This window comes from Schistocerca gregaria, chromosome 4 (assembly GCF_023897955.1).
Source record: "Schistocerca gregaria isolate iqSchGreg1 chromosome 4, iqSchGreg1.2, whole genome shotgun sequence".
Lineage (NCBI taxonomy): Eukaryota > Metazoa > Arthropoda > Insecta > Orthoptera > Acrididae > Schistocerca > Schistocerca gregaria.
The window spans coordinates 216,449,032-216,593,210 of record NC_064923.1 but is presented as its reverse complement, the minus strand read 5'-3'; the positions used below and the strand labels follow the sequence as shown (position 1 = coordinate 216,593,210).

Sequence of the window (144,179 nt, the reverse complement as noted above, 5' to 3'; positions counted from 1 at the left end):
TTAGTAGTATGAAAATGGTTCGATGCGCCAGGCACTTCAAGTGTGAATTGCAGAATGACAATGTAGATGTAGATGTTGTCTGACTTTTATTGATGGCCTTGTCTGATACTCACCGTATCAGGTTTATTTTTCCAGTTCTAGTGTGTGGATAGGATTATAAATACAAAATCAAATAAGGGTAATGCAGGAGTAGGTTTAATAATGAATAAAAAACATAGGAGTGCGGGTAAGCTACTACAAACGTATTATTGTGGCCCATGCCTACTACAGTAGTACAAGTTTATATGCCAACTAGCTCAGCAGATGACGAAGAAATGTATGATGAGATAAAAGAAATTATTCAGGTATTGAAGGGAGACCAAAATTTGATAGTCATGGGTGACTGGAATTTGACAGTAGGAAAAGGGAGAGAAGGAAACATAGTAGGTGAATATGGATTGGGGGGGAAGAAATGAGAGAGGAAGCCGTCTGTTAGAATTTTGCACAGAGCATAACTTAATTATAGCTAACACTTGGTTCAAGAATCATATAACAAGGTTGTATACGTGGAAGAATCCTGGAGATACTAAAAGGTATCAGATAGATTTTATAATAGTAAGACAGAGATTTATGAACCACATTTTAAATTGTAAGACATTTCCAGGGGCAGATGTGGACTCTGACCACAATCTATTGGTTATGAACTGTAGATTAAAACTGAAGAAATTACAAAAAGGTGGGAATTTAAGGAGATGGGACCTGGATAAACTGACTAAACCAGAGGTTGCACAGAGTTTCAGGGAGAGCATAAGGGAACAATTGACAGGAATGGGGGAAAGAAATACAGTAGAAGAAGAATGGGTAGCTTTGAGGAATGAAATTGTGAAGGCAGCAGAGGATCAAGTAGGTAAAAAGACGAAGGTTAGTAGAAATCCTTGGGTAACAGAAGAGATACTGATTTTAATTGATGAAAGGAGGAAATACAAAAATGCGGTAAGTGAAGCAGGCAAAAAGGACTACAAACGTCTCAAAAATGAGATCGACAGGAAGTGCAAAATGGCTAAGCAGGCATGACTAGAGGACAAATGTAAGGATGTAGAGGCTTATCTCACTAGAGGTAAGATAGATACTGCCTACAGGAAAATTAAAGAGACCTTTGGAGAAAAGAGAACCACTTGTATGAATATCAAGAGCTCAGATGGAAACCCAGTTCTAAGCGAAGAGGGGAAAGCAGAAAGGTGGAAGGAGTATATAGAGGGTCTATACAAGGGCGATGTACTTGAGGACAATATTATGGAAATGAAGAGGATGTAGATGAAGATGAAATGGGAGATACGATACTGAGTGAAGAGTTTGACAGAGCACTGAAAGACCTGAGTCGATAGAAGGCCCCGGGAGTAGACAACATTCCATTGGAACTACTGACAGCCTTGGGAGAGCCAGTCATGACAAAACTCTACCATCTGGTGAGCAAGATGTACGAGACAGGCGAAATACCCTCAGACTTCAAGAAGAGTACAATAATTCCAATCCCAAAGAAAGCAGGTGTTGACAGATTTGAAAATTACCGAACTATCAGTTTAATAAGTCACAACTGCAAAATACTAACGCGAATTCTTTACAGACGAATGGAAAAACTGGTAGAAGCCGACTTCGGGGAAGATCAGTTTGGATTCCGTAGAAATGTTGGAACACGTGAGGCAATACTGACCTTACGACTTATCTTTGTAGACTTGGAGAAAGCTTTTGACAATGTTGACTGGAATACTCTTTCAAATTTTAAAGGTGGCAGGGGTAAAATACAGGGAGCGGAAGGCTATTTACAATTTGTACGGAAACCAGATGGCAGTTATACAAGTCAAGGGGCATGAAAGGGAAGCAGTGGTTGGGAAGGGAGTGAGACAGGGTTGTAGCCTCTCTCCGATGTTATTCAATCTGTATATTGAGCAAGCAGTAAAGGAAACAAAAGAAAAATATGGAGTAGGTATTAAAATCCATGGAGAAGAAATAAAAACTTTGAGGTTCGCCGATGACATTGTAATTGTCAGAGACGGCAAAGGACTTGTAAGAGCAGTTGAAAGGAATGGACAGTGTCTTGAAAGGAGGGTATAAGATGAACATCAACAAAAGCAAAACAAGGATAATGGAATGTAATCGAATTAAGTTGGTTGATGCTGAGGGAATTAGATTAGGAAATGAGACCCTTAAAGTAGTAAAGGAGTTTTGCTATTTGGGGAGCAAAATAACTGATGATGGTCAAAGTAGAGAGGATAAAAAATGTAGGCTGGCAATGGCAAGGAAAGCGTTTCTGAAGAAGAGAAATTTGTTAACATCGGGTATAGATTTAAGTGTCAGCAAGTCGTTTATGAAAGTATTTGTATGGAGTGTAGCCATGTATGGAAGTGAAACATGGACGATAACTAGTTTGGACAAGAAGAGAATAGAAGCTTTCGAAATGTGGTGCTACAGAAGAATACTGAAGATAAGGTGGATAGATCACGTAACTAATGAGGAGGTATTGAATAGGATTGGGGAGAAGAGAAGTTTGTGGCACAACTTGACTAGAAGAAGGGATCGGTTGGTAGGACATGTTCTGAGGCATCAAGGGATCACCAATTTAGTATTGGAGGCAGTGTGGAGGGTAAAAATCGTAGAGGGAGACCATGAGATGAATACACTAAGCAGATACAGAAGGATGTAGGTTGCAGTAGGTACTGGGAGATGGAGCAGCTTGCACAGGATAGATTAGCATGGAGAGCTGTATCAAACCAGTCGCAGGACTGAAGACTACGACACCAGCAACAATGTGTGGGTACAATTTGGTTTTTCAATATTTAATTGATTTTTACCATGCTCCTCTATATTTGATTTAGAGAAGGTGCAGACCACCTTGCTGTTTAGTTCCCTAACCCACACACCGTTTTCACACAACTGCTGAGGCGCATTCAAGCATTCACTGAATGTGCTAAAAGGCTTATTTGTTGTGTTATTCAGCTGTTCTCTTATCATTCTAACTATTTCTGATTTTTTCCTTACAAAACTGAGGGCATTTTTGTTCGTTGACTAGAATGGTTGTTAGGATAGAATGATAAGAAGATAACAAGAACACCAAAAACTTACTTTAGAATTATTTTTTAATCTGAGTTTAACATAAAAGTGTGGGAATGGCAATAATTATGTTCAACATTACAAAAGCTGAATAGCATACTGATAAATATGCTGAGTGGTGTACATCTCTAAGCAAGATTCCACAGACAAGCTAGGGAATATGGATGGAAAATTGCTGTCTCAAGAAGATACGTGTGTAAGTATGTGAATGAGACTGGAGAACATGTAAAACAGGACTCCGATATTCCTGATCAGCAGAAAAAGATTTAGTGGGAAATTCTAAAGTGCTTCAATTTCTACTCATTAAGTAACGTAGAGAACATCAAGGCAGGCCCTTCTCCCTTTTTAATAGTTGCATATTGTTAAATAGAAAAAATAGTGAGGTTTGGGTGTTCTGTTGCATTTTTCCCTAAATGTGGCAATGGGTTGGTACAGAATCATATTTGATACTTAAAATGATTCTCACATCTGTAAGCCAGTGTACTAAAATTGCCAGGAAAAAAAAAATGCAGCCACTATGATCTATCAACAGTTGATAAATGTGTGTGGAGATGACACAGATTGAATCTCATAAGATGGTACCTTTCACTTTCCACACACATTCTGAACACCCTTTTGTCACCATAACCTCTCAAAATGAGAACCTGAACTGTCACATCATCTATGTGAATCTGTAGATTACGGTCAGGGAACTAACATTTTTGGGTTATATGGTGTAATTATGGTGAATAGGAATCAAAGACTTAGTTCGTGAATGGTAACATGGTAAAAAATTGAAGTTGCAGTCATCTTTGTCTGAGGCATTGTGTAGTCTATAGAAACTGGTAGAACATGACTTTAGTGCAAACCTTTCGAAAACAGGTGTCCCAACATCCCAGTGTGTTAAGTAGCAGCATGAAGAGTATTGTGAGATAAGTAAATTTTAATGTAAAACAAATTAAAAACTTGCAATAAAATAATACAAAATATCCTTCTCTTCAGTGTAACCAATTGTTGGTATGTTGAATTCCATTATTTTGTGCACGCATCCTCCAGTTATGATACCAGATGAGTGTCTTCTGCTGCCATATACTGGCACTCTCAATCCATCCTTGTCTTAACAAATTCTTGGAATGGTGATAGTGGGAGATTGTACACATTTCCTTCAGTCTCTTTCGTTAGTTAGATAGGTTATTATTTTACTTCCTTTGAGGTGATATAATTTACAGAAGACACCAGAAATGGATGAATTTAATGCCAGAAAGAGACAGTTTATGTGAAACATCAGATACAGTGCAATGTGTCTGAAACTTCAGTAGATGTGAAACAACAGTCATATAGTGTATCTCAGACCTGTTTGTTTTGAACCTTCATGCAATAGTAAGAATACAAAAATGAGGGAATACAATGTTGAATAGACTCACTGGAGTTCATGTGGTTTGGCAATGAAGGATGCGGAGAAAAATTCTCTAATGCAAGATGTTGTTGAATAAATTGCTGTGCCATATTTCAAAAAAAATGTAAACAATTACAATGAAAAAGTTTTGACTACTTCAAAGGATTTCTAAGACAGAAGAGGTGAGAAAAGTTCTTTGTATACTAGGAAATTTAAGACCTGTAATAAAACTCAAGAAGCTACACTGCCCAACAGAATTAAAGGCTCTTCCTTTCTTTTCTCATTGCAACACAGAAGTTTGAAAATTGGCTCAAAGATGCCTACAACCTTCCTCTGTAATAAAGCATAAGTGTGGCATCCTGCAACATTACCCTCAGATGTGACAAAGCTTCAAACAGCAAGGAGTCAACACATGGGGAGAAAAAGCTGGCACTCATAAGTGAATGTGATGTGTGAGGCGGGTTTATGGTGTCGCACTGGCATCAACTTTCACTACAAATCTGCTTAACGCCACCATAAATGTGTCACACAACGGGAAGGTCGTCACCTCCATCTTGCGCATTTTTTAACCCTTCTTTTGATGCCTCTGCTTTGGAGTCATAACCGCAACACCCAGCATTGACGTGGTGCAGTTTTCTTACAGGTGACGAAAACATTTCAGACACACTGCAACTCAGAATCAACAACAAAAGGCCTCAGCCTATAAATGAAACCTCCCCCTCTTCCCTTACATTTTGCAGTCAAAAATGACAGTTCACAGAGTAACAAGCAACAGGATGGTGTTCCTGACAAACTTTGGCACTGCTGACAGTGTGAACACCTCAACCATTCTCAAAGGACAGTGTGCAGCTGCATCCCCATTGAATGTGACTGCATCCCTTTGGAGTGTAGTGCCAAATTTTTCCTATTGTGTACAATTTGGAACCACTAGGGACCATTGAAAACCATTTGACAAAATTTGAATGTGATTCGAAGTAGCAAAGGGTGCTTGTGGCATGACTGCTGGGAGGAAGGGGGGGTTAGGGATGTTGTGACAGACAAATGCGAGAATAAAAAGGCAAAGGGTCCCACCAGTAAGTCTCCCTGCTTCTGCAGCACCCTGTGTGGCACCCACCCACCCACCTACCTTCATTGAGAATTCTGAAACTGTACCTGTACAGATACAACCTGTGAAGTAGTGCTGGCAGGCAACCCCTTGACACTCAACTGATTTCAGATGTCTGCAGGCATGTAGAACTGTTTCACAGGTTGTCTCTGTAAAGGCACATTTTTAAAATTCTCAATAAAGGTTGGTGGGAACGACTGAGGGTTTTGCCAAGCAGGGGGTTCTTAGAGGATCGCTTTGTCATTGGAGGGCTGGAAATGCATTAGCATAAGTATCCTTTGCTGCTTCAGGCCACGTATAAATTTTGTTGAATGATTCTGAATGGTCCCTAGTGGTTCCAACCTGTATGCAGGAGCAAAGATTGTAGTTGCTTGCACTCCAAAGCAGTGTGATAACATTCAATGGGGATGAAGCTGCACAGTGTCCTTGAAGAAGAATTGAAATGTCTGGGGTATAGGCAGTGTCAAAGGTTGTCAAGAATGTGGTCCTGCTGCTCATCAGACTGCAAAAGTGTGAGGAATAAAATACCCAAGGAAAGGCATGGTTTCATTGTCGTCATTTATACTAACCCCTGGAGCCTTCCCATGTTGATTCTGAGTGGCAGTGCATCTGCAGTGTTTTCATCAGCTACCCGCAAGAACACAGTACAATTTCATTACTGGGCTTCACAGTCCTGTCCTCCATTACTGAGGTATCAAAAGAAGTGGTCAATTGTGAGGTATGACAACATTAACCCACATTACACATCACATACACTTTTGAGCTATTACCATTTTTTAGCTTGTATCAACACCACATTGTTTGAAGCATTGCCAAGCCTGGAGTGATGTTACAGAGTACCACACTTTTGCACCATTACAGAGTAAGGTCATAGGCACCTTTGAGCCAAGTGCCATGGGAGACAATTGTGGATTTAAAAAAAGTATCCTTTAATTGTGTTGTGTAATGTAGTGTAGTTATCTTTAGCTGAGGTTATGGGGAAAAAAAACACCATTACCTCATGTAGCTGCAGAGAGAACCAGAAGTCCAGCTTGTGTTGCTATAGTGAAAACAATATTTGGCCATGAGTGTGAATGTGATATGAAAAAATTTCCGTGGCTGATGATATTGGTGGAAAACATATTCAGGATATGTCTGAAAACACTGAACATTTTTGTTAAAACTAGAGTTTGTGAAACAAATTTAATGTTTCCAATTGATTTGGATCAATCTACTGATGTAAGTGGCCTGGCATAGCTAGTTTCTCACACTCGTTTGATTGATGAAGGAACCATAGTTGAATAATACCTGTGTTGCAAGGAAATTCTCTTAACTACCAAAGCCAAATAATTAGCTACATAAAGACAATGAATTTGTTGCAGAAGAACTGTCAGTACATTCACAGATTGTGCCCCTTAAATGGCAGGTTAAAAAAAATTAATCTCCTGATGAAATGAAAAACTTGATTATTACATACTGCTTTCTGCATAGAAGTGTGCGCCCTTAGCAAAAACTATGGTAAAGGATTTGAAATTTGTTTTGGACAAGACTGTTAAAATAACATTATTACTAGCAGGCCTCTCAAGTGAAGACTTTTCTTTCAAATATATGATGGGCTAGGAATACAGCATAATAACCACCTCCTCCCTGCATAAGTGTGCTGGTCATGTAGAGGTAGATTACTTAGTAGTGTGTGTACTGAAGGATGCAGGCTCCAGTTATTTGGGCAAGAAAAAAAGTTTGTGCCTGCATTAAGGGACAACCTCTTGGGGCACAAATTTAGCTTTAGTTTCAGAACTATTTGAATTACTCAGAAAGACAAACACTAGTATACAAGGTAAGGGTGCATACTTTCTAGCCACCACAGATAAAATTGTAAACATAAGGAATAATAGAGGTACAGTTGAGAGAAAGAAAAGAAAGCAATTTTGAAATATTTCCATTCCTATCTGAATGTGCAGTTAGTAAAAAAATACATCCACCAATTCATTGACAGGTGCTGCAGATGAAAGAGGCTGGATGGGTATTTCCAAACACCAAATATAAACCAGTAAGACTGGATAAGAAACTTTTTCACACTTACCAGTACTGGTGACCTTCACTTATAGGGGAGGAACTGTCAAACCTTACGAGCAAGCACATTTTAAAGCAGAAGTACCAAAAATCAGATTTATGAAACTTATGGATTTCCGTTCAGCAAGATTACCCTCACTTAAGTGTGCTCATTGTTTTGCTGTGGTTTTTTAGAACATATTTGCGTGAAACTGCATTTCCTTTTATGAGTGGTATAAAACATTTAAACGTGCAAGTTTGAGAATGTTAGGTGAGGAAATGTATCTGAAGTTGCCCTACATCCAAGCTAGTATAAGACAGATTGTAATGCTCTTTCACCCGACAATAGTAGTAAACAGTTTTGCACGTGTAAAAATTCTACTTTCCTTAGAATAAGTATAATTATACTTTAGTTAGAAATGAAATATATAAATTAATGTTTCTTTAAAATATCATTTGCTTCAAAAGAATCATCTTTATTAATATTTTCGCAGAAGAAGTTGAGTAGCACCACCACTGTGGTGTAGTGGTTATGATACTAGACTGTTGTAATGTCAAGAATCATTGTACTGGAATTTTCTGTAACTGTATATATTCCGTATGTGTTCTAGCCGGAGGCAATTTGCTCCTCGCTCTTGTATGTGCAAGTGCTGAATAAACTTTCATTAAGTGAAGTTAGTGTTCATCATTCATCTAATTACACCTTCTTCTACATGAAATTATTCTGAAGGAGGCACCTGGTATTGGAACTTGTGATAGCGCATATTATCGACAACACAGTGGCTCCCATCAGGCCATGACAGAGCCGCTGTTTACATGGCGAGAAACCTGAGTTCGAGCCATATTCAACAGATCACAATCTATCAGGGACAGAAGAAGAAGAGGACATTACGATGACAGCACCTGTGTGCCACCACATGAGACATCCTTCGAGGTTCTCTGGTGACAATGGCCAAGATCCAAACAAGTGGCTGAAGGTATATGAGCATATAGCCAAATTTAACAAATGGGATGACACCGTGTGTTTGGCTGATGTATTTTTCTACTTGGAGGGCACTGCCAAGCAATGGTATGAGAACAAGATGAGAAGTTCAGAAGCTGGGAAGTATTTTGGCGACACACACAACAAGAAAAGTGCAAGGCTGAAGATAAATTAAAGTGCAGGGCACAGCGTCCAGGACAAACAACAGCATCCTACATTCAAGACATCTTTGAGCTGTGTAAAATAGTGGATCCTAGAATGAAGGAGGAAGGTAAGGTTGCACATCTCATGAAGGGTGTTGCTGAGGACATGTATCAAGCCCTACTCCTGAAGGAGGTTTCAAAAGCAGACGATTTCATAAAATGGAGCCAGTATATTGAGACAATGCATCAAAAAAGAATTATATGAAAGAAGTTCAGAGGGCTTCCAAATGTCGTACCAATGTCTGTAATGGAGGAAAAAACTGATTTTGCAAATATTCTTCGTCAGATAGTGAGAGAGGAAGTCCAGAAGGCACCTGGATTGCACGGCAAGCAAAAAACCGAGATGCTTCAAGAGGTAATAAGGGAGGAAGTGGAATAGACATTGAACCCAATCTCTCATCTTTCATTTCCTGTTAAAACGGTAAAAAAGTTGAGATACAGGCAAAGGTACGTTCCTACAATGCCGCATGGGGAACCTTTTTGGGCACCAAGGAACACTGACATCTAGAGTACCCAAGATAACTAACCAGTATGTTTCCACTGTAAACGACCGGGACGCCAGAAGACAGCAGACTGATCTTAGCCGACGCCAACTCCGGGATGACTAAGATGTGGGTGCAGGATGACGTAGATCACCATCGCCACAAGCTAGCCGCTGGAGAAGATGCTGCCCAACATGTCGATCATCGCTGTTTAGGAATTCCAGCTGATCACCTAGCCACTACAACTTGGAAAACTAAAGGGTGCGACCTTCCTTGGAGGTGAAAGGGTGCGACCTTTCTTGGAGGTGAAAGGGTGCGACCTTCCTTGGAGGTGAGACCACCAAAGAGAAAAATCCTTCGCCGTTGATCACTACAAAAATGATAGGAAACTACATCGATATCCTCATGGCGGAAAAGTACTGTCGCCAGATGAAGAAAACCATATTTGTCAACAACAAAACATCTCTGCTGAAGGTGGGAAGGTGGCTAACAGGAAATATATAAAACCTACAGGAAGATGTGTCATTTGTGTGGGTATAAGTGGCCATATACAGCCCTTAGAATTCAGTATCGTACAAGAGTGCAGTCATGACGTCATTCTCGGATGGGTCTTTTTGAAGGTTTCTCGGCAATTATAGTGTGTGGTCACTCGAAGATTATGCTAGATGAGATGAGATACTGTGCGCTTCTGAGTGTGTGGAGACTGTGTGTGCTAGATGAAGTGATCATTCCTGCTGTCAGCACTAGAAAGGTAACTGGCATGTGTCATGCCATGCATCAACCCATGGACCTTGGAGTGGAATGTAAGAAGAGCGTACCACTGAAAATTAACTTGTCATACCAGCCTCTGTCTTCTCGCTTAAGAACAGATTCGGTGAATTGTGTATAGTTAACTGTCGCCGAGAACTGCAGATCCTTCCATGTGCGTAGCAAACGCTGAGTCGTTAACTGCAGAACAGCTTTGCATCATAGAAACCTCCCATGCTGAGTCTGTCGGTGAAATTAGTGCTACCACTATGAGACAAGATCTTCTAGCTCAACTATCACCAGATCTCACTAAGGAACAACGGAAGAAGCTACTTGCCATTCTTCAAGAATTCTCTGAATGCTTCAACCCACAGGTGAAGAGCAAATTAAAGAAATCGACAGTGGAGCACTTGATTAGCACTGAAGACCATCAACCAATAAGCCAGAAAGCATACCATGTGTCAGCAATGGAACGTCGAATAATTTGCGACGAGGTAGAGAAAATGATGAAGAATGACATCATTCAGCCGTCGCAAAGCCCATGGTCGTCACCAGTGGTTCTCGTCAGGACGAAGGATGGCAGTTGGCACTTTTGTGTTGGTTACAGGAAGCTTAATAAGATAACTAAAACGAATGTTTACATTCTTCCATGAATTGACGATGCACTAGATTGAAGGGGGTTAAGTTTTCCTCAACCATGGACATGTACTCGTGATACTGTCAAATCAAAGTAGATGAGGCTGATCGTGAGAAAACTGCACTCATCATCCCTGAGGGCCTGTATGAGTTTAAGGTAATGCCGTATGGTTTGTGTAATGCACCAGCAACTTCTGAACGGATGATGGAAAATCTCCTAAGTCACCTGAAGTGGACGATGTGTCTTTGTTACTTAGATGACATTATAATGTTCTCAGAGACATTAGATGAGCACATAAAAAGGCTGAGGGCTGTTCTTAAGTGTCTCCAACAAGGCAGTCTGAAACTTAATCTAAGAAAGTGTCCCTTTGGAGCAAAAGAAATCAAAATACTTGGACACCTTGTGTTAAACGAAGGTGTGCGGTCAGACCCATACAAGGTGAGATCTATAACGGAATTTTCTATTCCTAAAAGTATTAGAGATGTGAGAAGCTTCCTCAGATTATGTTCTTATTACTGTTATTTTATCAGAGACTATTGTATCAAAGCCAGGCCACTCCAAGAGTTGTTAAAAGCCGATGCTAATTTTATCTGAGGTGGTGCTCAACAAGATTCTTTCAATGTGCTTTGAAAAGCTCTGACTGACCCTGTACTTGGTCCGGATGACGAGAGAGCACCTACAGAACCACATACAGTTGCCAGCACGTATGGGATTGGTGCTGTTCTTGTGCAAATTTCGGATTGAAAGAGCAGGTTATATGCTATGCTTCTAGGACACTTACAAAAGCCGAGAGAAACTACTTAACTACAGAAAGAGAATTTCTTGCTGTGATCTGGGTCATGTGCAGATTTCAACAGAATCACTATGGAAGGCCATTCACAGTTGTTACAGACCATCACTCACTCTGTTGGTTGATAGGTCTCAAGGATCCAACAGGATGAGTCGCCAGGTGGGCACTATGTCTTCAAGAGTATGACATTACCATAGTGTACAAAAGTAGAAGAAAACACCAAGATGCCGACTGTCTCTCAAGAAACCCTGTGCATGACCGTCAAGACTTGGATGAAGATAGTGACTGTCTCACTGCACTCATGGATCTCTCTGCTGAGCAGAAGGAGGACACCAAATATCTGAAATTATGCTTGCCTTAAATCAGTCAGAGGATGTAAAAGGACAATTTAAGGTATTTAATTGATTACTTTGCAAGAAAAATTTTGATCCGTTTGGAGAGAGGTGTCTACCAGTGATTCCTAAACACATGCGCTTAGATGTTATACACAAATTCCATGACACACCTGAGGCCAGTCATTTAGGATTTATTAAGACATAAAACAGAATCTGCAAGAGATTTTTCTGGCCAGGTTTATTTAGGAGTGTCTGTAAATATGTGTTGCACTGTCGAGAGTGTCAGAGGAGAAAGGCAGTTCCTCAGTAACCACGTGGCCGACTCAGGCCAATTCCACCAGCCGAAACACCTTTCCAGCATGTTGGGATTGACCTCCTTAGATGATTTCCAACGTCTGCTAGTGGCAGTAGATTACTTATTGTTTGCACTGATTATCTGACATGCTATGTCATTACAAAATGTACGCCATTTTTCCTGGTGCATGTGTGTGAGGTGACTATGACAATGGACACTGTTTCCATTACACCTGATGACGTGGACGATGACTGCATCGGCCAGGTGTTAACTAGAGCTGAGGAACCTCAGCAGTTAGCTCGACTCCACACATTGCAGGCTCAAGAAAACAATTGCCGAAGGAATGATGTGAGCCACCCCCCTGTTGTCTACCAGCCCAGTGACCTCATCTGGATCTTCACTCCTTTTCGAAAGGTTCGTCTCTGAGAAGCTCATCATGCGCTGCTTTGTACCTTATGAGGTTGTAAAACAGTTGTCTGGTGTTACTTACAAAGTTGAAGATTTCGACCCCGACAAAAGACAATGAAAGATCAGAGGTACGGTCCAAATCCTTCCAATGAATCCCTATAAGAATCCTGCAACCCAGGGTAAATTCGAAGCTCCAGCGACAGGCAGCAAGCAGAAAGGTGACGAAGAGCGTAGCAGCAAGGGAAGTTTTAAGATGATCACCGCCAGGGCGAACATCGTCATCGGGAGTCAGAGTATGCAGGACCGATGACTTGCTCCCGGACTAGGACGACATAACATCGAGACAGTGTTCTCTTAAGGAGAGAGCAATGTCACAGAAGAAGCTGAGTAGCACTGTCAATGTGGTGTAGTGGTTATGATACTAGACTGTTGCATGGAGGGTCGTGAGTTCAAAAGATCTCCTATGGTACAGGGTTATCCCATTACGTCCAACGCTAGAGTGCTATTCCAGTGTCTGAGAGCCATGGCAGTAGTAACAGTGTAAGGGAAAATAAGCAGAAGATGTGAATTGAAGTTTGTGTTGGGGAGGGCACTTAACTTGGGTAGTTTGTACAACAATGTTGACCATTGTACTGCGGTGATGTAATGACTAGCATTTCTGCCTAGCATGCAAGAAGACCCGGGTTTGAGTCCCAGCCACAGCACACATTTTAATTCATTTCTTCTGCTTTGATCATTATTGTAAAATTTTAGTTTATATATTCAGTTCAAGTACAATATAGAAGTATCCACAAATGTCAAGAATCATTTTACTGGAATGTTCTGTAACTGTATATGTACCGTATGTGTTCCGGCCGGAGGCAGTTCGCTCCATGCTCTTGTATGTGCAAGTGATGAATAAACCTTCATTAAGTGAAGTTAGTGTTTGTCATTCATCTAATTACACCTTCTTCTTTGTGACAATATTAGTGATAATGTGTCTCATGGAATTGCATGTGTTAGAAGTGTGTCATCGTGAGGAAGAGATTGGAAAGCCTCTGTTATAATTACTGCTTTGGAGACTCAAGAAGCTGCCAAATTCAAATACTATAAGAACACAGTGATTAAACTGAAGACTGAATTGCCTGTCTTGTGACATGGCAGTTTTTTTTTTCATAAATAGATTATACTCCTTACCATTAATGTTACCACTAAGGTCAATGTGAAATCTGTTTTGATACTGTTACCGTGTTCACATCACAGTCCAAGTATATGTTCCTCAAACTCACTACGACTTACTATATGGAAATGAGTTCATGAGTGCTAGGCAGTCTAGGACAAATCAATTAATTTTTTAAGACTTCAAGTCACTAATGTTTTGTGTCTGCACAAAGCCAACTTTAACAATGAAACAATATGACTTGTAGTAGTATTGTGGTAACTGTTTGCGAATGTAATATTTAATTTTGCTGTAGTGCATTTGGACTCTTCATGTTAGAATAAGCATAAAGCAACTCCTGGTTTATCTCACGTATAATGGGTGTGGTGCCTTGTTGCCTTTTCCCCTCTGCAATTCTCCTTTCCTGACAGAAGGCAGTTGTTGTTGTCTTCAGTCCTGAGACTGGTTTGATGCAGCTCTCCAAGCTACTCTATCCTGTGCAAGCTGCTTCATCTCCCAGTACCTACTGCAACCTACATCCTTCTGAATCTGCTTAGTGTATTCATCTCTTGGTCTCCCTCTACGATTTTTACCCTCCACGCTGCCCTCCAATACTAAATTTGTGATCCCTTGATGCCTCAAAACATGTCCTACCAACCGATCCCTTCTTCTAGTCAAGTCGTGCCACAAACTTCTCTTCTCCCCAATCTTATTCAATACCTCCTCATTAGTTACATGATCTACCCATCTAATCTTCAGCATTCTTCTGTAGCAGACAGAAGGCAGAGGAAGATGAATACTACTTCCTCTGCTCACTGCACTACATTCAGTTAGTGATAAAGGAAAAACAGTTAACAAATGGTATGAAACATGGACTGGAATGTGAGAGAACATTTCCCAGATGATGTTTGCATTGTAACACAGAGCTTGTTGGTTGTTAATAAAAGTGTACAACAAGTGATGGTAACCGTAAGATTGAGGTTATGTAAAAGAACCATGCTCCTTGTATTTGTCACTATACCTTTTATTTTCCACAATAGTAAATATAATTTGTTGTACAACATTTACTATCACAATCAGTGTACTATTAAAGACAGACAACCTTGTCTTTCAGCTTTAGAATATCCTGAAAGTATAACATACTGCCTTGCTAGTTTGCTTTTATTGTTCTAATCATGTTTCCTAGTGCCTCATTGTTTACAATCTATGCCAAGAATCAGACTCACTGAAACATAGATTTGCCTTTCCTCAATCTTTCTTCTAATATAAGTCGTATGGTCAGTATTGCCTCACATGTTCCAATATTTCTATGGAATCCAAACTGATCTTCCCCGAGGTCGGCTTCTATAAGTTTTTCCTTTTGTCTGTAAAGAATTCGCGTTAGTATTTTGCAGCTGTGATTTATTAAACTGATAGTTCGGTAATTTTCATATCTGTCAACATCTGCTTTCTTTGGGATTGTAATTATTATATTCTTCTTTAAGTCTGAAATTACTTTGCCTGTCTCATACATTTTGCTCACCAGATGGTAGAGTTTTGTCAGGACTGGCTCTCCCAAGGCTGTCTGTAGTTCTAATGGAATGTTGTCTACTCCTGAAGCCTTGTTTCAACTAAGATCTTTCACTGCTCTCTCAAACGCTTCACGCAGTGTCATATCTCCCATTTCATCTTCATCTACATCCTCTTCCATTTCCATAATATTGTCCTCAAGTAGATCGCCCTTGTATAGACCCTCTATATACTCCTTCCACCTTTCTGCTTTCCCTACTTTTGTTAGGACTGGGTTTCCATCTGAGCTCTTGATATTCATACAAGTGGTTCTCTTTTCTCCAAAGGTCTCTTTAATTTTCCTGTAGGCAGTATCTATCTTACCTCTAGTGAGATAAGCCTCTACATCCTTACATTTGTCCTCTAGTCATGCCTGCTTAGCCATTTTGCACTTCCTGTCGATCTCATTTTTGAGACGTTTGTAGTCCTTTTTGCCTGCTTCACTTACTGCATTTTTGTATTTCCTCCTTTCATCAATTAAATTCAATATTTCTTCTGTTACTCAAGGATTTCTACCAACCCTATTCTTTTTACCTACTTGATCCTCTGCTGCCTTCACTACTACATCCCTCAGAGCTACCCATTCTTTTTCTACTGTACTTCTTTCCCCCACTGCTGTCAATTGTTCCCTTATGCTCTCCCTGAAACTCTGTACAACCTCTGGTTTAGTCAGTTTATCCAGGTCCTGTCTCCTTAAATTCCCACCTTTTTGCAGTTTCTTCAATTTTAATCTGCAGTTCACAACCAATAGATTGTGGTCAGAGTCCACATCTGCCCCTGGAAATGTCTTACAATTTAAAACCTGGTTCCTAAATCTCTGTCTTACCATTATATGATAGATCTGATATCTTTTAGTATCTCCTGGATTCTTCCATGTATACAACCTTCTTTTATGATTCTTGAACCAAGTGTTAGCTATGATTAAGTTATGCTCTGTGCAAAATTCTAACAGATGGCTTACTCTTTCATTTCTTACCCCCAATCAATATTCACCTACTATGTTTCCTTCTCTCCCTTTTCCTACCCTCGAATTCCAGTCACCCATGACTATTATATTTCCGTCTCCCTGCACTATCTGAATAATTTCTTTTATCTCATCATACATTTCATCAATTTCTTCATCATCTGCAAAGCTAGTTGGCATATAAACTTGTTCTACTGTAGTAAGCATGGGCTTCGTGTCTATCTTGGCCACAATAATGTATCTTGGCTACAATAATGCGTTCACTATGCTGTTTGTAGTAGCTTACCCGCACTCCTACTTTTTGTTCATTATTAATCCTACTCCTGCATTACCCCTATTTGATTTTGTATTTATAACCCTGTATTCACCTTACCAAAAGTCTTGTTCCTCCTGCACCCGAACTTCACTAATTCCCACTATATCTAACTTTAACCTATCCATTTCCCTTTTTAAATTTTCTAACCTACCTGCCCGATTAAGGGATCTGACATTCCACGTTCTGATCCGTAGAATGCCAGTTTTCTTTCTCCTGATAACGACATCCTCTTGAGTAGTCCCCGTCCGGAGATCCGAATGGGGGACTATTTTACCTCCGGAATATTTTACCCAAGATGACGCCATCATCATTTAATCATATAGTAAAGCTGCATGCACTCAGGAAAAATTATGGCTGTAGTTTCCCCTTGCTTTCAGCCGTTCGCAGTACCAGCACAGCAAGGCTGTTTTGGTTATTGTTACAAGGCCAGATTAGTCAATCATCCAGACTGTTGCCCCTGTAACTACTGAAAAGGCTGCTGCCCCTCTACAGGAATCACATGTTTGTCTGGCCTCTCAACAGATACCCCTCCATTGTGGTTACACCTACGGTACGGCCACCTGTATCAGTGAGGCACGCAAGTGTCCCAACCAGAGGCAAGGTCCATAGTTCATCGGGGGGATCTGCACCCATATTTTACCTAAATTCCCATCCAGGAAAGACATAATTCTTGAGAGTTGAGGGCCTGGTATTGGTGAAAAGATACAAAACTAGAAGTGCCTGTTTTATTTAAAAGTACATTGGAATGTTCCTTCAGACATGCATAACAGGCCCTCAGCTCTCAATAAATATGAGCTCCTTGAACAGGGATATACAAAACATATGAGTGAAGGTTGTAAAGCATGGACGAGAACATATGGAAGTTTAGCTCTGGCTATGATTTGTGTGCAGAGAGCTGAATAGATTAAGTGAACACTCACATAAAGAAGGAAATCTGGCTTCACCTCATAGTCTGGAACAAATTTTCATTGTCATTATTCCGATATAAAGCTGATGGTGGTTCAGATTTTCAATTGCAAATAGATTTGTTTTGGGATGGCATTTTGTGAGGCCGACATATGCCGCTGGTGGTCATGGAAGGTACCGTAACAACTATACGAAACGTAAATACCATCCTCTGACTGATAGTGCAACCATATCTGCAGCATATGGTGCGGCATTCGTCTTCATGGACAACAAGTCATGCCCCCATTATGCACATCTTGTAAATGACTTCCTCCAGGATAATGATATCGCTCGACTAGAGTGGCCATCGTGTTCTACAGGACATGAACTATATTGATCATGCCTGGGATAGATTGAAAAGGGCTTTATGGACGACATGACACACCAACCACTCTGAGGGATCAACGCCGAAACACCACTGAGGAGTGGGACAATCTGTGCCCTGATGAACTTGCGAATAGTATCCCATGATGAATACAGGCATTCTCCAATGCAAGAGGATGTGCTACTGGGTATCAGAGGTACTGGTGTGTACAGCAATATGGACCACCACCTTTGAAGGTCTCACTGTATGGTGGTACAACATGCAATGTGTGGTTTTCATGAGAAATAAAAAGGGCGGAAATAATGTTTATGTTGATCTCTATTCCAATTTTCTGTGCAGGTTCCGGAACTCTCAGAACCAAGGTGAAGCGTAACTTCTTTTTTATGTGTGTTTAACAGAATAGTTTATACCTATGTCTGACATTTCATCTGTTGCTTATACTTCGAACATAAATTTCTTAAGTTTTAAAATGTCGTAATTTTTCATTAACTGGTTTCTATTACTACAGTTTGTTTGTTAGTTTTAACTGATCTATGCTCACATCATATGTTGATGTTGTGGTCTTCAGTCCTGAGACTGGTTTGATGCAGCTCTCCATGCTACTCTATCCTGTGCAAGTTTCTTCATCTCCCAGTACCTACTGCAACCTACATCCTTCTGAATCTGATTAGTGTATTCATCTCTTGGTCTCCCTCTACGACTTTTAGCCTCTACGCTGCCCTCCAATACTAAATTGGTGATCCCTTGATGCCTCAGAACATGTCCTAGTGACCGATCCCTTCTTCTGGTCAAGTTGTGCCACAAACTTCTCTTCTCCCCAATCCTATTCAATACTTCCTCGTTAGTTATGTGATCTACCCATCTAATCTTCAGCATTCTTCTGTAGCACCACATTTCGAAAGCTTCTATTCTCTTCTTGTCTAAACTATTTATCGTCCATGTTTCACTTCCATAAATGGATACACTCCATACAAATACTTTCAGAAATGACTTCCTGACACTTATACCCTCCTTTCAAGACACTGTCCATTCCGTTCAACTGCTTTTCTCAGTCCTTTGCTGTCTCTGATAGAATTACAATGTCATCGGCGAACCTCACGGTTTTTATTTCTTCTTATGGGTTTTAATACCTACTCCGAATTTGTCTTTTGTTTCCTTTACTGCTTGCTCAGTATACAGATTGAATAACATCACGGATAGGCTACAACCCTGTCTCACTCCCTTCCCAACCGCTGCTTCCCTTTCATGTCCCTCGACTCTTATAACTGCCATCTGGTTTCCGTACAAATCGTAAGTAGCCGTTCGCTCCCTGTATTTTACCCCTGTCACCTTCAGAATTTGAAACAGAGTATTCCAGTCAACATTGTCAAATCTTTCTCTAAGTCTACAAATGCTAGAAACATAGGTTTGTCTTTTCTTAATCTAGCTTCTAAAATAAGTCATAGGGTCAGTATTGCCTCACATATTCCAACATTTCTACGGAATACGAACTGATCTTCCCCCAGGTCGGCATCTACCAGTTTTTTCATTCGTCTGTAAAGAATTCGCATTAGTATTTTCCAGCCATGACATATTAAACTCATAGTTCAGTAATTTTCACATCTGTCAACACCTGCTGTCTTTGGGATTGGAATTATTATATTCTTCTTGAAGTCTGAGGGTATTTCGCCTGTCTCATACATTTTGCTCACCAGATGGTACAGTTTTGTCAGGACTGGCTCTCCTGAGGCTGACAGTAGTTCTGATGGAATGCTGTCTACTCCCGGGGCCTTGTTTCAGCTCAGGTCTTTCAGTGCTCTGTCAAACTCTTCACGCAGTATCGTATCTCCCATTTCATCTTCATCTACATCCTCTTCCATTTCCATAATATTGCCCTCAAGTACATCGCCCTTGTATAGACCCTCTATATACTCCTTCCACCTTTCTGCTTTCCCTTCTTTGCTTAGAACTGGGTTTCCATCTTTTCTCCAAAGGTCTCTTTAATTTTCCCCAGTGAGATGAGCCTCTGCGTCCTTACATTTGTCCTCTAGCCACCCCTGCTTAGCCATTTTGCACTTCCTGTCCATCTCATTTTTGAGACGTTTGTATTCTTTTTTGCCTGCTCCATTTGCTGCATTTTTATATTTTCTCCTTTCATCAATTAAATTCAATATTTCATGTGTTACCCAAGGATTTCTATTAGCCCTCGTCTTTTTACCTACTTGATCCTCTGCCTTCACTACTTCATCCCTCAAAGCTACCCATTCTTCTTCTACTGTAATTCTTTCCCCCATTCCTGTCACATCACATACGCAAATTAATTACGTAACACATTGTTATGGTACAATACATGCATATGATACATTTATACTTCATTTTATAGATAGGCTTCTATCACTCACAGGAGTTCATTTCTTCCTTAGGTAGAGGAGAGAGAAAAATATTCACAATAGGACTAAAATATTACGTATTGCTGACCTAACTATGAGCTAGCACCGCCTCCTTGCTTGGGAGGAAAGGAAGGAATTACTCGTCTACTGATTCAAGCATTAATGAGGAAATGTTACTCGTACAATCGTGGACTAGTTGCCAAGGAAATCTTATTTCAAGGAAATTATGTGTACTGACTAATCATTCATGTACTGTAATGTTGTTTCTTCATGCCCTGGTGCTGTTTACTTCAATTCATATGTAGCTTAGTCTTAATTATGAAAGAGCTTCAACCATCGCAGACTTTTCTTTCTTGAATACATGGAAATGTCATTATTTATAAGCATAAATGATAAATATTAATTGGCTTTTATAAGATCACATACTTAAATGTTTATGTGTACTTTGCAGCAAACAGGTTAAATGACGACGATCTACACTGTGATGATGCATATTTTCATTTTTCATTTGCCTTATGACCTTTGTATAAATACCCTTGTAACTAAATTGGTTACTTGAGGTGCGGCCTGTTTCTTCATTTTGTACCTGCTAATCTCGACATAATTCTTTTCTTCTGCACAGTGATGATGCACTGGTCGCTGAAAAAAAAAACTTAAAATTAAGCGCATTATGTAGATCGGTGGCCACTGATACGTTTGGTCATTACATCTGTCATCAGATATTTCTATACTTTAAATAAAGTCATAGTCATTCATTTATTCTCTTAACCTTTGTGATCATTTACCTGCAAAGAAAATTATTTGACATTTCTTGCCATATTTTATCATTTCTTCTTATCTTATACACCTCATATATTTTTTCATAATGCTTCAATTGACAGGAATGGGGAAAAGAAATACAGTAGAAGAAGAGAGGGTAGCTTTGAGGGACGAAATAGTGAAGGCAGCAGAGGATCAAATAGATAAAAAGACGAGCGCTAATAGAAACCCTTGGGTAACAGAAGAAATATTGAATTTAATTGATGAAAGGAGAAAATATAAAAATGCAGTAAATGAAGCAAGTAAAAAGGAATACAAACGTCCCAAATATGAGATCGACAGGAAGTGCAAAATGGCTAAGCAGGGGTGGCTAGAGGACAAATGTAAGGACGCAGAGGCTCATCTCACTGGGGAAAATTAAAGAGACCTTTGGAGAAAAGATGGAAACCCAGTTCTAAGCAAAGAAGGGGAGGCAGAAAGGTGGAAGGATTATATAGAGGGTCTATACAAGGGCAATGTACTTGAGGGCAATGTTATAGAAATGGAAGAGAATGTAGATGAAGATGAAATGGGAGATATGATACTGCGTGAAGAGTTTGACAGAGCACTGAAAGACCTGAGTCGAAACAAGGCCCCGGGTGTAGACAGCATTCCATCAGAACTACTGTCAGCCTCAGGAGAGCCAGTCCTGACAAAACTGTACCATCTGGTGAGCAAAATGTATGAGACAGGCGAAATACCCTCAGACTTCAAGAAGAATATAATAATTCCAATCCCAAAGACAGCAGGTGTTGACAGATGTGAAAATTTCTGAACTATCAGTTTAATATGTCATGGCTGGAAAATACTAATGCGAATTCTTTACAGACGAATGAAAAAACTGGTAAATGCCGACCTTGGGGAAGATCACTTCGTATTCTGTAGAAATGTTGGAATACGTGAGGAAATACTGACCCTATGACTTATTTTAGAAGCTAGATTAAGAAAAGAGAAACCTATGTTTCTAGCATTTGGAGACTTAGAGAAAGCTTTTGACAATGTTGACTGGAATACTCTCTTTCAAATTCTGAAGGTGGCAGGGGTAAAATACAGGGAGCGAACGGCTATTTACGATTTGTACGGAAACCAGATGGCAGTTACAAGAGTCGAGGGACATGAAAGGAAAGCAGTGGTTGGGAAGGGAGTGAGACAGGGTTGTAGCCTCTCCCCGGTGTTATTCAATCTGTATATTGAGCAAACAGTGAAGGAAACAAAAGAAAAATTTGGAGTAGGTATTAAAATCCATATAGAAGAAATAAAAACTTTAAGGATCACCGATGACATTGTAATTCTGTCAGAGACAGCACAGGACTTGGAAGAGCAGTTGAAAGGAATGAACAGTGTCTTGAAAGGAGGATATGAGATGAACAACAGCAAAAGCAAAACGAGGATCATGGAATGTAATCGAATTAAGTCTGGTGATGCTGAGGGAATTAGATTAGGAAATGAGACACTTAAAGTAGTAAACGAGTTTTGCTATTTGGGGAGCAAAATGACTGATGATGGTCGGAGTAGAGAGGGTATAAAATGTAGAGTGGCTATGGCAAGGAAAGAAGAGAAATTTGTTAACACTGAGTATAGATTTAAGTGTCAGGAAGTTGTTTCTGAAAGTATTTGTATGGAGTGTAGCCATGTATGGAAGTGAAACATGGACGATAACTAGTTTGGACAAGAAGAGACTAGAAGCTTTTGAAATGTGGTGCTACAGAAGAATGCTGAAGATTAGATGGGTAGATCACATAACTAACGAGGAAGTATTGAATAGGATTGGGGAGAAGAGAAGTTTGTGGCACAACTTGACCAGAAGAAGGGATCGGTTGGTAGGACATGTTCTGAGGCATCAAGGGATCACCAATTTAGTATTGGAGGGCAGCGTAGAGGCTAAAAATCGTAGAGGGAGACCAAGAGATGAATACACTAAGCAGATTCAGAAGGATGTAGGTTGCAGTAGTTACTGGGAGATGAAGAAGCTTTCACAGAATAGAGTAGCATGGAGAGCTGCATCAAACAAGTCTCAGGACTGAAGACCGGGACAACAACAACATGACTTTTTTAAGGATTTTGACATATTGTTGTTATTTTTTAGATACTTCAACAGATCTCTCTTCTTCTGCAGGAAATCTTTATACCAGTTGTTATCCATTGGGTTCTTTTGATGTGGTGCATTTGAGTCTAAGAGGAAAAGCAATATTGAAGTGATATAGAAATATGTTTAGAAGTGATTGTTGTCTGTATCATCTGTTTCATATACTTTGTTCCATGTTTCTGCAGCTAAGAAATCATTGAAGATTTTCATGTTTTCATTGCTGTAGTTTCTTTCTTTAGATGTGTATTTGTTGTTGCAGTCTAAGGGGAGAACATTTGTAAGGTATAGGACTTTGCCACAGTGATCACTATATCCTGTGTCCAGAGGTTCGACTCTGTGGTAGGGACAGTTTACAAATATCTGATCAAGTGTGGTTTTGGTATTGTTTTTGCACCTTGTGGGGAATGTTACTGTTTGATTCAGATTGAATGAGGTAGTGAGATTCAATAGGTATCCTTTCACATGCCCTGTAGACGGGAAATCGACATTGAAATCACCACATAAAATTAGTACCTTTTTGTTTTGGTGAAGTGTGTTTAGGAGTATTTCAAGGTTTTTTAAGAAGACATATACATTGCCTGTTGGAGAACGATAGATACATGTTATGATTATATTTCCTTGTAGAATTTCGATTACAGCAGCTTCAAAATCATTTTCTTTATTTAAGTGGTCAAACTGGTCAAAACTTCTATAGTTTATGGAATTTTTTATAAATATGGTAGTACCTCCACCTTTCTGGCTTTTCCTGCAGTTGTGGGAAGCTAATGTGTAACCAGGTATGCTAGCTGAACTAATTTGGTCTGGTTTCAGCCAATGTTCTGTAATGCAAATGACATTTACATATAGTAGGTCTGTTGTGAATAGGAGTTCAATTTCTGCAAGCTTGTTTGTTAATGACTGCACATTTTGGTGGTATATGGCGAAGCTGTATGTATGTGAGCACTGATGACTCTTTTTTTGTCACCTCTACGGAGGTAGGAGGTTTGGCCGTAAAAAATTTTCTAGATTTAACATCCGACCCTCGTTGACGTAACCTGTATGATTTACACTATTTTTGTCTTTGGGTGCAAGGTTTTTTACAGTTATGTTTTGTTCCTTAAATCTAAGAGGTGTTATAGGACAGCTTTGCCCTTTCTTTTGCTCTACAGATTGTGATATTTGATTTGCAATTTCTCTTCTGCCAAGGTTGTTCAAGTGGAAGCCATGTCGTGTGTAGTGTTCTTTGCGAAATTTGCTACCTTCAATTACAGTGACATTTGTAAATTTTGAACAGAGTTTATAGATTTGTGAGTTTGTGTTTGTTACGTCTGTGTTTACACGCGACCTGTTTGGTAGGTCATGTCTAAATGATACGTCAACTAGGAACACTTTCTTTGATGAAATGCACGGTAGTGTTTTTAGTAGATTCTGGCAGTTGTTGCAGGTGACATCATTTGTTCCTGCTGCAATTACAACTATGTCAGAGGTGTATGTTTTTGGAGAGTTTTGATCATTGTTTTTAGAACAACACTAGCATTTGCTTGAGGATGGACGTAACTAAAACTTTGAATGTGGTCACCTTCATTAAAAAATTTTGATATATTGCGGGCTTGGCTTTCGCTCAAGATGATTATCTTAAACTTTTGTTCGCTCATTTTTTTGTTTTTTACGGAATTTCGTAGCCATTTCCACTTTGTTTTGGGGATCATTGGTGGGTAAACATGGGTTTAAAAGTTGTGTTTGCATCGTTTTCTGACGTATGATTGTCTTACCTGGTTGCTCTTTACCGTTTGAGCTGCTGTTGCTACACAGGACTACATCATTACTGGAGCAATTAATTGTAGCACTAAAATCACATTCTTTATTTCCAATAGGCCTAACAAGCTTGTTATTTCCGGTATTCACGGTCACACATGAGTCACACAAACACAATACACGAGTATTTTGTTGGTCACTACTCACTGTAGCCATTTTCTTCTTTATTTCTTCATGTTCCAGGTGTGCCACAGCCAGTTCTTCACTTAAAGCATCGTTTTTCCCATCTAGGATGCCAACAGAACCTCAAGATTGCTCACTGTTATGTACTTGGCAGACAGTTTCTCCTTCAGTATTTTGAGTTTGTTCAATAGATCCTTAGGTCGCCAGTTGTATTATAACAATAAAAAAATTGGATACATATAATTAAAATGGAAAAAATTAAAGGATAATACATTTGCATTATTATTAAACGTTCTGCTTGTATGAAATTTTGCTGTTGTTCATTCACTTTACCTTGCATTGTTTCTCTTTTTTTCTATGTCCATCACTGTACATATTTTAATTATATATGTTGTCTTCTGAAGGCTTCCCCTTCTTGTTAATCTTGTGAAAATATGACCGTGGACTTCTTTCCCAATATTTTAATTGTAGATGCAAGCAGCTGACTCCAGGGAACATCAGTACCTCTCAATATGATATAAAACATGAAGGGAATTCCTCCCAATAAGACCCCACTTCAATACTTAATACTGTTATTAAGTCTTCTCTTATTCATAATCACATATAATACAAAATACTCAGAACATCATACTCAACCTTTTACTTACGAGAGAGTGAAACAAATCATGTATAAAAAAAGTGAATGATGTTTCTTGCTCATTTGTCTGCACCGTACTGTGAATTCCTAATTAATGTCTTTGGCAATGCTTACGGTTAGTCTTTGATTCTGTCATTATCGCTGTTTCATGTTTTCATAAATTGTAACTTTACCATATTTGGGGGGGGGGGGGGGGGGGGGGGTCTTCCACCATGTACTTACATGGCAACTGTAGTTATGCGATGTATCAGTTCATTTATTGTTGTTGGTAATGGAGGCACATAAACATAGTCTTCTATAAACCCCCACAAGAAATAATCAATCACATACACTCAGGTCTGGTGACCTTGGAGACCAGTAATGTAAAGCTGAATCATCTGGTCCAGTGCAACCGATCTGTTTCACAGTAATTCTTTGATTTAAAAATTCTCACACTTCCAGATGTCAGTGTGGTGGTGCCCCATCCTGTTGGCAAATGAAGTGATTTGAATTAGTCTCCAACTACGGGAAAAGAAAGTTCTCAAGCATATTGAGATATGTGCTTCCTCTAACTGTTCTCGGCTAGAGAAATGGACCATACACCTTCTCCTGTGAAACTGCACAAGACACATTAAATTTTGGAGAGTCCCTCTCATGTTTTACAACTCCATGTGGTTTTTCCATACCTCATATTCTCATATTGTGAAGGTTCACCTTTCCATTTAAATGGAATGTTGCCTCATCACTAAATGCTAAGTGTGTCAGAAAGCTGTCATCCTCCATCTTGCCAAGATCGAAATTACAGAACTCCACATGTCATTTATCACCTTCATGAAGAGCTTGCAGTAGCTGAATTTTGTATGGTTTCATGTGTAAATGTCAACGCAAGATATGCCAAATGGACATCAGGGGTTTGTTGAGCTGTTCAAGCTGCATAGCAAACAGATTTCTGCAGACTCCTGGTGAAACTACTGCAGATGCATTTGACATCTGTGTTAGACACTTGGGGATGGCCCAGCAAGTTGCCTTTACACAAACAACCTGTCTCTCGGAAGTGTTCTTGCCATCATGTAATGCTCTGAGATGTAGGGGGATCCACACAATACCTAGTACAAAACTCATGGTGAACAGTTATTACTGACTGCACTGCGCAAAACATAGAATACAAGACACTTTCTGTTGCCGCGACACCATTTCCACTGGAACTGAAGTGGGTGCACACTGCTGCTACCTCGTGGGAACCATGTAAAACTCTAGAGTTTGCTCTTTCCAACAGTACGTTGTTCACGCATATACTTCTAATAACATAATAGTCATGATTTTTTTAAAGTCCGATGATTCTTTTTGATACACCCTATACTACATTATAGGTTTTACTGCTGTCACCCACTGTAACGTAGCAAGGTGGCTCAGTGGTTAGCACACTGGACTCGCATTCAGAAGGAGGTTCAATCCAGTGCCTGGCCTTCCTGATTTAGGTTTTCCATGATTTCCTAAATTTCTTCAGGCACACTGGACTCGGATTCAGAAAGCCAATGGTTCAATCCCATGCCTGGCCTTCCTGATTCAGGTTTTCCGTGATTTCCTTAAATCGCTTCAGGCAAATTCCAGGATGGTCCCTCTGATAGGGCATGGCTGACTTCCTTCCCCATCCTTCCCTAATCCCATGAGACTGATGACCTTGATGTTTGATCTCTTCCCCCCCAAATCAACCAAACTCGATCCATACACTGTAACTGCATACCACTCATTGACGTCCCACCAGAACCTCGTTTATTTTAATCACACTGTCCCTGTATATTGTTTACCTGAAATTCTTACTTAATGTATGTTCTTGAGGTCTATTTGTTATGATAGGTCATAAATGTTCTTTATTGTACATACCCTTCTCTTTTTCTTGATACTGTGTCAACTAGAACTATGGCTTTTGGGTGTGGCACGTTTGAAATTGTATAAGGTCCTTGGCCAAGTAATGGAACCTGTTTGTTAACTTGTGGATTTTTGAACTCTGCTTGTGATTCTTCACTAGAACCAGGTCTATTATCCTATGCTGTGTTTGCATATACTTTGTTCTTTCTTCTTCCCCCTTCTCTGAGTAATCACTCGCTGAATCCTCCTTTGCAACTGTCAGGATACACACATTTTCCTTTGGGAGCCACTCAATATACTTTTAACATAGATTCTCTTTCCAATGGTCTCCCTATTACACTCCTGGAAATGGAAAAAAGAACACATTGACGCCGGTGTGTCAGACCCACAATACTTGCTCCGGACACTGCGAGAGGGCTGTACAAGCAATGATCACACGCACGGCACAGCGGACACACCAGGAACTGCGGTGTTGACCGTCGAATGGCGCTAGCTGCACAGCATTTGTGCACTGCCGCCGTCAGTGTCAGCCAGTTTGCTGTGGCATACGGAGCTCCATCGCAGTCTTTAACACTGGTACCATGCCGCGACAGCGTGGACGTGAACCGTATGTGCAGTTGACGGACTTTGAGCGAGGGCGTATAGTGGGCATGCGGGAGGCCGGGTGGACGTACCACCGAATTGCTCAACACGTGGGGCGTGAGGTCTCCACAGTACATCGATGTTGTCGCCAGTGGTCGGCGGAAGGTGCACGTGCCCGTCGACCTGGGACCGGACCGCAGTGACGCACGGATGCACGCCAAGACCGTAGGATCCTACGCAGTGCCGTAGGGGACCGCACCGCCACTTCCCAGCAAATTAGGGACACTGTTGCTCCTGGGGTATCGTCGAGGACCATTCGCAACCGTCTCCATGAAGCTGGGCTACAGTCCCGCACACCGTTAGGCCGTCTTCCGCTCACGCCCCAACATTGTGCAGCCCGCCTCCAGTGGTGTCGCGACAGGCGTGAATGGAGGGACGAATGGAGACGTGTCATCTTCAGCGATGAGAGTCGCTTCTGCCTTGGTGCCAATGATGGTCGTATGCGTGTTTGGCGCCGTGCAGGTGAGCGCCACAATCAGGACTGCATACGACCGCGGCACACAGGGCCAACACCCGGCATCATGGTGTGGGGAGCGATCTCCTACACTGGCCGTACACCTCTGGTGATCTTCGAGGGGACACTGAATAGTGCACGGTTTATCCAAACCGTCATCGAACCCATCGTTCTACCATTCCTAGACCGGCAAGGGAACTTGCTGTTCCAACAGGACAATGCACGTCCGCATGTATCCCGTGCCACCCAACGTGCTCTAGAAGGTGTAAGTCAACTACCCTGGCCAGCAAGATCTCCAGATCTGTCCCCCATTGAGCATGTTTGGGACTGGATGAAGCGTCGTCTCACGCGGTCTGCACATCCAGCACGAACGCTGGTCCAACTGAGGCGCCAGGTGGAAATGGCATGGCAAGCCATTCCACAGGACTACATCCAGCATCTCTACGATCGTCTCCATGGGAGAATAGCAGCCTGCATTGCTGTGAAAGGTGGATATACACTGTACTAGTGCCGACATTGTGCATGCTCTATTGCCTGTGTCTATGTGCCTGTGGTTCTGTCAGTGTGATCATGTGATGTATCTGACCCCAGGAATGTGTCAATAAAGTTTCCCCTTCCTGGGACAATGAATTCACGGTGTTCTTATTTCAATTTCCAGGAGTGTACTTCTGTGGGGGCAACTTGTGTTGTCAGATGAGGTAGTTGTTTTATTACCTTTTAAAGTTTTCCACTAAATCTGCCCATCTAGAATGCTTGTTCTCACTATTTGTCCTGCACAGTGTAACTCAACCGTTTTGGCATGTGGATGGAATTTGGATATTAAACTATGATTTACATTTTCGCATGCTAAGAACTGCCTAAATTGACAGTGATAAACTGTGTGCCATTATCTGAGAGCATATTTTTTGGTTTCCCCATTTCTCAATGTAGTGATTATACTCCTAGTTGTGGCCCTTTTTAATGTGCATAGTTTAACCAGCTTCATCTAAAATTCTAAAACTATGAGGATATACAGTACACCTTCCCTCGCTCTAGGCAGGGGACTATAAAAGTTGACTGCTTCTAGATCCCACAAATCGTGCAGTATTGTGGAATAAAGTTTTGTATGTATCTTTGAAGTCTGTGCTTGTATGTTTTGCCATATTTCACGTATACGTTAACTTTTTATCTGTTCTTAAATTTGCATAGGCTAGGTGTATCTACCATATGAATAAGTTAATTGTATCGTGAGAGATATACAACATCCATTTGCTTCCCCCCCCCCCCCCCCCCCCCTTATGAAATAGCACTCCATTATGCAGTGTACATTTGGTGTTAACGTCTGTTGTATTTCATACTAATTTTGGGATATACACTCATCAAAAAGAGTGCCATATCACCTTGGTTCCAAGCTCTCCTGAACATTGTATGATACAGCATCAATAACACAGTCGCTTAGACTGTTTGCAGATGTCACTCAACCTCCACAAAGGTGAAAAGAGCCATGCATGGGCAGTGCCTATGTGATGGAGTGGGTAAGACAGCCATCAGTTCCAGTCATAACACCAGGAAGTAAGTCACTGCTTGTGTCGTCTGCAGTTCTGCCATGCCAAGAAGGTCAGTTCTGAAATTTCATCATGTCTGCATTGTTACATTGTGTCAGTAAGGGCAATCATCTAGAGAAATATCCAGATGTCTCAGAGATAACCAAAGTGATGTTCTTTGGGCATAGAGGAGGTACAGAGATACAGGAACTGTCAATGACTTGCCTCGCTCAGGCCACCCAAAGGCTACTACTGCATCTGATAGTCACAATTTATGGATTTCAGCTCAGACGAACCTTGAGAGGAATGCCATCATGATGAATAATTATTTTCGTGTGGCTACAGGACATTGTGTTTCGACTCAAACTGTATGAAATGGGCTGCATGATGTGCAACTTCACTCCCGACGTCCATGGCGAGGTCCGAGGTCACTTAGATACCGTACAGCACAGTACAGATGGGCCCAACACCATGCTGAATGGACTCACCAGAACTGGCATCAAGTTCTTTCCTCAAATGAGATTTGCATATGCATTCAACCTGACAATTGTCAGAGATGTTTTTGGAGGCAGTATGGTCAGCTTGAACATGTTAGAGACACTGACCAGCAAGTGCAGCAAGGTGGTGGTTCCATAGAGTTTTTGGATGGCATTATGGTGGGGCCAACATGTGCCACTGGTGGTCATTGAAGGCAATCAGATGGCTATACGATACAAGGATGATATCATCTGATGTGTAGTGCAATGATGCCAGCAGCATTTTGGAGAGGGATTCGTCATTGTGCACATCTTGTTTGTGACTGCATTCCTTCATGATAACAAAATCGCTAGAATGAAATGGCCAGCATGTTCTCCAGGCACGAACCCTATTGAAAATGCCTGGGATGCATTGAAAAAGACTTGTTTGGTCTAGATAACCTATGACCCAATCTGAGAGATCTACACTGAATCACTGCTAAGGAGTTGGACAATCTGGACCAACAGTACCTTGGTGATCTAGTGGATAGTATGCCACAATGAATACAGACATGGATCAATGCAAGAGGATGTGTTAGTGGGTATTAGAGGTATTCGTGTAACTGCAGTCTGGAACACAAATTCAGAAATTTTAGATTATTATTCTACAACTTGCAATTTTTGTTTTTGTTTTCATACACAATGAAGAGAGCTGAAATATAGTTTTTGTATATCTCTTTACTTTTTTTTTTTTTTTTTTTTTTTTTTTTTGTAAAGGGTCAGGAACTTCTACAATTGTAATGATGCAACACTTTTTCTGATATGTGTGTATTTTATGCACATCATCTTGGTGTTGGCCATGTCCTACATTTCAACATAACATTCTAATGTCCTTTTCGTATTTATTGACTTTCAGAAAATATATAGTACAATTATCTGTGTCTTTTGCATCTGCAGCCAGGTGTAAGCCTGTTGGTAGTTGAAATAAAGCATCTGGTACTATGTTTTCCTGTCCGTTTACGTACTGGATTAAAAATAAATTCTTGTAGGGCCATGGCCAACTGTATCAATCTAGTTTGTAATAGCTCACTTTTTAATGGGAATATCTAAGCTGATGGTCATTGTAGACTATGGTTAACATGCAGATTGCAAATGCTCTTGTGTAGTGTTATGTCCCATGTTCTCTATTCTCTTCCTGGTACAAATGTATGGAGACCATGGTCCCAGGCATTAGTGGATACACGGAAGGATAAGTGAAACATAGGATATACCAAAAAAGTTTATCACTACTAGGTGTTCTTTGATCTGCATGAATTCATTATTACTCCCCATCATCCACATCCAAGGTATATTAGCCTTTCATAAGTTGATTATTGGTGCTCCATTAATAACTTTACCCCTAGGAATTTTCTAAAAAATCCTACCATTCCAAGGAACAACTTAACTTGCATTTCATTTGTTGGTGTAGGGCAGTGTTTTATTGCATCTAACCAATTTGGATCAGGTTTGGTCCCATCTGTACCCACTATATATCCTAAAAACTTAACCTGGCTTCTACCAAACTGAGATTTTCCATTTTATTGTTTGACCTTGTGAATCTAGACTTTTGAAAAGTTGATATAAAGTCTCAAGGTGCTCAGTCCAGTCCTTTGAAATAATAGACCAGAATCCTTTTTCATAGTGTGTTACCTAAAACAGAGACAGACATATTCAGACCACTGGTAAAACTTTAAACTGATATGACCTTCCCTCAAATAGGAATGCTGCATATTTCCTTGAATCCTTATGTAATGGTATCTGCCAGTATCCTTCTGCCAAGTCTCCTATGAATTTTATCAGTAATTCCTCAATGTGAGGTGGCCTGTCTTGTTCTGGCTAGATTATCCTATTTAGTGTATGAGCAGTAACAATTGCACTCACCTGTCAGTTTCTTTAACCAAGACCAATGGGCTATTGTAACAGCTGTCTGAAGATTCAGTAACGTTCCACAAAACTATTCTGTTTATTTTGTCTTTTTAGTGACTGGTAGCTACTGGTATTTGATATGGTTTGACAAAAATGGTTTATGCTGTTATATCTTTAATTTGCACACAGTCATGTATTGGTCCAGGCCTTATAGAAAATTCTTTTATATGCTTCTTTGGTAGTGTTTTTACCTTTATTTTCTGTCTCTGTCTCTCTCTCTCTCCCTCTCCCCTCATAATATGATGATTTATTAATGTAATTTATTAAGGTGTCTTTATCATGCACTTATTGTAATCATATAAAAACTTTGGTCCACAATTATCTGTACTTTTTTGAATGTTAGTCATATGTGAGAGTCATGCAATTCAGTGTCACCAGTTCAATGTTTTTTTCCATAAGTGGATGTTATCACGCCCTTCCTAAAGTCTAATATAACTCCCTGTTCAGACAAGCAGCCTCTACCTAAAATCTCAGGAACATTTAATCTATAAATGAGTATCGGATAGTAACACACACTATAATCATGAAAGCTTAATGTCACTAGCACCTCTGATTGTATAGGTTTACTATTGTTTCTGTGTCTCATGTTGCTTTTAACTCCACATACTGGAAATGTCAGAAAAAGCTAATTTCCTGAATATAAATGATATTAACTGGTATGTTTTCCAATGGTTGTTCTGATTCTTCCAACAAGTCCTCTGAAATACCAGCTCCATCATTGTACCAGTTGCAAATGTTTTCCAGGTGGTTCATTAGCGTATGCTTCTGGGGACCCAACCCCTCCCTGGAAACTTGCTAGTTTTCCCTCTCCATATTTTTTTGAAGTATTAGCAAAAGTTCTATTAAATTGCCCTCTGTTGCTGCCATTGGTACTCCCTCTTTGTCTTCCCCCATTTCTCTGCTGCTCACTGTCAGCATTTCTAGTATTCCTTGGTCCTGCATTCCCACTACTGTTATCTGTGTAAGTTGGTACTGTATGTAACATTATAATTAGTATTCCATCTCGTCCGGCAGATCTATAATATCCATTTCACCCAGGTATTGTAATAGATTATTTATTTTCCCTCAGTTATGTCTGAAAAGATTATCTTGCACTCTCCATGGAAGATGATTTATAATTACTTCCAAGAGGTTTTCATCTCTAGTGGGGCTATCAAAGTATTCAGCTTTATTAATCTGGTACTCTTACATCTCTCTAGCCTTCCCAGTCATTACTAATGTAAGGTTTTGCCCCTAATTATTCTAAACAAAGCTTTTTATGGGCTCTCTCGCTTCAGTATTTTGATTTAAATTGGAATTCAAAATCTACTTATGATCCGAAGTCATCTAATCTCAGCATTCTCCATTTCTCCTGTAAGGTGATTCACTACAAACCAGATCTTATGTTGATCAGACCCACTGTTAGGCAGCATTCCCTGAAAGGCTTTCAGAAATAATACTGGGTGTAAATCACCTAATGATCTGAATTTTGGAAACTTATGGTTGACTCCTTTGCCAAATATTAATGCAAAATCTTCAGCTGAGGAATAAGCTAGGTTAATACTAGTTTATCCTTCCACCCATATGCCTGTGGCATTATGGCTCTTATAGGCCTAGTCAAATGTAGGTGGACTAATGCTTACAGGCATTACATGTCTGTAATTGTTAACAGCATGTTCTGTACTATTTGAAGCTTAATTCAATAATGGGTGGGTTGTACTAAACAACAAAATAGAACTGCTTAACACTGAAGACATATCAGCAAATTGACTCTGTTTTCAGTTGGTCTCTCTTCATTCTCTATCTGAGCCTCTAAGTTTGTGTCACCACTTTCTAAACTGGCTTTAGTTTGCAATAATTCTGTTTTTTTTAGACATTAAGGTGTGAAGTTAGTCATCTGGTGCCAACATGATCACATATGGACATTCTAACTTGCCTTCTAGTTTGTCCTCTGCAATTTCCAATCAGGTATCCATTTCTGCAACATGCTTGAATCCCACGTCCAAATGATGTTCTTACCTATACATTCTTCTCACGATTTGGAACACTTCTTTGTAAATGTGGCTGAATCTAAAATCTGTTGGGTAAATCTGTTGCAGTCTATTATCTACTTGATCGAATCTTGTTTCTGTATTACTGTATTAGAATTTAATTTGAGTAAATTAGCCCATTAAATTCTCTGTATATATTTCAAGTGGTAACTGATTTTCCATGTGAGTAATCTTTGCTTCAAAACCTGTTACTAACTAATAATTAACCAATATATACAACTTAACAACATATAAAACAAGTTATCAAGAAACCATTTGTCATTTATAATTAAATATGGCAAACTCTATTCCTCTGTACAATAAATCTGAAATGAATAATGATCTTACAGTTTGTTACTGCCAACACTGTATGTGATCCACTAACAACCAATCACAATAAAATTTGCTACTATTCACCATAAAACATTGTGCGTCCCATCAGATAACTTAATATTGTTGGTGATGGTGGCTGCTGTAGCGTATGATTGCTCCCTTGTTGGCGGTGTGGTGGACTGCTGCTACACATTCAGCTGCTTCCCGTGGCTTTGGCTAAGCTCCCGCTGGTGAAGAGGTGAGTTGCTGCTACTGCGTCTGGCTGCTTTCCTGTAGTAATGCCCTGTCAAGGTATAATCCTCTTTTAAACATTGCCAATTGTTGATGCTATAGCTGCGTCTTCTGGCAGTAATCAGGCGAATTCATAATCACGAATTGGTCGTAGTCAATGTGAACATTGCAGTTACAAAATGGGTTGATTTGAAAATAATCTTCTCAAAGATTTCTCTGTTGTATCAAGTGAATTAATCTTGAATAAACTCTTCTCCATACATCATATCAATTGTTTGCCTTTTTATTAGCCTGGCAAAACAGTTTACTACTGTTGCCATGTTAAACTTTGCATATTTGGTGCCAAATTATATTCTTATGATCACTCCAAATCAGTGCCCAAGCATTTAATTCATGTTGCTTCATAACATGCAGTCATTGTTTAACGTTAACTCGTAATGTTACACAGTTGCTAATACTGTTACATTCACTGGTATCAATGCACCTGCACCATGTGTGTTTACTATTCTGTTCCTACTGCATTTTGTCAACATTATTAATTCTATTATTAATGTGGCCACCTCTAGATCAGGTGCTCCATATATCTTCTCGCACAGTAATCATGTCTCAAGATGCCAGGTTTGAGAATTCATTTCCATATTGCCATTCTCTCCTTATCACAGAGACGCATCACCACAATGTGGAGATTCTGCTGTCTTGATGCCTTTTACCATCAGCTGGCAGAATTTCTCCCTTTTTTCTGAAAATTACTATTTACAAATAAGAACTATTCAGCTGTTATGGAAGATTATCTGGTTTTATTTGCCAGATTATAGACAGACTTGAATTCACAACTTGTTAGTAATACAATCACGACTGATCTGTTCCAATGCTATTGGCAGAATTCTCTTTTACTTCATTCAAACTATTGAGTCAGCATTGACCTTCATCATGGAACTACTTCTGGAGGTGCTCCTTGGTGTGACACACGGCACTGTAGTCTGTGGCTACTTGCGATGATACACTTTTATCATAAGATGGTCTTTCTGTGTCGCACAACATCCCGGGAACACCTCTGAAAAAAATATCCAAACACAATGAACCCAGAATCAGTTCAATGCTCCAACTAACCCTAACAACTTGCTTAACCCTCCCATTACCTAGTGGGTTATTCTGACTACCCCAGGTTGATTTTTTTTCCTATAATAACGTTACCTGAAGGGCCACTTGCCTGCGGTTTCATGACTGTACTAAAATGATTGATGTTGAATTCACACTCATGACTGTCTAATTTTTTGGCTTTATCATTGTCATTCAAGTCATTTATTGGTGGGACTGTCCCGCTTGGTATGAAACTTCTTATTTGTAGAAAAAGAAGATTTTGAGAAATATTTCTGTCATTCATCATCTTTGTTGAGTTGAATTTGATATTCACTGTTGAGCTGACATTACACGAGTCAGTATTTCATCTGCAAGTAAACTTGTCCAAAGAACTTCTACTGAAGAGATCATGGAAATTCTATACAATTCTGATGTCAGTGACGATGAAAATGAATGGGACATTGATGATGAACTGAATGAATATATGACACCTCTTGACAAAGACCATATCATAGCACCAGATGAAGCTGATGATGAAACATCAGAAGACACTACACATTCACGTGAACAAGTAGTAGTAGTAGTAGAAGAAGAAGAAGAAGAAGAAGAAGAAGACACTGGAGATTTGTTTGTTTCTTGAAGTGGACTAGAATTTTCTAGTGAACCTCCTTAATGTGGGCGGCATCAACATCACAACATTTTGAACGTAACACCTGGCCCAGTGAATGATGGAGAAACAATCAAAACAATAACAGTCATTTTTATTATTTATCTCACCGGAAATCGTGAGCATCATTGTAGGAAAAATGAACAGGGATGCCAAATGAGTAATTTCTTTATGGAATGGAACTGATTCTTCGAACAAAACGACATGGAGAGCTATAAATGCAACTGAAGTGTACGCTGTATTAGCAATTCTAATAGGAACTGGTCAAACTCATGGACATCACGCAAGTGCTTCTGATCTGTGAGGAGGTAATGTTGCCTTTCGGCAACCATTCTTTTCTGTTGCCATGTCACGAAATCGATTTTTGTCTATACTGAAATTCTAGCAATTTGACAACAGAGACACAAGAGCACAGAGAATTGAAGAAACCTAGAACAAGCTACAAGCCATCAGACAGTCGTTCGTCCCGCGAACCATACGCGACTGGAACAGAAAAGGGAGGTAATGACAGTGGCACGTTAAGTGCCCTCCGCCACACACCGTTGGGTGGCTTGCGGAGTATAAATGTAGATGTAGATAGTGTTTGACAAATTTTAATCTAGCTTGTGCAAGAACTTCTGCCCTCTGAATACGTGACTATTGATGAATGATTAGCAATGTACTGAGGAAACTGCCCTTTTAGGGTTTAAATGAAGAGCAAGCCTGACAAGTATGGCATTAGAATTTGGGTTTGTGCTGATGTGAAGACATTTTACTTATTACGGATCCAAATTCACACAGGAATGGTGGACAATACTCAGGAAGTGAATCAAGAACAGAGAGTTGTTTTGGATCTGATGGAACCATTTCTGAATAATGGTCATGGTGTAACAACTGATAATTGTTTCACCAGTTTTCCATTGGCTGCTGAACTACTAAAACGAAACACGACGTTGGTTGGTACTTTGTGTTCCAAAAAGAAAGAGATTCCGAAGGAATTCTTGCTAAACAGATAGAGAGTAGTTCTCTTTTCAATGTTTGGTTTCACAAGTGACTTGACCCTAGTTTCCTATGTTCCAAAGAAGCGAAAGGCAGTAATACTGCTCTCTACTCAGCATGATGAGAGATAAGTGAGTGGTGAAGAAAGTGAACACAAACCCAAAGTCATATTGCACTACAACAAAATCAAAGGTGCTGTAAATAATGGGGACAAAAAGAAAAGAGAATACAGTTGTGTCAGAAGAACGAGGCAATGGCCACTAAGAATTATCATGGAAATGATAGATACTGCAGCACTGAATGCATATATTCTGTAGACTCAAAGATTTACTGAAAGGCAGAAGAATAACCAAAGCTGATGTAAATTCTTCACAACTGAACTGGCATTTGGACTCAGTAAAGGCAACACGGAAGAAAGAGCCAAAAAATATCAATAGTCTTCATAAAGATGTACAAGATGCACTGAAAGCTTGTGGTATTGCAATTCCTACAGCAGTGATCCAGACCCAGTGTTTCAAGTTACCAATGCCACAACTATATCAAGATTGCAAGAGAAACGAAGATCGGAAAACAAGATTCTGTTGTGTAACGTGTAAGGAACCTGTTTGTAACATACACAGAGAAGAAACTATTACTGTGAAGTGCATGCAGTGCAAAACTGTACTTGACTGAAAAGTTGAAAAATGTCTTGTGTAATTTTACTGCAGTGACTGTTGATGTAGATAGATTATTACTTTTCTGTTTGTTGAGTACTGAATGTAGTGACAGATATAAAAAAATGTTTGTACTTTGTATCTGTGATCTGATTAAATACTTCTAATAACCTGAAAAGCTGTTTTTCAATACTACACTCCTGGAAATTGAAATAAGAACACCGTGAATTCATTGTCCCAGGAAGGGGAAACTTTACTGGCACATTCCTGGGGTCAGATACATCACATGATCACACTGACAGAACCACAGGCACATAGACACAGGCAACAGAGCATGCACAATGTCGGCACTAGTACAGTGTATATCCACCTTTCGCAGCAATGCAGGCTGCTATTCTCCCATGGAGACGATCGTAGAGATGCTGGATGTAGTCCTGTGGAACGGCTTGCCATGCCATTTCCACCTGGCGCCTCAGTTGGACCAGCGTTGTGCTGGACGTGCAGACCGTGTGAGACGACGCTTCATCCAGTCCCAAACCTGCTCAATGGGGGATAGATCCAGAGATCTTGCTGGCCAGGGTAGTTGACTTACACCTTCTAGAGCACGTTGGGTGGCATGGGATACATGCGGACGTGCATTGTCCTGTTGGAACAGCAAGTTCCCTTGCCGGTCTAGGAATGGTAGAACGATGGGTTCGATGACGGTTTGGATAAACCGTGCACTATTCAGTGTCCCCTCGACGATCACCAGAGGTGTACGGCCAGTGTAGGAGATCGCTCCCCACACCATGATGCCGGGTGTTGGCCCTGTGTGCCTCGGTCGTATGCAGTCCTGATTGTGGCGCTCAACTGCACGGCGCCAAACACGCATACGACCATCATTGGCACCAAGGCAGAAGCGACTCATCGCTGAAGACGACACGTCTCCATTTGTCCCTCCATTCACGCCTGTCGCGACACCACTGGAGGCGGGCTGCACGATGTTGGAGCGTGAGTGGAAGACGGCCTAACGGTGTGCGGGACCGTAGCCCAGCTTCATGGAGACGGTTGCGAATGGTCCTCGACGATACCCCAGGAGCAACAGTGTCCCTAATTTGCTGGGAAGTGGCTGTGCGGTCCCCTACGGCACTGCGTAGGATCCTACGGTCTTGGCGTGCATCCGTGCGTCGCTACGGTCCAGTCCCAGGTCGACAGGCACGTGCACCTTCCGCCGACCACTGGTGACAACAGCGATGTACTGTGGAGACCTCACGCCCCACGTGTTGAGCAATTCGGCGGTACGTCCACCCGGCCTCCCGCATCCCCACTATACGCCCTCGCTCAAAGTCCGTCAACTGCATATACGGTTCACGTCCACGCTGTCGCGGCATGGTACCAGTGTTAAAGACTGCGATGGAGCTCCATATGCCACGGCAAACTGGCTGACACTGACGGCGGCGGTGCACAAATGCTGTGCAGCTAGCGCCATTCGACGGCCAACACCGCGGTTCCTGGTGTGTCCGCTGTGTCGTGCGTGTGATCATTGCTTGTACAGCCCTCTCGCAGTGTCCAGAGCAAGTATGGTGGGTCTGACACACCGGTATCAATGTGTTCTTTTTCTATTTCCAGGAGTGTAGATAAACCCATTCAATGGAAATAACAAAATCTGAGAATAAATATGACAATAATTTGGGGTAGTTCAAATACCCCACTTGGTAAAAAAGAAGTGCAAAAAAGCTTAGTAACAGGAGGGTTAAACTTGACTGATTACCAAGTAGCCACAATTTTTCTATTATATTATATATTACGAGGCCAGGTGTTTTACAATCTCCTGAATTGCTAATTTGTGTCTTTGTATCCTCACAAAAGATCATTGTGCCACAGCAATGAAATTGTATACTTACGTAGTTCACAGGTTATAACACTAAAAGCATCAGCTACAGAACAGAAAAATGTTACCTGCCAAAATATAGTTTCCTGTAATTTTATTACAACAAATTGAAGCGTTTGTCAGAAGACACTCAATTTGTTGAAGCTTTGAAACAGCTTATATTTTTACGACATACTCCATGGGAAAGAAAATTCACCAAATATGATGTTTAATGGCATACAATATAGCAGATCCTACATTCTGCTTGTGCTGTAAAACCATGTCTTACCTCACTGGCCACATTATTTTGCACGAGGCAAAAATCAAACATGCCAGATTCTTTATTTCATGCCCTGCAATGTAGTGGAAGACAGAATTCAATGATGTAATGTCACCAGCTCCTTGTCCATGTTCATTTTCATGCTATGAGAGAGACAGCTTTACATGTACATGATCTGTCCACCTGCTTAGCTGGGTGGTAACGTTCTTGCCTCCTATGCACTGGGTCCGCATTCAATTCCCGGCCATATTGGAGATTTTCTCTGCTCAGGGACTGGGTGGTGTGTTGTCCTCATCACCATTTCATCCTCGTCATAGGCCGCAAGGTAGCGCCAACTGAAATAAGACTTGCACTTGGCGGCTGAACCTGAATGGGACCTCCCGGCCAACAATGCCATACAATTGTTTCATTTTTTTTTTTTTTTCATGTACATTGACTCACATCAGCCCATGGATTTAAGTTGCAATCTATTAAGAAAAATTTTACTTTCACATTAATATTCTTCATATCCTCTGATTTTCTTTTGTGTTTATTATCAGGAGTATGTGCACTATACACACACAACATTGAACAGTTAGTAGTTGAACATGGAATGTACTCAATGCACACTCTGCTTACGCATGAAACAGAAAAGTAATTTTTAGGTATAGAAAACCAATCCTGGTAATCCATGCTGTTTAGAGCCACTAGCCCACAGAAAATGCAAAAAGGAATAATTACATTACAGTAAAGCTCCCCCTCCCCCACCCCCAATAAGAATATTTACAGACCCAACCATGTAATTCAGTACGTTTACCAAAATGTATAAACTCCTCAATTACTAGTGATCATTCAATTTCGCATCCCAACGAAGTGTTACACCCAGGTAGTTGTACGAGTTGGTTGATTCCAACAGTGACTCATTGATATTATAGTTGTAGGATACCAAGTTTTTTTGTTTTGCGAAGTACAAAATTTTACATTTCTGAATATTTAGAGCAAGTTGCCAATCTGCACGACACTGAAGTTTTGTTCAAGCTCTGACTGAATATTTATGCAACTTCTTTCAGACAGTACTTCGAGTCTTGGTCCGGCACAGTTTTAATCTGCCAGGAAGTTTAATATCAGTGCACACTCCGCTGCAGATTGAAAATCTCATTCTGGAAACATCCTCCAGGCTGTGGCTAAGCCATGTCTCCGCAATATCCTTTCTTTCAGGAGTGCTAGTTCTGCAAGGAGAGCTTCTGTAAAGTTTGGAATGTAGGAGACGAGGTACTGGCAGAAGTAAAGCTGTGAGGATGGGCGTGAGTCGTGCTTGGGTAGCTCAGATGGTAGAGCACTTGCCCGCGAAAGGCAAAGGTCCCAAGTTCGAGTCTCGGTCTGGCATACAGTTTTAATCTGCCAGGAAGTTTCAATTGTTAGATGATTAAAGTCACCACTAATGATTACAGTATGATTGGGGAATTTACATACTAGTAAAGTTTTAGGTTACAGCAGGAGATGAGTCTGGTGGGCAATAGAGGGATCCAATAACCATTTTATACCCACTTTGATACTGAGTCTTACCCAAACCATCTCACATGCAGTTTCAATTTCTACATCTGTGGATTTGAGTTTCTTGTCTACTGTGACAAATACACCACTTCCATTTCCCATTTGCCTATCCTTTCAATATACACTTAATTTTTCCCAAAAATCTCCCTTCTATCAATTCCAGGTTTCAATCAGCTTTCTGTACCTAATATTATGTGGGCTTCACTGCTTTTCATGACTGCTTCAAACTCTGGCACTTTGTTGTGAATGCTCCAGCAGTTTACCATTATGATTTTAATACTCTCTCCTGTGGGAGGCATTTCTTTTGGTCTTACACTGATACTTCTGGATTTCCAATAGCTATCACATAATCTAAAAAAACCTTGTGTGCCCCTCACAGTCAGCTACCTGGGTAGCAGCCTGTGATGTGTAGTGCATAGCTGACCTATTTAGGAGAAGCCTAACATAAACATTGTGTTTTACAGGAGCTTACAGCTCTCAATTATACATTCTAATTCATGAACAATGGTGGTTTGCGCAGGTCAGGCACAGATGGGGATCGCATTGTTGCTGGTTCCAAGTGACAGTTATGGTACATGCATGCACATGCTTTGCATTTGAAGAAAGTGTGTATCCCGCAAATTATATCTCACACTTCGTTGTATAGATTTTTCTCTTATCACCATCAGCAATGAAAATTCACAACAAATGGAATGAAAATCCATTGAATAACTTAACGTGACCATGTTTAATGCTTACATTACCTAAAACATTTACAGCAGAGCACTCAGAACTACTGAATGCTCATTGGCTGTTGGTGAATGCCTGATGCAGGTGTGCAGAACGAGCCCAAACTCGACCGCCATTGTTCGTGACTCTAACTATTGCATTCTACAATGTCTCTTGTATATCAGAGCCATTAAGCAATGACTGATTTTTCTTCATAGAGACGCCAGCAACTATGTCTCGGACTCTGGAGTTTCTATGGGCTGAAGTGTCCTAGACAGGACGTAGATGTGGGTTGTAAACATCTACTAAACTGAAAAGAAAATTCCTTTTAATAATTGCAGACTCCATTCATTGGATAGAAAGATCAAGGTGTAATACATTGCTTTACTCCAATCTGGTGCTGGTCTGATAGCATTAGGAATCTATCTTTCAAGTAATCATCTGAGTCCTGAAAGAGAGAAGTATACAGACCTGTATCATGCAACAAACATACGGGATAATGTGGTAACATTGGAGTATATTCTTACAATTTACTAATTTTATGAGAACACCAAGAAATTGGATAAATGTGTTCCTAATGAACAAACTAAACAATACATCACTAGTCCCATAGGAGTCAATTTGTCTGCACTAGGGTAAGAGTAGGAATAAATGTAATGCCTCATAATTGAGGGGTTGACAGGCACAGGAACAAAATAAATTATCACTACATAAACAATGTCCTTCCCTAGGCATCCATTCATGTGTGCACCTCCCATTCTTCAAACCCTTAAAACTCACTCACTCACTCCCCTCTTCTCTTCATCAAGAACCTCTACTTAAATTCCTCTCCTTTTTTTGTCTTCATCTTTGACTGCTCTTTGTCTGTATGTGGAGGGGGAAGCGAGCAATGGCTGCTCTGCAATGCATTACTGCGACCATACATTATGCAGGTTACACCGTAATATAGATCTGTGATTGAGGACTGTGGGGCCCCACTTGATATTGACATATTTCCTTCAATTATCAATTCAAGGGGTTTATTACCCATATTGAGATTAATGAGCTGAGAGGAGATGCAAAGGCTTCCAAGTATTATAGTATTCTCAATAGATTTTTTTTAACTGTTCAAAGTATTTAGCAAGAAAGTAAATTAGATATAACTGCAACTGCTCACCAAACATGAAACTCATATTTATTATTTTACTTCACCTGAAAAAAGGAAACATTTCCTGGTTTTAACAACGTGTTTATAATTCTGTATCTCGTGCTGTGACAAAGAATAAATTACATTTTCTCCCTATATGTTTCAACAACATTATGATATGACATCTTTAAGGAATGCTTTTAAGTTTTGTATAAACATTTCTCATTTACTTCAGCCGTCTGTCCTGGAAAGTAAATGCATCAGATCCCTCCATAACACTTCTTTCGCTGAACAAAAATTTCAACAAGCAACAGAATTGTTTGGAATATTATAAACACAATTACATACACTATACAAAAAGTAAAAGTTGTTGATGACACATGAGCAAGACCTATAAAAGCAAAAATGCGAGCTATCTTGTAAATAATAAAAACCTGGAGGATTATAAAAAAAGCAACTTTTTTTTCATAGTAGTAGCTTTTTTTGTTTTTACAATAGCATTTCCATGCATATGAGTACAAAACTTTGAAATCAATCAACATACTTAAATACAAAAAACAAAATCCTCTTTGTTTTGAATTACACATCCTTACAATTAGTGACAGGAACAGACAGTATCAAGTAGGCCAAAATAAATCTTCAAGTTCACAATGAATAAGCAATCCACATAATTAAACTGGATTTGGCTGTCAATTAAGAATAACTCGAGTTCACTGTTCCAATAATAAATTCACCTTTATCGTACTGCTGCTTTTCAAATAATTATCTCTGTTAAAAATGTTTGTGCATTATTTATGTCATAGTTCCAAAAACTGGATTGTGGCGACATATACTTGGCCCATATTCTTCATAAGCTGCTTTTGTGTGACAAACCTGGTAAAATTCAGGCTGAAACAAAAGAATTGTTCATCAGTTAAGGGGAATAATCCAACACTTAGAAGCCAGAAATACTGCTTAAAGAAGAATTCTGCAACATACTACAAATATTATTTGATTCAAACAGATGGACTCTAATTAAAATTCTCACACTTACTGAACCATAAATAGATTCTGAATGAACTAAATAATATCTGTAAGTAGATATCATTTAGTTTTCAAATAGTACTGTTGGAATATTGCTAGAACAAACAGTTTCAATTGTAGCATAGAATTTTTTTTGCTTTTGTTATTAAAATACAGCCACGTCGACAACGAGACCAAATATACAACTGGAGTGCTCTATGCATTTCGTGAAACTGCAATTTTATAAGTAAAAGCTAAGATTAGTCAAGGTTCTCCAAGAAAAAGAGTGCCACCCTCATAACCTAACATAAACCTCAATTAGAACAACTGAACCTTATCCTTTGCCAGGACTGGGGTTTGATTACCTAGCATTGTGCCCTGAAATGGAGGACATCCTACCTAACTTCCTTCCCATCCCTCCGAACGAAAGTGGTGTCCCATGGCCTGCCCAATCTTCACAACATCCTAGTACATCCATATGCCAATTCCGCTCCCAAGCCCTGGCCACAGGGATCACAAACCTGTAGAACAACCAGGCGCAAGACCTGCCCAATACACCCAGCCAGCACTTCCTATTCCAGTCCTGTCAGGAGCTTATCCTAAGCCATCAGTGACAGGCCCACCTATGTAAATAGCCATGTCATGTACCAACACTGCTGCAAATCACTGCACAACTCTTTATGACAATATGACAACCAATCAATTTTCCGTCAGAATGAACAATCACAACCAAACTATGGCCCTGAATAAAGTTCACTGCCCGGTCACCGAGCATGCAGCCAGGCAAATCATACTCCATTTCAATGCTTGCTAAATGCAATTTATTTTTAAATTGTACCAGAATCAGAGTTCTCACGTACGAATGAGACATCAGTTTCAAAAATGGCCAATTACATTATGCCACAAACACGAGGCACAAAGGCTAGATCATTTGTTCAGTTTGTCTGTAACAGAAGTAATGCCCCAGCTGTGTTCTGGTATGCATGCTACTTTTTTCATTTGGTGTGGCCTACTGTCAGGGTGCATATGAGGACAAGGAAAACAAATTTCCAAATTTTTCCCGGTTAAAAATACACTTTCTCCGGAATGAAAACACGCGTTTTCCGTGTTAAGTGACCGTATATTTTCCCTTATCAATCCTTTGAATGGTTATGGTGTTATACACGGGGGTAGAATTTCCCAGCACTTTAGAAAACAAAACTCAGGGAAAAAGACACATTTTGGAAATATCTTTGATGTGCAGCAACATCTACACTGCGTTTCGTATTATGAAAGTATGCATTGGAATTCCACTAAACACCAAATGTTACTTTCCGAATTATTGAAATCGAGATTGCGATGCGCATATGTAAGCCACTCATAGCTCATGTCACATGATCTCACCAGCCGATGGCAGCGGATATTCAAAGCATAGGACACATGATGTAGCCAGTCAACAGCAACATCACTGTTGAGTAGCACGAACAACGCATGGAAAGTTAATAGTTTAAATTAATATAAATGTGCCAGTAAAATTTTTAATAATGACATAAATGTCTGATCTTCAGGGTTCAAAATTCTTCTAAATGGTTCGTCATCAAAGAGTTGATTTTTAAATGACAGTCAAATGCTCTGTGGTTTAATAAATTCATTCTCGCACATAGTTCAACTTGCGTAAAAGGATATTTACTTTGAAAGTAACGCTTTTCAAATCACCATTTGCAATATTTTCCCCACGAACTGTTACAAATAGGTTCTTTTCAGCAGTTGCCAGAGAGTACAAATAACAGGCAACACCGCACTTGTGCACCTATCATGACGTAGGAAGCCCATATGTACATACGTGTAAAATATTAAAAGATCAAACAATATGTCATAAAAGAAACAACACATCAGAGGATACTCCAAGAGCATCAGAATTTTGTGAATCATACTAAAATGTGCACATTTAAAGTGCACATTCGTATGTCCAGATTCCCAATGAAGTAGACCTCGACCTGATATAAAGCTTTTCAGTGTGGTTTTCGGGATGTAAATTTTAAAATAAAATCTGAAACTAATGACATATTTTTGCCTTCCCTAATGATCTGAATGCATTTTAATTCACTTGATAGCTTCAGGCCACAGATATCCGGTTTGTTTTCATTTCACGTGAGAGTAAACGAGGGGGAAGCAGCAAAATCACTAAATGTAAACATGGGTCACATGGAGACTACCCACTATAACTCAGACTGCTCTGTGCATCAGCCCTGTATCTACGACATTTGCTTACTGGGTCAATACTAAAAAAATCAAATTTTCAAAAATATGTTCATCTTGTAGCACACATATTTCTGAAAAGTCTGAAACATAAGACATATGTGTTCAAGGAAATGTTAAGACATATTATTTGGTCTTCAGTGTGCCAAAGTGCAGGGCCACGCCTCTTCATAAAGCATTCTCCTACCGCACATCACTGTATTTCACTCCGTGGAAATGAAACGTGTATATTTTGTAATCGATGCTATCAAACTATATTCAGGACAGTGGAAATTGAAATGTCCTGTAGTGCCTCCCCAGCTCCCATTCGGCTGGTTTGACAGCCTGCTCCTCTCTCTCTCTTTTTTTTTTTTTTTTAAAAAAACCCCCCCCCACAATTAATAGCGGATAGGATTATTTGCAATCGGGAGAACAAGAACACTTAAGAAAATTTGCACTCTTTATTGCCTATTAGTTAATAACTTGCTGTTTTGTGTGATATAAAATTAAATATAGGCTACATAAAACCAATAAAGACAAGAGATAAGCAAGAAAGTACACATTTCTTCAATCCTTAGCTCCTAGCACTTTTTTCTTTCTAATCTTACTACAGCTTTACATGGTGTGCGTTCCTTTCTGCGGAAGAATCTGTTACCTCATCAAAGTTCGTCAAACGTTTTGCAACATGAAAAATAGAAATGTTGATATCTAATACTGAAAAAGCTATTAACACAAATAATACTCAAGAGCGGTGTGGTTTCTCGATCTGATTATGTCTATTTTGTCACTGTCTGCTAGATAAAACAAAATAGGCCTTTCTAATATTGCAGCAATTTTGAAACACACACCAAATAAAAGAGACTGTTTCTAACAATACAGAATATAATTCACGAAGGACCAATATCAAATGCCTATGAGGCCTACTACAAGCAAAATGTTTTATGTTAGGAAACAGTTTCGCATTTCATTCGTATCCACCAGTTTCTCAAACATGAGATCGAAAAGTAATATTACGAAATTTTTATATAAGTTTGTAATCGTCTTATTCTTCCATAATTTGTGTGATGTCACTGTTTCTTCTCCTTCCTTGTTCTAACAAACAATCTTGTCATCACCAACTCTGTAGCTATTCCTGCCATTGTCAAAATTTGTTCAACGATTAAGTTCACTAACACTGACAGAATCACAGGTTTAGTTATCCCGCAATTATTTTCCGGTTAGGAGCTATTACGTGTTCGTACAACACGTTTTCCACTTTACTTCCAAAATAGAACTTAAGCGGCTGCTAGCCGGGGACTGTACAATTGGTCCTTACTAGTATAGGGGTTTGGTCAAAAATTTTCTGTCAAAATTTCATTTTCTTGGATACACTGAGAATCTTTCTCCCCTGTTATTCCTGTCAGTTGTTTACTTCCATTCTGGTAGTCTGAATCTATAGATTTTGCTAGTAATTATAACAACGCTGATCATTCGCAAACCCATAACCAGACAGCGATCGGCTTTACTCCGCTCAGCTCATATAGCCCCGTCCCCTTTTGTCTGCGGAAAGTTTATTTCTAGATGCGATGAGGATTCTCCTGACAGAGACATCATGCATTCAAAAATCAACTTAAAATGTGTTCACAAATGTTCAAAACCTAACAGGGAAGTGTTTCAAAATCATACGAATAATCAATAGACAAACGTGGGCTGGATGCTAGGCGCTTTGTGAAACAAGTTTTTTTCCCCTCAAGTATATCAATTTGGCACCCCCTTTTCCCAGTAGCATCTAGTTGATTGCTGTGACTGCTTGCACAGTCAACAGCCACATTCCTGTAGCCAGAAGCGGGAGAATTTACAACTCAAACGTGACTCAACTGCGCATGAGTACGAGCCCGCTCATAACTTTAAAATGAATCTAACGTAAACAGTTGTGACTTCATGCTCATTGGAGGCAATTTTTGTTATGAAGCATTGCACAGTCTTCCTACAGTCTTTGACACATTTTGCTGTTGGCAGACGCTTTCAGCAGGACTGTGTGTCGTCGTCGTATATGGTGCATTTCCTTTGCAATTTGAGTTATTTTCTTTTTTTCTCTTGTTTATGTTTTGTTGTTGAAGCATTATTCTGCAGTAGCGGGATACAGCAATACACTTTGTTAGAGAATCGGTACTTACCAGTCAAAATTACAAAAATTTAACTGAAAACTAAAACAATGAAAAATTCCCGGAATTCGAAAAAATCCATGGGTTTTTCCCAGTTGAAAAAATTCCCGGATCTCCCGGGTCATATACACCCTCATTGTGGACCTTAAGGGGCTTATGGAAGTAAAATTAGTTCAAGGGCAGTTCCTTACCGCACAACCCCCCTCCCTCCCCCCCCCCCCCCCCCCCCCCCAAAAAAAAAAGAGAAGAAAAAGAAGAAGAAAAGTTCACAATTCTTCCATACCAAAACCGTGCAGTGGATTATAAGAAAGCTATGCACAGCAAATGGCTGAAATTTTTAATATATATTGCCACAATCCTAATGTCGAACAAACTCGAAAATTTTCTTGGTATCTTTATCTGTTTGCCAGACAGAGAGGTTCAATGTTATTCTACTTGCACACGTAAAATACGCACATAAAAATCTGCTGAGAGGCAAAAACATTGATTACAAAGTGACACAGCATGGGAAAATACCATTTAAGTGCTTCGCCATTATCATGGGAAGGATTCTCGGAGCCCCACATTGTAATACTGAAACACGCACAAAATTTTTGTGCATGTAAAATCCAATGTTAAACATTAAACTAATGTAAAATCCAGTCTGTGGTGTAAAATTAGTTTTGTATTATTTCACTGTCATATAAGTAAACTATCAGAATTTTACTGACCCATACAATCATTCGCATATGAGTGACATGCTCTGCACTGGGCAGGGAAAAGAATGGAGCTGGCAGAAAAATGCTCCTATAGGAGCACATAAAGGCGAATATGTTTCTGTTTATTAAAATACTGATTGAAAAGTGTGGTACCAGCCGCCCCATTGTAACTTCCTCACCACCTATAAATATTTTCCCAAAAATTTGGCATGTGAACATATTCATGTTTTTTTATGCTGAGAGAGGAGAGAGTGGCAGAGGGAAAGAGGCAGAAAATTAATAAATACTGGACGATAGTAGATAGTGGTTGTGGTACAGAAAGAGCAAAGGAGAAAGTGACAGTGAGAAAGAAAGAAAGGGACACAGTGGAACCAGAACACAGTTGACATTGATGAAACAATGCTAGGAAAAGAGCGAATTAGCTGTTGCCAAGGAGAGGAATAAAGAGAAGGAGAAAGTTGATGTGGGTGAGAGCCACTGATAATGAGAGACAGAGTCTATGACAATGACAAAAAGGAAGACAATGACAGTGAGAAAGAGACAGTAGCAGTGGGAAGGAATGAATACGACAGTAGCAGTAAGAGACGACAGCAAGGTCAAGACAAGTGTCAAGTGAGAGGAGACAGTAGTAATAGGACAGAACAAAGGAGACTGTGGCTGTGAGAGGAGACATTTACAGAGAGAGAGAGAGAGAGAGAGAGAGAGAGAGAGAGAGAGAGCACTAGATAATGACAATGAGCTGGGCTAAATAAGTGAGTGAGAATGGGGATGTGGGACAGGATGGGTATAAGCAACTTACAGCAATCGACTAGTGGGTGACACAGAGGTGAGCTGCATGTCAAAAAAGAGCATGAATATGTTTGCAAGACAAAATTTTTGGGAATATTTTTAAAGGTGCTTAGGAAGGCAGAATGAGGCAGTTGTTTAAACAGGAGTATATTCATCCCTTTTTTGCTCTGATAGGAGCATTTTTCTGTTGGTTTCTTTATATTCAGTGAGCTGGCTGGGTGCATGATGAAAAGATTAATTATACAACAATCAGCTGCACGTAATTATTAACATGATGTTTACATCTTCAGCTACTAAAAGATACACAAAAGAAGAAAGCAAAATTGGGTATAGCACCATCACAAATGATAAAATACCACACATACCAGCATCAGTAAACTACCAAGAACCATGAATTACCGCGAAAAAATGTAAAAAAAAGCCAAATCTCTGTGATTCAATGACCTAAGCTACATGTTATTCAAGAAGAAATACTTTTGAGTATGTGCCCAATTGCATCTTACTTGGCTGAAAGCATGAGAATATTTCATGCATGAGAAAGATAGGCACAACAAAAAGGCTGTCAGAAAGTGAGCTTTCGGCCAACAAGGCCTTCTTTGAAAATAGTGCGAGCACGGGCGCGCGCGCGCGCGCGCACACACACACACACACACACACACACACACACACACACACACACAGCAAGCCCCTGAGGGGTGCAGTACTGGAATGGGAACGGGGGAGGAGCTTGATGGGTAAGGACAATGACTAACAAAGGTCGAGGCCAGAAGGGTTACTGTAATGTAGAATATATTGCAGGGACAGTTTCCACCTAAAAACTGGTAATGTTTACTTCTTGTGATGTAGCCAATACATTCAAATGGCTCTGAGCACTTTGAGACTTAGCATCTGAGGTCGTCAGTCCCTTACAACTTAGAACTACTTAAACCTAACTAACCTAAGGACATCACGAACATCCATGCCCGAGGCAGGATTCGAACCTGCGACCGTAGCAGTCGCGCGGTTCCAGACTGAAGCGCCTCAGCCACACTGGCTGGCCTGCAGCTAACAGCACATGACTTTATTATACAGTGGAAACAATATTTCTTCCAGACAAGACATCATTAATAAAACAGTGCTCACAGAAGAAAAAAGTCAGCAAATAGCAGTTTGTCTCCTGTGCCTTATCACTTCAACCACCACCTCCCAAAGTCCCACCGTCCGACCATAGAGGAGCATTCCCCTTGTGACTCAGTACCACCCAGGATTGCAGCAACTGAATCATATTCTCCACCAGGATTTCGCAGAGTTTCGACAACCTCTCTTCATTCGCTGAAATGAGAAATGTCCTACCCACTATCCTCCACCCACCCCTTTCCCACTGGAGTGTTCTGCCAGCCCACCAAACCTACACAATATTCTCGTCCATCCCTACAAACCCCTGCTCCCAACCTTTTGCCTCATGGCTCATATCCCTGTAATACGACCTAGACGCTTGACCTGTCCCATACTACTCCCACCACCACTGGTCACAAGCATCTATCCCATCAAAGGCAGGGCTACCTGTGAAACCAGTCATGTGTTCTACAAGTTATGCTACAACTAATGTGCTGCATTCTACATGGGTATGACAACCAATAAGCTGTCTGTCCGCATGACCACCGAAAAACTGCGGCCAAGAAACAACTAGACCACCCCACTGCTGAGCATGCCACCTAACATGACATTCTTCATTTCTAAGACTGCTTCACAACCTTTTTTGAATTACGTAGGTGGAAACTGTCCCTGCAATATATTCTACATTACAGTAACCCTTCTGGCCTCGACCTTTGTTAGTCATTGTCCTTACCCATCAAGCTCCTCCCCCGTTCCCATTCCAGCACTGCACAGCCCTCTATTCCACCAATGCACCCTCAGTCTTTTAACTTCTCTCCTTAACCCCCCCCCCCCCAGGGGCTTGCTGTGTGTGTGTGTGTGTGTGTGTGTGTGTGTGTGTGTGTGTGTGTGCACGCGCAGCCATATCAACAGGAGCAGGGCAACAACCTGAATGACTGAATGACATTAGCCAACATGGCCTTGCCATATAGGTGGGCATGTGGTTGGCTGAAAGCAAAGGGACACTACAGTCATTTATATTTCCCAATGACATACAGGTCTAATATCTGGATTAATGAGGATGGCATCCTCTTGGGTAAAATATTCCCACATTTGGAACTGTGGGCAGGGACTACCAAGGACGATGTTGTCATTAGGAGAAAGAAAAGTGGCACTCTATAGGTCAGAGCATGAAACGGTTGATCCTTTCATTGGATAGGTATGTTACACGATTGATTAATGAAGACTGATGGATTGGAGTTATACAAACTGTGCATTAAGGAAGCTCATGGGGGGAAGAATATGATTTATAACCAGGGAGCAGATAATCTAATAACTGGTAATTAAAAAAAAAAAAAAAGTGGGGGGGGGGGGGGGGGGGGGGGGGGAAGAGAGAGAGAGAGAGAGAGAGAGAGAGAGAGAGAGAGAGAGAGAGAGAAAGAAATGTACCTAAGCTACTGTGGGCAGCTTATTGACTGCATTATCATAGTCAACATCCCCTTCAATAGAACAATGTGGAATGGGGTAAAGGAGTGAAAGAGGACATTATCTGGTGGAATTCAGTGCAGAGCACGGTTTAATCATTGCTACACTAGATTTAAGAATAATAAAAGAAGGTTGTACACTTGGCAGAGACCTGGAGCCGCTGAAAGTTTTCAGATAGATTACACTGTGGTAAGGCGAAGATGCCAAAGTCCAATTCTAAACTGCAGTACATTTCAGGGGCCAGATGTTGTCTCTGACACTCATTTACTGTTTATGAATTGCAGATTAAAACTGAAGAAATTTCAAAGAGATGGGAAATTCAGAAGATGCAACGTGGATTAATTGAAAGAACCAAAGGAAATTTAAAGTTTAAAAGTGAGTAGCTTCGAGATACAAAACAGTGAAGGCAGAAGACAGCAGAGGATCACAAACACAAAAAGTCAAGGCCCAATAGAAGTCCTCAAGTATCACACAAGATACTTAATTTAAACGATGAAAGGAGAAAATACGTAAATGCAGAAAACAAGGCAGGCTAAAGCGAATACAGACCTAAACAAAATGAGACTGATGGAATGGGAATCGCTGGAGGACAAATTTGAGGCTGTAGAAGCACAAAGGACTATAGGAAATATGAAAAGGGAAGTTCCTTTACTAATAGTAAGAGCTACAATGGCAAGCCAGTACCAAGCAAAGGAAGGACGGCTAAAATGTGTAAGGAATATGTATAGGGTTTCCACAAGAGAAACACACTCCAAGGTAGTGTAACAGGACATAGATAAAAATGAAATGGAAACTAAGATACTACAAAAAGAATCTTACAGACCTAAGTTGAAAAAAAGCGCCTGAAGCAGATGATGTACCCTCCAAATTACTGAAAACCTTGGAAGAGCCAGCCATGATAAAACTATACTAACTGCTGTTAGTAACAGGAGAAACTCTCTCCGGCCTTATGATGAATGTAATAATTCCTATTCCAAAGAAAGCAGGCACTGACAGGTGTCAGTATTACTGAACCAACAGTTTAATAATTGGCTCTGAGCACTATGGGACTTAACATCTGTGGTCATCAGTCCCCTAGAACTTAGAACTACTTAAACCTAACTAACCTAAGGACATCACACACATCCATGCCCGAGGCAGGATTCGAACCTGCGACCGTAGCAGTCGCGCGGTTCCGGACTGAGCGCCTAGAACCGATAGACCACCGCGACCGGCGTTTAATAATTTAGACATCCACAATGTAGAAAAATATCATTTACAGATGAATGGAAAAAAATGGTAAAATGCAACCCTGGGGATTATCTGTTTGCCTTCCAGAAAAATGTGAGGCAGTACTGGTCCTAAAGTTGATCTGACTGTACAAAAGCAAACCTACATTTACAGCATTTGTACACCAAGAGAAAGTTTGTTACAATGCTGACTGGGACACTCTTTGAACTTCTGATGATAGCAAGCATAAAAAACAGGAAGTTGAAAGTTACCTTATACATGAATCTTACACAGGAAACAGAATAAGAGTTGACGAACGTGTAAGGGAAACAATAGTTGAGAAGAGTGTGTGACAGGGTTCCAACCTACCCCAATACTTGATCTGTACATTACAGAAATAGTAAAGAAAACCAAAGAGAAATATGTAAGGGAATTTAAGTTTTGGAAGAATAAATAAAACAAAAATTTTGTTTGCTGATGACATTGTAATGCTATCATAGACAGCACAGATATTGGAAGATAAGTTGAACGGAATGGACAATGTCTTGAAAAGAGGTCATAAAATAAACACAAAAAAAAGTAGTGGAGCATAGTTGCACTGAAGTATGTGATGATAGAATTGGGTTAGAAAATGAGAGAAGTTTTGCTATTTTGGCAGCAAAATAACTGACAATGCCCAAGGTAGAAAGGATATAAAGTGCATTGGGGAGGGGGGGGGGGGGGGGGGGGGAGGCCTTGCTGGAAAACAAAAATTTTGTAACATCTAATACAATTTTAAATGTAGGGAAGGCTTTTCTGTTGTCTTGCACAGAGAGTGAAGCATGGATGATAAACAGTTAAGAAAAGAAGGCAAAAGAAACTCTAGAAATGTGGTTCTACAGAAGAATTCTTAAGATTAGATAATTTTATTAGATGTGTTTATTTACTGAATAGAACAAATAAGAAGCCACTGAATCACACCGAGGAGAAAAGAAATTTATGGCACAACTTGACTACATTATGGACACACCTTGAGGTATCAAGAATCTTAAATTTGGTAATGGAAGGAGCAAAAATTGTAGAGGGACACTAAGGCTTGTTTTCAGTAAGTAGATTAAGGTAGCTGTGGATGAATATGCTTGCATAGCATAGATACCATGGAAATCTGTATCAATTGAGTCTTTGAACCAAGTACAACAACAATAATATAAAAATGATAATTACAGAGGATGACTATGACATGGTTAGAAGAATAAATACTAAAAATTCACACGTAAGATTTATGTTTTGGTCACTTAGCACCTTTCTCACCTCCAGTAAGGTCTTGTAGGAGGTGTGTTTGAAAAGTAAGGGCCATTTGTGTATATTTAAATACTGGCAGCTCACAATAATACATGCCATCGAATGATAGTTTATAAACCCACTGAGTCAATGTTTTGATTCATTACTCATCTGACTGTGTGTGAAATCATTTAACAATAGCTTTCAAAATAGTTCCTCCTGCAAGTTATGAGTTATGGAAAGGTTAGGCAATGACGCTTGAACTTTACATTTTGCAGTAGATATGTTTGTAGTGAAAAGCAGAGTGTCAGTGACATCATGCAACAAATGGAAAAAAACCGTACTCTGGTTGACGATTCACAGTTGGTTCTCCAGCTGATGAATTTCCTCATGCTCCACACGCCATTGTTTACATCATGGACATGGTCAGATATTCCAAATTACATGTAAGGTGAGTACCAAAAATGCTTATCAATCAACACAGAACATCGAGTAGTTAAAACAATGGATTGGTGGACAATAGTTTGAAGCTAAAGAGGCACTCAAAACTACCATTGCTAACTTGTTCAGTTCACTGGTGGAGATTTATCTTGCAGAGAGGTTGGAGTAACTAATGCAACATTATGAAAAAAGTTTGAAAAAATAAATATATATGTGAAAGGTCTATTACAGAGATATGAGCCATACTGCAAGGGGTTGGAAGCAGGGGTGGAGTAGGGATGGTCAAGGATTGTTACAGGTTGGGTGGGTGGCAGAATATCATTGTGAGACAGATAGGTGTCCCATACATCCTCCCACTACTACATACTCCAGTCTTGTCACTGGCATCTTCTACACAATCAAAGGCAGGATCATCTATGAAAGCAGCCATGGGATCTAGAACCTGAGTGTGAAGAGACAGCTGCACTACCCATTTGCTGAATGTGCTCCACAACACCATGTGCTTCATCATCGGAATGACTTGATTCAGAACCTGTGCCATCTTGATTTTTTCTACCAACACCAGCTTTTCTGAATTTCGCAAGTGGGAACTCTCCCTAAAACACATCCTTTGTTCCTGTAACCCCACCCTCCAAGCCTAAACCTTTGCTAGTCCCTGTCCTCCGACCACCTATCTGCTTTCCTGATCCCATTCTACATGATTTTTATTCATAACACTCCTACTAGTCTTTTCCTCTTCTCTAACCCTCACCCCACCTGCTCCTCACATCAGACACAGTTGTAACGGGCAATTAGTGCCTGGAGATAGTGGCCATGTTTGTGTGAGTTGTTGTTGTTGGTGGTGGTGTTGTTGTGTGAATGTGTGAGTGATCCACTTTTGAAAAAGGACTTGGTTGGAAAAGATACATAAAACTTGGGGTAAACTTTGGCTTACAAAGCAAAGGCACCAGTTGCACGTTGCCTGCTTATGTGGTTGCCAGTAGGGGTCTACCTAGTGAAACTAGGTAGCTGACCCGCTCCTTTGTTCATTACATACCCAATGTGTGATAAACTGATATATCAACAACACAGCAACAAAAGGCATTTTGCTTCTTCACTTCAACAGTAGTAATTTCAGTTACAATTGGTCTGGCCGACTTTAACGAGAGTATGGCACTGCACCTCCAGCCGCTCAAAGTATTTGGTGATACAACCAAGAGTTTGAAGATAAATAGTTGCTTGTTAAGTACAAACCTGTGCTTGGTTCTCCTCTTCCAAGAACTTTGGGTGAGATGACATGCAAAGCAATAGCAGTGAACGCATTAACTATAGACATGCTAGCAAAAATATGGGATGAGTCTGATTACAGCCTGAAAGTTTGGTAAATGTCCGGTGTAAAGCTCAATGAAAATTTACGAAAAGAAAATGAAAAGTGTGACTCTAAACATAATTGCAGAATGTACTCCAAAGTTGTGTGTACAAGCAGGTAGAAGTTTTACTCTTACAAAGCTGACCTATTTCTGTAAATAAAAATTTTGTAACTCTAAACGTAAGTTAAAATTTATGCGAAGTTTCTATCGTCATTCATGTAAAAGGTACAGTCTTGTGAAAGTGAATGAATTTTTTTAACACATCCCACACTGATCAGATCAAAAATAAATAAATAAATAATAAACTTAATTAAGGTGTGTACCTGAACATGTTGACGATTGAGTCTATTGTTGAAATATCTCGTGGCCTTACAAATACAAATTACAAATAACATTGTCATTCACTTTAAATTTCTTGCAAACTGGTGTTCACTAAACTTTGAATGAAGCTAAAAGTTGTTAAGACATAACTATTGGTAGAAAATTTTTTGTAACAGCATAATTACTAAATAATTTGCTGCAACACATCACCCCATCTACTGTTGTTACATTAAAAACAATTGTTTTACTTTCCATAACAGAATTTGCAGCAAGTACATTTTCTTTGTGCAAGAACACAACTGGGCCAAATCACATTGAAAATATACATACTGTGGATGCAAGCATGCTTCCGCCAAACCAAACTGCATATCTCTGCATGTGATGTGACACCACTTGCACGTCTATAGGTTTTGGCTGAAAAAAAAAAAAAAACAAAGGGAAAGAGATACATAGAATATGGTCAAAAAAATTGCATAAATTTTTAGAGCAATATCAAAAGATATTTGTGGTTCACCTTAGTATAATAGCCTTGAACTATTAGGAATGGGGTGTTTGAAGCTCTGTTTTACAAAGCATCACATCTAAAAGAATATAAGATATTACACAAGATGAAATTGTACAAATTGTAAGTTGAACAATGCAGATAATCAATGTGAACTCACTCTCTCTCTCTCTCTCTATCTCTCTCTCTCTCTCTCTCTCCTTCATCCTACATGATAATACGGCAAAAGAATCTATCCTTGAGGAAACATGGAAGAAAACAGTTTTGAGTAAAGTAGAAAACAAGTGAGGGACAAATGCTGTTTTTGAAGAGAAAGAAAGAATAAATTGATTAACCATATGTCAGAACACTTATCAAATAATTTAACAAGAAATGAAGATGAAGCAGATGAAGATTAAAAAGGAGATGGCATTCTGCAAGAAAAACTTAAGGAAGCTCTTAAAAACCTATGATGGAGCAAAATCAATGGGCACTGATGACATTCCTGCAGTACTAATCACAAGGTATTGGTGGCAGCATGAAAATAATTCTGCTGAAATTTATCAGATCCTTCTATAACAGAGGAGATATAACCTGACAAAATGCATCATTCTTTCCATACTGAAAAAGGTGATAGCTACAAAACTTAGCAGTACCAAAACTTGCACCTAATATCACATGCATAAAAAATTCTGAGGAGAGTGGAAGACAAGTTGGAGGGTACGCTAATTAAAGATGAGTTTGGATTCAGCAAGGGATTAGGAACAATAGTGGCCATTCTGGCACTGAGGCTTCTTATCAAAAAGCAATTACAGAAAAATAAACCAACTTATATTGCTCTTTTAGATCTGCAAAATACTTGTGATAATGTTACCAGGTGACAGATGCTAGTGCTGAAGAAACTAGTCTAAAATACGAAAACATGTTGGTGATAATCAGATTCTATTAGAACAAAGTGGCTGTGATTAGGAACAAGGAACAGAAATTAGAAAAGGTGTGATGCACAGATGGTATCTCTCCTCTTATATTCACAGGTCTACATCCAGGAAACTAAACACCCAGTTCATGAAACAGATGGTTTGGAGCCCAAAATTAATGGATGTGCTGCATTATGCAGACGACATTGCTGTCATCATGGGATCCAAAGACTGTAGAAGTTCATCAGCATAATAAAAAAGAATTTTGGTAATCAATATGTTATGACAATAAATGAGAGAGAGGCTAAAGCGATGGTATACTGTAATGAAAAAGAATGTGAACCTATAATAATGAGGACTGGATGAAAGGAGTTAGAAGCGATAGAAGAATTTGTCTATTTGGGATGCAGTATCACAAGGGATGGTAGAAGCTAGCAAGAAATTGTAAACAAAAAACAGCAGGCCAAAATTGCATTTAATTTGAGGAAGAACCTACCTCATCAGGACCAACATCAGTCTGGAAATATGCAAACAGATCATGAAAGAATTTGTTTAGTGTGTGGTCCTATATGGGTGTGAAACTTGCGACGATAAGAAGACGAGAGAGACGATGGCTAGAAGCCTTAGAACAGACAACAGCAACCTTTGGTGACCTAATAGGTGGATTAACATACTGACTGAACACTAGAATGGCAGATTTTCTGACCACCTTAAAACGGCAAAAAGGGGACATTTTGACCCCAGGTGTAATATTTTCATATCTGAGTTTTAGTGTTTGCTAATCCATACATTTTGTCTAGTAACAATAATTATTAGTTACTTATTTACTTCCAACAACAAAATATCTGATAAATTTATTGTTGCTAATAAGTTTCCTTAACTATAGATTTTCATTTATTAACTATTTGTACAACCTTCCAGAAACATTCAGTATATTTGGTCCATTACTCTCGCTTATTTCCTGCACACAGCTTTGTATTACTTTTCTCTCAAGTCACTGGAATCTGCTAGACACACTTAGCACAGGTGATTTCTGTTTTACACACATATTTTCCACACATGGCTTTGTGGCACTTTACACAGTTTTTGGTGGTTTTGTTACCCTTTCAGAGGCTTACTGGGCACTTCCTACACCTTCTACGTGGTTTCAGTCTCGTATCCTCTTCCTTTGCCTGATGTTCTTGTGTTCCCTTGAGTTCACTAGATGAAGTATGAACTACTTCCTTTTAATTTTCTTGTTCATTATTATGTTGTAGATGACCCACACATCCACTGCTGCCATGTCCAAGATGCTGCAGACGATATGCACTGGCCACCTTCGACATGCAGCCTTTGTAGTATATTCACTGGTCACTTGCTCAACCACATCCACCCTATACTTAGTTGCATTGTAGAATATAATGGTTTCAGGTTTCTTCTTTCCTTGTATACCATCATGGTGCAGTCCGTGTTGTCACTATAGTACATAGTGTCTAGTGTATTTCAGAATTGGCCTTCCTTACTTCACCCGAGATTTCATGACAGATCTTGTTCACTGTACCAACTAATGAAGTTTTCTTTCGAATGAGTTTCTTAGCAAGTTGCAGAGACGCAAAGAAGTTGACTGTCATTACATTTATTCACTGATTTACAAATAGCTCCATGGGACACAGAACGACATGCGCTCAAAGTGGCTGCTTCTCTTCATGCATGCCCTCTTTGCCGAGGTATGGGAAAGCATTACATATATACTTTGTCATTAAATCGACAGCCAACCAGAATTGAGTAAGAAAAATGGAAAAGGATGTAAGTGCCAAAAATTAAAAAAAAAAAAGACTTATGGTGAAAAGGGTTGTATAAGCCAAGCACAATAAAATGAGAAAAAGTTGCAAGTGTCAGAAAAATTCCTACTAGTTTCAAGAGCAGTTCGAAGATAGCAGCACTGTTCAAGTGCCAGCAGGGCTGAGACGGGAAGGGATGTAAGTGCCACTGCCATGTTACATGTGCCTCAGCTACACAGTTGCTTTAGTTGGTGACAGTACATTGACATGGCACTGATTTCAGTCGTTTCACGTGTGTGTTTTAGAGCATTCTCTGGTTGTGTGTTTAGTGTGCCAACCAGAAAATGGAAAAGCCTGTTAGGAAGAAGGTGATTGTTCGTAAGAGACGTGAAGCAAGAGGAAAGGGCTAGCCGTACATTAACAGTCGTGGAAAGAGATACCTGCAAAACAAACACTAGCGGAACAGGCAAGGTGCTCCTGTATGTACAAGTGTAAAAACATAAGCAGTGAACAAAAACGGCTATTGTTTTTGGAGTTTTATAAAGTTGATGAAGGAAGCTAATTAACATATTTGTTGAATCATATTCAAATGTTACCTATTGGTCGCAGATGTAAAGTGCAGCACAAAGTAGGCAGACTTGTACTTTTGCTTATAACATTCCTGATGGTACTGGGAGAAATGTACAAGTGTGAAAAAAACAACTTCAAAGAATTTTTTTATATATATGAAAGGAAATTAATTGTTTTACAAACAAAAAAGAAATCAAGTTGCTTGGTTTTTGAGGACAAAACACAAAAAACACCTGAATCAAATGCACACTGATTTAGTCAAAAACAATCAACTGTATCCCAACGAATTTCAAAAGTGAATAAAGTCAAAATATCGTGTATATGGCTGAGAAACCCATAATAAATTTAGACATCTGATTCAGTTTTTGGTTTTCAGGTGGCTTATACTTACCGATGAAATAAGAAGCGGAATAAACTGCTTCAAAAAACCATCCAAAATTTAATTTTATGCCTTTTCTATATTAGCCCAGCATTGAAAGAGTAAAATTATGTGTGAAGTTATTAAACGTTCTCAAAACTGCAATGGACTTACTATCTTTTTTTTTTAACATAAACCCTTGACTTACATCCTTTTCACAGACTTAGTAAGGCATTTTCCAGAAGATGAAACGATGGCACTTACTTCTTTTTCCATATAAGTTTTGTTCCCTTTACACATATTCATAAAAAAACTGTTTTCATGTTTTGTAGGGGTATTTTGATATACACATTTTTTCATAAAATTAATATAATCATCCAATATTTAAGAAACATTTATTTCAATATTGAAAATTTTAGTTTGTGGCACTTGCATCCTATTCTATTTTTTATACACAATTTGAGACCATATTTGTCTGGTATGTTGGATATGAACTGAGTGAACCTGCATCTTGTTTTTCTTGGTAATAGCTGCTCATCAATGTTTTATTTTCTCCAGTGTAGTAAAACTGAATACTGCTTTCAATGACCAAAAATGGAGATATCTGAGAAACTCTTGAAACCTGTGCCTCAGTATTATGTCCTTGATAAAAGTAGGCCCACAACAGCAGCACAACCAGAGATCATCCACAGACATTTTTTTGTACAAATGACACCCCGAGCATACATTACGGTTTCTCGAGTGACAATCCAGTCATTGCTTTTTAATAGTTTTCGAGCATTTGATTCTGTGTATTTCTGTGCTGTAACACTGCTTCGTCAAAAATAAGATGGAAGGCACTGGTAACAGAGTCATTTAGTTGTTTCCTTCAGAACGTTCACAGCTGACATTTTTCCAGATGAAAAATTGGCGTCTCTCATATGGTTCCATCCCTAGAAACAATCTTTGTAGACACTACCAACTGTGCCTGCTGTGACGCAGGTGGTGGTGATTGACACGGATCAGCATATGAATCCTCTTCCACTAATTGCTTCCCGTTCACAATGTCTTCATCTTCTGTTGCCTCAGGTACATAATCATTATCTTCATCAGTGAAGTCAATTTCTGATTCAACATCGAATTTCTCTAAGAGATGTGACACTTCTTCAAAGTGCACACTGATGATACACGAAGGAAAACATGTTTTGTAGACAATGACTATTACCTGAATGACACAGGCTAAAAATGTAGTAGACTGAAATTTACATATGCCAAGTTGCGACAATGAGCAGCAACTGCGCTGCATGACTGGTGACTGTTGTCACTTTACTGTCGGATAATTTAAATATCTTCATAAAATAAATTACAGTGGGATCAAACTGACACCCCCTGCCATTACAGGTACATCAGATAAAATATATATTAAAAAAAATTGTAAATCCTATACATCAACGTAGAGAGGAGAAAAAAATTAGGAAAAATCATATGATTTCATTAACAAAGTAAATAAATTGGATATGAAAATGAAGGAAAAAGTTTGAAAGGCATCATTTTGACCACTTTCGCCATTCTAGTGTTAAGCTCGCGCACCGTTTCATTACACGATGCAACGTCAGTGCTCCTAACACATAGTCAAAACTATAGTGCTCATGATTTTAATGTTTAAGGGTAAATGGCACCATGACACATGACACACCAACAAATTATGCCTTAAAAGTCGCATTACTGAGTGTACATTAATTTCATGTCCAACCCATCTTCAGATGTTTACATTTATTTTGTTGTGAACATTGTTCCTTTACTTACAATGGTTTACATTAGCTCTATTACAACCTTCCACTGCAAAATTCTGCAATGCCACTAGTAAAATACACACACACACACACACACACACACACACACACACACACACACACACCTACATTCATGACCCATAAATAAGTGTAAACATCTGAAGATAAGGTGCCAAGCATCTTGACATGTCATCATGGAAAAATATACTGTTATAAAAGAATCTGGTAGCAGTTAATTAATTATAAATGACTTTTAATTCTAAAAGTTGCAGTGTTTTAATATGTCCACAAAAGACAAGAATTATTTACTAACATTAATACGAGAACAAATAGAAAACAAAATACGGCAATGAGACAGGCAATCTCAGTCAACAAGCAATGGAATAACTTTAAGATTTTTGGCCATCTGAGTGTTTGAAATTTAGTGTATTAATATCCACAAACACTACTAGCAGCAATTAATTTTAATATATGTTCAAAAATACTTTTGACTGCTGATTGCATAGACATGAGTTGTTCCTGTAACATTAAATAAATTATGCCATCATTTCTCTGTTCGCTTTAAAGCATTTGAAAATCTAAATCGCTAGAACTTAACGTAGAAAGGCTATATTATACAAAGTTAGGCTAGCACTTGGATGCATGACTGTCTGGACCTGCCAACCACTGGCAAGCAGGGTGCACTCAGTACGGAGGCAACTGAGGAGCCACTCGATTGAGAAGTAGTGGCTCTAGTCACAAAAACTGACAACAGCCGGTGGAGGGAGGTGTGCTGACCACATGCCCTTACATATCTGCATCCAGCAATGCTTATTGGTTGAGGATGACACTTTCGTCAGTCAGTTGATACCGTTGCGCCTTACAAAGCCTGTTCGGACAGTTTGTACAGGTGGAGTACAATCTGAACATCTCTCTCTCACAAATTCCTTCTGTGGGCTAAATATTTGGTGCTACATAAGGAAAAAGATCAGCTGGAGAGAGAAGAATTATCAATGAAGATGTCCTGTGAAGAGTATAGGTAACCAGATATCTCCGGTAGCACATTCAAACAAGATACGACAAATTCTTAGGACAAATTTTAAGACACGATAATATGACCAGAAGAGCTACTTAGCAAAAGGAATAGATAAGTAAAACCATTGCTGTCATGCATGCAGCATCTTTTAGGTGATGAGGGATGTGCTACGTATGCAGAAATTAATAGGAAGGCATGTGTACTGCTACAAACCAACCATACAGTTGAACACATTAAAGGAGAAAAAGAGGAGGCACAGAAAATGTGGGCATAGTCAAAATATTACCTGTGGTCAAATCCAGCTAATAAGCAAATACCGTATGCAGAACAGTGTATCTAAATGCTAACTAAATAAGTAGCCTAATGCTTTATAAAGGTACAATGCATATAATAAAATTATGTTATACATACTCTTATGTCACTATTTACAGCAATGAAGTACCATACACCCTTACCTTTATTCTCCCACCACTGAGTACTTCACTTAATTTTAATCTGGCGTCAACTGTTCGTTTAATATCTCTTTGTAAACGTCTTCCAAAGTCTCGAAACATAGTGGAACCTCCAGAAAGCACAATGTTATTGTAGAGAGGCCTTCGTACATCAATAGGGCAATTCTGAATCACAGTATCCACCACTTCGGAAAGTGGCATAGTAAAGTCAGGGTTTGAAAACTGTAAATGAAATGCAAATATAATGTGTGAGAACGTAACAAAAAACTGACAGAAGTAGCCAAAACCCTAAATATAATGTGAAATTTTTCTGTTCCCCCAGTTTTTAAGAGAGATTGTTTGTGAAATATTTCAAATTCAAAAATAATACAAAAGCACATCATATGCTATTACACAATTTCATTGCAAAGATCACAACAATTACAACCTAAGTAAAATAAAGATTTCCCTACATAAAAACTCCGCAAAGATCTTACAAAATTGTAAGTCTGGAATTAAAAAGTGGAAATGTAAAGTAAAAGATGTAAAGGAAAAGCAACTCAATTTTATTTATAATAATAAAAAGAAACCATGCATTGTGTTATGCATAGTTTCTCATGTAATGGCACAGAGATCTCCAACTTAAGTTTGATTCAAATTAGAAAACTTAACTTGTAGAAAATAAAATTTCATTTAACAGTAATATAAGCACTGACTCTTCGTAGCCCTGTTGTGTGTATTTGCATACAATAGACACATTTGGCATCACATTACAAAGTATTTCGATGACTGCAGGATCAAGGACTCAGTATGCAGTCTATATAACTCGTATTAGTAACTGATTTGAGGTATGTGAGTGTGCTACAAATAAACCAAGTACACAAACACAGTAACCCAGACACACAAAGAATTTCAGAACACAATTTCCCTATCACTTCCATTTAATGCAATGGGAGGGAAATATCATACTGACATTATTAATTCAGTGCAGGCATGTTTCTGCTGACGCCGTAAATTTTAGAAAATTTCAACATCATGGTCGTTGTCAATTATCTACTATTTATACAAAACAAACAAACATGTATGAAACACACAACTTTAAATATATAGATAAATTCTAGTAATAATTCTAGTTAATACTGTGATAATAAAATAAAAAATGTAGTAATAATTCTAGTTAATACTGTGATAATAAAATAAAAAATGTAACATAAAAATGGTCCTATGGATACTGTTTATAGACCAAGTATTATTTCAAAAAATAAAATGTCAGAAAAGATGCGGCAGCATGTTCCAGAAAGCACTGTCAAAGCTGTTCATAACACAGTCATGATTACTGTTACAATAATGACACATCATTTAACTTTCCTCGCAAGCACTGAACAAAACATTGACCACGCATGAATGATGTACCAGAGGCATGTTACGTAGCCAGCAAATGTCACAGGCCAGAACTCATTCACAAGGGTGTGGATTCTTAAGCTGCATATTGCCTGATACACCCAGCGTCATACATGATTATAATACACGATAAATGTCATTCAAACTTAACACAACCTTTCAATTAAAAGCATTAGGGCATACTGCAGTCAGCAGTGGTTGGACACAGCTTGCACTGATCCGCACATGCACAGTCGGGCACACATCACCTTGGCAAGCACTAATATGAATCGTACAAATGCCTCCTACAAACATGCTATATATATCTGATCACACTATCATGTCATAATTTTCCTGATTTCAATTACAAGGTTATCAGGGGAGGGAGAGGGGGAGAAAGGGGGGGGGGCATATAATAAAAATCAGGACATATATTTGATACCAATGAAACAGAAGCAAGGAGGAAATTCGTAAGTGCAGGTTTTATTGTTGCTAATAAAATTAATAAACAGCATAATAGGTCTCAAACAGAATACTTTTGAAAATGTACAAAAGATATTATATGGAAAATGTGCAAGCCCATCCACCAATGTACTCACATTCAGATGAGAAGGTAGGAGACTTCCCTCCATAAAGAGTTACAGAAATTGATAAAAAACAGAAAATTGCACTACAGAAAGGCAATTGGGGATTTTGATGCAAAATAGTAGGACTCAAACTTAATAACACTTATGCAGTGAAAACCTATAGCAATGATACCAGAAATGACAGATGTCACACATTAGCAGAATTTGCCGAGAAAAATATCGTGTCTCCTCTCAGCACATTCTTCCAGAAGAAAACAAATGCCAACTCGATTTGGCAAAGACCAAACAGAACTGAAAATAAAACTCACTACGTTTTATCCAGCAATAAAGAAACAGTACAGGATGTAATGGTACCAAGCCACTTCAGTATTTCGAGTGAGAGTAAAATTCTTAAAAATACAAGAGGAAATAGACTCCACAGGTACAAATTCTAAAATTTAATTTTTGTGCTCTATATCAAAAATGGGGAAGCATCAAAAGTACCTAACCCCGGGAGGGGATGGGGGAGGGCAGTGCTCACGGTTAGCTGCATACATTACTTTGTATATTATGGGGGAAAAAAAATGATACACAGAAACATACCATGTAATGAAAATGAATCACAACAGTTACATTTGCTGCCATAACTGTCATCCACAGAGCAATACGATAATCTGTCGGACACAGAGCAATACTGATCAAGGTGGCCCGGTGGTTAGCACACTGGAGTCGCATTTGGGAGGACGACTGTTCAATCCCACATCCAGCCATCCGGATTTAGGTTTTCTGTAATTTCCCTAAATCACTCCAGACAAATGCCGGGATGGTTCGTTTGAAAGGGCATGGCCGACTTCCTTCCCTGTCCTTCCCTAATCCAATGCGACCGATGACCTCACAGTTTGGTCTCTTCCCTCAAACAACCCAACCCAACAGAGCAATACGACAATGTAAAACAGAATGGAGGGTGCAACTTAAGCCCATTCTCTGGTTGCCTTTTGCAACCAGTGTCCAATCACTGAGGAACATAATGCATGAAAAAATCTTGAGGATTATCTTTGTCCAGTAATGGATATTAACTGCTTGTGACACTGCTGCTGCCACTGTTGATTATAACTGTTGTCTTCAGTAATATCTTTGTTTCACTTGTCTATTCTTATATCGCCCTGTCTCTTCCGTTCCTAGTTAAGAGGCAGAATGTCTTAGTAGAATACCCATTGCATAACCTGCCTCCACAGCTTAGAATGCTGACACACGTTTGTGCAGTGGCCCTCGATTACGAGGTAAGCCAGTTCGAATCCTGGTGGCGGATGAAATTTTCACTGCCTATTTGGCCAGCAAGGGTAGGACAGGTGGTGGCATTAAGTTCCTGATCACCAGTATTTGTGCCAATGTTCTGGATTAAATTTCAAATCTTTCTGCAGTTTCTCATGAAATGGGTGCACATGACATGGTTGATGGTGATCTGGATGGGGATATTATGCTTCACGGCCCCCTCGGTGCTATTTACGAGGAGCACCCTCTCCTTTCATCTTCATCTCTAACATGAACAAGACACTGCAAACACATCCATTAGTCACCTACACTTAACAGTTACACTTACTTACATAGCTCATACTTCATTACAGAAAGGTGCTTTCAGGCACAAAGAACAGGGAAAACCTTTACAGTTAGGTGTTTGACCTGCCCTTTGGGTTTTCTCAGCCATTGATGCTAAACTTACCTTTACCCACTGAGTTGTATCTCCTTCTGAGAATAGCTTTGCACCAGAATACATTCACTTTCATTTTGAGCTTTACAGCACATTTAGCTTTTAAAATTCTTCTGTAGCACCACATTTAAAACACTTTCAGTATGTATTTATCCCACTTTTTATATGGTCCACCTTTTTCAGACATTTCTGCTTCAGTTTCATTTGAATATTTGCTAACAGTAGACTGTTACGAGAAAGAAGTCATAGCCTGTAGAAATGTGCTTCCAGTATCTTTCTGCCTTCAGCCATCTTATTTAAGCATACTACTTCTGCTTCTCTTCTTACTACAGCCGCATGGTCGCGGGTTTCGGTTTATTTTGGCAATTGTTTTGTCTTGGCAATTATTTATTTTGAAGTTTATGGTCAGATGCCCTTTCTGTCACCATATTCATAGTGTGCTCATCTGTCTATCAGTTGTGTAAACATCTTTCTGTCCAGTAATGAGTTTAAATGCTTCTGTATTGTGCTTTTATGCAGTGGAGATTCGAGAATAGTCTGCCATTTACTGAAATGAGTGTAGGAAACTAGGTTGCCTGGTTTACTGACTAAAGGTCCAGATGTGGACTTGGCTGAGTTTGAGTAATCTTTCTATGTAACAGAATTCTTTCTTATTCTGCATACTTTACAATGTTTTCTTCTATTGCCTTTCCTCATTTTCAATTTTTATCTGCAACGTAAATACTGTGCTAAGTAGCACGTTCATTCTATTCAACAGTAAATCTTCTACTGTAAGAATTTTTACACCTGTGGAACATAGCATCCATATGTATTTCAACTGCTCTTTCATTCCTGCTCTGAAGTTTCTGTCATTTCTATCAGCTGAGCAAGTTTTGCAGCCTAATATTTTTTGTCTATGTTTGACCCTTTTATGGAAATCTTGCTGTTTATGACATGAACAGATTAATATCATTATGTGTCAGTCAGACACATGACTGATGCAGATGACATCTTAAATTTGCTTGCAGCCCAGAATTTGGTTACAAAATCTGTTATCAACCATGATGGAGTCCTACTGGTAACCACTGCAGCTCTTAACCCATCCCCACCATCCGTCTGTCCATGTAGCACACTGTCGAGTCACATTAATGTGAACGCCTGTCAAAAGCCTGAATAATCACCTTCTGAAGTGCACATCATTGCAAGACATGGGAAAACAGTCAGTGAGGTCATGAAAGGCACTGACAGGGATGTGGGCCCACACTGACTCCAGTGCCACGGCCAGCTGCACTAGGTTTCTCGGCTGAGGATCTGTGGTGCATACACACTGATCGAGATGGTCTCTCAGATTTTTGACTGGATTTAAATCTGGGGTGTTAGATGGCCAGGAGAATACAGTAAACTCATCTTGGTGCTCTACACACCACTCTCATACTTCGCGAACTATGTAGCACATTGCATTTTCCTGCTGGAAGATCCATTGTGCCAAGGAAATTGTCCCCTAGGATAGACGTATACTTGTGTTGATCCATTGTCCCTTCCAGAATGACGAGATCACCCAGGGAATACCATAACAACATTTCCCAGACTGTAATGCTCCCTGCTCCAGCCTTGACCATTCCGACAATTGTTGCAGGGTTGTTTGCTTCAAATGTCTCATGCCATACACGTACACGGTCATCTATCCAATGGAACATAAAACGTGATTCATCTGAAAAGACAGCCTACGCCACTCAGTGGATGTCCAGTTGCAGTATAGGCAAGCAAATTCCAGCCTTTATCAACAATGAACAGCAGCAAGCACGGGCGCATGAAACACGTACTGAACAGTCGAGGAGATACTGTTGGTAACCCTTGATTCATCTGGGCAGCCAGCTGTTCAATGGTTGCACTTCTAATCACCCACACACATCTCTGCAGCTGTCATTCACCCATCATCTATGGCCCATGGTGGACCACTGTTATCTCAGAGCTGGTTTCAGATAGCACAGTTTTGACATGCATAGTATATTTTAACAGTTTACAAACCTGGTTGTTCGGAAAGTGCTTTACCCTTGACCCAACAGCCAATGCTCATGCCCTTTTGGACATCATATAAATCGCTCCGTTTTCACATTAAGACAATGACTGCATTGTTTTCTGCAGCCTCCCAAAATCTTTATATAGCTTCCACTGTAAGTGATGCTATCTTCCATATGTGAGTGGTTATTACACGTTGATATTGAACATGGGTGGTCGCCACATTAATGTGACTGGACCATGTATAATTTCATCACTTGTGTTTTTGAAAGCAGTGTTCAATGCAACAAGCTGAGATTTATCACATGATCCCAGAAGTGTTTCTTCTTTCTTACTTTATTTGACCTGTTCATTTTTTCTGGTTATTCTGTCTTCCTTTTCTCCCCAACTAAGGCTTTTTAAAAACCCCAAGAGTATCAGACATTTATTCCACCTCTTATACTAACCCTCAAGCATGCATGCTGTTGCAGAAAGTACAACAGCAGCTTTTATGTCTAATCAATACCTTAACCTTGAGCTATTGTGCCGTGTATTCCATTATTGATGTTTTCTCAACAATGTTAATGTAGCTTCAGTTCCTTTGGTTAGCTTTCTCAGTTTGTTTCCTGAATTGTAAGCAATGAGGCTTCAAATGTTGTAAAAAGTACAATGCGCACCTGATGGTGTGACAGTTGCAAGCTTTGTTCCAGTGGTCAGTATGAAGGGTAAGTTTAATAAAAGTTAACTATACTTATTGTTTTTTTATTTTGTACACATACACATTAAATGTTAATCTGGTTATACTGGCAACTGGACTTTGTTCATTCATTTCATTTCTTCTGATATTTTATTTCAGTTAAAGGATGTATCAGACGAGGAAATTCATAAACTACTCTAAGAAAGTGATAATGAAGTCTGTCTAAACTTTTCAGACCTGGAGGAAAGTGAAGTGAATTTGAGTGACAAAAACATTGAATAAGAGGACCATGGCAGCTGATGTGAACCTGAAGGTGAGGATGGTGGTGATCTCGAAGAGAGAGAGAGAGAGAGCAGACGTGTGGGAGTTTGTGTAAAAGCCATTGTGCTGAAGTGTCAATAACCAAGAGAAAAAAAGAAAGTGGAATTTCTACCAGGACCAAAGAATAATGTGTTGGATATAAATGATAAAGTTAATGCTTTTCTGAAAATAACTAACCTTGAATAACTGATGAAAATGTAAACTGTACAAATACATATATAAATACACAGTGAGGCATATGTCAATTCTTGCGCAAGAGAGATAATAAATTGACACCGTGACACACAATTAATGACACTGTTCGGGATTTTTTTTTTTTTTTTTTTTTTTTTTTTTTTTTTTTTTAATGGATCAAGAAAAGGTCATCATCCTAATGTACTGGAATTCCGGGTGGCAGATGGAACAGGAATACTACTGCTTAGGACAGCAATGAGTTACAAAAGGTTTCTGTTTCTTCTGTGCTGTAATGACATGGAAATGAGGAACAACAGAGCAAAAATTGATAAGTTGGCTGCAATTCATACAGTTCGTGCAGTATTGGACGCTTTTGTTGTTAATTGTGAAAGTTCTTACAGCCTGAGTGAATTCACCACAATAGATGGAACACTTCATCCTTTCCGACTTCAGCACATACCCAACACACAAACTAAATATGGACTTCAAATGATGGCACTACATGATGCAAAAAAGTTTGCACTAATCTGGAGATTTACTACAGTATCCAACCAGAAGGGCAATGTTGTGTAATGCTCCTGAGAATATAGTGAAAAGACTTTTGGTGCTTACAGGAAACTCAGGAAAACAGGAATCTTACAACTAAGTGCAATGTGACGAAAGGTGGAGCTGATGCGCTAGATAATATCATGTGCCTGTTCCGTTATTTCAAGAATTACATGAAGATGGTCACTGGCTATTTTTTTCATTTTTTAACATTGCTGGAATTAACTCACAAGTACTGTTTTCTTCACAAAGCCAGAAATAACTTAACAATGATACTACCAGAAGGTCTTATGAAAGAACAACTTGTATCTAGAGCTTACCATTCCATTTCACTAATCGCTACTGACAGCTACTTCAACAAATAAAATCTCCTTACATGTTTTCACAACATAAAACTCAAAGCTTTCCATGCTCTAAATCATAGAAAATAGCACATTTTAGTCACTTCCTGATACTGTTAGAAGACTACCCGCCCTCCCCCTCCTGGGTCTCTCTCTTACACACACACACACACACACACACACACACACACACACACACACACACACACACACACACACAAATTGCACTATAACATGAAATTATTCTCTGATGTGGTACTGTTCCATTTCAAAACTTTTGCGTTTTTACTCTATTATGTCACCTGTTTACTCAAGCAACTACCAAAACTTTTTCTTTCCTGCCATTTCAATCATGGAATCTCTTCACTACCCATGGACTCTTAAACAAACAATCAAGGATACATAGTTTTTCTAACACATCCAGTCATTAAGAAGGCTATAGCATTCATAAAATAACTGAGCTATCTCATCATATAATTTTCACTTGTTGTAAAGACTTATAATACCATAATGCTATGAAAAGTGGAACAAAAATGCAAAATTTTGATCTGGAATGATTTTGCCTTCTTGCATGTCAATTCAAAAAACCAGAATGTATTATTTCTGAAATTTTACATTACTTCACATCACAATGGTGTGTACATAACTAAGAACAACTGATGAAGATTTACTCAAATAAAATGGATAAAAATTCATGATTTTTGATACATCACATTTTGACATAAAATGTACTACTTTGCTATTCCACTGTTTTGAATAAATCAATTAGATATATCAAAAGAATTTTTACATCTTAGAAATAAAAGAACTAAATACAAGAATGTATTGTGCCGTAAGACACAAACAACAAAGACACAAACAACAACACAGTCACAATGAACCAAAGTTTATTCTTCTTTCACATCCAAGCAAAGAATAGCTGATCATATAGACACAAACACAGAAACAATCCATGTACCATGTACTGATACAAGCAGTTGCTAACAATAAGTATGAAACAATATGAGACGCAGTATCTGCTGCATTGTGCATATAAAGAGAACGGCTCCGGTAGGCAGCACGGCAGATACCGTGATTCATACACAAGTCACATGTCCCACCACAGTCTCTCTCTGGTCGCTGGCCCACTGCAGGCATCCTTTGGTGGCCAACCCGTGCAGATGTGTTTGGCACAATATTCAAAATGTAGTGCTCTGGCACATAGCCAAGTATAGCATACAGGATTCTAGCCCTACCCCCGACCCCCCCACCCCCGCTCCTCCTCTCCGGGGTAGAGGATTCTGTTGGTGTGGGCATAGGGGTGACTGGTTTCTGAGGCGGAAGCTGCAGGTGATGGTGCCAGAAGGAGATTCTGGGCTGGAACCGTTGAGTAGGGACAGAAATGGTGTGTACAATAACACACACACAGCAGCTACTCACCTACGAAGCAACTTAAGAGAGGACTGATGACAAAGACGTTGGTAGCATCTCAGTTCCACAACATGAAATTGTGTCCATGCTGAGGGCACTGGCTGCTCAGTTGGGGTCAGCGGTGTTTTAGGACTCAAAGGCCTGGCAGTAGTACTGCAGGGCTGGACCCCAGAGTAGAGCCAGGAGCTGGTGACATCTACCCCCACAGCAGGGACACCCATGGAGTCAGGAGAGATGCTGAGGGAGGAGGCGGAGATTGTGGACCTGCAGTCCTCATTGGAGTGCTAGGACACAGTTGGTTGTGGTAGTGCACTACCACCCAATGACTGGTGTGCACAACACAGAGGTGGCAGCCCAAATCCACTTTGGTTGGCGGTCGAAGCCCCAAGCTCAGACCAAGGAGTCAGGAGCCAACCTTGACTACGGCTGCACTGGCAGTTGCTGGTGGGGCACCAAGACCAGATGCAAGAGGGTGTGTGGTTGGTGACCATACAGCATATCAGCGAAACTCCGATCCTCCGACTGCGCAAACCTGTAGGAACTCAAGAAGCCTGTCAAAGTGTCATCAGTGGAGGAGTCCGCAAGGTGCTCCTTTATTTGCACTTTGAATGTGAAGACAAAACATTCTGTCTCGCCATTAGACTGGGGGTGAAAAGAAGGAGCAATCACATGGTGAATGCCTTCATTGGTGCAGAAATCATGGAAGGCCTGAGGCATAAACTGTGGGCCATTATCTGCCACAAGCTTTTAAGCATTTCTACAATAGAAAATTTTTTGAAGAGGGCCTGAATCACAGCTGCAGCTGACGTCGAAGGTAGTGGATAATGTACGGAAATTCAGAGAAAGCATCGGCAAACAACAACTTGGAAGAATTCAGGAAGGGTCTCGCAAAATCAAGAGGGATGCATTCCTACAGACTCTGCAGTGCAGCTCATGGACAAGTGTTGCCTGCACCACTGCAGGTCGGTAGCATAAAGAGTGCAGGCCATGACAAAATGTACATCACTGTTGATGCCAGGCTGAAAATTGGACCAATGGGCCAATAATTTGGTAAGAGCGACCCCCCCCCCCCCCCCAATGTTTATGATGTAAGAGCTGAAATATATCCCACTGTTAAGGTGGCCAGAATCACAGCTCTAAGTGACATTCCATATGGAGTTAAAAGACCACCACCACATAAAATACTGAAAGGCAGTGATGGAGGGCAAAACAGTTACACAAAAGATCAGAAAGCCTACCCTGAGGCCTGTCTAGCCAACTATGCCAAAGGAGGTATACAAATTGGTGGAAAAACAAATTGGCACCAACAATAGCTGTAATCTGGGAGCCTGGACAGCACACTGACTTTGGAATGTTGTGTGATAGGCCAAAACTGTATTTAATAGTTGTAGTGAGGCAAAAAGAAGACCCAACATTGGATGTGCTGATTTATTGGGCAACAAAACAGATTAAACAATTAAACCAAAAGTTTATTGTCAGTAAAAAGGTGGAACTTAGACCCATACAAGAACACACGAAACTTTCTGAGGGCGTAAACAATAGCAAGTGCTTGCTTTTCAACTTGTTAGTAGTGCTTCTCAGTGGAGTTGAGTATTTTTGACACATCAGTATTGAATATTTGGAACCATCCTCATATTGATGAGCGAGAATTGCCCCGAGTCCATACTGACAGGCGTCTGGCCAAGATGGAAGTAGCCAAACAAAGAGCAGAATGTAATTTACATACAAAAAGCATGAAAATGTGCTGAAAGGCCATGTCCACAGAAAAGGAACATACTTGTGAAGCAACTCTTGGAGGGGATGGGCTATCGTGGCAATACCTACAATAAATTTGTGATAGTAAGCAATTTTACCTAAAAATGCTTCACCTCTTTGACATTTGTAGGGGAAGGCAGAGCTGTGACCACGGCGATATGATGATATAAAGGGTTAACACCACATCGCGAAACCTCATATCCCCAACAGATGTCAATGAATGATTGAGCATTCACTGAAACTTTAAACCCCCCCACCGAGGCGAAGCTGACCAGTCAGTTTTTCACAACCACGAGGGAGGTAACCACTTATTCGATGTAGTACAGGGTGTATACGTGGATGAGGAAAAAAAATTACCGGATTTTTCCTGGATTTCCCGGTTAAAAATACACTTTTTTCATGTTAAGTAACAGTACACTTTTTCTCAGAACTGTATGACTTATCAATCCTATCAATGGTTGTGGATTTATATACACCGACGTAGAATTTACCAATGCTTTAGAAATTGAAACTCGGGGAAAAAACACATTCTGGAAAGATGTCTGATGTGCACCAACATGTACGCTGCATATTTTCGTATTACGAAAGTATAAATTCAAATTCCACCAAATACCACAAGTTACTTTCTGAAGGATTGAAATGGAGATTGTGATGCGCTTTTGTAAGCCAGTCGTAGCTCATGTCAAGCGATCTCGCCAGCTGATGAGAGTATATATTCAAGAGCATAGGACATGTGATGTAGTCAGCCATTAGCAACATCACTGTTAAGTAGCGCGAACAAACCAATAGGAAAAGGTAATGGTTTAAACTGATATACACAGTGTTGTTATAACAAAAGAAAAGCTTTTACGTATAGCATTGGTCTCTAAGATCAATAAGCTGCAAGAGAAGCTAAGCTTTCACACAAAATGTTGATCTTTCCTGCACGTGTTACACTAAGATACATCACATAACTGTCTGATCTTCTGGGGCTCGAAAATATTCTAAATGGTCATTCTCAAAAATTTGATTTTTGAATGAGAGTCAAATGCTCTGTTATTTAAGAAATTCATTGGACATTCGCACACAGAGTTCATCTTGTGTAAAAGGAAATTTACTTTACTTGAAAGTAACACTTTTCAAACAACAATTCAGAATATTTTCCCCACAACCTGTTAGAAATAGATTCATTTCAACAGTTGCACCAGACGACAGGCGTCGCCGTGCTTGCGCAGCTACGATGACACAGGAAGCCCATACGTTCGTATATGTAAAACATGCATAATTCGGCTTAAAGTGTACATTTGTAAGTCCAGATTCAGATGTAAATTTTCTTGGAGTACCAGTACCGTATTATCTCATGTTAGGTTCTTTATTATGGCATAACCATACGTGCTAGAAGATGGAAACGTGAACTTGTAATGCAGCAAACAGTTGAATCTAGCCAATAGTGTGGAATTAAGACACTTCGTTTCAAATAAATTTACTGCCTCAACAGAAAAGATTAATAAAAGTCAAATTTCTCTAACAAACTGACGAAAATAACTTCATTGTTCTGCAAGGCGATTAAAGCTTGACTGTCAGAAAGGTGGAAACAAAATAAAATCTGAAATAACAACATATTTTAGCCTTCCTTAATTATATGAATGTATTTTAATTCACATGATAGCTCCGGCCACAGAAATCTGTTTGTTTTCATTTGATGTGAGACCAATAAATGAAGAGGAAACAGCAAAATCACTTAACATAAACACAAGTCACGTGGAGACTACCACCTCCCCACAACAACTCAAGACTGATCTGTGCATCAGGTCCAGATTTTCTTCAATCCACAAGTCCTAGCTTTTTTCCTCTCTAATCTTGCCACAGGTTTATAATGGCGTACTTTCCTTTGTGGGAGATAATCTATTACCTCATCAAAGTTCGGCAACATTCTGCTACATGAAAAAACGAAATGTTGTTGTCTAATATTAGAAAAGGTGTTAATACAAATAGTACCCAAGCCTGGCATGGTTTCTCGATCTGATTATGTGTATTTTGTCCCTGTCTGCTACATAAAACGAAACAGGCCTGCCTTAATATTGCAGCAATTGTTACACACACCAAATAAACGGGACTATTTTGGCACAAATGGTCATTTTTATAACAATACAGAATATAATTCACCAAGTACCAATATCAAATGCCTATTAGGCCTACTACAAGCAAAAAGTTTTATGTTAGGAAATAGTTTCACATTACATCCATACTCTCTAGCTTCTCGGAAGCATGAGATCGAAAAATATTAGTACTAAATTTTTATGTAAATTTGGAATCGTCATATTCTCCCGTAATTTGCGAGAGTACCGTTTCTTCTCCTTCCTCATTCTAACAATCTTGTCATCACTAATTCTGTAACTATTCCTGTCAGTGTCAAAATTTATTCTCTCGTTAACTTCACTATCCCTGCCACAATCACCGGTTTAGTTATCCTGCATTTATTCCCCGGTTAGGCATTATTACGTGTTTGTACAACACGCTTTCCATGCTACACCCAGAATAGAACTTTAGCGGCTGCTAGCCAGAGACTGTATGACTGGCCCTTAGTAGTGTAGCGGTCTGGCCAAAAATTTTCTGTCAAAATTTCATTTTCTTGGATACACGGAGAAGACAATACTTAATCTTTGTTGTCTGTTATTCCTGTTAAGCGTTTAGTTCCAATCTGGCAGCCTGAATCAATGGAATTCGCTAGTAGTTATAACAACGCTGATCTTTTGCAAACCCAGTCAATCACATAAACAGCGATTGTCATTCACCCTTTTGGCTTTATTCGCTCAGCTCATATAGAGCCGTCCCCTTTTGTCTGCAGTAAAGTTTATTTCTAAATGCGACAGGGATTCCGCTGGCAGAGACATCACATACACTATGCACACATTCAAAAATCAACTTAGAATTTGAACAAAAATGTTCAAAAACCAACAGGAATGCATTCAAAATTATATGAGTAATCGAAAGACCAACGCGCACTGGATGCTAGGCGCTATGAGAAACAAGGTCTTTTTTCACAATAATATGAATTTGGCGCCTCCCACCCACCACCCCTTACTGTGTTAAAGTTTAAAATAAGATTATGTCTTCTAATGAGTACATTATGACACCATCTTAAATGTCTAAATTCAGTCAAGAACTATGTAATGTACTGAAAATCAAATTTTTGTTGCCCCTATGACTCAACTGGTACTGGTTTCCAGCAGTGTTTTAGTAACATAGATGGCAGATAAAATTCTGATAAACGCCAATCACAGTTGCTAGGAATGATATTACAGACATTAACACTTTATTTTGTCTTACGTTTGAGGGGGGCATGAAGAGGGGGGTAAAAAGTAAATGTTGCAATGCACTGGACAAAATCACAAATAATATCATAATAAGCTTCTACGAATGTGATTATGTATCACATTAGGTCCTTGGTAGAGGAGACAGATAAGCTAGATCAGCTTTCTGTAATGAGAAATGACAAAAGAATTATCTCAATACGACAATTTCTGAACTGTAAGAATTTTTTATATTGTAACCTCCAGATGGGAAAATTGAGTTCTCATCCACTGCAGCTCGCACAACGAAATCCACTACTTCCTTCTGACATCCCAGCTATCATCATAGTAACATCAGTATTCTATGTCCAGCACCATCTAGAGTATAGAAAGTTTTTCGAATAAAAACAGCCAGCCAGTAAAGTCAATTATATGCAACATATTGCAAAAATCTTGTATTTTGGCACATGCCAGTTATCAGTTTGTGTCAATGGAATAATGAGGAGAAGGGAAGAGTAGTTAAAATAGTGCAGGAATGTTCTATATGACGTTTTGAAAATACTGAAGAACAAATGAGCAAAGCTTCTTATTCGCTTTAATCAAAAATAAGCAAACTGATTTCTATGAAACAACAAAAGTTAAAATTTTCAAATAGTATTTGTTTTCTCCACACTGATTTCATGAGGATTGAGAGCAGAGTGCACACTGGAATAATGAACAAATCACTATTCACACTGCAGTTGCTTACACAGTTACCAGTCCATTTTCATACACTAATAGACCCGATTATCTGGAACATGACAAGCTAGCTGTTCGTGCTTTCAACAAAAAAATAGTGGTGAAAATATTCTCCGATGGAGGTAGTTGACATTTCAAACTGCAGTATACATTAGCCAATACAATTTTGAGCAAATAAAGGCTTGAGCCACATCATTACAAACTACTCAACAACTAAACTGCAGACTTTTGACCGACTTGCTGCAGTCCTCTTCAGGGCAATTCACATGGTCTTGTATTAAATTGCCATTGCTTCTGTACAATCTGTGGAAAAGAGCTATTGTTGGGTCTAGAAGAATGATGAGGCAGAGTGTGAAAGCTAGACAAAATCTTGTTACTGACTGTACAATCTGTAACTGATTAAGCTAATACAATAGAAGTTGCAGCAGAGGAGGTGAATAGCCATGCTGACAAGTTAAAGCAGCTTTGGAGCAAAATCAGATCTCATCTAAAGACTCAATTCCACAGACTCCACAACACCGCTAAGCATACAGTTTAAACAGGTTTGTCGTCTAAGTGGCACCTAGTTCTATTTTATACCCATTGCAGACCAAGTCGGGGCTTATCATATGTTCTCAGGAAAGATTAACTTTTGCTGAACAGAAATCAAACCTTTTAAACCATATCTATTCTCTATTATCTGAGTGCTCTCCATTTATTCACAAGTATGTCACAACACAACAATTTTAGTATTGTAACGTGTTCAATTTCAGTCCTCCACAGCAGATTAAATGGTTGTGTTACATTTGAGATACTAAAATGTTACATCCGTAACATTTAATTCTCCTATTTTGCATTAGTCAACGTAAATTCATCTAATGCCCCATATAATTTCATAAGAGCTACCACAGGTACTTTATGGAGATACCACTTGTTTCTCTTTGTACTGAAGACTCTCTCAAATATTACAAGAATTTAGTACACATGTGAATTATCTTTAATTTTCTGAGCTATGTCTACAACATTAACTTTTTATTTTCTTTAATGGCAAATAAACACAGCTTCCTTCATCAAATCTTGGATGTATGTTGTTAACATTAAGTTCTATCTATAACACAATAGCTATTGGATTTTATTTTCATGTTAATATTCCATTTTCAGTTGTACACATGTTACATCACTAATAATTTCAGTTGTACACATGTTACACCACTCAGCTGTTTAATTCAGTACTGATTTATATGCTTGCTGGATAACGAAAACTGCAGCCAATGACATCTAGTTGAATTTATTATCTGCAATTGTTGTTGTTGTTGTTGTTGTTGTTGTTGTTGTTGTTGTTGTCTTTAGTCCTGAGACTGGTTTGATGCAGCTCTCCATGCGACTCTCCTGTGCAAGCTTCTTCATCTCCCAGTACTTACTGCAACCTACATCCTTCTGAATCTGCTTAGTGTATTCATCTCTTGGTCTCCCTCTATGATTTTTACCCTCCACGCTGCCCTCCAATGCTAAATTTGTGATCCCCTCATGCCTCAGAACATGTCCTACCAACCGATCCCTTCTTCTAGTCAAGTTCTGCCACCAGCTCCTCTTCTCCCCAATTCTATTCAATACCTCCTCATTATGTGATCTTCAGCATTCTTCTGTAGCACCCCATTTCGAAAGCTTCTATTCTCTTCTTCGATTTATTGTCCACGTTTCACTTCCATACATGGCTACACTCCATACAAATACTTTCAGAAACGACTTCCTGACACTTAATCCTATACTCGATGTTAACAAATTTCTCTTCTTCAGAAACGCTTTCCTTGCCATTGCCAGTCGACATTTTATATCCTCTCTACTTCTACCATCATCAGTTATTTTGCTCCCCAAATAGCAAAACTCCTTTACTACTTTAAGTGTCTCATTTGCTAATGTAATTCCCTCAGCATCACCCGATTTAATTTGACTACATTCCATTATCCTCATTTTGCTTTTGTTGATGTTCATCTTATACCCTCCTTTCAAGACACTATCCATTCCGTCCAACTGCCCTTCCAAGTCCTTTAATGTCTCTGACAGAATTACAATGTCATCGGCGAACCTCAAAGTTTTTTCTTCTTCTCCAAGGAATTTAATACCTACTCTGAATTTTTCTTTTGTTTCCTTCACTGCTTGCTCAATACACAGATTTAATAACATCGGGGAGAGGCTACAACCCTGTCTCTCACCCTTCCCAACCTCTGCTTCCCTTTTATGTCACTCGACTCTTGTAACTGCCATCTGGTTTCTGTACAAATTGTAAATAGCCTTTCACTCCCTGTATTTTGCCCCTGCCATCTTTAGAATTTGAAAGAGAGTATTCCAGTCAACATTGTCGAAAGCTTTCTCTAAGTCTACAAATGCTAGAAACGTAGGTTTGTCTTTCCTTAATCTATCTTCTAAAATAAGTTGTAGGGTCAGTATTGCCTCACGTGTTCCAACATTTCTACGGAATCCAAACTGATCTTCCCAGAGGTCGGCTTCTACCAGTTTTTACATTCGTCTCTAAAGAATACGCGTTAGTATTTTGCAGCTATGACTTATTAAACTGATAGTTCGGTAATTTTCACATCTGTCAACACCTGCTTTCTTTGGGATTGGAATTATTATATTCTTCTTGAAGGCTGAGGGTATTTCACCTGTCTCATACATCTTGCTCACCAGATGGTAGTTTTGTCAGGACTGGCTCTCATAAAGCTGTCAGTAGTTCCAATGGAATGTTGTCTACTCCCGCGGCCTTGTTTCGACTCAGGTCTTTCAGTGCTCTGTCAAACTCTTCACGCAGTATCATATCTCCCATTTCATCTTCATCTACATCCTCTTCCATTTCCATAATATTGTCCTCAAGTATATCGTCCTTGTATTCTTAGAACTGGGTTTCCATCTGAGCTCTTGATACTCACACAAGTGGCTCTCTTTTGTCCAAAGGTCTCTTTAATTTTCCTGTAGGCAGTATCTATCTTACCCCTAGTGAGATAAGCCTCTACATCCTTACATTTGTCCTCAAGCCATCCCTGCTTAGCCATTTTGCACTTCCTGTCGATCTCATTTTTGAGACGTTTGTATTCTTTTTTGCCTGCTCCATTTACTGCATTTTTATATTTTCTCCTTTCATCAATTAAATTCAATATTTCATGTGTTACCCAAGGATTTCTACTAGCCCTTGTCTTCTTACCTACTCGATCCTCTGCTGCCTTCACTACTTCATCCCTCAGAGCTACCCATTCTTCTTCTACTGTGTTTCTTTCCCCCATTCCTGTCAATTGTTCCCTTATGCTCTCCCTGAAACTCTGTACAACCTCTGGTTCTTTCAGTTTATCCAGGTCCCATCTCCTTAAATTCCCATCTTTTTGCAACTTCTTCAGTTTTAATCTACAGTTCATAACCAATAGTTTGTGGTCAGTGTCCACATGTGCCCCTGGAAATGTCTTACAGTTTAAAACCTGGTTCCTAAATCTCTGTCTTACCGTTATATAATCTATCTGATACCTTCTAGTATCTCCTGGATTCTTCCATGTATACAACCTTCTTTTATGATTCTTGAACCAAGTGTCAGCTATGATAAAGTTATGCTCTGTTCAAAATTCTAGCAGACAGCTTCCTCTTTCATTTCTCTCCCCCAATCAATATTCACCCACTATGTTTCCTCTCTCCCTTTTCCTACTCTCGAATTCCAGTCACCCAGGACTATTAAATTTTCGTCTTCCTTCCCTACCTGAATAATTTCTTTTATCTCATCATACATTTCATCAATTTCTTCATCTGCAGAGCTAGTTGGCATATAAACTTGTACTGATGTAGCAGACGTGGGCTTCGTGTCTATCTTGGCCACAATAATGCATTCACTATGCTGTTTGTAGTAGCTTACCCACGCTCCTATTTTTTTATTCATTATTAAAGCTACTACTGTTTTACCCCTATTTGATTTTGTATTTATAGCCCTGTATTCACCTGACCAAAAGTCTTGTTCATCCTGCCACCGAACTTCACTAATTCCCAATATATCTAACTTTAACCTAACTGATTAATCAATCAGACTGTTGCCCCTGCAACTACTGAAAAGGCTGATGCCCCTCTTCAGGAACCACACGTTTGTCTGGCCTCTCAACAGATACCCCTCCGTTGTGGTTGCACCTATGGTATGGCCATCTGTATCACTGAGGCACGCAAGCTCCCCACCAACGGCAAGGTCCATGATTCAAGGGGGTAGGTTGTCTGCAATATTTACTTTTTTCAGTTTTAGCTCAATACAAGTGTTCAGTATGTAATTAATTAGATTTAAACAAATTTTGTATGTTAGTAAATGTAGCTCATTAACTTCTGTGCCACTGTGGAAAGAGGAAAACAATATTTCTGATTAACTCCCCCATGGTCCATATTTAAAGGCTATATGTTTTACCTCTTTCTCCCTTTACAGTTCTCAAAGAAAATGTCCATTACTCAGTGATACTGTTCATGGACAAATGATGACATTTTTATTCCACTGCCGCAGACACATCTATTATGCAATGAAAGCAGCAGTCTTAATGTTCAAGATCTCTCTTCCCTCTGTTTTTTCTAGGTTGCTTAGGCTCACTTTTCACACTGATTCATTATGCTTTCCAATGGAGTTAACTTTTTAAGAAGCAACAGATTTAATTACTACAAAATCTAATACATCTCATGACAATGGCACTGTGTGTGTGTGTGTGTGTGTGTGTGTGTGTGTGTGTGTGTGTGTCATACAAAATAGAGCAAAATGTGTTCATCCTATGATGTTGCTCAGGCTGGAATGTGGAAATGTCAAATTAGCCATGCTACGAACAGTTGACAAAGACAATAACCCTATTTCAACTAAAAATGTCTGTAATGAATTATTATACCTTAACAGAATTACAATAATTAGGAATAGTGTAATTTGTATGTTCTATACACTTGGATATCACACACAGCATGAAACTCTTGATAGAATTAATGCCTTGGCATTTTCCAAAATATGCAAGTAACAGCAACCAATTCGTCTCCCCACCATGCACATGGCAGGATTATACCTCCTTCATCAGAGATATTTACTTTTGCAGGGCACAATGACTGTATATATGAATTTTATGAGAACCCTCTGTTACTGTGTGGCATGAGGAGACAAGAAATTCTTTTAATACATGGCTCTGAAGCTTTGTGCAGAGGATGATATCCCATTTTATTATTATTGTGAGGTGTGTGTGTGTGTGTGTGTGTGTGTGTAAAAGGGTATGGACAGATGAGTTATGACAGTTAACGTACGATAGAGATACAACACTACAAAAATGAGTGGTTAGAATATAAGTAATAGAAACTGTTAAAGTTACTTTTGTATTTCAGTTGATGTTCCTGAGTGTCATGGTTATGCCTAATCGAAATGTTTGTATTTAAGAGCTTAAATAAATAACAAAAATATCAAATTCACATACCTCAGGATGAAAAAATATTTCTGGTCCGAGAAACCTCTCATAGCCCACATCCACAACAAATGGTTGTTTAGTGACAGAGTTGATGCCCTCATATTTCTTCATCCATTTTGATGAATCTGAATCATATTTAGCAAATTCTTTTGCGATATCTGGGCAAATATAACAATAACGCTCCTTTATTGCTTTTGCTGTTTCCAGAGATTGTTCAGGTGGAATTCCAATTTCACGTTCTCTCAGCAAAGACTGGATGAAATAGGTTATGTTTCTGCCTGCTATAGGAATGTGTTTTATACAGCTTCCTATTACATAACCATCTGCCTACAAAAATGAAGAATTGTAAACAAATACTGTAAGATTAATAACAAATTAATGAAAATAAAATTTCTTCAAAATGTAAACACTTTAAAATTACAATTCTACCTGCTATATTGAATTATATGTACAACAGTTTGCCAGTAAAAATCTGACTGTTTGAAACTGCCGCACTCTGACCACACAAATAAAGCACTTTTATAAAATAAAAAAAAGTTTTCAGGCTGCCTGCTGACATTGTATATTCCATAAAACATATAATACAACACACAAGTACAAATATGGTAACATCTCAGAGAAAGCTCTGTGTGTTGAGGCCTTCTTTGGACAGTTACTATCATTAGGTATGTTTCTATACAAACAATCCATCCACATAATTCTATGGAAAACAATAAAGTAAGAAACTTGAAAACAAGAAAGTAAGAAACTTTAAGGACCTTACCACAGGTATGACGTGTGTAACACCATCACCACTATCCACAACTATTCCAGTGAGTGTGCGTTCACTAACAGAACGTGATGCCCAAGAGGCTGCCAAAGCTAATACAGCTTGTACGGCAATATATAGTCCCGGGACGTTAAATGATTCAAACATTATCTCTGCAAAGAAGAATTACAAATATTCTCACATTAAAGATTATAGCATAAAAAAGTGGAAAAAAGCAGAACTGCTGCTTACAATATGAACTTTAATAACTAAAAGACATCATAATTTTTACACAGAAGTGAAAGAAAAACAAGAAAATACATTTCTGTTAACAACCCTAATCTACTGTTATCCAAATTTCCTCTCATACTGCCAAGAGCGGTGTCAAACATCCACTCAGCACATGCCACTGCACACTCGTCACTGATATCAAAAGAAGCCACAGCCGCCATCTGGAAATCCACGTGGAATTGTGCACCTTGTGACCTGACCACCAAAATGCCTGCAGTACCAGCATACCGCGTAATGTTTCCTTTGTGCCATCTGTCCATCCGTTAAGTTTTCTGGTGGAATGAGTGACCATCTCCTTAACTTTGTCTGGTGTAGGTCCACTTACTTACCGTCAGTGCCAATAACTGACTTTGAAGCGCGTCCATTTGATAATGCAGACTTTGGAGATGTTCATTTGGGATCATGTCATATTCCAGCTGTCTCACCTAATATGACATCACCACCAAAGTACTTGCCCGTTCCATCAAAGCATGAACTTTGTTTGCTACTGATAGAAGAGACTTAATATCATTTCTATCATGTAGCCATGCACGATTTTACTGGCAATGGAAGGTGTGATAGAAAAACATGGCACAGTGTCGCATTTGACATTACTTCTTCCTCAATGACATACATTAGGAGATGCCGGAATTCCGACGGTGTTCTATCTGATACATCCAATGGTAATACTTGTTGCAGGTATTAGTCCATTCATTTACACATTCGGCTAAAAGTGTCAGTCAAGTGAAGATATTGCTGTTGCAAAGGTGGCTTTAATACAGGGTGTCCCAAAAAGAATGACTCGATTTTAACTTGTAATAACATTGAGACAAAGTCACTGAAGGTAACTGAAACAGCACTAGACGTAATCAGCATGGTCTAGAGTTTCAGAAAAAAATCTGCTAGATGACACTATGAGTGCTGACCTGGAGCATGCAGCCAGTCTCGCGCAATATGGCGTCTGCGCAACAGAAGGCATATTGTGTTACTGAATTTAGTCGTACTCAATCAGTGATCGCAGTTCAGTGGGCATTTCATATTTAATTTCATGATAAACCACCATCACCAAAGAACATTTGATGGTGGTATAAACAGTTTGAAGAGACAGGATGTCTATGTAAAGACAAAAGTCCTGGCTGGCCACGTGTTCCTGAATGAACAATGGAACAAATTCAACGAGCATTTGAGCGGAGCCCCCGCAAGTCTACACATCGTGCTAGCCGAGAACTTTCATTACCACGCATGACAGTGAGGCATGCGTTACGGCCACCCATTTAGCCTTCAAACCATACCGATTACAACTGGTACAAGCTCTTTGAGATACTGACAAAGTGAAGCGAGTGGACTCCTAGGCCCCCTAACTTAACACCATGTGATTTCTTCCTGTGGGGACATGTTAAACAATGTTTATGTTCCTCCCTTACCTCGTGACATTGAAGAATTAAAAAACAGAATATCAGCTGCTGTAGTTTCAGTGACAGAAGACACCTTACGTTCAGTTTGGGATGAATTCGGCTATCAATGTCGTTCTGCAGCCAATGGAGGGCATATTTAACATTTATGATGGATTTTTATAAACTTCTGTCTTTTCTGAGTATTTTAGTATGCAATTTGTTGGTATTAAGCCCTTCTTCCTAATAAATAATTCTATTTAAAATCAGGTCATTGTTTTTGAAACACCCTGTATATTGCAGCGCTTCTAGAATTTCCGCGTAAATTCTAGAAGCCTTCTTCCATCTCGAACACACGATATTTTAAATAGTAGTGTGAGAGAGACGAATCCACACTGCATTTTTGTGTGCAGGTCTAAAAACAGTCACGAGCAAAATGTGGATGCGGCGGCCGAACGGCGGCCAACAATTACCTCTTGTACGTTCCATAGAGTTTCAGTGTTTGTGTAGTGAAGAGCCTGTGCTATTCTTTGCTGGTTTAGTGACTGTGATGATTGTTCAGGACAAATGAAGATTTGACATTAGACTTTTAAGTAATTCTTGTGTTGGACTTGCTAGAAGTAACACAGGTTCATAAATTATGTGATTGTTAAACCAACACTACTGTAAATGTATTTAATCGAGTTGAATGCGAGACTAATCGGTTGACTTGTAAACTTTTCAATATTTATGTGAGAAATGGTGAATTTTTGCTTTGTGGAAGTTGAAATATACCAAGACTAAACTAAAACTATTTTTCAAGTATCCACTTATTTCATGAGTTGAGAGAGAGAGAGAGGGGGGGGGGGGGGAGAGTCTGATAAATTCCCTTAACCAGCATTATTCTTCGGGGAAGAAGTTTTTGGAGATCGACGTGGCCGACTATCCAGAGAAGGAGACTGTCTGTGCATACCAATTAAGTCAACTGATGTGAGGAGGTGTGAAGTTTTCAAACCAGCTCCACATTGATTCTTGTCGTCCAAAGCGTTAGAATATTGTCTAAAACGATTATGACTACTCCAATATTTAAAAGCTGTCAACTGCCATGGAAAATTTTGTGTGATCACAAGTAACATCATTTCGCATGAATACTTAGCCTAATATTGCGAACCGCAGTCTACGTCTGTACTTTCACTGAAACTATGCTGGTTACAGCATGCAAATTATTTGTTATATTTGTGGTCTGTCTCACTACTTTCAGGAATAACTTAATGTCAGTGCATGCTGCAATTTTAGTTTGGAGATCAATAATCTGATTTTGTAGATCATCTTGTAGCCATAAAAGCTGTCATTGTATTTGAACCCATTTGAAGTCACAATACGAGGTCACTCTTTGACTTTGTATGTTGCTTGGGGTTTCTGTGTTTCTTTGTATTCCAGGGGGACACCAACTCAATATGATTCAGCAATACACAAGTGACTAAATAAACTCATTTTATTTTATGATTGCAAAAATACAACTTGGTAACAGTAAGCAAAAAAAGAACTGTCAAAAAGAACCAAGTGAAAAGGTAACATTGGCAAAGTTACATGGGTACACCAAAGAACAATACGCACACTTTTAATCATTATCTAAAATATATGCTTCTCACTTTACAAAATCCTATTAGAGCCAAGACTACTTGTGAAAGCAGCTATGTCCTTACAACCAGTGTTCGGCTTTTAATTTGAACAAGACAACAAACCTGTTGCTGCTCATGTTGTAAAATAGCCACCATCAAACTGTGGGAAAGCTGAGGACTCATTTGCACAGCACACACTTTTTCAGCATAACATTGTCGATTGCACTGGCTGATTCACAACCAATATATTTGGATCTCCCCCTTTTCAACATTAGCTTTTCTGAATTGCAGAGGTGGTAACTGTCCTTAGACACCTTTTATAACCAAAATCCTTCTCACCTCTAATTTCCTATCCTTCAGCACTACAACGAGCAATCCAAAAGATCAGAAACTCTAACCAATTCTCATGAGAAGGAAGAAAAATGTAAAATTGTGCATGAAAATGTTTAGAAGTCTGGTAAATATTGCAAATGTACAATGCTTTTATTGTTTATCAAGCCAATGAAAAGCGAAAAGGAGGAACACACATCACATTACTTCTCATATAAAACCAGTGGGAAGAGTGTAGGTTTAGCTCAGTGTGGGAGCAGAGCAAAAATTGCATGCTAAAACAGCTCAGCAAAACATTTCACTAAGAAGATTCCAGTCATAGGTAACAAGAGGAAGCCTACAAAGAGATGCACAGCTGCAAGAAAACAGGGAAACAAAAGGAAACATTATACTGGTGCAGGACTTTTGTTTCGGATATTGTTTTCAAACTATACCACACCAAAAACGCCTTTCAAGTGATCATGTGTGTTTTAATTGTAATAAAGGTGTATTGCTAACAAATCCTGAAAATTTCAATACCTTAGTATAAATCATTTCTGTACTTTCACTACTTTTTTTATAAATAATTCCCCAACTACAGCAATTTAACTAAAATGCTGCATTCCTGTGCCGGCCTGCCATGTAAACTACTGTTAGTACCCTAGGCGCATTCACGGTAATTTACACAATGGAGGATTAATCTCTGATTTGCTCCTATTTCGTTTCTCACATCTCCCTTCTACAGCCACTGTCAATTACACCCTCACTTTCCTGCCTCAACTATACATTATGGCCATTCATCTACTATCATCCTCAAAATCAAACTAATTTTGCTTATGATACACTGGCTGACGGGCCAGCAGCTATCGACACCAAGTGGGTTTTTACCAGGTTTGAGCAGCACCGGAATGATGGTGCTCTCCCGCCATTGCGATGGAAAGACGCCGCCGCACCAGATCCAGTTGAAGATGATGAGATGTCGCTTGTAGTCAGATGAGAGATGTTTAATCATCTGGCTGTGGATGCGATCAGGCCCAGGATCTGTGTCAGGGCAATGTGCAAGGGCACTGAGGAGCTCCCACTCTGTAAATGGGGCGTTATAGGCTTCACTGCAGCATGTAGTGAATGAGAGGATGTTCCCTTCCAGCCGCTGTTTGAGTGTGCGAAAGGCTAGGGGGTAATTCTCCGACTCAGAGGCTCGAGTAAAGTGCTCAGAAAAGTGCTCGGCAATCACATTTGCATCGGTACATAACACGCCATTTATGGTAACACCAGGGACAGCCGTTGGGGCCTGGTACCAGAAAAGACGTCTGATATTTGCCCAGACTTGGGAAGGAGACGTGTGGCACCCAACAGTGGAGACATATCTCTCTCTACACTCCTCCTCCCGTTGTTTGATAATGTAGTGAACACAAGCACAGAGTCATTTAAAAGCTATGATATGCTCTAGGGAAGGGTGCTGCTTACGCCGCTGTAGAACTCGCCGACACTCCTTAATTGCTTCAGCAATTTCCGGCAACCTCCAAGGGACTGCCTTATGCCTCGGGCACCATAAAGAGCGAGAGATCGCACTTTCTGCCGCAGAAACAATTGTGCTAGTCACCTGCTCAACCATCACATTAATGTTACTGTGTGGGGGAGATTCAGTGGTGACAGCAGAGGTGAAAGTTCCCCAGTCCACCTTGTTCAAAGCCCATCTGGGCAAACGTCCATGTGCCTGACTGTGGCAGTGACAGGAAGATGGGGAAGTGGTCACTACCACACAGGTCGTCATGTGCTCTCCAGTGGATAGATGGGAAAACCTTGAGCTGCAAATTGATAAATCAATGGCTGAGTAAATACCATGAATCACACTGAAATGTGTGGCAGCCCCAGAATTTAAGACGCAGAGGTCGAATTGCGTCAGTAAAGTTTCAACATCTCTGCCTCGGCCAGTAAGCATAGTACCACCCAACAAGGGGTTATGGGCATTAAAATCTCCCAGAAGTAGGAAAGGTTTAGGGAATTGATCAATCAGTGCAGCTAGTAAATTCAGGGGCACTGCAACATCTGTAGGAAGATATACATTGCAGACAGTTATTTCCTGCATCGTCCTTATTCTGACGGCCACAGCTTCAATGGGGGTTTGAAGGGGCACACGTTCACTACAGACAGAGTTTAGGACATAAACGCAAACTACACCTGAAACTTGATTATAGACTCTACGGTTCCTGTAATATCCCTTATAACAGCAGAGGGAAGGGGTCCGCATTGCTGGGAACCAGATAGGCAGAGTAAAGCTTAACAGTTGCCATAGCTCAGACAGGGGGTGGAAAAAACCACCACAATGCCACTGGAGGGTGACATTGTGAGACTGCGAAGGCATGGAACATTCAATGAGGCAGTTTACGCCTCAAGAGTCACCTGCTACAACCGATTTATTGCCTTAGCAGTCTATACCCATTGTGTCTGAGGGTCTGGCGAGATCTAGGTCCTCAGCGGACGCCAAAATCTCCAACCCACACTCAGCCGCAGAGCTTGTAGGTAGCGGTGGTGTGGGTGCCACTGTAATTTCCTTGGTCTTAGGGGGTTTTCTTTTTAGATTTCTCTCACTGCTCCTTTGGTTTCCCTGGCTGGGAGGACCTCACTGGCTCTGCCTCTGAGACTGAGGATGAGCGTGAAGCCGTACGACCAGCTGCTTTTGGGCTTTTCAGCCATTGATAGGTGTCGTCTTTCCCACTAGAAGAAACCTTGGAAGGAAGTGACCCAAGGGACCCATTCCTAGTGAGGTAAGCCGAAGAAGACTTACGCTTCTCAGGCTTAGATGTGGGGACGGATGTCCCTGATGGTTGGGGTGGGGGGTGGGGGGGAGGGGTGGGGGGGTGGGGGAGTGTTGCTCCCAAAGTAGGCGGTGTAGGAGCAACAGGGAGGGAAATGGCCCCCCCACCATCAAGGGGGCAGGTGTAGTCTTCTTCCAGCTCTGAGAGGTGACCTGGGTTGATGGAGCTGATGGTGCCAGAACTGTTGTAGCAGCAGCGTAAGACTATGTCATACGCACAGGATGCAGGCGTTCAAATTTTCTCTTAGCCTCAGTGTAGGTCAGTCTGTCCAGGGTCTTGTACTCCACAATTTTCCTTTCTGTCTGGAGAATCCTGCAATCAGGTGAGCAAAGTGAATAGTGCTCTCCACAGCTGACACAGATGGGAGGCAGGGCCCATGGAGTATTGGGATGTGATGGGCATCCGCAATCTCGGCATGTGATGCTGGAAGTACAGCAGGAAGACATATGGCCGAACTTCCAGCATTTAAAGCATCGCATTGGGGGAGGGATATAGGGCATAAAATCACACCAGTAGACCATCGCCTTGACCTTCTTGGGCAATGTATTATCCTCAAAGGTCATGATGAAGGCACCGGTGGCATCCTGATTATTCTTCGGACCCTGGTGGACACGCCGGATGAAATGTTCACTTCACCGCTCTAAATTTGCGCGCAGCTCATCATCGGACTGCAAAAGAAGGTCTCTGTGAAATACGATACCCTGGACCATATTTAAGCTCTTATGGGGTATGATGGTTACAGAAATACCCCCAGCTTGTCACAAGCGGGTAACTCCCGTGACTCGGCAGAGGATGCTATTTTGATCAAGACTGACCCAGATCTCATTTTGGACGAGCCCTCCAGCTCCCCGAACTTGACCTCTAAATGCTCAACAAAAAACTGAGGCTTCATCGTCATGAAAGATTCCCCATCAACTCTCGAACATACAAGGTACCGGGGCGAATAAGATCTGCTGCCATCCTTAGCCTGACATTCCTCCCATGGTGTGGCCAGGGAGGGGAACGATTTGGGGTCATACTTCTGTGTGTCGAATTGAGCTCGTGATCGCTTAGAGACTGCTGGTGTTTCACCACCAGCAAGAGATGGTGGACTATGCTTCATCGCGTGTCATCTACCCTTACGCCACCTACTCTGACCACAAGTCCTCCACAAGGGGGCCACCCAGCCGCAGCAAAGGTTACCTGGCAGGATGGCCATTGCCGGGAGTCCCAATGCCGCAGCGGGATGGGCATCTACCCATTGGCATACGTGGGGCGTTAACGCTGCAGGCATCAGCAGAGCGATCCCTGTGTGGTCAGGGGACTACAACCAACAGGGTATATGGCGGCCCCACCACAACGGACTGGCTACCGTGTTGGATATCACGTGCATAGAAGTCCATGGTCATCGTCGACGCAGAAATCAGCACTGCATAGTGCATGGTGGAAAACACACCCAGGAATGTGTCCTCGCCCAAGAGATGGAGAATGGGCAGGACTGCAATGTGATGATGAGAAAGTGGGCTAAAGATCTGAATGCACGATGGACACAATGCACCTTGTAAGGCACCCTTCCCCAACTGGCTCGCTCTGTGGGAAAATTTTGAAGAATGGAGTTCAAACCATACAGGGGACCGTCACATAAAGGCAGAAATGTGTGAAACTCATTTTAGTCGCCTCGTATGATAGGCAGGAATATCTCGAGCCTATTCTAATCCCCGGACCCACAGGGCATTTGTTTTGTCAAAATCATAATTTTATATTTCTGAACATTTAGAGCAAGTTGCCAATCTCTGCACCATATTGAAATCTTATCAAGATCTGATTGAATATTTACGCAGCTTCTCTCGGATAGTATTTCATTATGATAACTGCATCATCTGTAAAAAGTCTGATTTTACTATTAATATTGTCTGCAAGGCCATTAATATACAACGTGAACAGCAAGGGTCCCAACACACTTCCCTGGGGCACACTCAAAATAAACTTCTACATCTATTGACTCTCCAGTCAAGATGACATGCTGTGCCCTATCTACCAAATAGTCCTCAATTTAGTCACAAATTTCACTTGATATGCCATATGATCATAATTTTGGCAATAAGTGTAGGTACCACTGAATAAAATGCTTTTTGGAAATCAATTGTTGCATTGATCCATGTCAGGTGAGGAACGGAAGAGTTGGGTTTTACATGATCGACGTTTTCGAAATGCATGCTGGTTGGCATTGGAGAAGTCATTCTGTTCTGTTGAGCACAGAATATGTTCTAAGATTCTATAACAAATCAATGTCAAGGATATTTGATGGTAGTTTTGTGGGTGTGGATCACTTCTCCTATCCTTTTTGTAGACAGGTGCAGCCTATTCCTTTTTCCAAGAACTGAATATGATTTATTGTTCAAGGGATCTAAGATAGATTTTAGTTAGAAGAGGGGCTAACTCAGCCACAAATTCAGAATAGAATTTGAAAGGATTCCATCGGGGTCTTGAGTTTTGTTCAATTTTAACAATTTCAGCTATTTCTCAACACCATTGACACTAACATTTATTTCACTCCTTTTTTCAGTGGCACAAGAATTAAATTGAGGCAATTCCCTTGGGTTTTCCTTTTAAAATGTGTATTTGAAAATGAAGTTCAGCACTTCAGCTTTTGCTTTGCTACCCCCAATTTCAGTTCCTGTCTCATTCACTAGGGCCTGGAGACTAACTTTGGTGCCACTAAAAGCCTTTACATATGACAAGAATTTCTTTGAATTTTGTGAAATATCATTTGACAATATTCTGCTACAGTAGTCATTGAAGGCGTCACGCATTGTTCTGTTGACAGCCAAATGTGATTCATTCAGCATCTCTCTCTGTATAGCCCTCCACTTTGATTTACGCCTATTATGCACTAATCTCTGTTTCTTATTAAGTTTCTTTATACTGACTGTACACCATGGAGGTTCCTTTCTATTATGACCTGTTCTATTAGGTAGATATCTCTCCAATGTATGGTCAACTATTCCTCTGAACTTTAGCCAGAGTTCCTCTACGTGCTCCAGACCTGTGCTGAAAGTTTCAAATTCCTCATTGAGATATGCCATTACTGTTTTTTTTTTATTTTTTTTATCTAGTTTACTGAACATATATATCTTTCTGCTTGTTTTAGTTGTCCTTTGTACTTTGGTAATCACTGTTGCCACAAGCACACCATGGTCACTGACACCAGTTTCGATGTGGACATCTAAAGAGGTCAGGTCTATTTGTTGCCATTAGGTCCAATATATATCCATCATCAGTGGGGTTCCTAACTGTCTGTTCTAGTTAGTTTTCCAACAACAAATGGAATAAGGATAGATATCTAGATATATGATGGTGTGGTGCTTCCAGTACAATAACAAGAAACTGGTCCAATGCAACAGTGACGAAGAAAGGACACAATGAGTATTAAGATTTAACAGTCCATTGACGATGTCTTTATAAATAGTGCACAAGCTCAGATTTGGTGATTTTGGGAAGAAAATTAGTCTTACAGTTTTCAAAACAACCATCATTACATGTACGTTGTGCAATTTAGGGAAACCAATGTTTGCCTACATGTGGATGGTCAGACAGGGATTTGAAATACCATCCTCCCAAATGCAAACAAGTATCTCAACAGCCATGCCACTTTGCTAAGTTTTATATGAATCTAGAAGTAATTCTGATGTTCAGGTGCAATCATTCTGTTCAGTGCATTATTCTACTTGTCATACCTGCAGTGTATTCGCGATTTTCTGGTGTGTTTAGAGGAGGTTCTGTTAATAGAAAATAATGATCTTCAGGTTCAGCACGTAGATATTTAAAGATGCACTGTTCTAAGAATCGTTCCATTAAATCCCAGTCCTCCACCAGACCATGACGAACAGGATACTGGAAAATTAAGAGATGTTATTCACTGAAAATTAACTAGCAATGTACCTGTATAATTCAACAAAATACTTACATGTAATACAATCTCACAGATAAAAAAAGTTATCTCGTAATACATAACAGCATCTTTAATGATTCCAGATACGCTACGAGGAGGAGAAAATAAGTTTTAGTACTACACCAGCATCACTTCTACAATATGGTCCAAACAATATTTAGTTCCATTAGGCTGCTTGAACTTAATCACTCATGGAATAAATAATCCCTGTGGAAATAAAGGTATATATGTGTGCCAAATAGGGTAGCCGTTATTATTCAATTTCCTTTAAGTTCAGCCCCAACTTCTTTCTCTTGTTCAAAACAATAATCATAAAAAAACTATTTATGCAAAATTTTAGCACCATCAAACAATTGCAAGGTGATCCTCAACGTCTGGGGTGTTCTGAAATTATCACCCAGAATGTCTAGTTTTCAGATATATATGTACTTTTAAATTATTTCATTTACAATCACTTGTACACATTAGTTATGGAAATTAATGCGAGTTTTCTTCAATTTCATTGATATGTGATTTTTATTCTCAATAGTATGTGATTTTATCACTGATAAGATAATATGAGAAAAACACAAAAATTTTCATGCAAACTACATTATGCAATTGGTCAAAAACATTATTAGATAAACACATTCGTGGATGACTTTTTACCACTACACTTAAAAAGCAGCATCAGCTTATTTGGGTAGATTACCACACAAACGAACTAAGGGACATCTCTCTCTTGCTGACCGTGTTTCCAGTCAAATCCTTGGAGTGAAACTACTCTTGAAACAATAAGTTCTGAACATTTTCTTCCACAATTTACAATTCGCAAAGCTTACTTCAAAGAAAACCACAACACTGGTGATTCGAAGTCTCCATTTTTTGGCAAAAAGCTTGAATTCCTGTACAAGAAATTAACAAGGTTTGGAAAATTACCCAATATCTACGAAGAATGGTTTACAGAAAAATTAGACTAGAATCGTATATGAGGGAAATGGAAAATTATGAATGATCTCTTTGGCATAGTACACAATGACGTTTTGGAACTGATGTAAAAAAGAACAACAGGGTAAGACTTTCGTAAGGCTGCAACACCAAGTGGGAAGACCAGCCATACACTGTTTGTGGAGGTCAAAAACTATAGCAGAAGGAAGAATGGTCATTGGAAGTTGCCAAGAAATGGAGCAACGATTTGCCAATTGTCAGCCTGGTGCGTCAAAAGCAGTTCAATATGAACCAGTGATAATGCTGATGAAAGTAAAAAGTTGTTATTGATCATCAATGTCCTTCAACTGCAGCAACAAGAACGGGAGCCAAGTTGTACCTGTAGTTTATTCAAAAATTTTCTGGTGTGCTTAAAGAAGGCTCTGTTAATAGGAAAGAATGACTTTCAAATTCAGCATGTAGAGGTTTAAAAATTCACCATTATAAGAATTGTTCCATTAAATCCCCGCACTCCGCCAGACCACGACGAACAGTGCACTGGAAAATTAAGATTAAGAGATCAAGTCAAGGTACACTTGTATTTTTTTACTCCTGGCCTACAAAGTCACTGACAGGCGAAAGATCATTGATAGAAATGGGGTTTACGCTTTAATGACTGCTGCAGAAATTAGAGTGAATGATACTGAAAACTTGGTAATAAATCTTGTATATTTTTAAAGCCAAATAGGAAAAAACAGAATAACAGAAATAAGGAACAAATTTAAGGTTTACTACTATCAAGAAATTAGTGTTCAATATGCAGGAAAGCTGCTCCCTACATTTGCAGATGTTTGAAAGGTAGACAAACTGGCAATAATAGTAACTTGCCAAAGCAAAGAACAATTGCTGGGACCCACTGAAATCCCAGTATCTTGACGAGAAGAACAAGGCAAGGCTGTTTACCAAACATTGCAGAAGCAACATATAACCAACAAAACATAAGCACTGTGTTGTGTTACAACAGCAAGGAACACATGCTGACAGTGCAAATGGATGAAAACTTTTTAATCCGGATCTGTTGCACCTCTCTTGCCATAATCATATTTTTAGGTCATTTTGCGGAGCTGTTTCAAATCACTTGTCTAGACATGACGCTTTTCAAAAGATTTAGTGACGTAATTGATTTTGGTCCAAAAAAACTGATTTTTCAAAAATTTGATTTTCTTGATCAGCACAATTTAATCTATGTTGTATGTGGATTTTATAATGACAGTAGCATTGGAAATGCCTTTAAATCGTTAAACTGATTAACTCTGCACTAGCGGCCACTCCCACCTTTTTCCACCATTTGAGAAACTGCTTGCTTCAGCGGAATTTTTGTCCCTGTGAAGTCTATTTTCTTTTGATATCTTTGGCTGACATCTATATCTCTGGCTGAAAACTTTCTTGCATGTGATTTATTTACTTCTTGACAATACTAACACATATTAGTAGGTGGAAGGTTGAATTCGCAAACCTTTAAGTGGAAATCAAGATTTATACATCGCGGGTGGTGGAAAAACTGTGTTTAAGAAATGGAGGTTTACCAACAAAAAGAGGAAGTAGCTCAAAATGAAGAACATAAGCTCTCAGCTTCAGCATCAAAACTTGGGACAGGACAATTGTACAGATGCATGAATGATGTTGATATGGATTCCACTGGATTCAGGCTTATTGATTTAGAGCTTCTCTGCCAGGCTATAAAACTTTCATGTTCATGTGTTAGCTGCAAAAATATGGAATGCATAATTGTTGTTGAAGAAAGAAGAGTGGGAATAGCTTGTGATTTTAAATTAATCTGTAATTTGCATGGCTACGAATTTTCATTTTCGTCCTCCAAAAAAATTGACTGGTATCTCTGAAAGCAATTTTAGGTTACAATATGCTCTGTGGTGCCTTCGACAGGGCAGGGAAGGAGGTAATTTATTGTGCGGTTTTCTGAACATGCCTCCACCTTGTGCAAGGTTTGAAAAAATAAAGAAATGTCGATGCTGTATACGATACTGCCAAAGTTTCTGAGAAGAAAGCAGTGGAGGAACTGGCTGAAATAAACCAAAAAGAAATTGATGCTGAGGTAGATATTCATAACAGTAAATCTTCTACAAATGTTACTGGCCTGTCTGTGTCTGTGGTTGGGAACTGGATGAAAAGGGGTTACACATCTCTGTATGAGGTTGCATCTGTTATTGGTATTGACTCGGGTAAAGTTTCAGATGTAGAAATTATGTCTAAATACTGCCACCAGTACGCAACAAGGAAAATGTCCAACAATGAAGACAGTGAGAAACTGTGCAAGAAAAGCACGCAGTAGCACGCTCTAAAAATTATAGTGGCTCGGAGGCTGCTGAGTATTGCCTCACAGGTGCCCATATTTCTCAGGAATCCAGACTTATGTCGCTTGAGGTTGGCTTCTTATTGCCTCACAGGTGCCCATATTTCTCAGGAATCCAAACTTATGTCGCTTGAGGTTGGCTTCTATCAATTTTTCCATTCTTCTGCAAACAATTCAGGTTAGTATTTTGCAACCACAACTTATTTCTACATTGGTGAGTTTTTTAGGACCCGCTGTATGTGGACAGCTTATGGTCTGCAATTAAATGATGTCACTGCAAGTTGGGCTGGCGAGCTATATTTTGTGATTACTTACAGTTAGTATCGAAATATCCATTCTCATCTACTGCTGACTTGCATGCACAAACACAATACATATTTCGCATAAATCCACTCACAAGTAAAGCTTTTCACTTTGTAGAACACAATATTGTGTTGCTACTGTGTTCCCAGTCCCTCTCAATGTTCACTTTTTCTCGTATCAGTTTGGTGCCAAATTTCAGCTTTGTTTACATTCTCTTCCTCAGTGTGTGTGTGTGTGTGTGTGTGTGTGTGTGTGTGTGTGTGTGTGTGTGTGTGTGGTGAAAGGGGGGCTTATGGAAGCTATTACTTTTTAGAGCTCTGAGCTGTTCTGAACATCTTGTTTTAAAGTTCTTGCAAGTTTTGTCTTATGTGTACTGTAGATTTGTACAAGCCTGATCTGTTGAATTTATCTGCAGAGGTTTCCTGTGTTCTGAGCTTTTCTGTGTAACCTTGTATGTTCTGCAATCTATTTGAAGTCTCTATTTCTTTAAAATACATGAAGAGATTTCTTAATTTGCCAACCAAACTTACAGTAACACCATTTAATTACAGCATATGAGAAGCTCCAACAAACAGTAAGATACAGAGGGTCCTCCATTACCCAATTCTCAAGACGCAAAAGGATGTGGGTTTTAAGGGAGAGGGTAAGGAGTTATTCAATCCTGGGAGCGGAAAGACTTACCTTAGGGGGGAAAAGGGACACACACACACACACACACACACACACACACACACACACACACACACACATCAATCCGCACAGATACAGACACAATGTCTGCTTCTTGTGTGTGTGTGTGTGTGTGTGTGTGTGTGTGTGTGTGTGTGTGTGTGTGTGTGTCCCTTTTCCCCCCTAAGGTAAGTATTTCCGCTCCCGGGATTGGAATGATTCCTTACCCTCTCCCTTAAAACCCACATCCTTTCATCTTCCCCTCTCCTTACCTCTTTCCTGATGAAGCAACCATGGGTTGCAAAAGCTTGAAATTTGTGTGTGTGTTTTTGTCTCCTATCAACATACCAACACTTTCGTCTGGTAAGTTACAGCTTAAAAGAAAAGATGTGATGTGGACATGTGTTCGGAAACACTTAATTTCCATGTTAGAGCTCAATTTAGTTTCGTCAGTATGTACTGTACTTCCTCGATTCACGGCCAGTTGGTCCACTTGAAGAAAGGTAATGTTGACTTTGGTGCTAGTGTTGACATGCAACTCATTGCTCTACAGTACTAGCATCAAGCACATCAGTACATAGCATCAACAGGTCAGTGTTCATCACGAACGTGGTTTTGCAGTCAGTGCAATGTTTACAAATGCGGAGTTGGCAGATGCCCATTTGATGTATGGATTAGCACGGGGCAATAGCCGCGGCGCGGTATGTTTGTATCGAGACAGATTTCCAGAATGAAGGTGTCCCGACAGGAAAACGTTCGAAGCAAGTGATCGGCGTCTTAGGGAGCACAGAACATTCCAGCCTATGACTCGCGACTGGGGAAGACCTAGAACGAAGAGGACACCTGCAATGGACGGGGCAATTCTTCAGGCAGTTAACGATAACCCTAATGTCAGTGTCAGAAGTGTTGCTGCTGTACAAGGTAACGTTGATCAAGTCACTGTATGGAGAGTGCTACAAGAGAACCAGTTGTTTCCGTACCATGTACAGCGTGTACAGGCACTATCAGCAGCTGATTGGCCTCCACAGGTACACTTCTGAGAATGGTTCATCCAACAATGTGTCAATCCTCATTTCAGTGCAAATGTTCTCTTTACGCATGAGGCTTCATTCCAACGTGATCAAATTGTTAAGTTTCACAATCAACATGTGTGGGCCGACGAGAATCCGCATGCAATTGTGCAATCACGTTATCAACACAGATTTTATGTGAACGTTTGGGCAGGCATTGTTGGTGATGTATCGATTGGGCCCCACGTTCTTCCACCTATGCTCAATGGAGCACGTTATCATGATTTCATACGGGATACTCTACCTATGCTGCTAGAACATGTGCCTTTACAAGTATGACACATGTGGTTCATGCACGATGGAGCTCCTGCACATTTCAGTCGAAGTGTTCGTATGCTTCTCAACAACAGATTTGGTGACCGATGGATTCGTACAGGCGGACCAATTCCATGGCCTCCACGCTCTCCTGACCTCAACCCTCTTTATTTCCATTTATGGCGGCATTTGAAAGCTCTTGTCTACGCAACACCGGTACCAAATGTAGACTCTTCGTGCTCGTATTGTGGACGGCTGTGATACAATACATCATTCTCCAGGGTTGCATCAGCGCATCAGGGATTCCATGCGACGGAGGGTGGATGCATGTATCCTCGCTAACGGAGGACTTTTTGAACATTTCCTGTAACAATCTGTCTGAAGGCACGCTGGTACGTTCTGTTGCTGTGTATTTCCATTCCATGATTAATGTGATTTGAAGAGAAGTAATAAAATGAGATCTAACATGCAAAGTGAGCGTTTCCATATACATGTCCATATAACATATTTTCTATCCTTGTGTGTGAGGAATGTTTCCTGAAAGTTTGGCCGTACCTTTTTGTAACACCATATATAAAAACAAAGATTCCAAGACTTACCAAGCGGGAAAGAGCCGGTAGACAGGCACAATAAAACAACACACAAACACACACAAAAAATTACGAGCTTTCGCAACCGGTGGTTGCTTCATCAGGAAAGAGGGAAGGAGAAGGAAATATGAAAGGATGTGGGTTTTAAGGGAGAGGGTAAGGAGCCATTCCAATCCTGGGAGCGGAAAGACTTACCTTAGGGGGAAAAAAGGATAGGTACACACACACACACACACACACACACACACGCACGCACACACACACACACACACACACACACACACACACACACACACGCACACACACACCCATCCATACATACATATACAGACAAAAGCAGACATATTTAAAGGCAAAGAGTTTGGGCAAAGATGTCAGTCGAGGCGGAAATGCAGAGGCAAAGATGATGTTTAATGACAGGTGAGGTACGAGTGGCGGCAACTTGAAATTAGCGGAGATTGAGGCCTGGTGGATAATGAGAAGAGAGGATATATTGAAGGGCAATCCCAAAAAAAGTCCTCAATCTTTCCTCTCCCACATCCACACCGGCTGTTCATAGCATCCTCCTACAGCCCAACTGCAAATTATAACAGTATGCCACCCTCCACCTCAAAAAACTATCCAATCTCCTGGTTTCCCACCTCCGGAAAGGCAACTCACTCACCGTCCACAACCTTTCCAACAAACCTCAACCTCCTCTCATTGCACACAGACCCAGTCTCTCCCATCCACTTAATCTCCCACTTCCAGCTCCACTCCCCCCCAACACCTCAAAATTCTAGTCAACACAATCTGGAACCACAACACCCCAATTCAGTAGTTAACCTTTCCTCCAAACATCTCTCCCAATCCGAAACCTCTGTCCTATCCAAAGGCCTCACCTTCAGCCCCACTCCCAGATTCAACCAAACTGCCCTTGTCAAAGATTTACTGTCCCACACTCGTAGTCTCTGCAGGAAATATCACTTTGCCACGAAGAAAAATAATCCTGATCCCACTCCTAATGATCCAACTCCCCAAGACACTATCCAAACTGAACCCTGTCTGGAACAGTTCCATCCTCCATCACAGTGGGACCCACCTCCTCTTCCTCAAAATCACCCTCTCCAAACCATCCAGGAATTTATCACATCCAACCTTGCCTCTCAATCTTTCTTGAAAAACCTTAATCCTACTCCCAACATCACCACAGCCGAAGCCCAGGCTATCCGTGATCTGAAAGCTGACCGATCCATCATCATTCTTCTGGCTGACAAGGGTTCCACGACCGTGGTACTTGATCGTCGGGAGTATGTGGCTGAGGGACTGCGTCAGCTTTCAGACAACTCTACATACAAAGTTTGCCAAGGTAATCCCATTCCTGATGTCCAGACAGAGTTTCAAGGAATCCTCAGAACCTTAGGCCCCCTACAAAACCTTTCACCTGACTCCATCAAACTCCTGACCCCACCGACACCTCGCACTCCTACCTTCTACCTACTTCCTAAAATTCAAAAACCCAAACATCCCGGCCGCCCCATTGTAGCTGCTTAACAAGCCCCCACAGAACGTATCTCTGCCTATGTAGATCAACACCTTCAACCCATTACATGCAGTCTCCCATCCTTCATCAAAGACACCAACCACTTTCTCGAACGCCTGGAATCCTTACCCAGTCTGTTACCCCCGGGAACCATCCTTGTAACCATTGATGCCACTTCCCTTTACACAAATATCCCGCACGTCCAGGGCCTCGCTGCAATGGAGCACTTCCTTTCACGCCGATCACCTGCCACCCTACCTAAAACCTCTTTCCTCGTCACCTTAGCCAGCTTCATCCTGACCCACAACTACTTCACTTTTGAAGGCCAGACGTACCAACAATTAAAGGGAACAGCCATGGGTACCAGGACGGCCCCTCGTATGCCGACCTATTCATGGGTCGCTTAGAGGAAGCCTTCTTGGTTACCCAAGCCTGCCAACCCAAAGTTTGGTACAGATTTATTGATGACATCTTCATGATCTGGACTCACAGTGAAGAACAACTCCAGAATTTCTTCTCCAACCTCAACTCCTTTGGTTCCATCAGATTCACCAGGTCCTACTCCAAATCCCATGCCACTTTCCTTGACATTGACCTCCATCTGTACAATGGCCAGCTTCACACATTCGTCCACAGCAAACCCACCAACAAGCAACAGTACCTCCATTATGACAGCTGCCACCCATTCCATATCAAACGGTCCCTTCCCTACAGCCTAGGCCTTCGTGGCAAACGAATCTGCTCCAGTCCTGAATCCCTGAACCATTACACCAAAAACCTGAAAACAGCTTTCGCATCCCGCAACTACCCTCCCGACCTGGTACAGAAGCAAATAACCAGAGCCACTTCCTCATCCCCTCAAATCCAAAACCTCTCACAGAAGAGCCCTAAGTGCCCCACTTGTGACAGGATACTTCCCGGGACTGAATCAGACTCTGGATGTGGCTCTCCAGCAGGGATACGACTTCCTAAAATCCTGCCCCGAAATGAGATCCATCCTTCATGAAATCCTCCCCACTCCACCAAGAGTGTCTTTCCGCTGTCCACCTAACCTTAGTAACCTCTTGGTTCATCCCTATGAAATCGCCAAACCACCTTCCCTACCCTCTGGCTCCTACCCTTGGAACCGTCCCCAGTGTAAAACCTGTCCTATGCACTCTCCCACCACCACCTACTCCAGTCCTATAACCCCGAAGGTGTACACGATCAAAGGCAGAGCCACGTGTGAAAGCACCCACGTGATTTACCAACTGACCTGCCTACACTGTGACGCTTTCTATGTGGGAATGACCAGCAACAAACTGTCCATTCGCATGAATGGACACAGGCAGACAGTGTTTGTTGGTAATGAGGATCACCCTGTGGCTAAACATGCCTTGGTGCACGGCCAACACATCTTGGCACAGTGTTACACCGTCGGGTTATCTGGATACTTCCCACCAACACCAACCTATCCGAACGCCGGAATGGGAACTTGCCCTTCAATATATCCTCTCTTCTTGTTATCCACCAGGCCTCAATCTCCGCTAATTTCAAGTTGCCGCCACTCATACCTCACCTGTCATTCAACATCATCTTTGCCTCTGCACTTCTGCCTCGACTGACATCTCTGCCCAAACTCTTTGCCTTTAAATATGTCTGTTTGTGTCTGTATATGTAGGGATGGATATATGTGTGTGTGTGTGTGTGTGTGTGTGTGTGTGTGTGTGTGTGTGTGTGTGTGTGTGCGCGCGCGCGCGCGCGCGTATATACCTATCCTTTTTTCCCCCTAAGGTAAGTCTTTCCGCTCCCGGGATTGGAATGGCTCCTTACCCTCTCCCTTAAAACCCACATCCTTTCATCTTTCCTTTTCCTTCCCTCTTTCCTGATGAAGCAACCGCCGGTTGCGAAAGCTCGTAATTTTCTGTGTGTGTTTGTGTGTTATTTTATTGTGCCTGACTACCGGCGCTTTCCCGCTTGGTAAGTCTTGGAATCTTTGTTTTTAATATATTTTTCGCATTTGGAAGTTTCTATATATATATATATATATATATATATATATATATATATATACGGAGTTGGGGGGAGTGGAGCTGGAAGTGGGAGATTGAGTAGATGGGAGAGACTGGGTCTGTGTGCAATGAGAGGAGGTTGAGGTTTGTTGGAAAGGTTGTGGAGGGTGAGTGAGTTGCAACTCACTCACCCTCCACAACCTTTCCAACAAACCTCAACCTCCTCTCATTGCACACAGACCCAGTCTCTCCCATCTACTCAATCTCCCACTTCCAGCTCCACTCCCCCCAACACCTCCTCCGCAAACATGCCTTCACCCTAGCCAGATTACGCTCTCATATATATATATATATATATATATATATATATATATATATATATATATATATATATGAACAAAACACACAAACACACACACAGAATTACGAGCTTTCGCAACTGGCAGTTGCTTCGTCAGGAAGGAAGGAAGGAAGGAGAGGGAAAAATGAAAGGATGTGGGTTTTAAGGGAGAGGGTAAGGAGTCATTCCAATCCCGGGAGCGGAAAGACTTCCCTTAGGGGAAAAAAAAAAGGACAGATGTACACTCGCACACACACACGCACATGTGCGGATGGATATGTGTGTGTGTGTGCGAGTGTACATCTGTCCTTTTTTTTTTTCCCCTAAGGGAAGTCTTTCCGCTCCCGGGATTGGAATGACTCCTTACCCTCTCCCTTAAAACCCACATCCTTTCATTTTTCCCTCTCCTTCCTTCCTTCCTGACGAAGCAACTGCCAGTTGCGAAAGCTCGTAATTCTGTGTGTGTGTTTGTGTGTTTTGTTCATGTGACTGTCTGCCGGCGCTTTCCCGCTTGGTAAGTCTTGGAATCTTTGTTTTTAATATATTTTTCCCATGTGGAAGTTTCTTTCTGTTTTGATATATATATATATATATATATATATATATATATATATATATATATATATATATATATATATATATCATCTTTGTTTTTAGATATATTTTTCCCACGTGGATTGTTTCCCTATATATATAGGGAAACAATCCACGTGGGAAAAATGTATCTAAAAACAAAGATGATGTGACATACCAAACAAAAGCGCTGGCAGGTCGATAGACACACAAACAAACACAAACATACACACAAAATTCGAGCTTTCGCAACCGGCGGTTGCTTCGTCAGGAAAGAAGGAAGGAGAGGGAAAGATGAAAGGATGTGGGTTTTAAGGGAGAGGGTAAGGAGTCATTCCAATCCCAGGAGCAGAAAGACTTACCTTAGGGGGGGAAAAAGGATAGGTACACACACACACACACACACACACACACACACACACACACACACATATCCATCCACACATACACAGACACAAGCAGACATTTGTAAAGGCAAAGAGTTTGGGCAGAGATGTCAGTTGAGGCGGAAGTACAGAGGCAAAGATGTTGTTGAATGATGACAGGATTGGTATGAGCGGCAGCAACTTGAAATTAGCGGAGGTTGAGGCCTGGTGGGTAGCGGGAAGAGAGGATATACTGGAGAGCAAGTTCCCATCTCCGGAGTTCTGACAGGTTGGTGTTCGTGGGAAGTATCCAGATAACCCGGACGGTGTAACACTGTGCCAAGATGTGCTGGCCGTCCACCAAGGCATGTTTAGCCACAGGGTGATCCTCATTACCAACAAACACTGTCTGTCTTTGTCCATTCATGTGAATGGACAGTTTGTTGCTGGTCATTCCCACTTTTTTTTTTTTTTTTTAAGGGCGCACAGCTACAATTGTCATTAGCGCCCTGACTAAGTTAGGAATGCACCGCGAGGCACAAGGTTAAAACAGCAAACAGCAACTAAAAGGGACAACACTATAAAAGACGTATTAACAGGCATAGGATTTTAAAAAAACCAACAGCATAATCAAACTCTCCTTAGACAGGTGTGTCAAGTTGATAAAACGAAGAACGCGAGCAGCAGCTCCTGGGTCATCCGCTAAAATGGCATCCAGAGTACATGGCAGGCCAAGATCAAGACGCAGTGTAGTAAAATCCGGACAGGAGGTTAAAATGTGATGGACCGTCAGCAATTGCCCACATGGACAGAACGGCGCCGGCGCAGCTGTCAGCACAATGCGATGGCTGAACTGGCAGTGTCGAATTCGTAGCCGGGCCAAAACGACCTCCTCCCGCCGAGAAGGACGTGAGGATTCCAAGCTGCGGGAAGAGGTTTCAAGGCCTGAAGATTGTCGTCCGTAAGTGCAGCCCAATCGGCATGCCACAGCGATAAAATGCGCCGACAAATGACCCTCCTACAATCTGATGAAGGGACACAACAAGAAGCCATCCAAGGCTGGAGAACCACAGCCTTGGCTGTGGCATCTGCAGCTTCGTTCCCAGGGATACCGACATGGCCAAGAACCCACATAAAGCTAACCGGAGAACCGTCGTCCACCAGCTGCTGAAGAGAGCGTTGGATCCAGTGCACGAAACGGTGAACCGGATACGGATCACTGAGGCTCTGGATGGCGCTCAGAGAATCGGAGCAATGACATAAGCAGAATGTCGGTGGCGGCAGATGTAAAGAACAGCCTGGTAGAGGGCAAAGAGCTCATCTGTGAAGACCGAACAATGGCCGTGTAGCTGGTACTTGAAACTTTGTGCCCCAACAAGAAAAGAACACCCGACACCGTCATTGGTCTTATTGGTCTTAGAGCCATCTGTATAAATGAAGGTCATATTAATGAACTTCGAACGAAGTTCAACAAAACGGGAGTGGTATACAGAACCGGGGGTAACCTCCTTTGGGATCGAGCTTAGGTCAAGGTGAACACGAACCTGAGCCTGGAGCCAAGGTGGCGTGTGGCTCTCGCCCACTCTAAAGGTTGCAGGGAGTGAAAAACCAAGGTGTTGAAGGAGGCGACGAAAGCGAACTCCAGGGGATAGCAGGGCAGAGACATACAACCTTTATTGACGGTCGAGAGAGTCGTCAAACAAGGAACAATACGATGGGTGGTCGGGCATTGACAGTAGCCGACAGGCTTATGACAAAGCAGTATATCGCGCTGGTATGTAAGTGGCAATTCACCGGCTTAAGCAAGAAGGTTCTCGACGGGACTAGTATAAAACGCTTCGATCGCAAGATGTAAACCCCGCTGTTATATGGAGTTGAGGCGGCGTAAGATGGACGGCCGTGTAGAGGAGTATACAAAGCTCCCACAATCCAGCCTGGAGTGGACGATAGGCCGATATAGGCGAAGTAAGACGGTTCAATCCACTCCCCACAACATACCACTGAGAACACTTAAGGACATTTAGAGAACGGGTACAACGGGCAGTCAAATATGACACATGTGGGGGCCAGCTAAGTTTCCTGTCAAATGTAAGACCTAAAAATTTTGTTGTCTCCACGAATGGGAGAGCAACGGGACCGAGTCTTAAGGATGGTGGGAGAAACTCTTTGTAGCGCCAGAAGTTAATACAGACCGTCTTCTCGGCAGAAAAACAGAAGCCATTGGCGACACTCCAGGAGTAAAGACGGTCAAGAGAACGCTGAAGACAGCACTCCAGGAAACATGTATGCTGCGCACTGCAATAGATGGTAAAATCGTCCACAAAAAGGGAGCCTGATACATCAGCCGGGAGGCAATCCATTATTGGATTGATTGCTATGGCGAAGAGAGCGACACTCAAAACTGAGCCCTGTAGCACCCTATTCTCCTGGCGAAAGGTGTCCGACAAGACAGTACCCACACGCACCCTGAACTGTCGAACCATTAAAAAGGAACGAATAAAAAGAGGGAGGCGACCAAGAAGGCCCCATGTATGCATGGTGCGGAGAATGCCCGCCCTCCAACAGGTGTCGTAAGCCTTCTCCAAATCAAAGAACACAGCCACGGTCAGGCGTTTCCTCAAGAAGTTATTCATAATGAAGGTCGACAAGGTAATCAGATGGTCAACAGCAGAGCGCCGCCTACGAAATCCACATTGTACATTGGTAAGTAGGGATCGAGATTCGAGCAGCCAAACCAAACGAGAGTTAACCATTCGCTCCATCACCTTACAGACACAGCTGGTAAGCGAGATGGGTCGATAACTGGAAGGCAAGTGCTTGTCCTTCCCCAGCTTAGGAATCGGTACAACAATAGACTCGCGCCCACCATGCGGTAACATGTCCCTCAGTCCAGATGTGATTATAAGTACGAAGTAGGAAACCTTTACCCGCAGGAGAAAGGTTCTTCAGCATCGGAATATGAATAGAATCAGGCCCTGGAGCGGAGGACCGTGAGCGGGCAAGTGCATTTTCGAGTTATCGCATGGTGAATGGGGCATTGTAACTTTCACGATTCGAGGAGCGGAAGTTAGGTGGCCTAGCCTTCTCTGGCAGTTTTCAGGGGAGGAAGGCAGGGTGGTAATGCGCGGAGCTCGAAACCTCTCGAAAAAGCGGCCAAAGGCATTGGAGACATCCTCAGGGGCCACAAGCACGTCATTCACGACCGTCAAGCCAGAAACTGGTGAGTTGACCTTAGTGCCAGATAGCCGGCGTAGGCTACCACAGACAACAGAAAGAGGAGTAAAGCTGTTGAAGGTGCTTGTGAAAGCAGCCCAGCTGGCTTTCTTGCTTTCTTTAATAATACGACGACATTGTGCACGTAATCGTTTATAATTGATACAATTCGCCACTGTAGGGTGGCGTTTAAAAATGCGTAAAGCACGTCGATGAGCACGTAAAGCATCTCTACATGCTGCGGTCCACCAGGGGACCGGTACGCGACTTGAAGAAGAAGTAGTTTGAGGGATGGAATATTCAGCAGCAGTGAGAATGACTTCCGTGAAGTGTGCGACCTGACTATCTCAGCTTGTGAAGGTTTGATCCTGAAAGGTCACCCTGGAAGAGAAGAGCCCCCAGTCTGCTTTGGAGATGTTCCAACTAGTTGAGCACGGAGAGGGGGTATGATGCAGGAGATGGATAACACACGGGAAGTGTTCGCTCGAATATGTATCAGAAAGTGCACACCGCTCAAACCGGCATGCAAGTTGGGTAGTGCATACAGAGAGGTCTAAATGGGAATAATTGTGAGATGTGTCTGAAAGAAAAGTAGGGGTGCCAGTATTGAGGCAGACAAGATTGAGCTGGTTGAAAACGTCTGCTAACAGGGAGCCCCTCGGACAGAATGCTGGAGAGCCCCAAAGAGGATGGTGAGCATTGAAGTCTCCAGTTAACAAAAATGGTGCAGGTAGCTGAGCAATAATTTGCATCATATCTGCCCTGGTAACGGCAGACGACGATGGAATGTAAACGGTACAAATGGAAAATGTAAAAATGGGGAGAGTAATGCGGACGGCAACTGCCTGCAGGCCGGTGTGCAATGTGATGGGATCATAGCAGATATCATCCCGGACCAGCAACATAACTGCTCCATGAGCCGGAATAACTGCCACAGGGGGTAGTTCAAAACGCACAGAGGTGTAGTGTGCCAAGGCAATGTGATCGCGTTGGCGTAGCTTCGTTTCCTGGAGGGCTACTAAGAGCGGACGGTGCAAGCGGAGCAGCAGCTTTAAGTCCTCTCGGTTGGAGCGAATGCTGCGAATATTCCAGTGAATAAGTGCCATTGTGAGAAGAAGATGCAAGAAGGGGTCACCTCGAAGGCCGCTGAGGGCCCGGCTTCGAGCGAGCACTGGCGCCGCTAGCAGTAGGCGGACAGTCATCGTCCATTTGTTCTATAGGTTCATCGGCCATCTTGTTAAGATGGGCGGGAGGGGGAGCTTCTTCCGCTGGTGAACGGCCAGATGTTCGGCTACCAGCGGTGCGGCCAGGCGAAATGGATGACGGCCTGGGGCAGCAACTGCTGGGTGGCGCAGAAGAAGAAACGCGCCGTGGCGGGGAAGGAGAACTGTGCTTCCTATGAGCCTTCTTGGAAGGTCGTTTTGTGGAAGTATTGGTCGATGGCTGGGAGTTTGAGGTACATAGGAAGTCTGCACGAGATGGTTCCTTCTTGAAGGCCCGTGCATCTGACTTCTGGGACTTCGTCTTGGCAAAAGCTGATAAAGGTGCTTGTGTCTGAGGGCTGACGGGAGGAAGAGGAGATGTCAACCGGGCGATCTTAGCACTGGCCAAACGGACGAAGGTCAGATCACATGTCTGCGTCGCCACCTCCCTGGTAGTCCAAGGAGAGGCGAGGACGGTACTGTATTTCCCCGCTGGGAGCAGCGTGGGCTTCCTACTAGCAAATAGCTTACGAGCAGCCGAGGTGGACACTTTCTCTTTGACCCGAATTTTCTGTATACAGCGTTCTTCCTTGTAGACGGGACAGTCGGAGGACGCTGCATGGTCACCCTGACAGTTCACACAACGAGGAAACAGAGGTGGACAGTCACCCTCATGGGCATCCCTGCCACAAGTGACACATTTAGCCGCATTGGAACAAGACTGGCGAGTGTAATTAAAACGCTGACGCTGGTAGCAGCGCGTAGGTGTCGGGACATAAGGGCGAACAGAAATAACCTCGTAGCCCGCTTTGATGCGCGACGGCAGCTGAACACTATCAAAGGTCAAGAAAAGTGTCCGGGGCGGTACAAGGTCATTGTTGACCTTTTTCATGACCCTATGGACAGCCGTTATGCCCTGCTCAGTGAGGAAAGACTGAATCTCCTCGTCAGTCAATCCGTCGAGTGATCTAGTATATAGCACACCACGAGACAAATTCAAAGTGCGGTGAGCCTCCACCCGGACAGGGAACGTGTACAGGAGTGTGGCCCGAAGCAGTTTTTGTGCCTGAAAGGCGCTCTCAGTTTCTAGTAACAAGGTACCGTTACGCAACCTGGTATAAGACTTGACCGATCCTGCTGTGGCACCTACGCCCTTCTAGATAACGAAAGGGTTGACAAGAGGAAAAGTCCTTTCCGTCCTCAGATCGAGAAACTACGAGGAACTGTGGGGCAGGTGGTAGTACTGGTGGCTGGTCAAGTTTCCGTTTGCGGGCAGAAGTCGAGAGATAAGAAGAAGAGAAATCCATTGCATAGGAATCCCCCATGATTGCCAGCAGCTCTGATGGTGCGCTCCTTCCTTGTGGGGACCCTCTCAGAGGGCACTCCCGCCTTAGGTGATTGTTCACACCTCAGGTCACACCTCCCGAGAAACGGACGGAGGGACCGATCGGCACGGTCGGAAGGTGTCAGCTCAGGCAATCGCCCCTCCCTGGGCCTGGCCTTTACCAGGGGGTACGTGCGTGCATTACTTGTCTACCCAGGGCTGGGAATTACGCGTTACCCCGTCACCGCTACGCGTGTGGACGAGTGGGTCGGCCTTCAGGCGCACACAGGGAGGAAGGAAGAAGAGGAAAAAGAAAGGACAGGGGGGGAGAAAGGACAGGGGGGGAAGAAAGGACAGGGGGGGAAGAAAGGACAGGGGGGGAAGAAAGGACAGGGGGGGAAGAAAGGACAGGGGGGGAAGAAAGGACAGGGGGGGAAGAAAGGACAGGGGGGGAAGAAAGGACAGGGGGGGAAGAAAGGACAGGGGGGGAAGAAAGGACAGGGGGGGAAGAAAGGACAGGGGGGGAAGAAAGGACAGGGGGGGAAGAAAGGACAGGGGGGGAAGAAAGGACAGGGGGGGAAGAAAGGACAGGGGGGGAAGAAAGGACAGGGGGGAAGAAAGGACAGGGGGGGAAGAAAGGACAGGGGGGGAAGAAAGGACAGGGGGGGAAGAAAGGACAGGGGGGGAAGAAAGGACAGGGGGGGAAGAAAGGACAGGGGGGGAAGAAAGGACAGGGGGGGAAGAAAGGACAGGGGGGGAAGAAAGGACAGGGGGGAAGAAAGGACAGGGGGGAAGAAAGGACAGGGGGGGAAGAAAGGACAGGGGGGGAAGAAAGGACAGGGGGGGAAGAAAGGACAGGGGGGGAAGAAAGGACAGGGGGGGAAGAAAGGACAGGGGGGGAAGAAAGGACAGGGGGGGAAGAAAGGACAGGGGGGGGGGAGAAAGGACAGGGGGGGGAGAAAGGACAGGGGGGGGAGAAAGGACAGGGGGGGGAGAAAGGACAGGGGGGGGAGAAAGGACAGGGGGGGGAGAAAGGACAGGGGGGGGAGAAAGGACAGGGGGGGGAAGAAAGGACAGGGGGGGAAGAAAGGACAGGGGGGGAAGAAAGGACAGGGGGGAAGAAAGGACAGGGGGGGGAAGAAAGGACAGGGGGGAAGAAAGGACAGGGGGGGAAGAAAGGACAGGGGGGGAAGAAAGGACAGGGGGGGAAGAAAGGACAGGGGGGGGAAGAAAGGACAGGGGGGGAAGAAAGGACAGAGGGAAAGAAAGGACAGAGGGAAAGAAAGGACAGAGGGAAAGAAAGGACAGAGGGAAAGAAAGGACAGAGGGAAAGAAAGGACAGACTGTCTCTAATGCCGATGCGGAGACCAGAGAAGGCAAGGAGAAGAGTAAGGAAGACAGTGAGATGGAGAAGAACAAAGAAAGGAACCAACCAATGGAAGGAAGAAACCAGAAGAAGTGAAAAACCAAAATGACCGCAAATATAGGTCGTGAAACTGTCTGTCTCCGGATGCAGGCGCAAACTACCGCCTTGAAGGGGAGGGACTCCATTTAGTCGCCTCTAACGACAGGCAGGAATACCTCGGGCCTAATCTAACCCCCAGACCCGCAGGGGGGATTCCCACATAGAAAGCTTCACAGTGTAGGCAGGTCAGTTGGTAAATCACGTGGGTGCTTTCACACGTGGCTCTGCCTTTGATTGTGTACGCCTTCCGGGTTACAGGACTGGAGTAGGTGGTGGTGTGAGGATGCATAGGACAGGTTTTACACCAGGGGCGGTTACAAGGATAGGAGCCAGACGGTAGGGAAGGTGGTTTGGGGATTTCATAGGGATGAACCAAGAGGTTATGAAGGTTAGGTGGACGGCTGAAAGACACTCTTGGTGGAGTGGGGAGGATTTCATGGAGGATGGATCTCATTTCAGGGCAGGATCTGAGCGAGTCGTATCCCTGCTGGAGAGCCACATTCAGAGTCTGATCCAGTCCTGGAAAATATCCTGTCACAAGTGGGACACTTTTGTGGTTCTTCTGTGGGAGGTTCTGGGTTTGAGGGGATGAGGAAGTGGCTCTGGTAATTTGTTTCTGTACCAGGTTGGGAGGATAGCTGCGGGATGCGAAAGCTGTTTTCAGGTTGTTGGTGTAATGGTTCAGGGATTCCGGACTGGAGCAGATTCGTTTGCCACGAAGGCCTAGGCTGTACGGAAGGGACCGTTTGATGTGGAATGGGTGGCAGCTATCATAATGGAAGTACTGTTGCGTCTTGGTGGGTTTGATGTGGACGGACGTGTGAAGGTGGCCATTGGACAGATGGAGGTCAACATCAAGGAAAGTGGCATGGGATTTGGAGTAGGACCAGGTGAACCTGATGGAACCAAAGGAGTTGAGGTTGGGGAGGAAATTCTGGAGTTTTTCTTCACTGTGAGTCCAGATCATGAAGATGTCATCAATAAATCTGTACCAAACTTTGGGTTGGCAGGCTTGGGTAACCAAGAAGGCTTCCTCTAAGCGACCCATGAATAGGTTGGCGTATGGGGGGGCCATCCTGGTACCCATGGCTGTTCCCTTTAATTGTTGGTATGCCTGGCCTTCAAAAGTGAAGAAGTTGTGAGTCAGGATGAAGCTGGATAAGGTAATGAGGAAAGAGGTTTTAGGTAGGGTGGCAGGTGATCGGCGTGAAAGTAAGAGCTCCATCTCAGCGAGGCCCTGGACGTGCGGAATATTTGTGTATAAGGAAGTGCCATCAATGGTTACAAGGATGGTTTCCAGGAGTAACAGATTGGGTTAAGGATTCCAGGCATTCGAGAAAGTGGTTGGTGTCTTTGATGAAGGATGGGAGACTGCCTGTAATGGGTTGCAAATTTCTTTGTGTCTATTTCAAAGTAGCACACACACACACACACACACACACACACACACACACACACACACACACACACACACACACACACACACACACACACGTCATTTGCACAAGAAGCAGATTTGAAACAAGAGCCAAACCAAATGATGAATAATATACAATGTCTCTTGCTCACGTCATGTTTTAGGTTATAAGAATGGAGATCAGAGCTTAACGTCCTGTCGACAACGAAGTCATTAGAGATGAAGCACAAGCTCTAATTAAATTACGGAAGAATGGGGAAGGAAATTGGTCATGCCCCTTTCGAAGGAACCATCCCGGTATTTGCCTGAAGCGATATGGGAAACCTGAATCAGGATGGCCGGATGCGGATTTGAACTGTCGTATTCCCAAATCTGTGTCCAGTGTGCTCACCTCTGTGTCACCTCACTCAGTAGGTAGTTTGTAAGAAATAAATAGAAATGTATCTTATAGAAGATAAGTTGTGTGCATTATTAGTGAAAACAATTTGTAGCATTTTGACAAAATTTTGGAATGGTTTTTTCAAAAACTAGAATTCAGAATGTCTTTAATAAGTGCTGTGATGGTTTTCATGTGCTCCAATTAACTTTCTATAAGAATAAAAAAGGGAGATGGGGCAGAGAGTATTACTTTTCACCAGCATTAATGTCAGGAGTTTTGGGAGTCATCTAACAGTTATCCAATCAGGCAGAAATGTTGTACAGGTTGTTTTTTTTTTTTTTGTTTTTATTGGACCAGAATTAGGCAGGGGCAGCAGTATAATTTTATCTTTTAGTAAATTATCTGCAGATTAGAATTTGCGAAAAAAAGCACTTTCACTTTGGAAATATTAAAATCTAAGAAAAGCCTTATTCTGCCCATAAAAAAGCTCAACGCAAAATAAGTTCCTATAACCACTTCTATGCACCATACATATGTAGATAACAAAAATCTTATGAAACAGTGATGACTAAAAACCAAAATTACATAGAAAACTGTGTTGTATACACAAATCTGGGTGAAACCTAAAATGGATAAATGACACACGCTGATTTCATAAATTTAAACCTGATGTAAGAATGTTCATACCTGAGATGCTTCTATTACAAGCACTGACAAAAGAAAGATGAAATAAGAAATTGTTGCACCAAATGAGGTAGGATGTAGAGAATTAAAAATAGGCTAATGCCAACTTCTATTGCTGTCCATTACAACACACTCCACAAGACATGTACTGGATTGAACTGAAGACATTTACCCAAAAAAAAGTATATACTACAAGCAAGACAATATACAGAACTGTTCCTGTGAAACTAGCTTTTGTTTATTTACACAAGATACTGTATTTTTCAGTTATGAAGAAACATACTTCACAGACGACGCCGACGACGACAAAAGTACAATCACTACTACTTTACCTATATCTCAAAAATTACAAACATGCATGTTCTCAATTTACTCATAAGATGTTAAATTAGAGAAATGTTACACTATTACTTGAATTCTTACTTTTACAGCATATCCAGTAGCATCAAAAGCTTCATCTCCAATGTAAAAATCTAAATCTTCTACTCCCTTCGTCAGCCTGCGAATAGCTTGATCACCAACTTTTGCAGTTTCCTTAATCGCAATTGCTGATGGGATGATAAACTGAGGTTCCTTATTTGCAGCAAACCCCAGTTTTGTATAGCTGTAACCAAAGGAAAAGTTCTACATTTCAACAATCATGGAAGTATGGCTGCCAACAACACAAAAAGAAAAGGAATTTCAATTTTTCAAAGTTGAAGTACAATAAAATCATTATTTATGATTGTCAGATTTCATTTTCTTGTATTTTCCAAATATGTTCTCTCATCAAACTACACATATCCAGAAGGCCTTCCTTTGTTAAGTACACTTTACTGTGTTTTTCAGTTTAAATGATACCAAATATGATCAGTATCAACTTCGGTGTTTATAGACTCAAATTATTTCTTTTAAAAATCAACATGCATTGTACGCCGAAGATTGCATCTGTTCCATACATTCTTTATGTGCAAGAGTAAACTACATGTGGTTAAACATTATGCATTTTGCTTTAGTAATATGTCATGAATTGTCTTCTGAAGCAGATGATGTTATTCAGTTCTACAATGTAATGCGAGAGGTTAATCCAGAGTCAGGTTCCTGTTAATGAGAAGGACTTTGAGAAAGTAGCTGAATGATGGAATGGGACAGAAAGGAGTTTGCTCTGATGGCAAGAGGTGTTTCTGTCATATTATTCAGGCAAGAGCATTAAGTTCGAATAAAGATAAGAGGGACAGTGTTCGCTGCTAAGACTGAGGGTATGCAAATCTCTGTGGTTGTCTCCAGGATAGCTGTACACATTATGGTGAAATATTATCACACTTATAATAAATAAATACAGGTATTCATAACCAGCTCCAGACACTGTGAGATTTCCTGAGAAAGGCGATGCACGATAACATCACACTTAGCTAGAAATGGAGGTCATCAGTGTACATACAAGTATAGGAGCTAATACCAAACCTTGCAGGATGCCTAATACTACCTGCCTCCATTGGGACTTTCTTGTGCCGGACATGATGCATTGCTGGCAAGATGTCAGGTATGAGCGAAACCACTGCACCGCACTTAGCGAGAAATTTAGACTGCTATGTTTGGCAAGTAAAATGTCGAAGTCGACAGTGTCAAAGGCTTTGATGAAATCCAAGAAACACGACAGTTGCCTCTTGTGCATCTGTGATAAGCTATAGGTTGTCTGTTACCTCTATTTTGGCAAACAGAGGTTTAAGGAAATAGACTGGTACTTGTCTAGTACCCTGTTCATAATTAGGTAGTCTGTTAGCTGGCGACGGACTATATATTCTAGGGCCTTGGATAGTGCAGGAAGTACACAAATAGGTCAATAATCAGAAGGTGCTGCCGTAATGTCCCTTTTAGGTAGTGACTTAAGTAGCCCTGTTTCCAGGCCTCAGGAAAAACATTATTATGGTACAACATGAAAATTTTCTGCAGTAATATTTAGTAAGATGGGGAGACAAGAGAAATGCCAAGACAAGAGACAAACTGCAACACAAATGATTGAAATATTTCTTTCCTATAAAGGACACACACACAATGAAAACTTGGATTAATATTAGACCAAGTTTCCATCTTGTGTGTCCTGTGTAGGAAAGTAATATTTCAACCATCTGTACCCATTGAAATACACATTTATATTCCTTTAACATAGTGTATGATACTTCATGAAAGGCAGCTCGTTAAGTAAGTGCATACTAAGTCGGCTTATGCACTGAAGAAGCGTTTTTGTCCTGGGTATTGGGAGAGTTCACATGTCTTTTCCTAACTGCCTCAGCTGTCTGTTAGTCATCCCTCACTACGCTTACAGTTTCCAAAGGCAACCTCTGTCTCCAAAGACATTAAGTGCAGCAAAAATACTTAATATTCAAAAATGTGACTGTGTGTTGTTATTATATCTATGTAGGAACGGATAAGTGATGGTTGCTCTCAACTGAACTACTCTTAGAATGGTCCCTATTTGCCCAGTCCTCTGCACAGCTATAGACCACGTTAGACTGCATGCAACTAAAAGGTACTATTTGCCATATTTCTCTCATGGTATTAATAACTATTTGACAATGATTTGCAATGACACTGACATGCAAGAAGAGAGGTAAGCAGAGGTTAACTTACGAAATCCCTCACACGGTTGTTATACTGAGTCGCATTAATTCTTATGTACAACCATCCAGGTTTCTCAGAGCACCAACATAGCTCATTCATTTGTGTTCTACTTACAAATAACACTTAAATAACATATCAGTTAGCCAATTTGAATAAATCTCTCAGATTACCCACAACAAGTGACAGACTGAATAAATTATTAAGTAACTTTATCAGTAAATTAATTATTACAGTTGCTTGTAAAACTTTAAAAAAGTAATATATCACAGGTGCCATCACATAATGGTACTTGACTCTTTCAACTCATAATATTTTTATGGAAACATAGATAAACAAGTTACTTAATTCTATTAGCAGTAAATAACTAACTTTCAAAGGCACAATCCAAGTGGTACTTATTCTGTAAAAAAGTTATAAACAATCAAAGGTGAGGGCTTTTTTTACATGAATTCCCCATTCTACATGGCAAAATCTTAAAATTACATTAATTTAGTTCTGATCTTCAGGTGTCACTTATTTTTCCATATTTTTTTTAAATAAGTTCTACTGGATTATATACGAACGTGCAGTTACTGCATGAGCATTCACAAACATACTTTTAGTTTGAATATCATAATTACACTGAAAAAAACTAAAAGCTGCTCTTTGACATTTGATTTATACATTTTTGAATATACATTCTCCTTGTCACTTCTCAAAGTCGCATACTCAGATGGGGCCCTTCAGCAATCCATGTGTTGTTGAAAGCTCCATGATGTACACACGGCATAAAGACTTCTGCTGGCGACCTCCAACAACCACACACAGCCCAACCAGTACCTCAAGTACATGACAATACAGAGTCAACAAATGTTTATACTAACGTATAATACCATACGCAAAAATTGCGGATCTGCACACTATCTAAAACATACCTTTCAAAATAACATTAATAAACGACATGTTTACTCATTTGAGTACAATGAACAAGGTACAGAAAATTACACACTTATGAATCTTAAGGCAAAAATACCAAACTGAAATACACAAAAATTCTGTATCATCCTAATTCCCACCATATATGCAATGCAACCAACATAATGCACAGTGCTTATGCATATGCCACAGGTTCTGGACCGTCTGGCATCCATATCTATACTCTCCAAGCATCCTTAAAGTGTGTGGCAGAGGGTACTTTGTGTCCCACTGTCATTTCCCGCTTCCCTGTTACAGTAACAAAAGGTTTGCAGGTAGAACGACTGTTGGTAAGCCTAACTGCGAGCAAAAGTTTCTCTAATTTTACTTTCATGTTCATTTCTTAAGGTACATGTAGTAGGGAGCAATACATTGATTGACTATTCTAGGAAAGTAAGCTCCTGGAATTTCAACAGTGCTACACATACCAGACTGATGAATTATTCAAGAATTTATCAAACAAGAGTTTTTTACGCTATCTCCTTTGTGGTGAACTACACTTCCTGAGAATTCTTCCAATGAATCTCAGTCTGCTATTTGCTTTACCTGCAATTACTCCTATGTGTCTGTTCCACTAACAAGGGGAGGCCACGACACTGATACTTCAAACTTTGCACACCTTCAGTAGGTCATCAAATAACATAATGTGCAAGTAGTAAGGTGCACTCTCTGGCAATTTCTAGAAAACCACAAGAGAAGTTTTACATGTCTATTGTTTAACTGATGTATCTGTGCATATGTGCCACACAGAGTATATGGGGAAGGGGGGGGGGGGGGTCAAGTGGCTAGCATTCAAGCTTCATAAGACGACCATGTGTGAGGCGATGGTTCGACTCCTGCTCAAATCTTCATTTTTGTAGTGCATGTGTAAATTCTGTAATACTCAAAAAATTTGCACCTACATTATTCGTTCTTGCTACATTAGCTACATCTAACCACTATGAAGGTTAACTGTCAAATGGGGCCTGCCTTTGCGTCTGCTGCTCGGAGCTTTGAGGTACAATGTAGTTCCAGGTACCTTACACCAGACTGCATATATAAAGGACCTCACAAATCACGACAGGCATACATTTTCAGGAAATCTCTATGCATTTGTTCATTTACTTGCTGATAGTTATAAATATGTTTGTTCTAATAACTAAATTTAATTAAAGATAGTTAGACCTGAAATAACATGAAGTTCACTAAAGCCTCATGCAAATACACATGACTTTTTTTTTTAAAAAAAAATTACATTATCTCCCAAATGTCGTATAAATTAAATAATGTGACCAGTGATGAAAAAAATATAGATTAAAAATTAAGGAGACCATCCATGGTTCAGGTAGAAAAAATCAATTTTCAGTTTTCATCATATTTCAATAGATTAAGGTTTTATTTAAGTGCTCTGAAAAGGATTTTCCCGATTTTTTTTTTTTTTGGCCCCCCCCCCCCCCCCAAGCATTTCAAGAGCATTTTCCTACCACATGTGTTTATGTGCCACTTCCACTTTTCTGCATATATTTTAGATCTTTATATCCCCTACATTGCACATTAGGGATTTTTTTTTCGTTCTTTTAATGCAACGGTCAGTATTCTTTTGTTTCAGCTGTTTGTAAACAACGTGCTTTCAAACACGCGGTTAGTTTTGTTCAAGCGTGATTGCGAGTAGTTGTTATACTTACGTTTGCAGTGCTTATTTATGTGTGTTTTGTTGTGTTTATTGGAGATGACGAAACATAAAGGCATTTTCAAGAAATGACAATTTAGAGGAAACAATTTAGAAAGCTTTCTGTATGTTATGTCACCTGGCAATGATTTTCTAATTGTAATTAAGTGCATCATCAAAGAAGCCTCACCATTTCAAGAGAGTTACAACGAATTTACTGTAAGTGGCAAAGGGTGCTTACTGAGAATATTATCAGATGCAATTCCTAAATTTGTACAATCCAGACAGTGTGGTGGGTCAAAGAGAGTGAAAATTTTTGAGAGTGCCAGTGGGAGAAAAGGCCTAGCAATTGCTTTTAATTTAATTTGCACTAAATGCTCAGCTGTGATTTCATGTATGAGTTCTTCAACACCAGGTGCAAATGGCCCTTATGAAATCAAGACTAGATTAGTTTATACCTTACGATCCATTGCCAAGGGCGTGGCTGCAGGGAGAACATTTTGTCCAGTGATGAACTTACATCAAACACCAAATAAATTTGAAAAACTGACTGCAATATTAGAGAAAGCTGCATATGAGGTCAGTGAGGAAATCATGAAAGTGGCTGCTAGGGAAGCAGTGGGAGAAAATGATGGATGTTCGGATATTGCAAGTGCACTTGATGGTAGTTGGCAGAAAAGAGGACATACTTCTCTGAATGGAGTAGCATCTGCCCAGAGACACCGGTAAAGTGTTAGATGTGGAGATAATGTCTAAATATTGCAAATGTTGTAAAGTTAATGAACATAAAGAACACAACTGTGTGGCTAATTTTAGAGGAACAAGTAGTGGTATGGAAGTCCATGGAGTGCAACAAATATTTCATCGCTCCATAGAAACAAGAGGCGTACAGTACACCAAATATTTGGGCGATGGCGACAGTAAGGCATACAACAACGTAGAGAGCTCTAAGCCATATGGGAATGCCATTATTAGCAAAATAGAATGTGCAGGCCATGTTAAGAAATGTTTGGGAACAAGGCTGAGAAAACTGTTGATAAGAGAGGAAAAAAATTAAAAGACGGAAAATTGTGGACCGGACAGGGTCGGTTAACTAAAACTGAAATAGAAAACTTGCAGGCATACTATGGACAGGCAATTAGGAGACATAAAGAAAATCTGGAGGCAATGAAGAGAGATGTTTGGGCCATATTCTTCCTTAAGTCTTATACTGATGACTAAGCCATGTCATGGATTGTGTCCATCAGGAGAAAATTCATGGTGCAAATACAATAGGGCTCAGGCAACTGGAGAATCTTATTCTCACCAGCATTCTCTTCTTGCTGCCATTATTACAGCAATTAAACCTATTTTCAGCGACTTGGCTTCTAACGAAATGTCTGCATGGGAAGACACAGAACCTAAATGAATGTTTCAACAGCATAATTTGGAACCGCCTTCCTAAAACTGCATTTGTAGGCATGCATATTCTAAAACTATATTTGTAGGCATGCATACAATGAAACTAGGAGTTCATGATGCTGATATTGCATTCAATGTGGTAATATTGGAAAGTGTTGTGTACTGAAAAAGCTGGGAATTAATCCTGGTGAAAATATGATCGCTGCAACATTACGATAAAATGAGGATAGCCGTTGCAGACAGGTCTGCATCTAATATGGCCAAGAAAGCAAGACAAACATCCAGGAAGGTGAAAAAGAAAATTGAAGACCTGCTAGAGGCCAAAGAATGGCCATCATATGCAGCAGGACAGTTTTAATTAATTGTAAGGAACAAATTTCAAAAGTTTTTTCTTTAAAGCAAATTTCACACAAACAAATTTTTTTTGTACATATGCCTCATCATACCAGAAACTATCATAGATAAATGAATGAAATTTTCAGAGACTCAGCATAACACAAAAAGCCACCTCTGGTACTACAATCATTAATATTCCCCCATTAGGAAGTTCACAAAAAATATTTTCTGCAGAAAAAACTTAATATTTTTTGTTAATAAATTTAAAAAAGTATTTCTCAAAAACTATAAAATGGATCAAGTAGATTTTAGTAAAGTTGACTCTATTAGCATCATGTAACATACAGAACAAATATTAAGGTCCTTCATCAAATAGTTTTTTTTTTTTTGAGAAATGGGTCAAATACTTGCCTAAATTAACATGGGTTAGATAGGCAGGGTGTGGTGCCCTTAAGTTTGAGTGGGAGTTGAACCATCACCTCATACACGCTCGTCTTACTTAGCTCAAACAGTAACCACTTGACCACCATGAACTCAAAGGTCCAGCATCTATGTGCAGATGTATCAGTTACATAATAGATGTGCTACTCTTCTTTTGCGATTTTCTCGGAATTGCCACAATTGTGCACATTATGTTGTTTCAATGGCCTACTTAAGGCATTAAAGTATGAAGTAAATCTGTGATCCCAACATCGTGGCCTCCTCTTCTATGTCTGTCATTGCTGTATTGCTTTTCTGAATTATTTTTTGCAGTTATAACTGTCTATGGTAACAATTTTTATAAATGTTAGATGTTCCGCCAACAAAAGATACTAACGGTGATGATATTGTTTTGTCCACAGATTCCATACATAATTGTGTGTATATTCTGCGAGTAAACTATATCATTGCTCACTACTACCCTACTAATTGACTAAATACTTCCAAAGTCAAAATTCATCACTTTAGCAACTACTGGTGCATCTACATGAGACTGTTCCACATGAAACCCAAACGACTCAATTCACTTGACCAACAGCACTTGGGCATTGTTGGACCTGAAATTAGCTAGACAATGCTTCTGCCAGAAGAAAGACATCTCAGCTCTGAATGTTCTAGAGAACAAGAATGTGTAAGGGGTACAATTTACTACATTACAATACTACTGCAGCAATACCCCACTGTGACTGCTCTGCACTCACTCGTTACAATCATCAATTAATGGGTCTTTCCACCAGTTTATACACAACATATTACAATTTGTAAATGCTGTGAGTCAATTGCCAAACTTTGCACCAATCATCAATTCTCAGTAGGTTTACCCACCTTTTGGTAAAATTTTTTAGCACTGCAACTTCTCTGTATATAACAGGTAACAGCAGTATCCATGAAAAGCGTCATTAAACTTCTGACTTCAACCATTAGATCATTTAAATATGTTGTGAAAAGTGATGGTCCTACAACACTCCCTTTGAGATGTGCCCCCAAGTTATTTTTACATCTTAAGATTTCTTGCCATTGAGAATGACGTGCTGTGTTCTGTTTAACATAAGTTTTTCATCAGTCCAATGACACAGCATGATATTCTGATATTATTTTGTTCATTACGCGACAGTGCAAAGCTATACTGAACCCCTTCTGGAAGTCAAGGGCAAGCATCAATCCAGACACCAGTGTCTACTGGTTTATGGGTGTCGAGGATGAAAAGAGTGAGCAGGGTTTCAAACAACTGGTGTTTTTGGAACCCATGTTGATTCCAACAGAGGAGATTTTCAGTCTCCAGAAATGTCATCCTACATGAGCATAAAACTTGTCCAAAATTCTAAAACAGGCAGATCAGAGATACAGACCTATATTTTTGAGTGTCAGTTCAATTAGACCTTCTTGAAAACAGGAATAAACTGTGCCTTTTTCTAATAAAGCTTTGGTCCTCCAGCAATGTGCATTACACTACCAGTAGAAGATGAGTAAGTTCTTTTGCATATTATTGCACATACTCAATGTAAGATTGTACTGACAGTCCATCACGTCCAGCTTTTTAAAAAAGCTTTTTTTATAAACAATATAAAGAACATAATTATATAATGTAATATAAATGTGGTGCAAGTAAGTTGCAGTGGGGAAGTGATTTACTATATTTGGATCTGTAATATGGTCTAAGTAGCTTGTCTGTTGATAATAGCCTATTTCTACCTATTTCAGGTGAGAAGGTCTCAGTAGGAGCTCGAGCTATTCTCATCTAAAATGGATTGTGTTTATGAACGTCGAATGACATAGTGGCATATGTGTATGATGGACAGAGGTGGTTTGCAGAAGTTGAAAGAATAAGTTTGGAAAACAATGATGTTTTGTGCATTTTTACCACCCTGCTGGCCCAAGAACATCATTCAAGAAATTACTAATTACAAACTTTGGATACCATTGAAAAATGTTTTAAGGAAACTTTCAGTGCTTGAACTTACCACAGCAACTGGGAGGTCTTATTCTATATCACAGAAGCTGTCTGAAGAAATAAGTGTTCTTTCATTCACCAACAGGTTTAGGAACAGTCACATCTCGAAGAATGTCAATGGAAAATATTTATTTTAAGTATGTCAAAATAATATAAATGTTAATTTTAGTGATGTTTCCACTTTTTGTAAATAATTATGTGCCTTACTTCAATAATAATTGATTATATCCTGCCAATATAACACATGAATAGGCAACAGCCATAAGATCAGTTGTAGAGTAACGTTAATTATCTCGTTTTCAAAAATTCATATCTTTGTTCAAAGTCAGATATCAATGTTCAAATGTTTACAGTACGTTGCTATCATATACGTGTACAAACTGTGCAAGAATCATATTTTTATATTCAGTCCCACCTGAGATAACTAATCCCAAACTCAACAAAAAATGAAAGGTTTCAAATTTCAAAAATTCATAAAAAATTAAGGACACATTTGTAGGCCTGAGTGTTCTTGCTCCATATTAAGCTAGTAGTGTATGATATCTAACTATAGGAAAAAACAAACCCTCATAAATCACTCCTTGTTTGTTATTTCTGGGCCTAAAAAGTGGATTTTTGAAAATTTGGATACCAAACTTTGGAGGTAATTTTGACTGGTTATTTTTGAATTTAGGGTATTTTGTGTAATAGACAATGCCGTAGAGGACACTTTTCTAAAAACAATCATGTCAATTGCAATGTTGTAACTTAACCCAGTGCAGAGATATTCAAATTTTCACTAATGTCTCCAGACTCAAAAATCATCACGCACCTACAAATAAAAATGGCAGCCATCCAGTATAGGTGCAAGATACATTATTTTAAAAAAAACTCTTTCGAACTTCTCAAATATAGGGCAATCACACAAAAAAAATTAAAATATTTAAAAATGGTCAAGCAACCATCACTGGACCACTTCATATGGATTGACCCTTATGGTTGTAAATTTGTTAGTAGGAATAGAATGTAGCTCATTGCTACCTGACTGCAGTATTACTTAAGTAACTTAATATTTTACATTTTTAGTTTTATACATACTTTATACAGAAAATACGTTTGATATCTGAAGTTCATTAACTGTAGCTTTACACAAAGACGAGAATATATTTCCGTCTGCACACAGTAAGATGAATAACATATTATTGCTTGAAACTTCCTGGCAGATTAAAACTGTGTGCCCGACCGAGACTCTAACTCCGAAGTTCGAGTCTCGGTCGGGCACACAGTTTTAATCTGCCAGGAAGTTTCATATCAGCGCACACTCCACTGCAGAGTAAAAATCTCATTCTGGAAACATCCCCCAGGCTGTGGCTAAGCCATGTCTCCACAATATCCTTTCTTTCAGGAGTGCTCGTTCTGCAAGGTTTGGAGGAGAACTTCTGTAAAGTTTGGAAGGTAGGAGACGGATACTGGCAGAAATAAAGTTGTGAGTACCGGCCGTGAGTCGTGCTTCGGTACCTCAGATGATAGAGCACTTGCCCGCGAAAGGCAAAGGTCCAGAGTTCGAGTCTCGGTAGGGCACACAGTTTTAATCTGCCAGGAAGTTTCATATCAGTGCACACTCCGCTGCAGAGTGAAAAATCTCATTCTGGATATTATTGCTTGTGTGTTGTATACTTTAAACAATATGCAATGTGTCATTGGGGAGGAAGATCCTTGAAATAAAATTTCTTCAAGCCTTCTCCTCCCAAGCGATGGCACCTTATCACTAGAGCCTTAGTATGTGGTGTCAGTGTTTATTTGTTTCATGACTGTTACAGCCTGTTGTGTTGTTTGTGACTGTGTTATGGCATGCAGTGTCAAGTGGCGTTGGTTTGGGTCCCTTACAAGTTGATACCTTTTGAGTCATGTTCACTAAGTGTGTTGATTCCTTCGTCCTCCCATGTGGTTTACTGCATTGTTTGTGCTTGTCTATGCCTCCTCCCATATGAGTTTTGGTGATTGTATTCTTCATGCAGTATGTACAATATGATATTGGCTACACTATTTATTGTGTTCCCAATCATCAGAATTACACATAATACTGGGAATGTCAGTGTCATTCCAAATAGATCTCCGAATAGATCTGCATAGTGGTGTGAGATGTTCTGGTCTCCCTGTTTCTCCGCAAATGCATATTTCATTGTTAGTAAGTCCCATGCAATTTAAGTGTACCACACACACCCCATGGCCTGTCAGAAAACAGAACATCCCCCCAGCTTGGGTCGAATTGTAATCTTTCACGTACATCAGGAATGAAAGAGTGTACTCAGCAACATTTGTCAGATGCGTCCCACCCTCTCTGACATGTTTGAAACCACCATTGTTTCATTTTTGCTTTGTTTATCATGTTGGTTCCTGGAATTATGGTGACACGATACGATTACTTACGAAGAATGTGTGGACGTCTTGTCTGACGTTCTGGACAATTTGGAGGATTGGGAAGAAGACATTGAATATAAGAAAATATTATCATTTTTACATTTTTTCAACAACAATAAACCAGTTAATGCCAACCGGCTTTTCAAAGTGTGATTCACAATTGATTATTGTTCCAAGAAGATTAAAGAAACCTTTAACCCAAGTCAAAACATCTCAGTTGATGAAGGAATGATACTGTGGTGTGGATGGTTAAATTTTAAGTTTACAATCCGTCGAAAATTACAAAATATGGCATACTCATCCGGAGACTGTGTGATTCAAGTATGGGATACATTCCCTGATTCAAGATATATTTCGGCACTGGAAAGCCTTCAGCAAAAACAGTGATGGAACTACTGACACCTTCTTATGGAAAGTGGCATCACCTATCCATGGATAATTATTATAACAGCGTAGAACTTGCAGAGAAGTTACTTGAAAAGAAAATTCGAGTTTGAGGAATGATACAGCAAAATACAGGATTTCTGGAAAAATTACAGCACGCGAAAGTCACTGTGTCTGAAGCCTGTCACCAATGGAAAGGTGAAGTACTCGCACAGGTATAGAGAGCTTCGAAAACTAAAACAATATGAATGATCTGACACACTCAAAGAAAATGTACATCTGACTGACACGCAAAGAAAAAGTAGAAAAACCAATTACACAATTTTAAAAAACCTGAACGTGTAATAGACTGCAGCAAATACGCGAAAAGGAGTGGATCAGGCAGACCAATATTTGAGTTATTACCCTATATACAGAAAAACTATAAAATGGTGAAAAAAGATTTACAAGTACCTCTTTAATTGCGCAACATTTTATGTGTTCCACACATGGCAATAATTCAGTACAGACGACAACAGTCTCAGATTTCATGACTTTTTATTGAAAGTGTCTGATTCATGGATAAAAGACCATGTACCTGCTTCTGAGCAAAACTTGGGGGTTGCCACTACATCATGCACGTCTCATCAAGATCTGGTTGACAGACTTTTCAGTCACATAAAGCAACACCAGTTAATACTTATTTCCGAAAGAAATAAACAAAAACGGAGGAACTGCAATGCATGTTCCAAAAACAAAAAAAGGAGAACAACAAATTTAATGTGCAAGTCTTGTGGAGTTGCATTGCATCTTTGAGACTGTTTTGCAGCATATCATACAAAAGAGAAATACTAAGTACCAAAGACAATGCAAATAAAGAAATATACAAAACAAACAAATTTTGTATTTACAAGGTGTTTCAAAAATGACCGGTATATTTGAAACGGCAATAAAAACTAAACGAGCACCGATAGAAATACACCGTTTGTTGCAATATGCTTGGGACAACAGTACATTTTCAGGCAGACAAACTTTCGAAATTACAGTAGTTACAATTGTCAACAACAGATAGCGCTGCGGTCTGGGAAACTCTATAGTACGATATTTTCCACATATCCACCATGCGTAGCAATAATATGGCGTAGTCTCTGAATGAAATTACCCGAAACCTTTGACAACGTGTCTGGCGGAATGGCTTCACATGCAGACGAGATGTACTGCTTCAGCTGTTCAATTGTTTCTGGATTCTGGCAGTACACCTGGTCTTTCAAGTGTCCCCACAGAAAGAAGTCACAGGGGTTCATGTCTGGCGAATAGGGAAGCCAATCCATGCCGCCTCCTGTATGTTTCGGATAATCCAAAGCAATCACACGATCATCGAAATATTCATTCAGGAAATTAAAGACGTCGGCCGTGCGATGTGGCCGGGCACCATCTTGCATAAACCACGAGGTGTTCGCAGTGTCGTCTAAGGCAGTTTGTACTGCCACAAATTCACGAAGAATGTCCAGATAGCGTGATGCAGTAATCATTTCGGATCTGAAAAATGGGCCAATGATTCCTTTGGAAGAAATGGCGGCCCAGACCAGTACTTTTTGAGGATGCAGGGACGATGGCACTGCAACATGGGGCTTTTCGGTTCCCCATATGCTCCAGTCCTGTTTATTGACGAAGCCGTCCAGGTAAAAATAAGCTTCGTCAGTAAACCAAGTGCTGCCCACATGCATATCGCCGTCATCAATCCTGTGCACTATATCGTTAGCGAATGTCTCTCGTGCAGCAATGGTAGCGGTGCTGAGGGGTTGCAGCGTTTGAATTTTGTATGGATAGAGGTGTAAACTCTGGCGCATGAGACGATATGTGGACGTTGGAGTCATTTGGACCGCAGCTGCAACACGGCGAATGGAAACCCGAGGCCGCTGTTGGATCACCTGCTGCACTAGCTGCGCGTTGCCCTCTGTGGTTGCCGTACGCGGTCGCCCTACCTTTCCAGCACGTTCATCCGTCACGTTCCCAGTCCATTGAAATTTTTCAAACAGATCCTTTATTGTATCGCTTTTCGGTCCTTTGGTTACATTAAAGCTCCGTTGAAAACTTCGTCTTGTTGCAACAACACTGTGTTCTAGGCAGTGGAATTCCAACACCAGAAAAATCCTCTGTTCTAAGGAATAAACCATGTTGTCCACAGCACACTTGCACGTTGTGAACAGCACACGCTTACAGCAGAAAGACGACGTACAGAATGGCATACCCACAGACTGCGTTGTCTTCTATATCTTTCAAATCACTTGCAGCGCCATCTGTTGTTGAAAATTGTAACTACCGTAATTTCGAAAGTTTGTCCGCCTGAAAATGTACTGTTGTCCCAAGCATATTGCAACAAACGGTGTATTTCTATCGCTGCTCGTTTAGTTTTTATTGCCATTTCAAATATACCGGTTATTTTTGAAACACCCTGTATTTATGTATGTATGTAAATCTTCGAAATTTTATGAAAGGAGGGGAACAGGATGTGAACTTATAAGAACTGACAATGAGATTAGTAAAATTTAACAATTTACAATCTTCCGATAATGTCAAGAATGGCTGGCAACAAGCCAAGTAATCTGAATTAGCACTGCCAGCGCCAAGCCAATACATTTGTACTAGATGTGCGGATGGCAAAGTTTTAATACCTAATTTATACAGAGTTGTGTTGGCAGTTTGATATGATAGTTGAAAGTCTGCTTTTTGTCAAGATGCAGTCCAAGATAATATGTGGCTTGCTTCCTCTGTATGCTAGTATTGTCGTAATTTTAGAACTGGGTTCCTTTGTAATGTCTGTCTGAGCAATAAATACGGAGTTTTGTTGGGTGCTATTTTTAATTTATTTTCTTTGCACCAACTGTTCATTTTCTGAAGCAGTTGCCTTTTGTCTCTAGTGGTGCTATCGAGTTGGCCGACACCATTACGAGCAGATTATCTGCATATGCCAGCACGCCTCTTACACTATAGTGACCGTCCAGGGTGTTCAGCAAGAGGCCAATTGCGATATCCGAAAATATTGGTCCGCAGATCGAGCCCTGCGAACATCCCTTTGTTATTCTCTTGACAACCTTGTGTGTACCAGCCGTCCATTCTGCCTCTGCAATAGTTGAGGAGGCTATTGTAGAGTGAAGCTGATAGCCTCATTTCCCTTAACCTGGTGAACATGGACGGCCACCACAGATTGTCAAAAGCCCCAGCGATCAGTATGGCGGCCATGTATTTGTTGCTGACGCTATTTGTTACTGTCAGTGCTCGGTTGGTGGCGTCTCCTATTGATCTACCTTCCCTGAAGCCAAATTGATGAGGCGTTCGGCTAAGGCAGCATCTGTGCGATTGTAAGCAGTCACACAGGAACCTTTCTTGTACCTTGGTGAGAGTGTTTATGAGGCAGATCGGTCGGTACATTTTGGGGTCTGCTGGCTCTTTGTCTTGTGATTTCCTGATTGTTACTACATTAGCAATCTTCCAGAGGTTTGAAATTCTGCCTGTTAGTAATGCCTCGTTGAACGCATTGGTAAGATAAGGTGTGATTTGTGTTAATGTTTGTTTTAATGTTTCTGAAAGTATTTTGTCTGGACCAAGTGCTTTTTGGTTTTTAAGCCTGCCGATTGCCGTCACGACTCCTTCTTGTGAGAATGGTATGGTGACATTGTCACTTATGTATGGTTGCCTCATCCTCTCCCTCAGGTCAGTGTGGTGTCACTTGTATTGTGTGGGGTCGTCATCCGGGAGGAGCCTGTTCGTGAGATTTTCTGCTGTGCTTCTCCATCCTCTGGTAATTGTGCCATCAGCTTGTTATAATTCTGTTTCTATCTTGAATAGTTATCCCCAGATGTCATTCTGCAGCTGGGTTTAGACGAAATTGGCCCAATAGTCTTGCCTTGTCATCTTTAGTTGTTTGGTATTTCTGTTACAGGTCGAGTCTTTATCTGTCTTTCAGGATCTGTCTTTGCTTGTTGGTACTTCCTTTTATCCCGTGAACCGTTCCTTAATCTTGCCATTTCTATCAACCATGGTTGTTTATGTACCCACCCAGTTTGTGCCCATGGTGTAGCTGCTTCCTGTGCTCTTTGTAGGACCTGTAGATGTGTTATCCATGTCCCGTGATTTTTAATAACTTTCCTCAGTAATTTTGAGTAGTTTTTGTAGTGTAAAACAACTGCAGCAGGATCTTTACTTGTCCTTGCCAACGGATACAATTCCCTTTTACTTTCAAAAGATTCTTTAATCCCTCTAGTGATTCATGGTTTTCTACACGGCTGTTTAATGTCCTTTCTGATTAGCTTAATGTGAAAGCTATTTTCAAATAGTGATATGGATTATCATAGAACGGATTAAATTTTATGCCAGGATTTGGTTTATTATGAATTTCATCCCTGATCATCTCTTGTCAACTATTCTTAAAAAAATCTTTGTTCTGGAATCATTAATTATTCTAGCTGATTTACACTGAGGAGTGTGAATACTGTAATACATTATCTCATTTGCCATTTACATGTGCATCATGAGCAGGAAGAGCATTTGTTATTGCGTGTACATTATTTTATTGTCTTGAGTTTCATAAAAGAAAACATTATCAGTCAGATTCCTACCATCTTTATCCACATGTGTTGGAAAGTTAATCACCAAGATCAAAAGGTAGAATCCAAATAAGGATTATTTTCCAATCAGAATGTGTTAGAAAATTTGCAGTGAAGTCACCACACATTACCAACTGCTTGCTGCTGTCTTACATCATAGTAAGGAATCCAAAAATCCTCACAAATAGTTCAAAAATTCCCTGTAAGTGAACTACTTTTCAGTATTAATTCAGAAGCAGAGTCTCTACATTTTGTACCGGGGTTGCGTAGACAAGAGCTTTCAAATGCCCCCATAAATGCAAGTCAAGAGGGTTGAGGTCAGGAGAGTGGGGAGGCCATGGAATTGGTCCGCTTCTTTGAATCCATCGGTCACCGAATCTGTTGTTGAGAAGCATACGAACACTTCGACTGAAATGTGCAGGAGCTCCATCGTGCATGAACCACATGTCATATTTGTAAAGGCACATGTTCTAGCAGCACAGGTAGAGTATCCCGTATGAAATCATGATAACATGCTCCATTGAGCGTAGGTGGAAGAACATGGGGCCCAATCGAGACATCACCAACAATGCCTGCCCAAACGTTCACAGAAAATCTGTGTTGGTAACGTGATTGCACAATTGCATGCGGATTCTCGTCAGCCCACACATGTTGATTGTGACACTTAACAATTTGATCACATTGTAATGAAGCCTCATGCGTAAAGAGAACATTTGCACTGAAATGAGGATAGACACACTGTTGGATGAACCATTTGCGGCAGTGTACCTGTGGAGGCCAATCAGCTGCTGACAGTGCCTGCACACGCTGTACATGGTGATTAGGGTTATCGTCAACTGCACGAAGAATTGCTTCGTCCATTGCAGATGTCCTTGTCATTCTAGGTCTTCCCCATTCGCGAGTCATAGGCCGGAATGTTCCGTGCTCCCTAAGACACCGATGAATTGCTTCGAACGTCTTCCTGTCGGGACACCTTCGTTCTAGAAATCTGTCTCGATACAAACGTACCGTGCCATGGCTATTGCCCCATGCTAATACATACGTCAAATGGGCATCTGCCAACTCCGGATTTGTAAACATTGCACTGACTGCAAAACCACGCTCGTGATGAACACTAACCTGTTGATGCTAGATACTGATGTGCTTAATGCTAGTACTGTAGAGCAATGAGTCGCATGTCAACACAAGCGTATTGTGGACAGCTGTGATACACTACACCATTCTCCTGGGCTGCATCAGCGACTCCATGCGACATAGGGTGGATGCATGTATCCTTGCTAAAGGAGGTCATTTTGAACATTTCCTGTAACAAAGTGTTTGAAGTCACGCTGGTACATTGTGTTGCTGTGTGTTTCCATTCCATGATTAATGTGATTTGAAGAGAAGTAATAAAATGAGCTCTAACATGCAAAGTAAGCATTTCCGGACACATGTTCACATAACATACTTTCTTTCTTTGTGTGTGAGGAACGTTTCCTGAAAGTTTGGCCGTCCCTTTTTGTAACACCCTGTATATGAGATTTCTATATTTCATTCAGCAGCAGCCTGCTTAGCTCTGTAAACACAGTTAATAGCAGTCCTAATAACCCAGCACTGGTCATGGCACTGTAGGGCTTTGTTAAAACTCACACTTGGGTGGGAAGATGTTCCACCTGCTACGATCACCTGACCGCCTTTTTCAAAACCCTTACACAAATTCCCCATGTCCCTATCACCTGGATAATATTAGTATTTGGTTTCACAATACTTGTTACCTGGCACCCTGTTCCTCCTCTGTCTTATATTAGTGCACCCCCTCATGGCTAATACCAAGCAACAAGACTCGTTCTTCCTAACCTCTTTTCTTATTGATATAAACTTAATTTCTTTACTAGAAATCTGCTGCATCTTACTGTAGCTGGATGAGACTCTTCCTGTCCTACTTCAGGTACAAAGTTAAACTTGATAGATACTCTAAGCTCAAATGTAGTTGAGGCTGAAGATATGTTTCCCCTCTTCCCATTACTTGTTACCTTTACTCAGATCCCACAGTCATTTCCCCCTTTCAACCTATATAGTTCAAATTTCGTGTGATCTAATTCAGCCTGGAGGACACGTGTCTTTGCTTCCTGTCCAGCTTTTCTCTTTTCTTTTTTGCAGAACCTACAGTTCAATTCTCCAAAACAATGCCTCAGCAGAATTCCAGCTCACAATCTAAATGTACCACACCATATCCGACTACGTTATGGCAACATCCACACTTGTCACGCATAACAACACAGACTGAGCACTTTAAAGTAGAACTAAAGCAATTAAGACACTTTACACTGGTGTAATTTATCCACAATAAAATGCAACTTTTAATTACTATCAATCATGAGAATCACTCGACGTTAGGCCACTTTTACAATCAGCAAAAATATGGCCTGCTGTGTGACATCTGGACGGATTCCATTAGGAAGTGTGTGCTCCATGATCAAACAACAAGTATTCTGAACAAGAGAAACTCCAACATTGGTCATATAAATTTTAAACCATTTTTTAAATTATTACTGCAAATCGATTTCAATTAGAATGTGATCATCTTCAGTGCAACACTCAGTCCTGTGAACTCATACAATCATGAACAAAATACAACTTCAGACAAAAGTGTTTATTGTGAAAAACATGCCAATTAGCAAGTCAGTTTGAATCTTAACTGCTAGTTTGCATGCTCTTCACAATAAATACCTGTGTGTAAAGTTGTATTTTGTGCGTGATTGTATGAGTCTACAGGACTTAGTCTGGCATTGAATATGATCACACTGTGATTGAAATCAATATGTGCTAACAACCGCAACAACAACAACAACAACAACAACAACAATAATAATAATAATAACAATAACTAGCAAAATACACAAAGCAATCACTCATATAAATACATCGGCTACGCCACTGCAATTTCACGATCACTTCTACAACCCTTTAGATCACATAACATCAACAGATGCGAAGAAAGTAAATTGGAAAAAGAAGACACTACATGGCACGCACCCGCATCATCTAACACAGCCAAACATCGAAAAAGACGCATCCAACACATGGCTAAGAAAAGGCAATATATACAGTGAGATGGAAGGATTCGTGATTGCAATACATGATCAAACAATAAACACCAGATATTACAGCAAGCATAATATTAAAGATCCCAATACCACAACAGATAAATGCAGACTTTGCAAACAACAAACAGAAACAGTAGATCACATTACAAGCGGATGTACAATACTAGCAAATACAGAATACCCCAGGAGACATGACAATGTAGCAAAAATAATACCGCAACAACTTGCCTTACAACATAAACTTATACAACAACACGTTCCCATATACAAGTATGCACCACAAAATGTACTGGAGAATGATGAATACAAATTATACTGGAACAGAACCATTATAACAGATAAAACAACACCACATAACAAACCTGACATCATACTCACCAATAAAAAGAAGAAATTAACACAACTAATCGAAATATCCATACCCAACACAACAAATGTACAAAAGAAAGGATAAAGTTGACATTATACCAATTATACTATCAACTACAGGAGTCATACCACACAATATCCACCAGTACATCAATGCAATACAGCTACATCCAAACTTATATATACAACTACAGAAATCCATAATTATTGATACATGTTCAATAACCCGAAAGTTCCAAAATGCAATCTAATATATACTGTACAGTTGAAAGAAAGTCACGCTTGATCAAGGTCCGCGTCACTTTCTACTTTTGACCGACATAACGTCTGAGATAAGAAAGAAAAAAGAATAATAATAATAGAAGTGGTATTACATTTATGTGACCAATGCTGGAATTTCCCTTGTTTGCAAAATTTGATAAATAAATGCAAAACCTCAAATCAGAAAATCTTCATGCAGTGACAAAGAAGTGGCAGGGTCACTGGGAAGTAGTCACTGTCACAAATAACATCATGTAGCGACCACTGTAGTGCAGCCGCAAGAATGGGGAAAAAGAATGTAAGGTTGCTAGCCAAAAATCAGTGGTGTGCACTGAAACCACCAAGTAAGAGGAAATGGGGGAGTGATGAGTTATTGGATTAATGCATTTATCTGAAGGTATGTAAGTGCCCTGCCAGTGGGTAAATAATCATTCACACTAACGCTACTATAGCCTCCAATGCAGTATCTGTTAGGAGGCAGGAGGAGGGAATCCACTCACACATGGCAACTCCGTGAAACAATGTAAAGACTTATCTAGATGTTCTAACATCAGGGTCAGTAAGATTCTTGCAAAATGCATGGTAACCTCACAGAGATGGACAATGTTCATCAATAAAATGCGTTTCTTTTGAGTGCTGCACAGATTGCAGATCAGGATGAAATTAGTTGCTGCTGAAGTCCAGGCAGGTGGCAGTAATATCCATTGCAGTTCCATTGAATTATCATGTTATAGAAGTTCTGGATATGCGAGACTGGGCCAGGAGGGCAGGTCATGCCCCAAAAATCACTCTGTCGCTGATGGGGGTGTAACAACATCAATAAACATGGTTAGTGAGTCCAACACCATGGGGGATCTGGAATCTCCAGGGTCCTCAAAGTAACCCTTCTCTTAAGATTTCTTCTTTCTCTCTCTTTCGCTGCATTTAGTGGTTACAGCTCGCTGGTCTGTAGAACTTGGACAGATGAGGGAACCATGTCACCGGTAGATGTCTCAATGTTTTCATTTGGTTTGCTGCTTTACGGTTTCTGAATTTCTGTTGGAGTACTTCACATTTTGACTGCAGTACAGGCAAACTACTATCAAACGGGAGGATTTTACAATAGTTGTGTGGGAGCAAACCCATGTCTCCTATTACTAAATAAGCAGGCTGACCACAGAACAGACTAAAAAGATTATATATTTACATCAAAGCTGTTAAAGGGCTGTAATGTCTCCTTAAAACCTCCTTTACACTAAAGTGATTGCAAGTAAACACGAGCATTTGCTGAGAACTCGAGTTTTCGCTGTCATTCACTTGTGCCTCTGAACAAACATTTAATTTAAATTGGAGGGAACCAGAGAGAGCATGCATAGTGTGCCAACTCTAGGAGTGCTGTGATATTTTTTGGCACTAACAATCGTCAAGCAGATTTCACTCAAAAAACACTTGTTATATGTATTATGTAAGATTGTGGTATTCAGACTGCATTAGTCTTCATGGCAAGTGTGTTGATTCAGATAAAGCAAGCAAAATGGCATAGGAAAACAATAGTGTAGTCCTGTCTGAAGTGTTACGTACTTGGAGGTAGTGCAGCATTTAACACTGAAATCCAGCCTTCCATAATATTATTCCAAACCTTTGCACACATCTAGGTTGACACTTTTCACTGATTTCTTATTACAACTGAGGGAGAAACCTAGAAGCAGAACACTAATAATTGACGAGCAACATAACATGAAGAAATGTTAGCACCTACACACTGTTCATGGGCAACTGGTGACATTTACGTTGTAACTGTATCATTTGAACAGCTGCTGTATCTCAGTTCCCAAATGTTTGCAGTGATATTCATAAGTGATTCTACAATTTTATTAAAAAATATATCGGTAATACAATCCCAATAAAATATGATTACTGAAATGTGAAGGTTCTTACAACTTGTCACATAACCTACTTAATACAATCCACCAAGTTTGTTAAAGGGCAGATAGCCTAATTACGGGAAATTGATTTTTGTTTATTCTGTTGTTATGCTTACATCAAAAAACCTCTGAAATGGCAGTGATACATTGGCAATGTAATTATAGGTGCAATGAACATAAGCTATGAGAATGAAAAGATATTTCGCATGTTTTTAATTTTAATGATCATAACAGATACATATTGGTGCTTGTTTCCTTTAAGAAAATGTATTGTGTTGTTCTTTTTAATAAAAATTAATATAAGGCTCATATTTATTACTACCTGATGGAAGCATGTCATTTCCACAGTTGGCCCTTTACTTACAGTGTTAGTGGCTCTTCCACTGCGTACTGCTGTTGGTAATTTGTTTATATTGGTCATAGTCAGTCGGGTGACAGTACACAGTAACCAATGAGAATCACTGAATCTAAGGACTTGTTTTGGCAGAAGATATCAAATGATTACTTGAATTGTTTTTGAGGAGGAGGAGGAGGAGGAGATTAGTTTTTAACATGAGGTCATTAGAGATTGAGCATAGGCTCAGATTAGGGAAGGATGGAGAAGGAAAGCGGTAGTTCCCTTTTGAAGGGACCATCTCACCATTTGCTTTAAGTGATTTAGGGAAATCAAGGAAAATCTATATCAGGATGGCCGGACATGAGATTGAACCGTCATCTTCCTGAATGCGAGTCCAGTGTGCTAACCACCACTCTACTACCCACTTGGTAAATTGGTTTTAACATTGACAGTGTGAGATTGACAATACTGGATAGCATAAGGCTGACAGTACTGACCTGGCCATTATGGATTATAAAATTGTTTACTGTCTTTATATGTACCTCTTGTATTGTTTGTTGCTCAGAATATGATAGGATTTGGCTCGGTGAATGATGGGAAATGAACAAGATAAATGATAACTTTGTGATTAGATGAGGTGACAGAACCAACAAGAAAATAGTGTTTGATAAATGTTGTCATGATGTGGGCTGTAAGAAATTATGTAGTAGCATAATGGACTACATTGTGCAGAATAACAATAACTGGGCTATGCAACAGATCGATCTATCTCCACAACCAGTTTTCATACACTCTCATTTGTTGGCATTGCCAACTCACAACCAAACTGTAACATTTGAACAAGCTTGATACAGGCTCTGCTACAGATCAATCCATTACCACAGTCAGTTTTCCTCCACTCATGTTCATTGCCTTTTCCAACTCACAACCAAGCTTTAATATTGGAATATGACAAGAGGAGAGCTTTGGTATGAAAACTTCTGTAACAGAAGTGATAAAAAGAGTCAATGATCTATACTTCCTTATATCTACTACTTAAACATCTCTCTCTCTCTCTCTCTCTCTCTCTCTCCCCTCAATCATTTTGGATTGCAGGCTGCAAGTTTACTTATTATCAAATTTTCAGCCTCTGGCTCCCAACTTTATTCTTATCATCTCTGTATTATAAACTCATTCCTAATTTGTTTTACCTTTATGTTTGTGCTGGATTGATCTTTATGTTTGTGCTGGATTGATCTGGATACTCCTATGTATATTTCAGTCTCACAATTTAATTCCTGCACATCTTTTCAGTGTGGAAATAACAGCAGAAGCTTTATTAAAGCATTCCACCTTTTCGAGAAATCTTCAGAATTTGTTTGTTTTTCTTACTGAAAATATATCACCAGCGTTGCTGCCCTATAGTCATGGTGTGGGAGAATTTATATATCCAACACATCTGTTTTACAAACTGTCAATGAGTGAGAGCCTATTGGTCTGACAAAGCAGCAAAACTAATATCAACTACAGTTTATTCCTGTTGTACTGGTATGTCAACAATTTTTGGTTACATATTTGCCCAAAACTTTGCATTGTTGAATATCCGCTCGGACATTAACATTAGCTACGAGTCAATTTGTTACCTGAACCAAATTTTCTGCTTTCACACACACTGGCCTCGCCAACTAGTAACCAAATTGTCACCTTCCAACCTAACCTATACCTAAGACTGCCCTACCTATCAGCCTGCCATCACAACTAAGATCTTAGGGTGGGATCAAACACATAACTATAGCTCAGTTATGTAACTTAGGCAACAAGTTTATGTGCAGTATAGTATTGATTTATAATTTTTGAAATTAGTTGTGTGTTTCATTCAAATGAATAAACTCGAATGCCCTACCATAATAAAATTCTCATATTTGTGTTAAGATCAATGAAGTATTAATGTAGGCAGAAGTTTATAAGAAGTCTTCACCTTCATTTTGGGCAAATTAAGAGACGGACAGCTGAACTGTTTACTTGGAAAGTTATCCACATGAAAGATGGGCCACTACTACATTTAATAATGAAAATATCAAGAAAATGCACAATACTGCATAAAGTAAAACAGTTAAAGGCGTTTGAAACAGCTGATACTACGGCCATGTAAGAAGAAAGAATACAGCACTTTTCACATCAAGTATTGAGTATGGGAAGGATTTGTGCAAGAAAGATACTGCACATCTAGAATTCTAACAGCAGGTATGAAAATAAATTTCTAAACAATAATTTGATAGTTTTAAAAAGGTACAAAGTGATGGCATTCAAGGAGTTACTACTGCAGATGACAAAACAGTCTTCTATTCAGAGCTGAAACGAAACAGCAGGTACAGTGTGATTGAGCAATGCCCCTCCCTGAAAATTTATTATGATGTAGTCTGACTAATCTGTAGCACTGTCGAGCTTAAGGCAATCTGGTGTATCTGAATGGAAAATATTCGTCGAATGATGACTGAATCTAAATAGAAACAAAAATCATCTTTCATTTGTTCCTTTAACAATCAGGAAACCTAAGGACTTTAAACACTAGTTGTCGGAAAATCCATCCACTTCACGAAGGTGGCCATCCTTTGACAGTCCCTAGTATTTTGAATGCTGTGCATCAGAGGAACCTAATCAGGCGTAAAACAGCGAGCAAAATACACTGACATCAACGACACTAAGTAGAAAATATATGTAAATTTACCTAAACTTTGCATTCTTGACTGCTGGACTGAAAGCTTTTCACTGTACTCTTCTAAACAATGTCCAGGAGGTATCTGATCGCCCTTTGGATGGGCTTGTTATTGAATGCTATGTGTCATCTTCTAGACGTGAATTTTACATACACCATGCATAAAGTCATTTTCATTGCATTTTCGTTAGTACTGATTAGGAATCTCGGAACCTTAATGTTGCACTTTTTGATACTATCCCGCGAACATTTGCGAATAGCTTCATTCACTTCAATAAGCATTCACGTAAATGTACATACGCAACTGTTTTGTCAACAACAGAAGCATCACCACCGTTATGTGCTATGTCAACAATGCAAACTATGGACTACCAACAGTACACAATTATTCGTCCGGTGTGCTCACTGCCCAAACAGTGCCCAATCAAACGCTTAACAGCAGACTAGGAGCCACGGCGAAAGCAGTAACATTCAGCAATTTCTCCTCAGGTGATTTCCTGTAGCTATCACCTACAACAGAAGCACAAGTGCTGGCTGCATGTACATCAACTATTTTCGATTAAGGCATTCTTTTCACTGGACTCAAACGATTATTGTCAGATACCACATCAGTGATTACTCAGACCGGATCCAAATAAACAAAAGGACCTGGGGTATTGTCCAAGAATCTGTCAACCAAATGTAAACAAAATTACCACAAACAGTCAATATTTTATCAACATGCTGGTTGTTATACATACCCAGTTCCAACATCGATGACACATGCAGGCAATCTTCCAGCCATTATGTCACGTAAAATTTAGGTAAATTATGAATTAAGCACAAAAACCACACCTTCTTCCGGCACTGATATCATACTGCAAAGATAATCATTTGCAGCTCCAGTAATCTGCCTTCCTGCACAGTAGGTATATCTTTCCTTCTAATACGATTTCACAACTATCTGCATTTAGCCAACACCACCTACATGATTGCAGGTGTTGTTGATTTATCTGGGTTTCAGCTGAGACAAATTTCTTACACGTGCATCTCCCCCACCCCTTCCACTATAAAATATTCTCACATGCCGTTCGCTTTGGCTCACACCTCAGTTATAAACTTTACTCAATGATCCTGCAATCTTTATTGACAATAGTAGTTTGTGTGTGTTGTTTTTGGGGAAGGAGACCAGACAGCGAGGTCATCGGTCTCATCGGATTAGGGAAGCATGGGGAAGGAAGTTGGCCGTGCCCTTTCAGAGGAACCATCCCGGCATTGGCCTGGAGTGATTGAGGGAAATCACGAAAAACCTACTCCAGGATGGCCGGACGCGGGATTGAACCGTCGTCCTCCCGAACGCGAGTCCAGTGTCGACAATTGTAGTTTGACGAACCTATAATCCATTGAAGTGACCTCACATCATGAATATTATTGACAAATATTGTCAGTCAAAAAATGGGGTTTTACAAAGTTAAGACATCGAACACCCAAAAGAAAGCGAGTACTGCAAATTCCATTGGTTATGGCTTGCAAACAACAGTAATCAGTGAAAAAGAGGAAATAGAACCGAGAATAGTACGAAAAAAACGAGCGACCTGTCAATTTACAGATAAATCAGAACAACGGATACAACAGATTTCACAA

General features: G+C 40.4%; 1 protein-coding gene across 1 annotated transcript; it reads right to left on the bottom strand.

Moving 5' to 3' along the window:
* Positions 1-43,867: 43,867 nt before the first annotated feature.
* Positions 43,868-143,662, bottom strand: LOC126267088 (actin-related protein 3). The gene is made up of 8 exons (XM_049971956.1): positions 143,297-143,662; positions 117,587-117,767; positions 96,310-96,466; positions 86,219-86,376; positions 85,465-85,782; positions 65,172-65,390; positions 58,174-58,257; positions 43,868-44,742 (listed from the first exon to the last, which is right to left on the bottom strand). The coding sequence occupies exons 1-8, from the start codon at positions 143,338-143,340 to the stop codon at positions 44,647-44,649; spliced, it is 1,257 nt and encodes a 418-aa protein (XP_049827913.1). The 5' UTR covers positions 143,341-143,662; the 3' UTR covers positions 43,868-44,646.
* Positions 143,663-144,179: the final 517 nt, after the last annotated feature.

Excerpts from the sequence above, each read along its gene's own strand:
- LOC126267088 (XM_049971956.1), bottom strand. The coding sequence starts at position 143,340 with ATGGCTGGAAGATTGCCTGCATGTGTCATCGATGTTGGAACTGG. Across the intron at positions 86,377-96,309 it reads AAATCGCGAATACACTGCAG|AGATAATGTTTGAATCATTT; the intron begins GTATGACAAGTA and ends TCTTCTTTGCAG. Across the intron at positions 65,391-85,464 it reads AAATATTTTTTCATCCTGAG|TTTTCAAACCCTGACTTTAC; the intron begins GTATGTGAATTT and ends TTTCATTTACAG.